Here is a 144,179-nt window from a genome sequence, read left to right as displayed (position 1 = left end):
GGCCCTCTCCCTTCTCCGGCTCCCTCCGTTCTAAGCAGGTGACGCTAGTGGTCTTGTGGGCTTAAGTCACGCATCTTGGGCAGCTCAGGCACTCGGGGCCATGCCCACCCACCTCGAGGCTCAAGCCAGGAAGTGTGAGGATCCAGAGGCTTCACCTCCAGCCTCTGTCTCCCATGCCAGCCATCACAGGGTGGGGGCAGACGGGCAGAGGCAGCCGGATGAAGGGTGCGTTGGCAAGCATCACACTTTGATTCCACATGGGCTTGTGTACTTCATCTCGGGTTGGCGGTGGAGGTACTTCTCGTTTAATGTATGAAACAAACAGGTATAGATATGTGTGCACGAGAGTGGGTGGTCTTGAATTCACTGAGGAAGGACTTTAATATGAGATGAACTCCCTCCAAGGCAGAAGGCTTTCCAAACAACACCCGTCAGGGGAGGGAGGAGAATTACCTGGTGGTGCAATGGCAGCCACTTTGTTTTTAGAGGGGACACCAGATATGCAAAGACTTCTGTGGCGGGGCAGAAGACCACCGCGCACTCCAGAGCAGGCGGTCGTGGCCTTGTTTCCTCTGTGGAGTTGAAGCCAGAGGCAAGGACTCATCTCAGAAGAGCTTTGGCACTCATTCAAGGTGGCCACGACTTCTGTGCCCAGCTCCCACTGAGAGGTGTAGTGACCAGCGGACAGTGGCAGAATCTACTGTCCTGGGTGTGAAGAAATTGGCAGCTCTCACTCTCTACATTGTGGGGCACTTTCTGAGGACGTGTGCGGTCAGCATGGAAGAACCGCGAATAGCTGGACTGCTGGCCAGAGAGGCTGCCTGTAGGGTTCCACTGACCGCCTCCGCCGAGCTCGGCCTTCCAGGCGTGTGAGGGTGGCCGTCTCCGGCCGCCCAGGTCTTTCAGGGAAAACCCCCTGGGTCTCCTCGGCCAGCAACGTGTGGAGCAGGGGGAGCCCTGCCCTCTGCCCTGCCGGCCAGCGTAAACCCCGGCTGGCATCAGCTGTTCAATGCGGGCCCTGTGTTACCCAGCGGCCCACGGGGAACACTCCTCACTGCCTGCTCTCAGAATTTTCATGGGCTTGATGGATGTTTCCGGCTCTACTTGCTAAATTCCAACACGATGAGTCAGGACACAGGACGGACCCCTCTCTGTGCGTAGGTGACAGGCAGAGTCCTTCAGAAAGTCAGAGTGCTGCTTTATGTTATCCTAGCACCTGGCCGTCTTGGGCAGGTTTTTGAAGCTCCCCTCAGTTTTCTCATCTGCACCTGGGAGAGGAACGGCTTCCACCTCACCAGATTGTTCCAGAGATTACACCAGATCATGTTTGCCTAATGCCTGGCATCTTAAACAGCCAAAGGCTTTGAGGAAGAAGTACTGCAGAAAGTGTTTCCATAGCAATTCTTTCCCAAAATGAATAATACTCCTATTTACATAAAGGAGACTGTAATTTCCTGTTAGGATGAAGGTTTTGGGTTCCTCTATAATATTTATCCCAGCATTTATAAAAAATAAAAAAGCCCATTTATATAAATTCACAATAAAATCAATGAAGATCACAATTAATAGAAGAAGGATATCAATGCCCAAGTTATTTGTGCATTTCCCCCAAAATTGAGTCAACTGTGCTTTACAAAGGAAAAATATGGACAGTGCAATCATTTACAGGTTGTAATGATTACTAGGTAGTCATTAAAAAGCATATGAGGTGGTAAAAAATTATTCGAACATCAGAATTTTTGTGGGTTCCAGTTACTTGTCTTCGTTGTATGGAGACGTGACTCCAGAATAATATGTGGAGCTCAGAGCCGGCTGTGGCGTCCTTCACGCTTGTCACGGTAGGGAGACGGAGGCTCAGGAAGCGGGGTCGTGTTTGTTTCCAGCTGCATCTCGCTGACGCCCCGTGAAGCCCCTGAAGCATCACTGTGCCAGAGCTGCCTGGTTCCTTCCGGGAACGGGGCTCCCCGTGGTACCACAGTTTACAGGTAGGAGGAGGGGAGACTGCAGAAGGTTCCAGAAGGAGAAAGAAAGAGGGAGTTGGCAGAGCTCCGCCCTGCAGACCCTTCCAGGAGGCAGTGCGTGGTCAGCCTGGGCGGCCCCGGGATGGTGGGGTGAGGACAGGCTGGCCGGTTTGGGATGAAGCCCTGCTGACCTCCTGTGCCCAGACCCAAGGTCATCCTGCTTACGTCACGGCAGGCCCGTCAACCCAGAAACTGGGTGTGGGGGCCAGGAAGAGCGATTTTATTCTTAGAGCCGGCAGACAAAGAAGATGGTGGCTCCTGCCCCAAAGGACCGCCTTCCCTGAGTTAGGGTCCAGGGCCCCGAAGGACCGCCTTCCCTGAGTTAGGGTCCAGACTTCTTTTATACTAAAAGGGGACGCGGGGCAGCCGGCGGGGAAGTCCTGGTTCTGGTCAGACTGCAGAGGAGTGGTGCTCACTTCTTCCTCCCGCGGTCGGTCACAGGTGGGCCTGGGTAGGAGGTTTCCTGTGAGCTGAGCTGAGTGCTCCTCCCCTGGAGGCCAGGTTCTGCGATGAGCCATTGTGCAGAGTTTGAGCTGGGCAACATCCCTTTATCGATGAGCTTGGAGCAGAAGCAATGGAATACAAAGGTGAAAATAAAAGAAATAGGTCCTTACGGAGTCGGAGTTGTTCCTCTCTGTTACTCTCAAATGAGCCGGCCCAGGGGCGGGGGGGGGTCTGGGTTCTGACCTTTAAAGGAAGGAGGGGTAAATGCTTTCACTGAGCCGAGGGGGGATTATTTCCTTAAGATCCGAGAGGCGTGTTTCTTTGGCCCAGAGTTAAAGGCTGGAAAGAAAGCAGGTGGGGGGCAGTGAGCCGAGCGTGTCGGGGACAGGGTCTCCCGGGGGCCCCTGGACGGCCTGCTCCCGGCGTCCTCGGCTTGCCTGAGCCTGCCCCTCCCTCCGCTTCAGCCCCTGGCCCCGAGATGACCCCCAGTGTCCACCTTGAAGAGGGGCCCCACCCTCATCCTGCTGAAGGAGGGAGCAACTCGGACTCTGTGACTGGCAGCGAGCAACGTGGGTGCGCTGATGAGCAGACATTCTCCTTCCTCCCTGTCCAGGGCGGGGCAGGCAGGCATGGGCCCTCCCTCCGGCCGGGCAGGACGAGGGCTGGGCCTCAGTGCCCGACCGCCCTGAGCTTGGGCCACAGGCAAGAGTCAGGGGTGGCATCTTACAGTTCAAGTCGTGGCTGTCTTCCTTCTCCAGAGACCTGAGCTGGAAGCTCAAGATCACGTAAGTGAATAGGTACCACGGCCCCTTCTCCATAGGGTCTTCCCCTCTTGTTGAAAAGAGGACAGATCGCTCAGGAGACAGAGCTCGTGTGGAGGATGAAACAGGGGCAAACACTTCGGACTTGAGAGAAAGAGGCAGGATGGTGTCAGCCCGGTGGGCGTGATGGTGTTGGCCCTCTGCCCTCTTTAGGGGCTCATGTTCAGGTTCAGTCTCTGATCCCGGCTTGCTGGGAGGCCGGGGGATGTAGCACACTCTCCCTTCTTTAGTTTCACTGCTGACAAAATGAGATTTGGTCGAACCCCACCCCCCCCACCCCCGACAATTTCCAGGATTGTTCCTAGGTCAAGAATTCTAGAAAATCCACCGAGTCTCTAACGGCCATTTGGCAATCTGTTTTCACACTAAAGCCAAGAGTTTATGAAATTTCATATTGTCATTTTGGGATTTCAAAAAGCTGAACTCAGATGCTGCCCGCTTTGTCCTTGTACATTATATAATCTGGCTGTGTAAGCTTGAGGTTTTTGATAACTTTTAAGTAATACTGAGGATATTTATTCAGCAAACTCTGGGGACCAGACACAGTTCTAAGTGTTTTATGTATGTTGGCTGATTTAATCCTCAAGATAAGTCTTTAATTAGGTGCAAGTCTCTTGCTTTATGGGCTTCCCCAGTGGCTCTGCAGTAAAGAATCCACTTACAATGCAGGAGATGTGGGTTCGATCCCTGGGTCGAGAAGATCCCCTGGAGGAGGAAATGGCAACCCACTCCAGTATTCTTGCCTAAAGAATCCCACGGACAGAGGAGGCTATTGGGCTACAGTCCGTGGGGCCGCGGGGAGCAGCTGAGCACACACACAGCACTCTTGCTTTATGGAGAAGGAGATGCCTCAATAAAACGCCCAGCGTCACAGACTGAACGAGGAACATGGACTCCCACTGAGGCGTCTGCTCTGCCACATTACATACCTTTACCTTTGAGCTCGAATTTCCTCTTTCCTCAGTCATCTTTCAGTTTGGTTCCCAAATTTATAAACCTGTTTCTGTGGTTGTTGCTATTGTTCAGTCACGGAGTCATGTCCGACTCTTTGCGACCCCATGGATTGAAGCAAATCAGGCCTCCCTGTCCTCCACCATCTCCCAGAGTTTACTCAAACTCATGTCCATTGAGTCAGTGATGCCATCCAACCATTTCTTCCTCTGTCGTCCCCTTCTCCTCCTGCCTTCAATCTTTCCCAGCAGCAGGGTCTTTTCCAATGAGTCGGCTCTTCGCAAAGTCCGTGGCTGTAAGTTCACTAAAATGTGTCGTCTTTCCCTTCTTTTCCATACTTGCAGGTTAGTGATTCCAACAAGCTTTCTCACCAAAAAGTACCTGAGAGCTTATTTTAGGGAAGCTTCTTTCACTGCCCTTAGGACATTTCTTTCCTAGTCAGAGTTGCCAGAAATGGGTGACACATTCCAGTCAGTTTTGGTTTTCAAGTGTGGGATTTAACTTCTAAATTTTAAATGCTTGTAACAGTTGACTACAAGTACCATTCATTTAAAATTTTATTTTCTGTGAACAAGAACCTACAAAAAGAAAATGGGAGATATTCTCTATCATTTACTATATTTGAAGAAAATCCTTGGGGAAACTAAACTTTCCTAGAATATCAGCTCAAGTGTGGAGTCTTTGATTTGTAGATGGGAACTCACAATTTGGTGGAAGTGGCCGACTCCTGGCTGGTCACCCTTTTTCAAGGTAAATCGTAATTTCTTAAGAACTGTCATGTTCCCCTTGGAGAACCTTCAGAAAGATGATTGGAGATGACTTTCTGGAGACCCTCTGGCTTCTGCAATCTGCGCCAGGATGGATGGAGAATGGGAGTGATGGATGGATTTCTCCAAATTCAGAAGACCACCTGAAGTTTTAAAGATGATGGAATGAATGAAATTCACAGAACATGACATTAACCAGCTTAGACTGCACCATCCAGAGACATTTTGTCCAGTCACCACTGCTTTCCCTGGAAAGTGGAACTTGGTCATGTTAAGCAATTTCTCCCTGGTTCCCCTCCTCCTCCAGCCTCTGGCAACCATCTCTCTTCTTTCTCTTTCTCTGAATCTGCATGTGCTAGATATTTCATATCAACAGAAGCCTGCAGATCTGTGCTTTTTGACCAGCCTCCATCACCCAGCATAATGACCTGGAGGTCCCTTCACTTTGTAGCTCACATTGATATGTTTATAATTTTAAAGGATCCTCTCTAGAAGTTTCATCATTGTCTCTGGAGCTATCAATTTACAAGACAAAGAAGTGGACTCTGACCACGTGACCCCCCCTACCTGCCCATGTCCGCTGAGACCTGAGGGTGGCCGGGTGTGCGTGGCAGAGATTCTTGGTTTGGGCTAGCTGCCCAGACATTGCTGCTCCAGGAAAAGTGGACTTGAAATACTGTCTCCGTTTGATCTGGGAAAGTCGCAAATGTGTCTGAGAAGAGAGCAGCCTTGTCACCTGAGATGAGGCACGAGGAGGCCGCAGGGGCCCCGTCAGCCCCTGCCCCGGCCAGCACGGCTCCGTGTTTGGGGGACGCTCTGGGGAGTCTTGGGGTTCAGACGTGGGGAGCATAGATGGCTCTGGGACCGCTGTGTGCACCCTCCCCTGCCTGGCAGGCCCGCCCCGCTTTGGGGGTTCCCCAGGCTGCCACAGCAAAGCAGCCCAAGCTGAGTGTGTTCAAACAGCAGAAACGGACCCCCTCCCACTTCTGGAGGCTCCAGGCACCCCCACTGGTGGCCGTGGGGGTCTCTGGGCCTGGCTGCTGTCTCCACCGCGTCTCCCCTTTACACTGGTCTGTCTCTGTGTCCTAGTGCCACAGTTTTATCAGACACCAGTCCCTGCATGAAGACCCCTCCTCCGGACCTCATCTTGCACACGACTGCACAGACCCTGCTTCCAGTGAGGCCACGCTCACCAGTGCAGAACCGTGAGCGAGGACCTGAGGCCCTCTAACTGGCGGCGGAGGCCTTTGGGGAAGGGAGAGACGGGAAGGAAGGGTCCAGAAAGGAGCTTCTGTGAGATCCGAGCCCCAAAGAAAAGGGGGAGGGGGGAGAACAGACCCCACCATGCCCCTCACCCCAAAATTGCTTCACCCACGGAAGCAGCCGGCTCTGTCCCCGTCTTTGGGGAGAGGCGTGTCGGGGCGGGCAGGGTGTTCCTCAGCAGGATGCTCCCCTCACCGCCTCCCCTCGCTCCTGGCCGGAAGGTGCACGGCTGCGGTGTAGACAAAAGGCCTTCAGGCACGCGTGTAACAGCCCAGAAGGGTCGCATCCACAGCCGCCCCCCAGGCCCCTGCACTCTGCCGATCAGCTCCTGCGTGGCTGAGATGGGCTTCAATCAGTGAGAATAGTGGGCTGTTGCACGACTGTGTGGGACCGAGCTTTGCTTGATAAAATTCGATTATGCAGATGAGCTAAAATATTTAAAAGCGCTCCGCGCCTTGTGTACTCAGGGCCCAGGGATCTAGAAAGTGCTCCCTGAATGTGGGGTGCAGGCAGGGCTGGACCGCCACACTCTCCTCCACCCAGCCCTGGAGGGAGGGGTCTTCTGGTTGTCTTAGGGGGTGGTGGTTTTGTCAGGATTTTCAGGGAGACAGACCAACAGAATTAATCTCTTTATCATCTATCTATATCTATCTATCTATCGAGCGAGTTTTACTTTAAGCAATTGGCTTGTATAATATGGGGCTGATGGGTCTGGAATCTACAGGGCAGGCAGGTTCCTGGAAATTCATAGAACTGATGTTGTCATCTGGAGTCTAAGAGCTGTACCCTGAGGACTCAGGAGGGTATGAATGTCATGGTCTTGGGCAGAGTCGCTTCTCCCTGGAAAATCCTCTGCCTTTGCTTGTAAGCTCTTCCACTAATTGGATGAAGCCCTCCGGCCTAACACAGGGTCATCTGCTTCACTCTGAGACACTGATTTAAAAGCTAGTTGGTTCTAAAATGGAGAAGGAAATGGCAACCCACTCCAGTATTCTGGCCTGGAGAATCCCATGGACAGAGGAGTCTGGCGGGCTATAGTCCATGGGGTTGCAATAGTCGGACACGACTTAGCGACTAAACCACCACCACCAATTCTGAAAAGGACCCTCACAGAAACATCTAGACAGGAGTTTGACCAAATCACAGGGCTCCCATCCCGGCCGAGTTCAGCTGTAACTCCAGCCCTCGAAGTGACCACATCTCCCTTTAGCTCAGAGGAACCCTGGTTTCCGTACTGTGTTTGTATAATTAGCAGTCATGTTCTGCATCCTCTGAAAGACTTACAGTTCAGAAGACAGAACCAGTGGCTCAGATGATAAAGAATCCGCCTGCAGTGCAGGAGACGCAGGTTCCAACCCTAGGTCGGGAAGATCTCGAGGAGGGCATGGCGACCCACTCTGGCGTTCTTGCCTGGAGAATCCCATGGACAGAGGAGCCTGGCAGGCTGCAATCCACAGGTTGACAAAGAGTCGGACACAACTAACACTTTCTTTTTTAGGAGACGGACACTCATCTCACTTCAGGGGCCGTGGCTAGTACTCCAGGAAGCTTACAGAGCGGGTTGTAGGGAATCCCTACCTGCTTGTTCATCCAGGCACAGGTAACAAGGTTCACAGGTGTAGCTAACTGACTGTGATGCTGGTTTCCATGACAACCACTTGATGAGGTCAAGAGAGTTGGACAGTTAACCTCACCCACCTGCAGTCTAGTCCACAGAGAAGAACCTGTCAGCATGCAGGACAAAGCTGGCTTAGTTCTGCCGCAGCCTGGGGTCTTCCCGGAGCCTGAGAGGGAGCCCGTCCCCAACCCTTGGATTTAAGTTGATCTGAAGTGACCTCCATGATAAATGGTGTGGCGTCTGAGTTGCTGGCAGGAGAGCTGGTAGGTGGTGCTGGGACAGTGATGGGAGAATGTTTTCTTTCTGAAACTCACGTCCCAGCCACCTGACCTCTTTCAGTCCTTTCACAAGTCCTCTGCTGGCATCACTGTTTCTCCAAGTGAGAACCATGCGCTCGTGGGATTGAGACACACTGGGGACGCGTTCACCAGTGCCTGAACTCAGCCCTGCCCCATCAGAATGAGCAGGACGGGAGCCTCAGGATCCAGCCCGGGGTCCCCTGCCCTCTTGCAGTCCCTCCCCTGTGGAGCCTGGAGAAGTGCAGCCGTGCTGGGCCATCACTTCTGAGGCTGCTTTGGAGACTCGTGGCTCTGGGGAAACCAGTTGCCCTGTCTTGGGGACACACAGGCAGCCCTGTGTGGGGGCCCATGTGCCAAGGACCATGGTCTCCCACCAGGAGCCAGTCCCACAGCTACCTGACATGCCACTGGGGACCTGGGTCTCCCAGGCCGGTCAAGCTTTTAGGCAGTACAGCCCCAAGATGGTCAGACTGACTCCACCTTTCTGAGAAGACTGGAGGCAGGACCACGTGGCGAAGCTGTTCTTAAGAAGCTGCGAATGTGTCTGTTGCCTCCAGCTGCTGGCTTGGTTTGGGGCTGGCTTGTCACGTAGGAGTTGACAGCTGACGGGTGTCCCTCACCCTTTTGGTGGTTGGGGGCTCACCCTGGGCCGGTGTCCGAGCTCCTGAGATGGGCAGGTGAGGAGCCAGCCCCGCGCTCTCGCCAGATCTCCGTCTCACTTCAGGACCACGGTGAGGGCCTCTCAACTGTCCCCCGATTTCCATGCGTGACTCTGAGCCCGGTTTTCCCCACGTCAGCAGGGAAAACCAGGGCCAGCTGCTCCCCGTCCACACACCTCCAGCAGCTCCCCTCATCCCCTCCCGATCCGCAACCCCATTCACGGTCTATGAGCCCCTTGGTCTGCGATCTCCAGAGTCCTCCCTGACCTCACTTCCCCCCGTGTCCCCCTCCCCGCCTCCCTCCAGCTCCCAGCACATGCCCCAGCCTCCTTGTGTGTAGGTGTCTGTGAGTGTTGGTCCCCCATGGACCGTCTGCGCCAGGAAGATGCGGGCACTCTATGTGGCTCATCGCCGTCTTCCTGACGCCCAGAGATGCCCCTGACACATGGCTGTGCTTTGATCAGTATTTGTCAAATACGTGGGGAAAAAATGCACTCCTGGCGAATCCACCTTCAGAGCTCAGTTCCAGCACTTCCCTCTCCTGCTGACTTCCTGTCAGTGGATTTCTCAGCCTGTGTCAGTTTCCCAGGTTGATTAATCTCAGTTGGAACCGGGATACCATGCTATGACATTTCCATGAAAATACTTAAAGTTAGAACTCACTGGGGGGTTCCCTCCTCTGGATGCTCTATGTCCCCATGTGTGGGGTCACTCCCTTGGGTCTGGCCCCTCCAACCCCCGGCACAGCTCATGGGGACATCCCACCTTGCCTTTGGCCTCCTCCCATCACTGGGAGCTCTCCTCAGGCAGGAGAACGCCTTGCTTCTCTGGCCAGGGGTTATCAAACACTGGTCCACAGGCCAATCTGGCCAGGCACCTGCTCCTGTGAGCGAAGCTCATCGGAGCACAGATGTCCATTAACCCACCGTCTCTTCCCCCAGCTAACGGCAGAGTAGAGTGGTCACTGCCGGATGGTAAGGGCTGAAAAACTGCAATTACTGTTTGCTCCTTTACAGAAGTTTGCCCACCTCTGAGCTAGGACATGGGAGACACTAAACAATGCTTGGGTCTCTAGAGGAATCCTGCAGAGGATTGCTATGAGAGGGAAAGTGGACATGAGTATGATCCAAACTCTTGCTGGGTCCCCTCGAAACAGGTCTATTTAAAATTGCAATATAAAGGAGCAGGTCACACAGAGTCTGTTATTCCATCTTATCCACACCACAGAGTCCAGAGTTGGAAATTTCAGCTGTTTCTTTGTAATACCATAATTATGCCCCAACTGTGTGCCCCAAATGTTCTAAATTTTTTTTTTTTTAATTAACAGTAGCTTTGGGAATCCCAGATAAACAACTGGGATGAATTTTGCTGTGAAATATATCCTATGATTAATGGGAACTTTCAAAACTTATCATTTTACCAAGTCGTATTATTTTAATTTGCCTTTAAAATAGATAAACAGCCTGAGAAGTTTCCAACTAGGGTGATTTTTATTTGACGCCAAGACCGAATGTGTGCACTTAATATCCCACAGGAGAGGTTAGATTTCTGTGGGTCTTGAGAACAAAGGTCTGGACCCCTCTAGGTCGGAGCCAGTGTCTTGATATGGTGCTCGTTACAGTCCAGGCTTCTCAAAGCATGGAACCTCTTTATGCACAAAAGGAGACTTTTTCCAGTGAATGCAGAGTGGCTTACCTGGGGTATAATCATTTATACAGAGTTGAAACTGAATTTACAAGAGGAGCAAGAAGATGAATATCAAAGGCAAGGTCATTAAAAATCATTAAAAACCATTAATTATGACTCTTGCCCTTCCCAGGCCGCCCCAAGATTGGGGCGCTGGAGGAATTCCCGTGGGAGGTGATTCTGGGCCGGAATCCACCTGGGAGTCACCTGGGAAGGCCTGGCCTGGCAGCGGGGAGCACCTGGGGGCTGTGGGAGCCGTTCTGAGAGAAGGAGGGCCAGGAAACAGACTGGCCTCGCAGGGCGGGCTGGAGCCAGCCTGCTCCCAGCTCCCCTTTAGAGCTGCATTTGCTGATCTAATTCATAGCAAGATTGTTTTCTTCTCTGATTTTTAGGGATTCAGTTCAGTTCAGTTCAGTCACTCAGTCATGTCCAACTTTTTGTGACCCCAGGGACACAGCATGCCAGGCCTCCCTGTCCATCACCAACTCCTGGAGTTTACCCAAACTCATGTCCGTTGAGTCAGTGATGCCCTCCAACCATCTCATCCTCTGTCGTCCCCTTCTCCTCCCGCCTTCAATCTTTCACAGAATCAGGGTTTTTTCCAATGAGTCAGCTCTTCGCATCAGTTAGCCAAAGCATTGGATTATCCATCTAGAAAAATGGAAACTAGTCTGTCATCCTATTTCTTCTCAGTTTCTCTTTCACACTTTAGCAAAGTGATATATTAGCATTAAAAATCCTATGTGCATTATCTTATGATTAATGTTACTTTCTGGGCGTAGTCAGACTTGTGAAAAATTTGTGTAAGCATTTTTTAAAAGGTATTTCTTTCATCTTCCTGCACATTTGGTATGCACACAGTCACTACCTAAAATGACATTGATTTAAAACATACTCAGTGTTCTCAGATTTGTGAAGGGGCTGCCGGCAGCTGTGGGCGAGCTCACCCATCACATAATTCTCCTCCCCAAAATCCCTGTGATCAGATCTAGACATTTCTAATATATAAGGGAAAAAAAAGCTTAAGGAAAGTAGGTCCTTATTGAGGTGAATAAAGTTATGGAAAATCAGGTATATAATATGGGATAAAGTTATGGAATAAAGTTGTGGGATTAAGCTAATAAATAAGTTCAGGGTAAAAGTAGGATAAATCATCATCATTTCTCTTTTTGTGTAATCCTGGTAATAATGACAACAAATAATTCTTGTTTTCTATGCACACACACACGTTTATGGAAAACCTGTCCTATACTATGGCCTTTCCCTGGTGGCTCAGTGGTAAAAATCCTCCTGCCAATGCAGGAGCCACAGGTTTGATCCCTGGGTCGGGAAGATCCCCTGGAGGAGGGCACAGCAGCCCACTCCAGTGTTCTTGTCTGGAGAATCCCGTGGGCAGAGAAACCTGGCGGGCTACAGTCCGTGGGGTTGCAGAGAGTCAGACACGACTAAAGCGACTTAGCATGCATGCACATCCTATACTCTAACAAGAACAACAATAAAACAATTCCACCAAAAATTACAAGTAAACAAATACTCTTTGAACACTTGCCTCATGCCAGGCAGAGGCACGGTTGTCACCTGGAGCTTGCCTTCTCACTAGGGAAGAAGGCAGTAAACGTGGGCATCGGTGAAGTTCCAGGCGTGTACCTCGGTGATAAATGCAGAGGACAGAACGCGAGGCAAAGCCTGTGATTCTCGGAGTCGGGGGGCCGGGGGCACCCTCCAAGGTGACCTGTGTATGAAGAAGTGAGTCATGAGCCTTGCAGATCCCTGCAGAACGAGCGTCCTGGGCCTGGAGAGCGGGTCCCACCCAGGAAGAGCCAGGAGGCTCATGCGCAGTCCCTGCAGGGCTGACGGGGAGGGAAGACCCAGGCCTGGTCCAGCGGACAAGTGCTGAGTCCCTTCCCGCCTGGCTGCTCCTGAGGCTGCCAGGACCCGGGAAGGGTCACATCCTCTCCTCCTCTCTCACCGTCACACCCTCTCCTTCTGCACCTGGGACAGATCTTCCAGTCATCTCACTCCGAAGCTCTTTTCAGACTATATACTCCTGATTTTCATCTCCAATAATGAATGGTCAGTGTGTTTATTCGCTCAGTCATGTCTGAGTCTTTGTGACCCCATGGACTGTAGCCCTCCAGAGGACCTGTACAGGCTCCTCTGTCCATGGAATTCTCCAGGCAAGAATACTGGAGTGGGTTTGCCCTTCCCTTCTCCAGGGCATCTTCCTGACCCAGGGGTTAAACTCTGGTCTCCTGCATTGCAGGCAGATTCTTTACCATCTGAGCCACCACAGAAGCCCTGATGGATGGTGAGTAGCGCCTAAAATACTTGGGGCATGGCCTCCATTCTCTGAGAACAGAGCACATGAGACCCTTTCCAGAGGTCTAAGTTTGTGGCTCAGGCGCTAACCGCAGCAGGCAGATGGATTGGAGGCCACGGGTACTCACAGGGAGGCTGGGAAGAGGAGGCAGTGATGAAGGGGACATGATAAAGCTGATGGCCTCACTCCAGGCGGGTACCCACGCTGACCATCAGTGACGCTGGCTTGTCTTCACGATGTGCTGCTGATGCAGAGATGAGACATCCCAACCCAGGGGACTGAATCTCTCCAGACACTTTGACAGTGGAAGACAAAAAAAAAAAAAAGACACAAACACACACCCCCAAACTCTGGCACGGAGACGTCACCACCAGAGGCTATACCCCATTTGATTCTGTCTGCCAGAGTCAGACCCAACACGCAAGGGTGCTGTGTGCATTTATGGAGTGCAACATTCTTAGGAATGAACAATTCGGGGCCCGATGGTCTCAATGACATCCACATTATGTGCTGAAAATCCCCTCTTCACTCCCCCAAGGTGCCAGGCTGGGCCAATGGAATATGTGGGTCCTCCTGCACTTGCAGCCCTGGTAGGCCAGGGGACCCTGGCATTTGTGAACACTCTTGTGGAGATGCTGATACCCTGGAAGACTCCTAAGTGTGGACACTGAAAACCTCTACCTTTACCTCTTCTAATAAAGAGATTTCAAAGCATTCATTCCAAGGTTCACAAATTATAAGGAGCAGAAATGACCAGAACACTAGGCATGGTTGATTCAACACGACACGGATTTATTTACTTTGTATTTTTGGAGTCTAAGGCATTCAGTTTCCTGAGTGGAGGCTTATTTATTAGTAATGTATGTTGGATGGATTCTGAAATTCCCTGAAACTGTATATTTTTATGCAGAAGTTGATAGGGTCACATATAAGCTATAGAACAGAAATTAATAGTCACTCACTGGAAACCATTATAGAAAAAGATTAGGAAACAGCGGTATTTCGTGTGTGCTTCGTGTGCACGTTTATTTTTTTCAAAGACCATTCATGCTCCAGCCATGTCTTCCCCAAATGAGCCCAACTGCACAGGTTTTGAGCTGACCTTAAAGTGTCCTTAAAGTGGCCCAGAAGGATACAGTCATTGCCATGTGAATTCATCGGCACATCAGCCCAACCTTGCCACATACCAGGAAAACCCTTCCCTTTCTTCTTGTTTTAAAATATAACTTTAATGTGATATTGGGGAAAAGCAAACAAAACAACCAGCCCTAATTATAAGTGGTACCTTGCTGATTATCTGGAAGCTGGGAGCACAGGGCGGATGGATGCATGCTGAATGCCTCTCCATCCATGCACTAGGAATACTAGAAAAAAGAGCCAGACAGGGCCCCAGTTTAGACTGAGTGAATTTACAGGTGCCAGGCAAGTTCAGCTCCTCCCTACCCATTTCTCAATTCAGTTCAGTTGCTCAGTCATGTCCGATTCTTTGTGATCCCATGGACTGCAGTATGCCAGGCCTCCCTGTCCATCACCAACTCCTGGAGCTTACTCAGACTCATGTCCATTGAGTGGTGATGCCATCCAACCATCTCATTCTCTGTCATCCCCTTCTCCTCCTGCCCTCAATCTTTCCCAGCATCAGGGTCTTTCCAATGAGTCCATTCTTCGAATCAGGTGGCCAAAGTATTGGAGCTTCAACTTCCACATTAGTCTTTCCAATGAATATTCAGGACTAATTTCCTTTCAGATTGACTGGTTTGATCTCCTTGCAACCCAAGGGACTCTCAAGAGTCTTCTCCAACACCACAGTTCAAAAGCATCAATTCTTTGGCACTCAGCTTTCTTTATAGTCCAACTCTCACATCCATACATAACTACCCCAAATCTTCTGCATTGCACATAGGTTTTTCAATTTTTCATGGAAGGAACATGTGGGCTTTTACATTTTTTCAAATGACCTATATTTAGACAGACAGCATTAATGTCAGAGATGGTGAATATTTTTACTGCTACCTTACTGTCAATTTATCAGATCCTTCCTAGTCAGAGATCAATACCTCTGTGATGTTTTAACTTTCATCACCTTAATAAGAGACAGAACTGCATTTTGATCAAGTAGAATGTGAGACTTTTTGTTAGAAACTCCCCGTGCAGGGCACTCTGATGTCAGTACTTGAACAAGAACATAAAGTCATTATCAAAATTGCTGCCTAAATGTTAGCTTTTGACACAGAACACAGTCTACTCTGGGTAAGTAGTTCTGTCCAATGGTTGAGTATTTGCATGTTGACAGCCAGCCAACACTGTCAGTGATATAGAATGTTGCAGGCTAAGAATTAGAGGGTATCATTGAAATGAAGACAGATGAACAGACCACAAACTGTACAGCTTAAAAGGCACGGAGGCTCTCAGCCTCAGTGTTTTTCTCAAATCAGGAGAACATTTCCTGAAAGTTGCACATGTTAGCATCTGGGATTAGCACGGTTCACAGTGCGAGCTGGAATGATCCACGGATGCGTGTGTGTTTCTGCACAATTTTATTGAAAATCCTCCATAAATGCTTTTTCATCGTGAAATATTTTCACAGTAACAAAGATGAAAAGCTTAAAATCACTGACCTGTGTTTCCAATTTGAGAAGCTAGGAAAAAAAAAATGTGAATTAAATGTAGTTCAAGTAGACGGGAAATGAATAATAGAGCAGACATCAATAGAATTAGAAAACAGAAAAAAAAATTAATAGAGAACATTAACAAAGTCCAAAGCTTGTTATTTGAAAATACAGTTTATAATCTCATATTAAGATTTATGAAAGACTGCACAGAACTTCATACCCTTAAGACATTTAAAAATCTAACTGATGTATGCGTGCATACTCAGTCATTTCCATTGTGACTGACTCTGGTGGACTGTAACCCACCAGGCTCCTCTGTCCATGGGATTCTCCAGGCAAGAATTCTGGAGTGGGTTCCCTTGTTATCCTTCAGGGGATCTTCCCAACCCATGGATTGAAGCTGATAGTCTTATGTCTACCTGCAATGGGAGGTGGATTCTTTACCACTAGTGGCACCTGGGAAGCCTTGACTGATGTATAATGGCCTTTGGTATTTCTAGGATGTGTATAGGTATAGCTTGGAGATGTTGCAAGTTTGGTCCAAATTGCTCCAATAAAGTGAATATCACAATAAAAAGAATCACAATAATTTTTTGCTTTCTTAGTGAATGTGAATAGTTATGCTCACACTACACTGTAGTTTATTAAGTGTGGAACAGTATCACAGCTCTAAAAAGCAATGTACAAGTGTTAATTTAAAATAATGTATTGCTAAAAAATGCTAGCCATCACCAAAGCCTTCAGCCAGTTTTAATCATACTGCTGGTGAGGGGGCTGAAATTTGTAAGGATTACCAAAATGTGACCCAGAGACTTGAAGTGAGAAAATGCTGTTGGAAAAGTGACACCAATAGACTTGCTTGAAACAGGGCTGCCACAAACCTTCAATGTGTCAAAAAAATGCACTCTCTATGAAGCACAATAAGACAAAACGCAATGAAATGGTATCTGCCTGTATAAGGGTCTCTTCTCATAGGACAGTAGATTTTATAATATAGAAGAAATGGACTAATTACTAGAAAGGCATAACTTATCAAAGCTGACTCATGAGGAGCTAGAAAATACAAATAGTCCTATAGCTATTGGAGAAGTTTAATCTGTAATTAAAGAACAAAGAGCACTCCACAAAGAACACCCCAGATACACGTTTTGCCACTGGTTGGGCTTCCCTGCTGGCTCGGATGGTAAAGAAACTGCCTACAAAGCAGGAGACCCAGGTTCGATCCCTGGGTCGGGAAGACCCCCTGGACGAGGGCATGGCAACCCACTCCAGTATTCTTGCCTGGAGAATCCCATGGACAGAGGAGCCTGGTGGGCTGCAGTCCATGCGGTCACACAGAGTCAGACAAAACTGAGCAAGTAACACACAAGCTTAACTAAATAATTAGAGAAGAAATGGTACCAGTTTCATACAAATACTCTCAGGAAATAGAGAAAAGGTATATTCTAAATCATTCAGTGAGCCTAACAGTAAAATCTGAAAAAGACTTTGCAAAAACACAAAAAGGCAATATTTCTCATAAAGCCAGACACAATTTCTTTGTAAAGTGTTGGTAAGTTGAATTCAACAATATCAATGATATTTTGGTAGGTTTTATCCAGAAAAGTGAGGCTGATTAACATTAGAACATCAGACATTAAAATTCATCCACTCACAGGAAATAAACTTCTCCACAATTTCCATGGCACCCACAGCTCCTATTGGAATAATGGACACACATTCAAACCACACAAAATTTATCAGTCCACCCTGCTAGCAAGGAGGCAATTGGCTTCATGACAAAAACCTAGAGAAAACCTTTGAGTATAAATGAGTCACAAAATCTAAACTAAACACACAGTAGATTCTATAGTAACTGTATAAGAAGGTATTGTAGATTTTAGGTTTCACCAACCCTAGAGTAAAGTTTCTTCTGGATGTGGGTTTGCTTCTGTGACTTATTTCCTGGTTTTGTTTACCCCTGTGAATTCTGAGCTGATCCTTTTGGTGTGTAATACAATAGCTGCGGTTCTTCCTGGTTCCTCCAGTCCAGAGAGGACTGTGAGCCTGAAAGAGTAGGGAATGCCCAGCCCTGAGTCAGCCTTCTCCCAGGAACTTAGAACTAGACAATTTAGTGATGGGGTTGCTGAGGTAAATGACTTCTGGAGTTGGATATAAAACACTCCTCTTGCCATAGCTGCCAGTAACTCCTAGCACGTCTAATAAACAAACTGGAATTCTAAAGCATAGAAACAAAGCTTTTTTAAATGGCATTATATAATTTTTCAATAAGTAAGTGCTTTTAAGAACCGCTGTGTATTTCATTAATTACTAGATTGTGTGTGTGTGCGAAGTTGATTCAGTCGTGTCTGACTCTTTGCGGCCGTGTGGACTGTAGCCCACCAGGCTCCTCTGACCGTGGGATTCTCCAGCAAGAGTACTGGAGTGGGTCGCCATGCCCTCCTCCAGGGGATCTTTCCAACCCAGGGATCGAACCCGTGTCTCTTATGTCTCCTATATTGGCAGGCGGGTTCTTCACCGCTAGCACCACCTGTGATACAGGGGTGTGTGTGTAAGTGTGTGTGTGTGTGCATGTGTGTGCGCCCTCTTAGACAAAGAAACAAATGCATACTAAGCCTAATGAATGTATCTGCTTTTAATGCCGGAGCTGAAACCAGAACACATGGAAATTGGCTACCTCAGCCCATGAAGCAGGCAGGTTCACGAGGTCAGGGAAGGTGCAATTTGTTTCGGGAATGACACCCAGAGCTGGTCTGTCATTTAGGACAACATTGCCCTGAGCTGTCCTTGCCGGGGTCAAACTGCACGGTAGGGAGAGGTTGGACGTGGGAAGTTGCATACAGAAGGCAGAATGCCCAAACCTGGTCTTGAGGTCAGATAGCATCTTGAACAGGACAAAAAGAGTCTTTAGATTCTTTACTGGGGAGGGAGGTCACCCAGTTGTCCAGCAAGATACGAGAATGTGCGTGTGTTTTTAAATAATTCATTTTAAATTTAAATAATTCACACATCGTTGACAGCTGTAAGTATGAAAAAGGAAGCTCTGCTTGGTAATATTTATACATTTCCACTAATCAGTTTGAAACACAATACAGATTTACACAGAAAAAAAATAAATAACTGGTTTGGGATTAGGTTCATAAGTTTCCTTGTTTGATGTGTAGGAAATGTCTTTAAAGAGCTGAATAGTCACTTTTTTTAGAAGCAGAAATGTAAGCCCAGATGTCCACCATCCCTCCCGCAAAAACCAACAGTGATAATCAAAGGAGGCTAAAAATAGATTCAATGCAGGAATTCAGGAAAGGGTATCATCAGAATGCCAGAAAGTTTAATGAATTTCTTATATATAAAGTGCAGATGGGCCTAGATTAAAAGAAGCCCTGGGTCCCCACATGTCTCCCTCAGAGAGCACACTCCTGCCTCTTGGCCGAACTCCCAAACTCTCTGAAATGCGTGTGTCGGAACGGGAAGAAAAAGGAACCCACAGCTTCTCTGAGGACAGACGGAGAGCATTCAGAAGTAACTGTGCCCGAAGCTCCGCAGGAAAGAGAGGTGACCCAGGCAGAATTCTCATGAGAACTGGGTTTCTTCTGGCTGAACACTGCCCCTAGGCAGTTGAGGCTTTGGCAGCCTGGAAGGACGTTTCCTGACCCAGTAGGGTTGCTCTCAACATAAGGGAGCAAAACCTCAGTGAACATAGCTACACAAGAAACTGAGATACAAGAAACTAACCAGACAGTATCAGTCCCTGGAGCGACAGTCTCGGTAAACACTGATGGAAACGCCCAGGAAGGCAGATGCTCTTGGTTCCATTCAGTCCTCCAGACTCCTTCCCTAGGTCGTTGCATCCCTGAGCAGGGAACCTGGGATCACTGCACCCAGCTCTCCAGTTAGGAAAGAAGATCATTGGAGCAGCATCCAGGGGACGTGTATAGAGAACCAGCTGCAATCATGGAAACCAAGATATGCTTCTTTTTGGCAAGAAAAAGGAGGAAAGCAATGTGAATATATATATACACATATACATATATATATATATATGAAAATTTTACTAAAGGGAGAGCATGTTGTGTGCATTCAGAGTCTTTTTCATGCTCCCACTGAGAATGAAGAAGTTTCAAATTATGAACTCTTAAAAGAGATCAGCGATGAGAGATGAATGTGCAAGGAATCTGGTAGGTTCAAGAGAGAGAAAGAGAAAATGTCACCTTCGGATGATTTAAAAGGCAAAGGGCAGGAAGCTTCAGGACCAGCGACAAACGCTGTGTCAGGCTCATCAAAGAGAGACTCAACAAGCCAAAAGAATGTGAGCGCCGCCAGAGAACAAGAAAACAGACAACAGCAGCGGAAGTGACGGGTTTTCTCAAGATGGTTCAAGTTCTTCCTCCCCCCTGTTTCCTCTTGATATTTCCAATTCCTTTCATTTTTTTCTTGAAGAAATGAGCTTCCATCTTGTATCACTCTCCTTCAGTTTGGAGAGCTTTATTTAGCATTTCTTACATTGAAGGGAGGCTGACAACTTGAGTTCATTTTCTTTTATCTGAAAAGTATCTTTACTTTGCCTTCCTCTTGAACAATTTTGATTGAGTTCAGAAGTCTGGGTTAACCTATATTTTTAAAATTCCAGTTCTTCCAGGTATTAACCCCCTCTCTTGAGACCTCCACCGTCTGTGAAGCCTTCTGCATTTGTATTTGATCCATGAGTTCTCCATATGCAATATGTCATTTTTCTCAGGCTGCTTTAGAAATTCCTCTTCACTCTTAGTTTACACCAGGCTTCCCTGATAACTCAGTTGGTAAAGAATCCGCCTGCAATGCAGGAGACCCTGGTTCGATTCCTGGGTCAGGAAGATCTGCTGGAGAAGGGGTACGCTACCCACTCCAGTATTCTTGGGCTTCTCTTGTGGCTCAGCTGGTAAAGAATCCTGCAATACAGGAGACCTGGCTTCGATCCCTGGGTTGGGAAGATACCCCGGAGAAGGGAAAGGCTACCCACTCCAGTATTCTGGCCTGGAGAATTCAATGGACTGTATAGTCTATGGGGTCGCAATGAGTCAGACACGACTGAGTGACTTTCACCTTAGTTTACACCAGTTTGTCTATAATATGCTTAGGTACGCTTTTCTTTGTATTTATTTTGCTAGAGTCCACTGAGCTTAATGAATCTGTTAGAGTATTTGTTCCATCAAATTTGGAAAAATTCTGGTCTTTAATATTTGCTTTTTCCTTAGCTTCCGCCTCTCCCACTTTTAGACCCCAATCACATGCGTATTAGCCTTTTTATACTGCAAAATCTTAATATCCTCCACTCTTTTTTCTTTATATTCTTCAAATTTGATAATTTCTATTGATTTTTTTAAATGGCGAGTTTTCTGTCATCTCCTATTGTTAAGCCCATTCAGAGATTTTAAAAAATTCTGACATTGTCATTTTCAGCTTGCACTTTTATTTTTTTTTTTAATTTCATTTTAGTTTATATTTCTCTGCTGAAGCCCACTGTTTTTATATTCATTACAAACATGCTCTCCTTTATAACCTTGAGCAGGAGCAGTGTCCACGTTAAAATCCAAGTCTGCTCATGGTGACCTCGGGACCACACGGCTGCTCCTTACTGATGGCCTTTTCTCTGGAGAATATGTTAAATTTTCCTGTTTCTTCGTTCTGGATATCATGAGGAACATCCTGTGGACATTCTATATCATTTTACATGCCTTAGAAGACATTTGCTTTGTTTTTTAAGCATGCCATTAACTTGGAAGGACTCAGAATGCAGATTGCATCTCCACTGGAAGGGGGAGCAACTCAAGAATCCATACAGCTTCTTGGCTGGACTGCTTGAATTGTTCCCCGTATGTCTACAATTAGTTGAGCTGCCCCAAATTTGGGCAAAACATGTACATAGATGTTGGTTTTAGTGGCCCTCTTTTCTTAACAACACAATATGAAATAGTAGTAGAGAGAGTGGACTTTGCATTTTATATGTGACTTCCATAGGAAAAGTTTTATAATGTTTAGGAATTATCAATCTATTCTTATTCTGGGGTATTTTAATATGAATTGGGATGAATTTCTATTTCTCCTTTACTCTGTCTCTAAAGATGATCATTAATTATATTTGATGATTCTAGTAATACTGAACCACACTTATATTTTTGGAATTTCCCAAACTGGCCGTGATGTCTTGCTTAGCATGTATTTTATGCTTTGCTAAATACCTTTTTATGAGTTTTTTGACTTTAGTTTTTTAGAGAAGTTTTAGGTTCACGGAAAAATTTCCCATATGTTCTCTCTCCCCACACATGCAGAGACCATCCCACCACTAGCTCCCCCGTCAGAGTGGAACGTTTATTAAAACTGATGAACCTACACTGATGCATCATAAACACCCGAAGTGTATAGATTATATTAAGGTTCACTCTTGGGGTGCATATTCTATGAGCTTGGATAAGCACATAGTGACATGTGCTCACCATTACAGCGTCATCTGGGGCTTCCCAGGTGGCGCTAGTGGTAAAGAACCCGCCTGCCAGTGCGGGAGACATAAAGCGTGATCCCTGGGTGGGGAAGATCCCCTGGGGGAGGCCATGCAACCCCCTCCAGTCTTCTTGCTTGGAGAACCCCATGGACAGAGGCGCCTGGGGGGCAACAGTCTGTGAGGTCTCAGAGTCAGACACGACTGAGCAACTTCACGCGCGTGCCCTAAGTCTGTGTCCTGCCTGCGCACCCCTCTCCGCTCCCCTGGCAGCATTATCTTTTCTCTATGTCTCTTTAGTCTTGTCTTCTCCAGAATGCGACACAGTTGGATTCATACACCATGTAGCCTTTTCAGGTTTGCTTCTTTCACTTATAAGCATTTACTCTTCTGGAGTCTTTTCATGGCTCAGCAGTTCACTATTTTTTAGTGCTGTATAATACTCCATTGTATGGATAGACCATGGTTTATTTATCTATTCACTGACAGAAAGACATCTTGGTTGCTTCCAAGTTTTGTCAGCTATAAATAAAGTTGATATAAACATTTGTATGCAAAATTCTGTGTGTACATAAGTTATCAACTCCTTTGGGTAAATGCCCAGAGAGAGATTGCTGGGTCTTAACAGTACATTTAGTTTTGTAAGAAACTGGGAAAACTATTTTACCCAGTGGCTGTACCATTTTGCACCCTTCCCAGAAATGAGTGAGCTCTTGCTTCTCTACACCCTCAGTGTCCCAGACTTAAGCCATTCTAAAAGGTGGCTGTATCTCATTGCTACTTTAATTCATACCTTCTTATGATATATGAAGTGGGGCATCTTTTCATATGCTTATTTTCCATTTGCATATCTTCTTAGGTGAGGTCTCTCTTAAAGGCTTTTGCTCATTTTTTAACCAAGCTGTTTGTTATCTTATTGTTGAGTTTTAAGTGTTCTTTGTATACGTTGTGTAACAGTCCTTTTCGGATGTGTCTTCAACAAATATTTTCTCCCAGTCTCTGGCTTATCTCCTATTCTTCTTGACTTTGTCTTTTGCAGAACAAATGCTTTTTATTAATTTAATTTTACTTTTAATGAAGTCCAGCTTATCAATCGCTATACTCAAGGTCATCTAGAGTTTCTCCTATGCTATCTTCTTCTATGCTATGTTCCTATTAGGAGTTTTATAATTTTGAATATCACATTTAGGTCTATGATCCACTTTGAGTTAATTTTTAAGAAGGATGTAAGATCTGTATCTAGACACATTCTTTATCTTTTGCATGTGGAATTCAGTTGTTACAACGCCATGTGTTAAAAGATAATCTTGGCTCCATTGCATTGACTTTATTCTCCATCAAAGATTAGTGGACTCTATATGAGTGCGTTTCTGGGCTCCCTATTTTGTACCACTGATGTATCTGTCTATTCTTCACGTTGTCTTGACTACTATAGTTTTATAGTAAGTCTTGAAGTCATACTGCCTTAGCCCTACAAAACTGTTCTTCAATATTGTGTTGGCCAAACCAGATCATTTTCCATTCCATATAAACTTTAGAATTTTTTTTTTTTTACATTCACAAAAATTTTGCTTGGATTTTGATTGAGATTGCACCTAATCCATAAGTCAATTTGGGAAGCACTGACATCTGACAATGTTGAGTCTCTCTGTCCACAGATGTGGAATGTTTCTTCATTGTTAAGTTCTTTGATTTTAATTCATTAAATTTTTGTATTTTTTCTCATATAGATCTTATACATATTTTGTTAGATTTATACCTAACATTTCAAATTGTGGTGCTGGAGAAGGCTCTTGAAGAGACCCTTGGACTGCAAGGAGATCCAACCAGTCCATCCTAAAGGAGATCAGTCCTTAATATTCATTGGAAGGACTGATGCTGACGCTGGAACTCCAATCCTTCGGCCACCTGAGGTGAAGAGCTGACTCCTTGGAAAAGACCCTGAAGCTGGGAAAGATTGAGGGCAGGAGGAGAAGGGGATGGCAGAGGATGAGATGGTTGGATGGCATCACCGACTCAATGGACATGAGTTTGAGTAAGCTCCAGGAGATGGTGATGGACGGGGAGGCTTGATGTGCTGCGGTTCACGGGGTTGCAGTGAGTCAGACACGACTGGGATATTGAACAACAACAGTAATATTTAACATTAGGTGAATTAGATTTATATCTAAGTATTTCATTTTGGGGGCTGATAATATAAATGGTATTATGCTTTTAATTTCAAATCCCACTGTTTATTGATGAGAGATAGAAAAGCAACTGACTCTCCTTTAAAGATTTTGCATTAATATACATAAATTAGATTGCTCAGTAATTTTTTCCTTTATTGTTTAGTTAATTAAATTTTGTCATATTTTAGATCAGTGTTATTCTTCATAAGATGAAATTGCAAGCTTTTCTTCTTTTCCTATGCTCTGAAATTATTGGAATCATAGAATCTTTAAAGATTTGGTAAATGTCTCCTGAGGACTCAGAATATATAGTTGCTTTTGTGTATGCTTATTGTCTTTCTGGACTATTGTCCCATTAGACTTTGTATCTCTGTTGAAATCAATATCAATAAGTCATATTTTTATATCAATTATTGCATGTTACAATTTTTTGTTTATTTTTCAAAATGGTTTCCTGTGCATTTTTTTTAATGGTCATTTTGGATGTTGCTTCTTCCATTTAAATTTCAATATTGGGTCTTAGTGGTCTCCCTTTACTTTTTCTTGAGTAAGTTAGGTAATTTTTTAAGTTTTTAATAAATCAATCTTTAGATTTAACTGTTCTACTTATTTTATCATCATTACTACTATTTTTGGCCTCTTCAAGTCATGTGGGATCTTACTTCCCTATCCAGGGATTGAACCTGTGCCCCTACAGTGGAAACACAGAATCTTAACCACTGGACCACCAGAATGTCCTTGTTCTGCTTGTTTTGAATTTACTAACCCATTTGCTTACACATCCCTTCCTTATTCTTTGGTGTGATCTTCTTTTAATTTACTTTCAAAATCTTTCTCTTGCTTTTTCAAACAGGTCCTTCATTAAGTCACTCTTACTTCTTAATGTTTATTGATATTATCATTTATTTTCCTCTTTTATCTGATGGTTACTTTAGCTGTGCCCTATAGATTATAATATGTGTGTTTTCAAAAGATCTTGTCCTTTTGAATTTTATTTCTATTCATATTTGTTTCATGGTTGTTTTTGTATGCAAAAGTAGAAGAATCTACTTTCTTAAAGTTTTGAAAGGTTTCATGTTATTTTTATTCTGTTATGATCAGAGAATTCTTATTGCATCTTTTACTGTACTTTGAAATTTCTTAGAATTTTCTTTGTTCTGAGATATTTTGTAATGGTGCTCATCATCTCACAGAGGAGTTTCCTTCTCTGCTATTGAAGATTGAGGTTCAGCATATGTTCATTAGATTTTCCTATTGAGTCTATTATTTAAAGATTTTATGTTACACATATTTTGTTCACTTTATGTCTTCTAAATGAATAAAAATGCATTAACTCTTACTATCTTATTGTGTTTTACTTTCTGAATCTTCCCTAGTTTTTGCTTTGTAAAAGTTGTTACTGAGGCCATAAATATTAATTGCTATTATATCTTGCTTGTGCTTGTAGTCTCTATTCGTTTGAAATGACTTTTTTTTCCCTTCAAATAAAAAAGTGTATCTACTACTTTCTATTTTTGTGTGTGTTTATCTGATATATCTTTGTTCACTTTCTTTGTAATCTTTCTGAGTATTTAAGTATATCTTCATGGTAAATATAAAACATAGTATTGCATATAGCTTTGTTACTTTATTTGAAAAAATATTTGTAATAGATCAATTAGGCTGATAGATACAGATATAAGCAATGTATTTAGTTTCAGTTCTGTTATTATGTAAAATATTATGTTATATTGTTACAGACACACAATCCTTGTGCATAGTTACTCACTAAACTGTCTATAAGTTTTGCCTTATCTTTCTCTCTCTTTTTAGTATAAGTTTTGAATTTGCATTTGGTTTATGTTTGTGTTCTAATTGTCATTATACCAACTGTCACGCCAATTCCTTGATAGAATAGCTGTCATTCCTTCTTTTATTTTTGTTTTTTCTATAAGAAATAATAATTGAATTAATTATAAAGTCTCCCTCACTCCTCTATGCTCTTAATCTTTCTAGCAACTGATGTGAAGCAATATCCCTTTTTCTCTCATTAATATATTTAAGGCAATGACAAGCTTATTCTACTTTTCATATGATCTCCTCATCACACCTCAATTTTAATGGTTGTAATTTATCTACATTTTCAGAGCATAGAGCTATTACATATTACAGTCTAGATGATAGTTATCATTTTTCTTTGTTTTGCAGTTAGATACACTTTTAATAATCACAAATAGTCCTTATACAGACTGCCTTTCATAACATTGGCTTTCTGAAACTGATTTTTGAGCATCTTCAGTGCTCAAGAGAATAGTTCACCGTGAATTCTTGCATGCCAGTAACCAATTTAAAAATGCCTTTTGTATTTAAGCATCAGCTGAGCTAATGTAAAGTCCTGAGTTCACTTCTTTCTTTCCTTTGAATATTTAAAATGTGCTAGTATTTTCTGGCATAAAACATTGCTGTCAGAAATTCTCATAACACTCTGATCTTCTTTATAAGTGATTCGTATTTCTAAAGAATTTGCGTGTCGCCATTTGTTCCCAGAGAGTTCAGTAGCTTTACATTAAAATATTTCATTACTGATCATCAGGACTTGCTTTTTGTTTCCTACAAGTGCACCTTTTAAATATCCAATAGAGAGATTTTTCTTTTTTAAATTTCAAAAACTTTTTACAGATTATAAGATTTAGTGTTTGTTCTGTTACATTTCTTTGTGAGCTTCTTAATGACTATGTTAGATTGGCCAGCTCCAATCACCGTCAGCTTCAAATCCTCTTAAACGTTGTCTTAAGTTGTTTATTGTTAATATTTTTTCATTGCTACTTGTGCTTCCTTTTAGCCACTGTGTTTACTATCCCTTGTGCTACTTGTAGTTTAGTCCTCTTTTCAAAAATGATTTCTTCCTTTTTTCTTAGTCTTTCTTGAATTCTATCACAGTTTTTAAACTTTTATAATATTGGTTTATTGTTTTTTTTTCATATATTCTATTATCCCCTTGATTTTTTAGCTTGTTCTGAAATTCACTAAAATACATACCTCACACCTAAAACTACCATAGCAAAAGCAAAAGGAAACAGCCAACTGGGAAAAAGGTGTTTGAAACACGTTTATTTGTGACTAATAGTCTAAATATGTAATGAGATTTTACGGATAAATGAGAATACTTTTAAGAAACCAATATAATGAAAGATGCATATAAACAGTAATCATAAAAATATTGGGCCAATTTTTTCTTTCACACTGGCACATGAAAAAGAAACTAAGTGTTGGTAAGATTGACAATTGAATAAGAACTCTCAAAATAAGGACAAATATCCCAGAAAGGTGTATTAATTTCTATTATTTTTAGAAGGTTGATAAAAGTAAAAATTGACAACATTTTTCTAGAAAATATCCTCTGTGCCCTATGTAAGGACTGAGCAGCTCTATGTCTAGGAATTTAATATAAAAATAATCAGAAATGAAGACAAAGTTATTTGAGTAAAGATAATATTGACTTTTATGTTTACTACAAATAATTATGAACCACCACAGAATGTTTATGGGCTTCCCTGTGGCTCAGACAGTAGAGAATCTGCAGTAGAGAATTATGCAGGAGACCTGGATTCAGTCTCTGGGTCGGGAAGATCCCCTGGAGAAGAGAATGACAACCCACTCCAGTATTCTTATCTGCAGAATCCCATGGACAGAGGAGTGTGGCAGGCTATGGTTCACGGAGTCACAAAGAGTTAGATACGACTGAAGAGACTTAGCAAACACATACAAAAAATAGATGCCACTTCAATAACGTGCCTCTCTATCATCCAACTTAACTGTGTGCTGGAGAAGATTCTTTTTTTTTTTTTTCATTTATTTTTATTAGTTGGAGGCTAATTACTTCACAACATTGCAGTGGGTTTTGACATACATTGACATGAATCAGCCATGGATTTACATGTATTCCCCATCCCGATCCCCCCTCCCACCTCCCTCTCCACCCGACTCCTCTGGGTCTTCCCAGTGCACCAGCCCCGAGCCCTTGTCTCATGCATCCCACCTGGGCCGGTGGTCTGTTTCACCATAAATAATATACATGCTGTTCTCTCGAAACATCCCACCCTCGCCTTCTCCCACAGAGTCCAAAGGTCTGTTCTGTACATCTGTGTCTCTTTTTCTGTTTTGCATATAGGGTTATCATTAACATCTTTCTAAATTCCATATATATGTGTTAGTATGCTGTAATGTTCTTTATCTTTCTGGCTTACTTCACTCTGTATAATGGGCTCCAGTTTCATCCATCTCATTAGAACTGATTCAAATGAATTCTTTTTAATGGCTGAGTAATATTCCATGGTGTATATGTACCACAGCTTCCTTATCCATTCGTCTGCTGATGGGCATCTAGGTTGCTTCCATGTCCTGGCTATTATAAACAGTGCTGCGATGAACATTGGGGTGCACGTGTCTCTTTCAGATCTGGTTTCCTCAGTGTGTATGCCCAGAAGTGGGATTGCTGGGTCATATGGCAGTTCTATTCCAGTTTTTTAAGGAATCTCCACACTGTTCTCCATAGTGGCTGTACTAGTTTGCATTCCCACCAACAGTGTAAGAGGGTTCCCTTTTCTCCACACCCTCTCCAGCATTTATTGCTTGTAGACTTTTGGATAGCAACCATCCTGACTGGCGTGTGATGGTACCTCATTATGGTTTTGATTTGCATTTATCTGATAATGAGTGATGTTGAGCATCTTTTAATGTGTTTGTTAGCCATCTGTATGTCTTCTTTGGAGAAATGTCTGTTTAGTTTCTTTGGCCCATTTTTGATTGGGTTTATTTTTCTGGAATGAGGCTGTCAGGAGTTGCTTGTATTTTTTGAGATTAATCTTTTCTCTTCTTCTTTGCTATTATTTTCTCCCAATCTGAGGGCTGTCTTTTCACCTTGCTTATAGTTTCCTTTGTTGTGCAAAGCTTTTAAGTTTCATTAGGTCCCATTTGTTTATTTTTGCTTTTATTTCCAATATTCTGGGAGGTGGGTCATAGAGGATCCTGCTGTGATTTATGTCGGAGAGTGTTTTGCCTATGTTCTCCTCTAGGAGTTTTATAGTTTCTGGTCTTACATTTAGATCTTTAATCCATTTTGAGTTTATTTTTGTGTATGGTGTTAGAAAGTGTTCTAGTTTCATTCTTTTACAAGTGGTTGACCAGTTGGAGAAGATTCTTGAGACTCCCCTCGACAGCAAGGAGGTCCAACCAGTCCATCCTAAAGAAAATCAATCCTGAATATTCATTGGAAGGACTGAAGCTGAAGCTCCAATACTTTGGCCACCTGATGAGGAAAGCCAACTCATTGGAAAAGACCCTGATGCTGGGAAAGATTGAGGGCAGTAGGAGAAGGGGGCAACAGAGGATGAGGTGGTTGGATGGCATCACCGACTCAATGGACATGAGTTTGAGCAAGCTCTGGGAGTTGGTGACGGACAGGGAAGCCTGGCATGTGCAGTCCATGGGATCGCAAAGAGTTGGACACGACTGAACAACAGCTATCATCTAACTAAAAAAATCTGACATGAAGGGAAAGCTTATTGGGGCACTATTTTTTCACCCGAGGTTTCTCTTTTGCCAACTGTTTCTGTTGAAAGAATATACACATTTTATACCCTAGGATTTAGAATAAAAGCCTCTAAGTGAATCAGAACATGCAGCTATATTTATTCATTTTGTGAGTATGAGTGAAGTGAAAGTTGCTCAGTCGTGTCCGACTCTTTGCAACCACATGGACTATACAGTCCATGGAATTCTCCAGGCCAGAATACTGGAGTGGGCTGCCATTCCCTTCTCCAGAGGATCTTTCCAACCCAGGAATAGAACCGGGGTCTCCTGTATAGCAGGCAGATTCCTTACCAACTGAGCTATGAGGGAAGCCAGGAATGTGAGTGTGAGCATTACATCATTAACAGAGGAATACAGGAGAGTCATGCTGCATTTTCAGATAATTGGCCACTCTGTTAATGATGTTACCTTTTCCTTAATTAAAAATACTCCAGGAACCATAATTAAGACTGAAACTTTACTCACCCCTCCCTCTCACTCACATTCATCACATCACAGTTACCTGCCGAACCGGAAAGTGGTTTTAGAGGAAAAACTAAGAAATATTTTGGCTTGAATGGAAGTGATTCCCTTTAAGGTCTGGAAATGCTAAGACCTGAAGTTATCTAAATTTACAAGTGAAGTTTAAGTTTTAGGGCCACGTACTGAAAACTATTTCTCTTTCTTATTCCCATGACCTCTGACTGTTATGATCACATGAAGAAGTAAAGTCACTCAGCCGTGTCCAACTCTTTGTGACCCCATGGACTGTAGCCTGCCAGGGTCCTGCATCCATGGGATTTTCCAGGCAAGAATACTGGAGTGGGTTGCCATTTCCTTCTCCAGGGGATCTTCCCGATCCAGGGATTGAACCGGGATCTCCCATGTTACAGGCAGACTCCTCAACGTCTGACACCAGGGAAGTCCCTTACAGATATGGTTGTGTTGGGGGAGGGGGTGTCTCAAGAGGGTGCTTGTGTGGCTCAGCCTTTCAGAGCTCCCGCGGGCTGTGGGCTGTGGCCTCGGGGTCATCTCCTTGGGACTCAGCATCCCTCATCACATGTCCTTCCCCTACCTCCAACCCCCTGATGGCGCAGCCTCCGCCAGGATCCGTACCACCTCCATCTCCGTCTCCGCCTGCAGGAGTCCCTCTCCAAACCCTTCCCTGTAAGACTTGCTGATTTTTAAGTAGGGACATCACTCGAGGAAGAAGTGGTACCTTCTTGACTCCTCACCCAGAATGCGACGCTCACCACTGAACAGTGATGATTCTCACTGTTTGCGGAGCCTGCTGGCGGAGCCCAGCTCCCCATCCTGAGACAGCTGCTCCGGCGGCGGCAGGGCCCCTCCCGCCTCTCTGGGCTTCTGCGCCACACGCTCACGCTGCCGTCCGATCACCGAGTTTATAGCGAGGAAGTGTATCGTGAGGTCTCTATGTCCCTCCTCCTGGTCTTTCTCATGTGGAAAGTTCATCTTTCCGGGGAGAAAGCCCACAGCCCCACCCGCAGGAGCTATTTCTAGTCCTGTGAGAGCAGAACAGCATCTTCCCAGGAACAGACGACACCGATTTCCTTGCAAACGGCTCTCAAGCTGGCCTCCGCCCAGCTCCCCAGGTCTGCCCGCGCGTGCAGCGGCAGCTCTGTGGGCGAGAAGCCCCTTAAACAGACACCGCACACACACACTCCACACACACACACACACACACACACAGTCCACACCCAAGACACGCACACACACGTCATACACACACTCTACACCCGACATGTACACACAAATATACAAACACACATACTTCACACCCCAGACAACCTCACACACACATACTCCACACCCCAGACATACAAACGTCTCTCCCACACACACACACACAGTCCACACCCAAGACACGCACACACACACATCATACACACACTCTACACCCGACATATACACACAAATATCATACAAACACACATACTTCACACCCCAGACAACCTCACACACACATACTCCACACCCCAGACATACAAACGTCTCCCACACACACACACACACAGTCCACACCCAAGACATGCACACACACACATCATACACACACTCTACACCCCAGACATGTACACAAAAATATACAAACACACATACTTCACACCCCAAACAGACAACAGCACACATACACATACTCCACACCCCAGACATACAAACGTCTCCCACACACACACACACACACACACACACACAGTCCACACCCCAGACGTGCAGACACACACAAAATCCACACATACTCCACATCCCAGACACACACATATAAACATCACACACACACATACTCCACACCCCAGACATACAAACGTCTCCCACACACACACACACACAGTCCACATCCAAGACACGCACACACACACATCATACACACACTCTACACCCGACATGTACACACAAATATCATACAAACACACATACTTCACACCCCAGACAACCTCACACACACATACTCCACACCCCAGACATACAAACGTCTCCCACACACACACACACACAGTCCACACCCAAGACATGCACACACACACATCATACACACACTCTACACCCCAGACATGTACACAAAAATATACAAACACACATACTTCACACCCCAGACAACAGCACACATACACATACTCCACACCCCAGACATACAAACATCTCCCACACACACACACACACACAGTCCACACCCCAGACGTGCAGACACACACAAAATCCACACATACTCCACATCCCAGATACACACATATAAACATCACACACACACATACTCCACACCCCAGACACGCACACACACACACCCAGCTCACACACACACACACACCCAGCCGTTCTCTGAGGTGAGTAGGGTTTGAATGGTAGGCGTCATCTTGGCCTGTACCATTTTCTCCTTCCCCATAAATTAAAATCATTTCAATTAAGGACTGAGTCAAAGGTTTACACCTGTCTGTACATTAATCATTTCCAAACGCGTTGTCATTAGAAAGCTCTTACAAGATACCCGTCTGCTGGCATGCTGCTTGTTTGGTTTAATTGAGGTGTTAGGTGAGTTAGCGATGACATCACCGGAGAGAAATGGGTGAGCAGTTGGAAGTGGGTCCAGGCTTCCTCTCCGGAGAGAAGGAGCGCCCGGGGGCCTGGCGCTGTTCATCTGCTAAAGGTTTATATGTTCATACAATTACAAGAAACCTCGAATGGGAAGCCTCCACACCCTTCCGGCAGGCCCGTCCGTCAGGCTGAGCTGCTGCGTGGAGCACTTCGTTCAGCAAGCCTGTGGCGCTCATTATAGTCAGCCAGTTTCATCTTTTCCGCCGGAACTCTTGAAGATCGTCTTCTCAGGCTCGTTTTTCACGGCCTTATTTGTACATGGAGTTTATATCACTTACGTTTAAGCCTTCAAACCACTTTGTCGTGTCCCGGGTTTTATATGAAACCGTGAACTGTACCACCCATGAGTGGAGGAAGCTTACGTCCCACCACAACGGCCAGACGTCCCAGAACCTCACTGATGGGCAAGCCCCGACCCTTCTCTGCCTCAAAGTCTCACATTTAATGCTAAGAAGACAATGCTCCAGGTTGTTGCAGGACATCCACTTCCAGGGGGGCTTCAGACATGTCCCCGGCCGGGACGGCTGAGCCCCGCAGAGCTGAGGGCTGGAGGCATGGGGGTCCAAGGGGCCACGGCCACTGGAGGGGTGCCCTTACATCGCGGCTTAACAGAGGCTTGAGCTCAGCCCTGGAACCAAAGGCGGGGCTGTGGGGGCAAGGACTCAGGCAGTTCCAGCCAGAGTCTGGAAAGCATCCAGGCAGGTGGGTGGGCCCGGCCCTGCCCGACAGGGAGGGCGCAGGTGTGGTGCCCGGGGCGGCCCTCCCTGACACCTCTTCCTAGAACCCTCTGTACCGGCTCCCGTGCTACATCGTCAGAAAACAGGTCTCCTTCTCCCACTGTGGCTTATCTCCGTGCCCATCTGCATCCACAAATGAAGGGGCTCCTGCCCAGAGGCGGGACCTGAGGCGAGTACGGGCGGCAGCCTGTGCTGCAGCGGGCGGCCGGGCCGAGCCTGCGGACCAGGTCCCTCGGTGCGGGCGCCTTGCGCTGCCGGGGGTCTGCGAGCTCCCAGACTGTGCGCTGCGGGGCTCTCGGGGCTGGTCTACCCAGTGACTCGCCTAAGCCAGCCTCTCCTGGGTCCTGGGGAGACAGTCCCCCCCACTCCACTCTGGGTCTGTAAGTTCAGGGGTCTCGGTCCCGGCCCTGAGGAAGGATCCGAGACGGGCAGGATCCTAAGCTCACCCTGTCTCTCCTTCCCTCCCCACCTCCTCCGTGTCCAGCCCACCTCTGATCCTGCAGATTCAGCTCCAAGTGCAGCTCACAGGGCTTACTTCCCTCCCCCCGGTGCCTCCTCGGTGCACCCCACCTCCTACTGGTATCCCCGCACCCACCAGGGACTGTCCTCCTCCAGTCCACTCCTCCCCACCCCCCAGGGCTTCTCCACCATGGTCTGAATGGTCTTTGACCTTGATGGTGTCTCCCAGCTGCTTCAAACTTGCAGTGGCCTCAGCACGATCCTGGCGAGGGGCAGACCTGAGCTCCACCCCGAGGCCTCTGGGCTCCTGCCCCCCACAGCCTCCAGCCCCACCCGCAGGTCCAGCCCTGAGCTCCGGCCCCCTGCTCCCCCATGCTCGCGGCTCGGTGTGGGGGACCTCCCTGGACTGGAATCAGGTTTTTCACTTTTATGGGTTCGGTCTTGGCGTAGCCTCCACTTCCAGGCCTGGACCCATGCCAAGGCTTCCCCTTGCCATGTTTCCCTTCATTCTTTTCTCTGGTAGCTTCTTTCTTTCAGCAGACACATGTGTGCAGCTACTAACTGTGTCTCCCTCGTGTGCGAAGTAAACTTGCACACACACTCACGCACAGACACGCACGCACAGACACATAGACTCCCCGCTGGCCATTGCTGCCTGCACGGTTCTCTCCTCTTATTCCCACGCTTCCCATCTTCACGCCAAAGTTCCACCCCCACAGCTCAGCTGAATATTTGACAAAGGTCACCCCAGCTTCCTAACCACCAAAGCCAACAGAGGATTGCTCAGGTCTGCTTTCCAGTGTGGATTTGCACCATTTGCGCTGCCCGCTCTCCCCGTCTGGAAGCCCCTCTGGTTTTCTGGGCGCCCCTCCTGCCCTGCTCTGCCTCTCTCTCCTTTCCTGGCCCTTCTTGGTCTCCCAGGGGGCCGCCCCTTCTGTCCACACCTTGGTCTCCTCTGGCATCCCCGCAGGGCTCCTTAGGCCTCTGTCTCTTTCTCAGGGGCTGAGTTTCTTCCAGGCAAGAGCCCATCCTCTCAGCTTCTTGCAGGACAGAACGGGTCCAGATCACTGATGGAGCCGTGGAGTCAGGCAGAGAGAGGAGAGGTGCATTTCTTGAGGAAGAGGCAGCAAAGGTCAATTCAGGGAAGAGAATGGGGATGAGTCGCATGACTAAGTCCTGGAAGATGGAGGAGATACCCTCCCCGTGTGACTCACTGCCTTGAAAGGATGGAAGTCTTACTTTCCTGTTGCTGCCTTGGCCCATCACCCCATGCTCCCTGCTTCACACAGCGCCCACTCATCATCTCGTGGTCATCTGGGTCTCGCTCCAAGTCCCCCACTAGGAGAGGTCAAGGTGCCACTGGCTGGACCTTTATGTGGAAGCTCTGAGGGGTGGTGTGCTTCCAGCTTCATTCTGATGGCTGGCAGAATTCAGTTCCCTGTGGTTGTAGGACTGGGGCCCCATTTGGATGGATGAATGGTGGACAGATGATGAATGGATGATGGATGGATGGATGGATGGATGGATGGATGGATGGATGGATGGATGGTGGATGGATGGATGGGTGGATGGATGGATGGATGGGTGGATGGTGGACAGATGATGGATGGATGATGGATGTATGGATGGATGGATGGATGGATGGATGGGTGGATGAATGGATGGATGGATGATGGATGAATGGATGGATGCTGGATGGATGAATGGATGGATGGAGGATGGATGGGTGGATGGATGGATGGGTGGATGGATGAGTGGGTGGATGGGTGGATGGTGGACAGATGATGGATGGATGATGGATGTATAGATGGTGGATGGATGGATGGATGGGTGGATGAATGGATGGATGGATGATGGATGAATGGATGGATGCTGGATGGATGAATGGATGGATGGTAGATGGATGGGTGGATGGATGGATGGGTGGATGGATGAGTGGGTGGATGGTGGATGGGTGGATGGTGGACAGATGATGGATGGATGGTGGATGGATGGATGGATGGGTGGATGAATGGATGGATGGATGATGGATGAATGGATGGATGCTGGATGGATGAATGGATGGATGGTAGATGGATGGTGGATGGACGGGTGGATAGGTGGATGGACGGGTGGATAGGTGGATGGGTGGATGGATGGATGGTGGATGGGTGGATGGATGGATGATGGATGGATGGATGGTGGATGGGTGGATGGATGGATAGTGAATGAATGGGTGGATGGGTGGATGGATGGATGCATGGTGGATGGATGATGGGTGGTTGGATGGATGGATGGATGGAAGGATGGGTGGATAGATGATGGATGGATGATGCATGGTTGATGGATGGATAACTAGGCATGATGGATTTGAGGGTAACCCCAGATGTATGACTTTCCCTTTCACACTGTATGTCCTCAGAAGTCCTGGGAGAGGTCAGGCCTGCTCAGCATCACTGAACTGCTCCAGTGAACACCTTGCCTCTGTGGAGACAGAATGCAGTCATGATCTGTAGCCTCAGGAACTGTTCAGTTTATTTCTTCTCTAGATTCTTTCCTTCCTTGCATTTGCTTGGAAGTCACTTGCTATCCCACAAAATATTCTAGTTTGTGGGAGCCTCTGGGGGCCGTCAGGGGTTCTGGTGTGGACTAGGACTCCTGAACAGCAAAGAAAGCCCAAACGTCACCCTCCTCACCTGAAGAGGACCCCCCTGGATAGGCTGAGAGCACAGTGCCCTGTGTGGGCTGCGGAGAAGGGGCCCCTGCTCCCGCCCATTCTCTGCACCAAGCCCAGCTTTCTTTCCGGTTCGTGGCTGGAGTGCACATAGAGGTTGGCAGGCAACGTCCCCTGTGTAGGAATCAGGGGCCTCTCAGAGCAGCAGTCATGTACTCAGGCTGGGGAAGAGGCTGTGCTCTGGCCCGGCTGGCTGTGTGGTGATGGGCAAGGGGCCTAGCGTTCTCCCTGCCAGGAGGAAAAGTTGCCATCTCCTGGTCTGTGGTGACTGAGGGGCACGGTACGTGTGAAGTCCTGTGTGCATAAAGCATCCATCAGCCAGCCGTCCTTAATACTCCAGGAGCCAACAGCCACCCTGATCATGAAACTGAGACCCCGGGATGGCCCTCAGAGGGCAGAGATTCAGGTGGAGAGGCTGGGCTCTCAGCCCGAGTCTACTCGCCTCCCACACTGTGTCCCTCCAGTGGTGAATTTGGGGGCGGAAGGAAGGAGTTAAGACTTTGCCTTTAAGATTAAAGTGGACACACACCTCTTCCTCCACTCCCCTTGGAAGAATTGAGGATAGTTACATTTTCCCAAAAGAGTCCTATTTAATGACGCTAGAAGGAGCCACCAAAAAAGTGATTCTGGAAAACATGAACATCATTAACACCGGCGGTTTTCGAGTGACGGTTTCGAAGCTGGGCGACTGGCTGCAGGTGTGGGGGTGCCCGTCCTTACCTTGTGCCTGACATGCTTCCCCTCTGGGTGGACTGAGATCACGCTGAGCTGTTTCCACTCATCATCCCAGTTTCCCGACTCCTCCACAAGCTTGTCTCAGGTGCCTCTTGTCTGCCAGTTCTGAGTTGTTTGGACTCAGACCTTGTCCCACTCACGCCACCTGAGAACCTTCCAGAAAGCTCCCAGCTACACCTGGTTCCAGCTACACACAGAGGGCACGCCCCTCCCAGAAGCAGGAGAGAGGACAGGAAGCCAGCAGGGAAGGGTTGCAGGTCACGAGGGTCTGAGCTAGAGCGTGGGGGCCTGGGGGATGAAGGCCCCTTCCTTCCTTCCTCAAGGATGGGAAGTCAGACCCAGGCCCCGCAGAGCCTGCTGTCGCCAGACGTGGCCGCAAGCTGACAGTGCTGTGTGATGCGGGGGGCGGTTTCCAAGCCTGCCGATGGACAGGGGGCCCCCACATCCTGTGCAGTTACGTCCCCGGAGCTTCTGTGACCAAGTGCCCGCAACTGCTCGGCTCCCAACAACTGCAATGTGCTGTCTCCCGGGCTGGAGGCTGGAGTCTGAGACCCAGGAGTCCGCGGGGCTGGTCCCTCCCGGGACCCTGGGGGTGAATTCGCTCCAGGCCTCTCCCAGCTCCGCGTGGTTCCTGGCAACCTTGGGGGTCCGCAGTCCATGGCTGCATTGCCCCAAGCTCTGCCTTCTCCCTGTGTGTCTCCTGGCCTCTCAACCTTCTTAAGAGGATCTCAGTCCTGATCAAGTAGGATCTCATTATCACTTGAGTTCATCTGCGATGGTCTTATTTCCAAGAAAGGTCATATCTGATGTCCCAGGTAGAGCTGAATTTTGGGAGGAAACCCTTCAGCCCACTGCAGGTAGAGTTGGTAGAGTAATAGGATTATTCCTATGCAGATGATGCCACTCTAATGGCAGAGAGGGAAGAGGAACTGTCTTCACTTGAGGAGCCACTTGATGAGAGTGGAAAAGGAGAGTGAAAAAGCAGGCTTAAAAGAAATTAAAAGACGCTTGCTCCTTGGAAGAAAAGCTATGGTAAATCTAGACAGCGTGTTAGAAAGCAGAGACATTACTTTGCCGACAAAAGTCCATATAGTCAAAGACCCGTATAGTTAAACCTATGGTTTTTCCAGTGGTCATGTATGCATGTGAGAATTGAACCATAAGGAAGACTGAGCACTGAAGAATTGATGCTTTTGAACTTTGGTGTTGGAGAAGACTCTCAAGAGTCCCTTCGACATCAAGGAGATCCAACCAATCCATCCTAAAGGAAATCAATTCTGAATATTCTTTGGAAGGACTGATGCTGAAGCTGAAGCTCCAATCCTTTGACCACATGATGTGAAGTTCTGACTCACTGGAAAAGACCCCGATGCTGGGAAAGATTGAAGGCGGGAGGAGAAGGGGGTGGGCAGAGGATGAGACCGTTGGATGGCATCATCAACTGAAGGGATACGAGTTTGAGCAAACTCTGGGAGTTGGTGATGGACAGGGAAGCCCGGCGTGCTGCAGTCCGTGCGGTTGCAAAGAGACGGACGTGACTTAGTGACTGAACAACAATAATGCAAAAGACTCAGCACAACACCGCCTCGCATCAGGTGACTATTTCGGTGACTCACGCTAAACTGAATGGAAATCCTAACAGGACGAGTGAGCTGACGGTGCTCCATCGAGGTACCCAGTAAGGGGCAGCAAACACTATCAAGATGAGACTTACAGGGTGATTGTGTGCAAGGCTTATCGCTGCACGTGTGTGTTGTGACACTTGGAACGTCTGACCTCCGGGGGGATGTTCCGCCGGTGCCTATTACAACGGGATGACTTGAATTCAGCGCCAGCTGGCGAAGAGACCCAGGATGCCAGGGGCAGGCTTCCTAACCGCTCGGGGTCCCTGTGACCCTCCTCCAAACCCCGCCCCCCGCCCTGGTGCGGACTTGGCACATTTCTTCTGCTCTGCCATTTCAGAAGAGCAGTTGTGAATGTGTCTGTTGCGAGAAAAGTGATCCCTTTGATTTTTATTTAGTGTGTCTTCTACAAGGGCCTTTCTCCTTTTGGTTATTGAAATGAAATATTAATCGTCCGTCTGTGAAGATGCTTTAAACCCGCCTGTTCCCCAGTTAGCGCTTGACCTGCCGTCACTCACCATTAGCACGGCCGCCCTGACGCTCCGCGGGCGCCCGTGGCAGCTGTGGTCCAGGCTGGGAGGCTCCCAGGGAGCGCGGTCCACGGAGACGGTTCTGCCGTGTGAGCCTCAGGGGAAAGGGGTGTGCCGTGTGGTGTGAAGGGGACGGTGGGAGCTCAGATGAGGGTGCCTCACTCCAGTGAGACATGGAAGACAAGGCCACACCCCTGTTAGCCGGGCCTGCAGAGGGGCCGGTCCCTTGGGGCAGCGTGGCACCAGCGCCCACCACTAGCCTGTGGGTGGGTGAGGCTGGCGCATACTTGTATCTGAACATAAGGGTGGGGGTGTCATTTAATTTATAATGCAGCTTAATCAGGTCCCCTTGACTTGCTGCCAGAAATACTCTCATTTCCCTCCACAAGCTCACGCCCACAGGCAGTTAACCCAAGTATTTTATTAAGCAATTTCTAAAGCATTCTCAGCTTTTAAGAGTTTTCTCTCTCCATCTGTCTTTCAAGCACAGCTTCTGTTGAGACTGCCGGGCGGCGCCCTCTATATGCCTTCTCGGAGTTTCTGAACATGCCACGCCCTCCCAAAGTTACAGGCTCCTAATGTACAACAGCTCCTCCATCTCTGATAACGATCAGACACAGTTTCCACACCAAGCGTGACTTCAGGTTCTTCCTGTTTATTAATTAGTCTTCAATTTGTTCTCAGTGCCAATTTCAAACCTCCTTCATTTTCTACCCAGTCTTTCCCCCCCACCCCTTCCCATCAATCAGCTCTTCCCCAGGTTTAATTAAAAGCACACACACAGCTCTGTGAGATACGCTAAGACACGCAGGTGAGGGGGGGGAGAAGGTCACCTCGGGTGGGACCCAGGGCACCGTGAGCACCCAGCTTCTTTTGTAAACAGCGTTATTGATCAGAGGAAAGTCACAAGGCTGACCGAATGCGGGTTAGGCCAATCACCAGACCTCCGCAAACACTGAATTTCTAAGAGGCATTTCCAGAGTCTGGAAAGTTCCCCTGCAACAATCAGGAGAGGTGGTGAGGAGCAATCTCTGCCATCCAGCTGCAGGGCACACTCAGAAAGCTGATCTTGTCTCTCTCCCCAGTTGATGTAAGCCAATTTATGAAGAAAGGATTTCACAACCTCACTGCTAAAGATGCGCCAGTAAGCCAGCTCCCTGGTGTAGGAGGGAAGCCGGCTCTAGGAGATGCGTCAGGGCACATCCTACTGCCTTGAGGCAGGCCCCGCTCCCTGGAGACCGTTGGGCAATGAGGTGAGAGATGTACTGTCTCCTGAGTTACCCGGAAGACTGCCCAGGGGCTGTGGGGAAAGTGCAGGCGCTGACCGATCATTATCCCGAGCGTCTCCGTAACTGTTCACTGAGACCTCCTTTCTATAAGCAGTGTGTGAGGGCTCAGTCACTCAGTCGTGTCTGACTCTGTGACCCCATGGACTCTAGCCCACCAGGCTCCTCTGTCCGTGGGATTCTCCAGGCAAGAATTCTAGAATGGGTTGCCATGCCTTTCTCCAAGGGATCTTCCCAACCCAGGGATCAAACCAGCATCTCCTGCATCTCTTGCGCTGCAGGCAGATTTGTTTTCCAGGGAACCATGTGGGAAGCCCTCTGGAAATAGAGCAACTACTTCAAAATACTGGCTTGAAGAAAGTACAGACAGGTCCAGGTCTGGGGTAGAGGCTGTTCCTTCCATTCACTGTAAAGGAAAATTCTACAATCGGTGGAGTTTAAAATAAACATACTAAAAATAAAATAAATAACAAAAAATAAAAGTAAACCTGCCAACCCCAGAAATTATTCACGTTCTTGAGAAAAGTGAAAGCAATCTATATATCATTTGTGGTTAAATCTAGAAATTATTCACAGTAGCAAACCTAGTTTAAGAGACCCAGAGACTTACCAGCTGTCTTATCATGTCACCCGCATTAAAAACGATTTCCTTAAGTAATTATAAAAGGCCCTGCACAGCAAACCACCACTCTTATTCCTTCTTTTTTAAACTCCTTCCTCCTCAGCGCCAACACACACGGGCACGCACGCGGGCACCCCTGTGCGCACATCTGCCTCCTCTGGGAACTGCCCCTCCAGCCACCTCCAGCCCCCGGGGTCCCTGGGAGCCACCCGTGGGGTCTGAGTGTCCCTCAGTCCTGGCACAGATGTCTGGTCCTGGGAAGTCACGTGACCCGGCTGGACCCTAAAGAACCTTCTCTGGGAATGGGAAGTTGGGAGTCAGCAGTTCTGACTCTGTCGGTTCTCTAGAAAGCATGAGCTGTGACCTTAGGGGGTGTGGGTGGCACCCCTTGGCACCCAGGTGTCCTGGAAATCAAGCAAGAGGACCTACAGCAGAAGATAGCGAGGCTGACAGACTCCGCGGGGGCCGGGGTGGGGGAGGTCCCCACTGCACGCCAGCCCAAGCTTTTCTCTTACTCTGAATTCTGAAGGACACGCAAACATCCTTTTATAAATTCTTCTGTGGCTTTAAGCCAAGTCAAATTAGATTTCTCTCGCCTCCATCCACTGGAATCATCGCTGAAACCATGCAAGAAAAAAAAAATTCAGCAGAATGTTCATAGTGAGTATTTATTTCTAATGGAATTGAAGTGATTTTTATTTTTTCTTGGTTGCATGGCAAGAGATTCTTGAAGTTTTCATTTGTCTTCTAACAGTTTTAGTGGAAGAAGAAAATCAGAAAAGCAAATGTTTTACTAAAAAAAAAAATTATTTTAAAGCCATTGAATACACTGGCTACGTAGCTTGTATCTTACAATGCTCATTATATTATCACAATTATTTTTCCATCAAGTAACCAGACAGAACAATTAGTATTACATGGGTCAGATAGCATTTACTTGAGAATATATAATTGAACCATTGCATAAGTATGTTCTCAAGCTAGAGGAGCACCTATCCTGAAAACAGGTTGGCGTAAAATGATCCAATTGTTCCAAGGAGAAAGAAACTGGTGCCTTATGACCAGGTGACTGGAAAGAACATTCTGGAAGGTCTGATGTTGGAAAATCCGGTCTATAGCCAGAACTAGTTCCAGGGTTTTTGCATAATTTCCAGAGGTTGGCCTAAAGATGCAGCAAGGTGACTCCCTCGGGGAGTTTACAGAGAGACAATGATGTCTACAGCAGGGACACACCTGCTACTGTGACTCAGAATACAACAAGCTACCTTCTCCTCCCAGGTGTGAGCGTGCAGCCTCAACGCACCGACTCAGAGGTAAGAGTGCCACCTACTGAATGTGAGACCTCATCTCCGGCAGCCCCACAGCTGGTCCTCCGAGACCTCCCACCCGGGAACCAGCGGGAGCTCAGAACCGGGATAGCAGGAGGGCCCGAGGCCGAGGTGTTTGCAGGTGAGCGAGCACCCCGAGCGGAGGGCTGCTGTTTGCAGGTTCAGAGGACGGCTATAGTCTCTGATTTGAGAAGACACACTGATGCAGGGTCCCGAGAAGCACTCAGGAGAGAGACGTGCCCGTGGGCCTGGCATGTCGGGGAGAGCCCAAGCCCCAGGGCACAGCTCAGATCGAGCGAGTGGCTCACGGATGAGACAGGCTGTCCAGGGAGCAGGCGGGGTCGCCTGGTGACTGCGGTCCCAGCTCCGTCCAGAATGTGTGTGTGTGTGTCTCTGGTCTTAGGCGTAACATAACGCCTTTCCCCTACTTTCTCAGGGTGCAGATCACGGGTGATAACCTACCATCCACAGCCTTGCGTCACTAGGTGGAGGTTAATTTGCTCTGCTTTAAAACGTCTTTGAAGATGCTAAGTGTGATTATTATAATTGCTACATAAAGTTCCTGAAAGAGCATGAGGGCAGCCTGAACTCGATGTGTTCCACTTTATGTTGTCGAACTTCCCATCCTCTTTAACTGGCTCAGCCACATAACGCCTGAGATAGTTACTCCCAACAGAGATGCAGGCTCTTCTGTGTGGTCGGGGGTCTGGACTTGGGGCTGTTTGCAAGTGTGTGTCCACAACCAGAGGGTTCTGGAGGGGCGTGGAGGGGAGCAATTCATTCGTTATGAACCTCCCGGCTTTTCTGGAGAATAGGACTGAGTTGGTCCCTGGGTTGGGAAGATGCCCTGGAGAAGGGAATGGCAACCCAGTCCAGTATTCTTGTCTGGATCATCCCATGGACAGAGGAGCCTGGTGGGCTACAGTCCATGGGGTCTCAGAGTCGGACACAAGTAAGTGACTAACACTTCACGTTTCTTCTTTCAGCATTGAGTTAGTAGATCAAGAAAACTGGACCAACATGGGACACATACTATTTTGGGAAACAGCCCCAAATCCCTGGTGGAAAATGTATGAGGAGTTTCTCCCCTCCCCTTGGGGGTGCTAAGAAAAGAAAACGCAGAAGGGCCCACCTGCCGGGCTAAGATGCAGGTGCAGAGGCTCCCGGGTTCAGGGTTCGGTTGTTCCCTTCTCCGGTGAACCTCCGGGAGACTGACACTAGCTCATGCCTCTCACACGGATGAATCACACTTCAGGGGCGAGCTGGCCTTTGGAGCTCAGAGGACCACTGATGGAGGTGGCTGGGGTGTCTGCAACTCAGCCCTGTTGTCACGGGCGTCCTGGGGTCCAGAATGGGACCACCCTGAGATACAGCCATCAGATGACTTGTGGGCACCTCTAAATTCCAGAGAGGGCACATTCGTTCATTCACTCGGCATGCCATTGGTGAGTGTCCAGTAAGTTGCTGGGGACAGCAGAGACCCAGCAGAGCTGACACTCCAGAAGAGACACGGGTATATTAGGACTGATAGAAAACAGCTATTGAATCACAAGTATGATAAATTTAGGCTCCCCACTCCAGCATTCTTGGGCTTTCCTTGTGGCTCAGCTGGTAAATAATCCACCTGCAATGTGGGAGACCTGGGTTTGATCCCTGGGTTAGGAAGATCCCCTGGAGAAGGGAAAGGTCACCCACTCCAGTGTTGTTGGGCTTCCTTTGTGGTTCAGCTGGTAAAGAATCCACCTGCAATGTGGGAGACCTGGGTTCGATCCCTGGGTTCGACCCCCTGGAGAAGGGAAAGTCTACACACTCCAGTACTCTGGCCTGGAGGATTCCATGGACTGTGTAGTCCAATGAGTTGCAAAGAGTCAGACACGACTGAGCGACTTTCACTTTCAACTTTCCATAAAAGAGAAAGAGGAGTGTTTTGAAAGCATTAGACATGATTACTAGACCTAGTCTGTTCTTGGAAAGTCTTCCTGGAAGGAGACAACATGATGGGGAAGGACAGGAGGTTCTGGGCAGAGGGGACAGCTGGTGCAAAGGCCCTGAGGTCATAAGGAGACCATGTGATCGAGCAACAGCAGGACGGCTAGTGTTCCTGCAGAGAGAGACAGTGAGCCCAAACGGGGCTGGGAACAGCTAGGAGCCTGATAATCAGAGGCCTGAAGCTCAGGGTGAAGACTGGGTATTCATCCAAGTGCAGACAGGTAGGATAAGCCTTCAAGGGGGCTTCTGGAGAGGGCAGGCAGGGCATCGGAGAGGGCAAGGAGACCATCGGGTGGCTCAGGAGACTGGAGACATGGGAGAATTTGAGAATTTAGAGGTAAAGTTGCCATCACCGCCTCGTTCCTGGGGTGAACACAGAGCTCATCTCTGGGGAGACAGGAAGAAAAGGGACTGCAAGCCATGCCCTGTGCAGGGCAGCAACTCCCGAGCAGCTCCAGCCAGGCTCTGCCTGCTCTGCTGCCTCTAACATTGCTTCTTCCCACCCCCAGCTACTCATGGAATTGAAGCCCTGCCCCGTTCTTCACACGCCTGTCTGCTCTGGGACGGGTGTGTGATCAAAGGCACTTGGTGTCTCTGATGCTACAGATGACATCGTGCGTGATGCTCTTCCTCTTGGGAACATAACTCTGTCCCTGCGCCCTGCCCCCTGGCACCTCAGGATGCTGCCGGGGCCTCCGTCACCTCCTATTTGACAGTATCTCACACATACCAGGTTCCTCATGATGCCACTGCTGGGGCAAAAGACAGAGCTTCTGAAAGCCAACACTGCTAAAGTGCGTTCTGAAATGGCTTCATCCTTTCTGTTTTTTCACTGAGTGTGCAAAAAAGCTCATGTCTCTGCAATCTTGCCAACACTTGCCATTATACACTGTTAAAAAATACCAATCTGAAGGGTATGTAAGAACATAGACATATAATCAATTTACTTTTTCCCGATACCTGGTGACGCTGAGCGCCTCATGTTAGGTTTATGTGTTAATTTCATTTCCACTCCTGTGAATTTCTTTGTTCACATCCCTGCTGCCTGGATCATTTGCCTTTTGTGATTGACTTGCTCTAACTCCTCAGGTACCGTGATTATCATTTGTCTATTACACGTATTGTTTTCTCCTGAATGTTTAATTTTATTTATGATGTGTCTCTTATTTAGAAGTCTCTACTTTTTTTTTAATCTTAAAAACCAGATATGTCAATTTCTTACTTCTTGGGCTCAATATTTCGCTAAGGAAATTTTTTTCATTAAAAATTATTAAAATGATCCTTTACATTTCCCTCATTTATATTCTATATGTATTTGCTTCTCTTTATAACAGGGGCGTCCCAGGTGGCGCTAGCAGTGAAGAATCCCCCTGCCAATGCAGCAGATAGGAGAGACTTGGGTTTGATCGCAGGTCGGGAAGATCCCTTGGAGGAGGAAATGGCAACCCACTCCAGTATTCTTGCCTGGAGCATCCGATGGACAGAGGAATCCAAGGTGTCACAAAGAGCCGGACACAACTGAACGACTTAACACATCACGCTTTTGCTAGCGGTATACCAACTTTGGTTTACATATATTTGTGTTCTCCTTATTCACTGATTTACATATTCATTGATCGACCACAGTCAAGCCCTGTGGCAGCTACGGGGACACAGAATCGCAGATCTCATGGCCCCTAAGATCCATCCTGAATGACAGAAAATAAACAGCTGAGCCGTGAATCTCTCAGGTGCGACTAGACCCTAAGACCAGGCACAGACCCGGGGTTGGGGGTGGCGGGGCGGGGAGCAGGAGGCTGCGTGGGTTCTGGAAGGACACAGGCGCTCCGCCGTGATGGCCAGCTGACCCTGACCCCGATCCTGGGACAGCAAACCCTCTGCCCGGGCGAGTCTCGGACGCACGGCGGCCACTGCTTAAGCTACGTCACCGCCCTGCAAACGCCCTCAGCGCCCAAATACTCCAGCAGGCTGGGGACGCCCTTGAATGCCCGGGATGAGAAGCAGCAGGAGGAAACGGGGCGCTGGGAGCCCGGCTGGCGGGAGGCGGGGGCTAGAAGGACGGCGGCGCAGGCACTGCGGCCGCCGGAAGGCCCCCTCCGCGCGGAGGCTCCGAGGGCCGCCCTCTGGCCTCGGGCGGCGGTGGATGTGCCTGTCTCGTGGCCGTGCGTCGTGTTCCCAGGGCAGCGTTCTCACGGCCGCCACTCCCGAGGCCCTCCCTGGGGCTGCGCCTCGTGCCTCATGCGCGTTCTCTTATCCAACGCGATGAATCTGAAGGGAGGGGCAGGGCGGGTCAGGAGGGCGAGCCTGGGAGAGGAAGGCCCGGCCCCGGGCTTGGTGGGCGGCGGTGAGTGTGCCCGTGAGCTCCCCGATGTGTACCCATCCCCCATGCGGCCCCTTGATGCCCGCGTGGTCCTCCAGGAATGCGCCTCCGCCTCCAGGCGTTCCGGAGCCGCACCCTCCAAAGTTTGGGCTCCTGGAGTCCTTTTCTGGTGTGTGTGTGTGCGTGTGCGTGTGTGTGTGTGTGTGTGTGTGTGTGTGTGTGTGATATTAAGTCATATATAGTCATGCATGCACACATGTAATATTGTATATGTACTCATACACATATACGACCGGATGCTTCCCAGCGCGCCCTGCCGGACTTCCGTCTCCTTCTCTACTCCACTGGTCTGTGGGTTGTTCCTAAGCCCAGGAATAAGCCAGCAGCTCACGGGGCCCCAGCTCAGGCTGGCTGGAATTTAGACTCTAGGGAGATGGGCTCAGAATTCAAAGCCTGTTTGGAGTGTACGCCCGTCCTGGTGAAGCAGGCAGGTCTGTGAGATGGGAATTCAATGGGGCCAACAGGATCCACATTCTTTTTTAGACTTTGTTTGCATGTGCGCCTCCATTCACCCACCTGCTGGTCTCCAAGCCGCCAGGAGATCAGTGAGCCTGGTCACCTGGGGCCCGATGAGGCAGGAGCAGCTCGGCCGTATGTATGAAGTGCATCCGTAGGTAAGCACAGGTGTCCAGAGCATCGGCCAGGTCTGGGGCAGGTGTGCCCCCTGGCCAGGGACTGTGGCCCCTGAGCAGGCTTACGGTGATCCTGCCTAGTGAGGGGGGTCCAGACTCCCTGTCAGCAGAGGTCCACGCCGAGGCGACCTGACTATAAAGCTATGGACATCCTTCCAGAATTCTAGATGTGAATTGCCACTCCTCACGTCTTAAAAGCATCTAAGGGGTGTTGACAAGGTATGGGGGGCTTGGGACATGAAGCAAAGAGACTCCTTGCAGAGGGAGCGCTGCAGACCACAGAGGCGGAGGCAAAGGGGATGTCCCCCTGGGCGGCTCCAGGCTGTGCTCCGAGGTCCCACACAGGGCAGAGAAACAGAGGAGACCAGAGTCCCAGACCGGGGATGCCCAGCAAGCCAGAGCCGCTCGAGGAAAGCCGGCTCCCTGGGAGGCAGGAGCTGGGGTGACCAGGTCCTGCTTCCAGGCCCAGGCCGGCGGAGCTGCAGTTACGCTTTGTCACCTCGTCGGCGCGTAGGTGACCTTCTTCCCCCCCCCACCCTGAGTCCTCGCTGTCCCTCTGTGTGTGTCTGTGTCCCGATCTCTTCTTGTAAGGACACCAGTCACACTGGATCAGGGCCCACCCTCCATGAGCTGGTTCTAACCAAATCACTGCCCCAACAGCCCCCATCTCCAAATTCCACCACTTTCTAAGTCACTGGAGGTTGGAACTGGGGGACAACTTGGCCCGCAGCAGCAGGGAAAATGGCAAAGTGGAACGGCTGAATCACTCAGTCGTGTCTGACTCTTGAGACCCCATGGACTGTAGCCCTCCAGGCTCCTCTCTCCATGGGATTCTCCAGGCAAGAATATTGGAGTGGGCTGCCATTTCCTTCTCCAGGGGATCTTCTCAACCCAGGAATTGAACCTGGGTCTTCTGCGCTGCAGGCAGATTCTTTACCAACTGAGCTACAAGGGAAGCCCTAAAGTGAAGTGAGACACGTTTAATTTTATTATCCCATTAGTAGCAGAATGTGACAGAGATTCTAAGTTATTCCTCCAGGTAAAGGACCTAAATAAGAAAAAGACAATTTTTTGCATCAGCAAACTCTCATTACATTTTCTTTGATGTTTTATTGCTAAATTCTTTTTTGCATGGTGGTGTTCTGATTTAAGAAGACTGAACAGTATAGATTGCAACTGAGAATATCTCCAAGCTGCTATAAATATGTTGGCTAATATTTCCCTTTCCAAATTATTTTGGTGGTAATTGATGTGTGCATTTTATAGTTCACTGCATCTTCAGCCAGATGAAGTTCCCAAGGAAAGGCGATGCTGAAATATTTGCAGTGGTGAAGCCTTCAGCCTTGGTAAACCGTTAGGCTCATTTCAAACTTTCCAGAAGTGCACGCGTGCTTCAAGTCTCTCCCTGATTCAGTGGCTCAGTAGCCTGTAAAAATATGCAAATCAGTTATGAGTCAAATAGTTTGGTGAGAATTATTAACTCATAAAATATCTTTTCCCCTGGAACGTACTGACTATTTGGAATAACTCATCACACGGGAGCAAAATAAATGCTTAGTGTTGCAAAAAGAGATAAAAGTCATTGAGCCGTGTGCATAAAAATCTATTGCAAAGCGTCCACAGTCTTGGAGATAAAGTAGATAGAATTTGGATACCGGGAGAGCATGAGGACTCTCCACACCTGCTCAGGGTCTTCACTGCGTGCCACCCATTCTTCGGAAGGTTAGTTGAAGAGTCGAATTAACTCGTCTCTTGGAACTCACAGCCAGAAAGTTTGCAAACAGAAATGTGCCTTCTGCCCTTGAAGGGTTACCTCATGTGCGGGAAAGTAATTTTGAACAGTCTGGACGTCACTGGGCTTCACTTTCTCCTGAAATGTCCTGGGGAAGATGTAGCCAGGATTTGGGGGGACAGCTGACAGCACAGACCGGGGCTCGGGAGGGGGCCGGCCTTTCTCTCAAGGTGGATGGGCTGCTTCCTCAGCCCACCTGCAGCTGGGCTCTGGGGGCGGGTGCCCTGGAAAGGGCAGGGGAGCGGTGGCCAGGCCTACTCAGGGGTCCTGCCCAGCTCTGCAGTGGTGGAGACCTGCCGGTGGGGTGTGCACCCAGAAAGTGACTTCACTTCTCTCAGAGGAGGCAAAAAAGTGACATGGGGGCATTTGGGGGAATTTCAATTCAACACGCAGCATATATTTTCAACGCGGAACCTTTGTTACTATCAGATACCCTGGTTGTTCGGTGCCTTTTCCCCTGAAACATCATTTCTTTCTTTTTTTGGCTGTAATTTATTTAGCCACACTGGGTGTTTGTTGAGGATCCTCGTTGCCACATGCAGGATCTTTTAGCTGTGGCACATGAACTCCAGTTCCCTGACCTGGGATCAAACCCCAGCCCCACTGAACCACCAGGAAGGTCCCAAACATCATTTCTTAAAGGAACAAAAGACGTTGAGGTTCATGTCACCACCTTATGTTCCACCCACTGGTTGCCTCCAGCATGCCTCTCCTGGAATCACACAATAGTCTCCTGGATCTCCATCCTGGTAGCATCCTCTGATTCCTTCTCCAGATGACCACAAGGGTGACTTCGGTCAGCCCTGTCTGTCGAGGTCTGGTGTCTGCACGATGACATTCATGCACCCTGGGGGCACCATGTGGTGGGTTCTGACACTTGTACGTGACCCTGTGACGCCACCACTGGGAAGAAGGCAGCGTTTCCTCCAGCCCCCGGGCACCGTGTGCCCTGCTCCAGCCGGTCACCCCCTGCCCTGGGCACCCCTGACCTGCATCTGTCACGCCATGCCTGCTCCTCTAGAATCGTACATGCAGCCCGCCGTCCTCTTCACACCGCCCGCGTGTTGCTTCTGAGATTCGGCACGAGGTAGCATTGTTGCTGGTTTGCTCCTTGGGGTGGCCCGGCTCCAGCCCATCGTGTGGGCATGTCACGCTCTGTCTTCTCATTCGCCAGAGGAGGGACGTGTGGGTTCTTTCAGCCTGTGGGTTCTGAGAATAAAGCTGCTGCTGAGGCCCAGGGTCCGTGTCCAGGGCTCCCTGTGGTCATGTTTGATTTCCCTTAGTCACGTCTCAGGACTGGGGTTCCTGGCTCATGTGCTGAGTGTAACTTTGTAAGAATCTGTCAGTGTGGTTTCCAGAGTGCCTGCCCCCAACGCGTTCCCACCGCAGTGGATGAAAGTTTCTATCTCTTCATGTTGTCACCAACATTTGATGTTGATAGACTTTTTAATTTTTGACCTTCAAAAAGTGATTTTAGTTTTCATTTCTCTGAAGACTAGTGAGGTTGGACTTTTTTTTTTTTTTTGCTTATTAGCCATTTTAATTCTTTTGTTTAATATTTCTTGTATTTTCTGACCTTGTTTTTTATTGGATTCTCTTAATATTGACTTGTAAAAGTCCTTTTCCAGGGAGCAAGCACTTTCAAAAATATGGTATATGTTTTATAAATATTTTCTCCCAATCTGAAGTTTTTTATTTTTCATTTTTCCTAAAAATGTCTTTGGAAAAGCCAAGTTTAAAAATTTTAGCAACTTTGGAGGTCATACCATCTGCAGACATTTATTATTCATTCAACAACTACTTACAGAAAGCCACTGAGCCAAGGATGGTTATACATCCTGGAGGCAAGACAGGAGCCAAAAGTGGGTCAAGTCCCTACCCCGCCCCTCCCACCCTGGGCTCACACTCTTTACAGGAATATCCATGTGTAAACCAGTCATTTGAATAATTTCAGATAATGATAATCGGGGTGAAAAATGTATTTATTTATTTTCATTGACATATAGTGGTGTTCAGCGTAGTGTTAATTTCAGGTGTGCGCCATGGTGAACTGACATCTGCATGTATTATGAAATGATCCCTCTGTAAGTCTAGTGACCATCTGTCCCCCCACAAAGTTATTAATGATATTATTGACCATATTGCTTGTGCTGTATTTTACATCCCCTGGGCTTGTTGATTACATAACTGGAGGCTTAAATCCCCTTTAGGGTGATAGAAGTTTAAAAAGAAAAGAAGGGAATTGGAAAAGAGAGAGGTAGGGTGGGAGCCTGTGGCTGTGAAGAAAATGGTACCCCACCCCAGCGTGCTTCCCGGGAGAGCTCCACGGACAGAGGAGCCTGGCAGGCTGCAGTCCGTGGGGTCCCAGCATGTCGGACACGACTGAGCACCTCACACCTGGGGGTGGCGAAGGGAAAGAATTCACGTTTCTCCTGGAGCAGCTGTGAGTGGGCGGTTCCCCCTGAAAAGAGCACAGCAGACGCTGGTCAGAGAGGGAGAAGGGGGCTCGGGCCCGAGGCCGCGCGGGTATCCCGGGACACCTGGAGGAGGAAGTCACAGGTCACAGGCCTCAGAGGCGGTCTCGCGGCTGCAGGTGGATCCGGGAAGTCCCCAGAGGAGACAGCGCGGGGGCCTGTGCCTGCCTCTGAAGGGGCCCAGCTCACCTGCAGGGCTGCAGGGCTGGGGTGGAGTGCGCCAGGGCCCCAGGCATCTGCCTCCTGGGAGGGCCTCCCCTCCGAACCCCAGGCCCACCCTGTACCCGCCCCCGTTCCCCATCCCCGGCTCCCACCGCGAGTCCCAGCGTCCCCAGGCAGCGCCAGGTTTCTGAGACAGGCGAAGAATGCAGGACCGCAGGCCTTCTTTCAGCTTCTGTATCCGCTTCCTAAGGGCAGTGTCTCCGTCTCATCCGAGTTCCGTCATTTGGCACGCTGGGACCCCTCCCTCTTAGGATGACAGTTCCTGCGTTTGTCTTGTCTTTTGAGCCTTACTCTGTTTTTCCTGTGAGAACGCTCTACCTTCTGGATGGCTCTGCAGAGTCTTCCATCTGCATTGTTTTTTGTCTTTTTCTTCCGAGGGGCAGAGGTAAGCCGCTGGTCTCTGAACAGTTCATGTATGTATCTGTCAGTCTGCTGTTCTCACAGGGCCAGGACATGTATGCACAGACCCCCTCGCACGTCACACACCGGGGGCCGATTCTGTGCAGGATCGTCTCCTGTCTTCTAACCTCCTCTGTGATGCCAGCAGATGCCCGCCATCTGATTTCTCTGGGCTGGTAGGTGGAGGCTTTGTCTGTCCCTCAGCTGGGGCCAACTGGGTTGACAAAAGGGAGAGTTTGGTTTAAAATCGTAGAGAAAATATAATTTCAATCAAGCAGTTATCCAGAACGCACCGTCTCATTTACTTTTGGCACAGCCGTCTCACTTGACACCAAGAGCAACGACTAAGCCTGGAAGAGTAGTTGGTGCCCACTCGTGGCTTCATTTCCTGGGCTCCAGAATCACTGCAGATGGTGACCGCAGCCATGAAATTAAAAGACGCTTGTTCCTTGGAAGAAAAGCCATGACAAACCTAGACTATATGTTAAAAGCAGAGACATCACTTTGCTGACAAAGGTCTGTATAGTAGTCAAAGTTACGTTTTTCCAGTAGTCGTGTTTGGATGTGAGAGCTGGACCATAAAGAAATCTGAGCCCTGAAGAATTGATGCTTCTGAACTGTGGTGTTGGAGAAGACTCTTGAGAGTCCCTTGGACTGCAAGGAGATCCAACCAGTCCATTTTAAAGGAGATCAGCCCTGAGTATTCATTGGAAGAACTGATGGTAAAGCTGAAACTCCAATCCTTTGGCCACCTGATGCAAAGAACTGACTCATTGGAAAAGACCCTGATGCTGGGAAAGATTAAAGGTGGGAGGAGAAGGGGACGACAGAGGATGAGATGGTTGGATGGCATTGCCAACTCAATGGACATGAGTTTGAGCAAGCTCTGGGAGTTGGTGATGGACAGGAAGGCCTGGCGTGCTGCAGTCCATGGGGTCACAGGGAGTCAGACACGACTGAGCGACTGGACAACAAGGCTTTCATGGAGCTGACTCGGGGGCGGGGCATCCCAAGGGCGGAGCATTGCTGGCAGGAGTCTGATGCCGTTGCCCCTCAGTCCAGCTTACACATTCATCAGCTCGCCCTCCTCCACGTTGAGGATCTTATATTTGTTATAAAGCCGTGAGTCAGCATCGAGCTTCATGAAACCTGCAGCTCCAACCCAGCTCGTGCCCGAGTCATCTACAGGCTGCCGGGCCGCTGGTCGGTTCATCCTCCTTCTCTCCCTGCTTCCTTCCATCTCCATCTGATGCTGGCCTGGACCCGGGTGACCAGCAAAGTCCCCGACCTATCCTCACCCCGGCCTCCATGTTAGCTGAAGGTGGTGGGGCGGGGGCTTGAGAACGTCCATGGGTCTAGAGTCCAGCCTGAAGTTGGCTGCAAGTCTCCGTGTGAGTGTCGGAGCCGGCGCACCCAGCTGGCGCTTCCCTCTGCTTGTGGTCGCAGGCGTCCTGGCTAGCGGTGACCCGCAGGCTGAGCCCACAGCCCCCCACACCTCCCACTCTCATCTCAGCACATGGTTGGCTCGTGGTGAACGTTTGTTGAAATGAAGTGAAAGCTCAGAATTACTCAAATGTGGTTAGACAGTTTTTGATGACCGGAGGTCACCAGGATGGAACATAGTTAAGTTCTGTTGGAGGGAAATGATGCCCGGGGGCGGTGGAGGGGGGGGGCGGTTATCACAGCCGGTGCTCCCAGCCTCCTAGCGTTTTCTCTGAATGGAGAGGAGGATCCCAGGACACCAACCAGACAGACGCCCTGCAGGAGCCGAGCCCCCCACTCAGCCTGACCCTTGGTGGGCTCTTCAGGGCTTCACCACGATGCAGACTTGGGCCAAATACCGTCCAGCCGAGCTGGGCCCGGGGCTGTCCGTGGCCCGCCCCTGCCCCCGGCTGCCCCTGCAGGCCTCTGCCCTCTGGTTACCGGTCCCAGCATGATCGTAGCAGACATGGGGGCACACAGATGCTGGTGGGAGCCAGAGTGGGGCGGGGGATACGCGAGGTCTGTCTCCTCCTCCTCTGCTCTGCCAACACCTCCATCGTCGGAGGCTCCACGAGCTACAGGCGGCCGCTTTGTGAGGTCTCGGTGCCAGGCTCCGTCTGCCCAGTGGAGCTGGACTCTGTGGGTATCCCTGCCCTGAGTCCCCCTCGCTGGGCGTGGGAGTCAGGCGTCCGATGCTACGCACTGGTGCCCAGTCCCGAGACTAAGTCTCTCCAGCACTTTGTAACCACCCTCCCCAACCAGGGCGCTTAGGCTCTGCCCCCTCGACGGGGCTGAGACGGATACAAAACTTCTGGACGACCTGGAACTTAGAGTCTATAGTTTGGCTCCATATGTTTAAATATTTATAGAGAGATTAGCGGAAGCCAGAGGAAAGCGAAGGTCAGTCCCCATCAGCCTCTTGGAGCCGCTGCTTGTTTTTTAATCTCTCCCTAACGGACAGATCTGTCTGCTTGCAAAGGGACCTGAAATCCATTTATTTCCCAAGGCGCAGAGCTTAGCAGGGCTTGTGCTGAAGGTACAGAGTTGGCGGTGTTGTCGCTTACAGCAGTGTGCGGACATGCTTGGATGGATGGAATGCTGATGCTCACGGGGGCTTCCCCAAAGGGCCAGGTTGGGTGCATTCGCTTAAGGGGGTTCAGGCCCAGTGAGGTGAGTTCGCAGGAGCGGCCCCCAGCCCCGCTCCCTGTCCTGCTCTCAGCTCTGCTCAGAACCAAGCAGATGCCAGAATGTGAGAAGGACTGTTGGCACGACTGAAATGTGGGCACTCACATTTTAACACCAGACATACAGTGAGCTTTAAAGTGCGGTCTTGATAAAGAGGAAGTGAAGTGAAAGTCGCTCAGTCGTGTCCGACTCTTTGCGACCCCATGGGCTATAGACAGTCCATGGAATCCCCCAGGCCAGAATACTGGAGTGCGTAGCCTTTCTCTTCTCCAGGGGGGATCTTCCCAACCCAGGGATCGAACCCAGGTCTCCTGCATTGCAGGCGGATTCTTTACCAGCTGAGCCACGAGGGAAGCCCCGATAAAGAGGAAGTATGCATACAATGAGGTCCTCTTTCCCGAATCCCCCTTATACACACCAGATGAGGAAATAAAATAAACATCTTATGGTGCATTTAGTTATTTAAAAGTTCCTTATTTGCCTTCTCACTTAAAATAGTGGAAAAAACAAAGAAAGCAATGACAAGCTCAGGAGAAACGTCTCACCCTCCGGGAAACTCTCCTGCCCTAGAAGTCATGTGTGCGCTGCAGGTGGTAGCAGGAAGGCCGTGCTAGTCCTGGAACTGACCGGGGCTCCGCCGGGCCCCAGTGGGTCAGCGGTGGACAGGTGGGCTGATGTGCATGCCCATCAGGGGAGCCCTTCTCTGTAAGGGGGCATCACAGCTGTGGCCATAGGCATGTCAGCTGGATTCCAGCTGCCCAGGTGGACTGTTGGCACCAACACAGACGCTCATGTTTTTAACACCTGTGAAACCCAGCAAGTTTTAGGCCTGTATTCAGGGAAGCGGGAGATGCCCAAGGTCCACTGAGAGAAGCCTCTGCTCCTTTGTGAGGAGCTGATTGTTCTCAGCATGCTCCCCAAAATTCATCTCCACATTAGTCCGTCCCTCTGCGGTCCTTTTCCTTTCCCTCCCCGTCAGGAGATGGCAGCCCCGACCAGGGCCGCAGCCTGTTAGGGGACAGATGCAGAGAAATGCCTCCCCCAGCCCTGCCTGTCTGCTTTCTCTTCTGCGATGGTTTCAGCTCTGCTTTCGGGCTCTTGCTGTCATCCTAACACAAAACTGAAGTCGCTCGGCGGCGTCTGACTCTTTGCGACCTCATGGACTGTGGCCTACCAGGCTCCTCTGTGCCTGGGATTTTCCAGGCAGGGGTACTGGAGTGGGTGCCATTTCCTCCTCCATCTAACATAATGAAAACCTCTAACAGTGAGCTGGCGCCTCGCTCACGCTTTCCCACTGCAGCTCTTCTTCACGCTCTCAGGGCTCTCGGCGCTCTCCATGCCAATGCTGAGGTGCCCAGGCTCCTCCTAAAGCTCTCGGCTGTCCTGGGTGACCCTGGTCTCTGCCAAGGGGGTGGAGGAGCCGACACCAACCGAGGCGTCGGGCTGAGCCAACCCTGAGTCCTGGAGCCTCGGGCATCGCCGCCTTTGTGCACGCTGAGCCCACGATCTCCACTCGCTTAGAGTTCCTGGACACAGGGCAGAGCGGGAGCCCCCGGCCTTTGCTTCCACAGACAGCTGCTTCCACCTTCCCGGCAGCGTTACGGCTGGTCCAACTCGCCTCCTGATCAGAGAGCGCTCCTCCTGTCTGGGCACAGGCCCCGGTGACTTCCCTCTGCTGAAACTGAATTCCATTCACAAATACGGGTACCATTTGGAGGCTTCCACTCTGTCTGGACACAAGCGAAGGGGACAGATGTCCTTCAAAAGGACACAGAGCCATGAGGCTGGGGTGCGGGCAGGGGCAGAGAGGGGCATCGGTCAGGGCTGCAGAGAAGCACCACGGACAGGAGATACATACATGGATGATGGGTGGATAAGTAGGTAGGTAGATGGATAGATAGGTACATTGATAGATGTACCTATCTAAGTCAGTAAGTCATGTCCAACTCTTTGTGACCCCACGGACTGTAGCCCGCCAGGCTCTTCTGTCCATAGAGTTCTCCAGGCAAGAATACTTGAGCGGGTAGCCCTTCCCTTCTCCAGGAGATCTTGTTGACCCAGGGAACGAACCTGGGTCTCCTGTATTGCAGATGGCAGAAAACGGATAAAAACATAGATGGACAGGTAGGCTTATTCTTGGAGAAGGTGATGGCAACCCCACTCCAGTACTCTCGCCAGGAACATCCCATGGACGGAGGAGCCTGGTAGGCTGCAGTCCGTGGGGTTGCTAGGAGTTGGACACGACTGAGCGACTTCACTTTCACTTTTCAATTTCATGCATTGGAGTAGGAACTGGCAACCCACTCCAGTGTTCTCGCCTGGAGAATCCCAGGGACAGGGGAGCCTGGTGGGCTGCTGTCTATGGGGTCGCACAGTGTTGGACACGACTGAAGCGTTTAGAAGCTGCAGCAACAGGCTTACTCTAGGGAACCGGCTCCTGTGATGATGAAGACTGAGATGGCCTGGAGCCTCAGGAGCGCTGGCGTGGCAGTTCCAGTCTAGTCGGTGAGAGTGTGTGCCCGAGGGCAGGAGAAATCTGGCGTCCCAGCCCAGCAGACTGGCGGAGAGCAGGACTCCACCCTTTCTCTGCCTTATCCCTGTTCAGACCCTCACTGGAGGAGTCCACCCACCCTAGGACCATCTGTTTTGCTCAGTCCACCAAGTCAAATGGTAATCACACCTAGAAACACGCCCACAGGCACACCCGGAGTCCTGTCTGACCTGGTATCTGGGGGACACGTGGCCTGTGGAGCCGTCAGGCCATCACCAGTGGATGGGAGCAGTGGTGTGCCCGACCCTCCCTTTCCATGGTTTGGGGAAGCATGATGTGACCCTCCCAGGCTTCAAGAAAGTGGGACATGCTCCTTCTGCCATCTCTAGGGTGTGACCAAGACTCCCTCTCCCAGCCTCAATCCTCAGTTCCCCCCAAGCTCCAGCTGGAACCCCGCTACATTTGGGTATAACCCTGGTGAAAGAGGGAGCTGGGCCCCTGGGGGTGGAAGTCCCAGCCTCTCCCCAGGGACCAGTGGGCTGGCATGTAGCCAGGAGCATGGTCTCCGCTAAGGGATAAGGACAAGAAGAGACCAATCCTCTCGGTTCTCGGTGAGAACAGACATGACCCCTTCCTAGGAGGACAGGTTGTTGGTCGGGGGGAGAGGTGAGATCACCTCCCAAGGGCATCCTGAGCTGGCTCGTAGCCTCTCAGACAGAAAACGCCATTCTGTGGGGTGCAGCCCACATATGAAAATGCCAGAGGGGCCGACTCCACCGTTTCATGAGGAATTCCGCTGGCCTGCGGTGACTTACTGCCTGCCCTGAACTCAGTTCCACGCTGATCCATTTCAGTTGGTTTGCGTGGAATTATCTACCCTTTGGCAGGGTCTGCTGGAGAATATAATGACATTGAAAGGAACTATTTCCTTCTTTCGGGGAGGCTTCTGAAAGAGAAGACAGGCACAGTGCCCAGCACCAACCATAACCTGCATTTCATGTTCTTTTTCAGAACTTTTTGATAGTCAGATCTTCCCCTACTTCAGTTAACTTGACATTTTGTTGGTTCTGTCTTAGTTTATAGCTGAGACACCTCCCAGGCGGCCGGGGACAGCACAGCCCATTCGAGTCTGTAATGAGCTTGGTGTGGAATGACAGTGTCTGAGACACTCAGACGTTTCAGACTCCAGTCCTAAGTGAGACTTGCTTCCTTCCTGCAGAAGTGACGTGAATAAATGGGTTAAACTAGGAAGGCGTCTCAATCCATTTCAGTCCCGCTGTCAGAGGGTCCCGTGTCCTTGGGGGTGACACAGGCAGGGAGGCTTGGGGAGCCTGAAATACCCTCTCACCACCGGGGATGGCCTGAGTCCAGCCAGACCCTGGACTCCTTTCTTTGTCGTGAGACACTCAGGAGCACGTGTCGGTCTCTAGACACAACGACCGCATCTCTTGTTTGCCCCGAGATGGTGTTTCACACGTTTTAGGTTTCGAGCTTAAATTAGCTTGTCTGATAAGAGAGACTCGTCTGCTCTTGTCCAAGGGGCAGCTGGTGTCACCTGCCATGGCCAGGACTGTGACCTCTGTGAGGTAAGGCGAGTCTCCGCTGGAAATTATTTATCACCCGAGCAGGTCATTCCGTTTCAGCCGCCCAGCCGCGTGGGCATCTCACTGACACTGCAATAATGGCCTATGAACTTCTGGTCCAATTAATTGTTAATGAGAGGCTTGATGAGCAGAGAAAGGGCCTATAAGTTTAGCTGGTTGTCTTCCTGTCACGGTAATAGGGGTCAACATTCTGTGAAGGGGGAAATAAAAGCAGTGGTGCTGATCCACTCTTCTAAATGAGCTGCATCATCTTTGATGTTAAGTAAAGTTACATACAAAGTTTGGTCACCTCTGGAAACTCACATGTAAACACACAGACCCGCTGTAATTTTTTAAAGTGTGAGCACATGTGCTTTTAAAAAGTCATAATAATTCTTGTGACTTTTATGATGCTTTCCCTGTATGAATGTAGTTTAGAATCTTACAGTCAGTTCAGTCGCTCAGTCCACTCCATGGACTGCAGCACGCCAGGCTTCCCTGTCCATCACCAACTCCTGGAGCTTACTCACACTCATGTCCATCATGTCGGTGATGCCATCCAACTAGAATTTTACAGGCCCAGTATAAACCACCGAAGAAATCATAGTTTTATCTCACATGTTTGGTTTCCTTATTTAGTTTTTTTCAAAACGAAACTGAATTTGTACTTTTCTGATTATAAAAGTAGTATGTGCTCAACCCAACAGATCAAGAAAATCAAGGAGCATATTTCTAAAAAGTGGGTACCACCCATAATTTTGCCACTCAGAGGTGGTAATTGTTAACAGACTTGGCGTCAAACAGATCTTCTCCAGGGAGCTCAGCTTCTCCAAGGAAAAGGTGGACAATCAGGTGGGTGAAACTCACAACCAGCCTGCTATCAGGGTGTGTGTGTGTGTGTGTGTGTGTGTGTGTACTCAGTCGTGTCCGATTCTTTGTGACCCCATGGACTGTAACCCTCCAAGCTCCTCTGTCCGTGGGATTTTCCAGATGAGAATACTGGAGAGGGTTGCCATTTCCTCCTCCTGATCCAAGGATCTTCCCGACCCAGGGATCAAACCCGCGTCTCCTGCATCTCCTGCATGGGCAGGTGGATTTTTATCACCGCGCCACCTGGAAAGCCATGTGAGTGACGGGAGCCCAAAAAGCAGTTCGGCAACAATAGCCAGCGCTGCTCTTATTTATAACCCTATTCCACTAAGAGATGTCAGCTTCCGCACGCCTGTGTGGTTTAGTCTAATCAAGCGGTGGACAGGACACGGGTGTGCATGGCATAGGCAGAAGGAGGGAGGGTGAGTAGTTAGTGCGAGGGAGCGGCAGGTGTGGGCCTCCTGAATTGGATATTGGTCTGGAGGGTTCCTATTCACTGGAAGGACTGATGTTGAAGCTGAAACTCCAATCCTTTGGCCACTTGGTGCGAAGAGCTGACTCGTTGGAAAAGACCCTGATGCTGTGAAAGATTGAAGGCGGGAGGAGAAGGGGATGACAGAGGATGAGATGGTTGGATGGCATCACTGACTCAATGGAGATGAGTTTGGGTAAACTCCGGGAGTTGGTGATGGACAGGGAGGCCTGGCGTGCTGCAGTCCACGGGGTCGCAAAGAGTCGGACACGACTGAGCGACTGAACTGAACTGGAGGGTTCCACCAGCCCTGGGCAGCTCCCAGGTGACCATGGTCAGTCGTGTCCTTACACTAGGTCAGGCTTGTCCTCAGCACCGAGGTGACACTTTTTTGCATGTTGAAGCCATTTACCCAGGATGACAAAGCCGGGCCAGGAGGGCCCAGCTGAGAGCCTGCCTCCACCATGGAGAGAAGAGTCCCATGTGTTTCCAGAGCTCAGCCCAGGACCAGAGGGCCATGACGTAGAGGACATATCTCCAGAGAAGAAGCGGCCTGAGCTTCCCTGGAAGAAGGGAGAGGAGAGAGCGAGACAGACACAGAGACATTTGGAGCAGCCCTGGGCGTCCGGGCCCGGCTCAGTGTTGGAGCAGGAAGAAGCGGTGGCCAGCGGGTCTTTGGCAGAGCTCTGGGGCGCCTGTGATGTTCCCACGGGACAGGGTGGCCCTGCGCAGGGCCATGGGGTGCAGTGGAGAGCAGATGAGTTGGGGGTGGCACGAGGGGGCACAACCTTTTGGACAGAAAAGGAAATGGTCGTACGGTTGCCTCTGGAGAAGAATGCCAGCGTCTTGCTCCAAATGCCAGCCAGCACATCTGTGTCTCAGCGGTCATCAGTCTGTTCTCTGGACCAGACGCGTCACCACAGGGGTCTGACCTGGCACTGTATCCGGTCCATTCCTGCCCCCAGGAGGTCGTTTTCCCACCCCCCACACCCAAATGCCATCGTGGACCAGAGGTTGCAGAAAGCCTGAAAGAATGCTTGGGTACTCCAAGAGGTTATATCGAATTTCGTAAGAAACTACCATCTGTCTTTCAAAACGGAGGCACCGTTTTGCATTTCCAGCAGTCTGAGAGCTTGCGTCACCCCACGTCCCACCTGAATCTGCCGCTGTCGGTGTTCCGGATTTCGGCTACTCGAATCGGTGGTGGTGTCTCGTGTTAGCTTGCATTTCCTGATGACATAGGAGGTGGAGCATCTTTTCCATACGCTTAGCTGCCATCTGTGTATCTTTTTTGAAGAGGTGTCTGTTAAAATCACCGGCGATTTTTTCTTTTAATTGAGTTGTTTTCTTATCGTTGAATTCCAGAGAGTTCTTTGTGTACATTGGCTAGCGATCCTGCTTCCGACGTGTCTTTGTCCTTGGCAGACGTTGCCTGTCTGTCTGTGGCTTGTCTTTTCCCTCTTTTGACATCATCTTTCGTGGAGCAGAATTGTTTGATCTGAGCCGAGTCCAGCCACTCAATTCCCTTTTTCATGAACTGTGCCCGTGGTGAATCTGAGGATTCATCTCCATACCCAGTGTCATCTAGGTTTTCTCCTGTGTTATACTTTAGGAGTTTATAGTTTCAGGTTTTACATTTAGGTCTGTGATCTACTTTGAGTTAATTTTGGAGAAGGGTTCATAGTCTGTGTCTAGATTCAGTTTTCTGCCTGTTGATGTTGACCTCTTCCAGTGCCATTTGTTGAAAAGAACATCTTTTCTCCATTATATTGCCTTTGTTCTTTTATCAAAAATCCGTTGACTGTATGTATGTAGGTCTTTTGGGGGGCTCTCTGTGATGTCCCATCGATCTATTTCTCTATTCTTTCTCTAATACCACTTTATGTTGATTTTTATAGCTTTATATTAAGTCTTGAAATCGAGCAGTGTAAGCCCTACAACTTTATTCTCCTCCTTCAGTATTGTGTTGGCTATTCTTCTTCCCTTTCTTTTCTTTTTTTTTTGCCTCTCCAAATAAACTATTAGAATAAGGTTTTTTGGTATCCACCAAAATTACTTGCTAGGATTTTGACTGGTATTACACGAATCTCTTGATCAACTTGGGAAAAACGGATGTCTTGACAGTACTGAGTCTTCCTATCTGCAAGCAGGAATATTGCATTTATTTATTTCTTTGATTTCATTCATCAGAATTAGTGATTTCCCTCACGTAGATCTAACATATTTTGCTTGGTTTATATGAAGTTGTTTCATTTTCAGGGAGTGCTTATGTAATGTTACTAAAATATTTTTTAATTTCAAATTCCACCTTTTTATTTCTGGCATAATGAAAAACAATGGAGTTTTCACATTAACCTTCTATTTGGAAAATTGCTGTAATGGACTGCTAGTTCCAAGAGGTTTGGGTAGAATTTCAGATTATCTGTATAGACTAGCATAGTCTATAAGACACACATAGTCATCTGTGATCAAGGTCAATTTTATTTTTTTCTTCCTAGCCTGTATGTTTCTTTTTTCTCCTTTTCTTTTCTTGTCTTAGTGCATGCCTAGGTACTTCCATGAGGTTGGAAGGAGTGGATACAAAGGACATCCTTGCCATATTACTAATGTCAGTTCAGTTCAGTCGCTCAGTCGTGTCCGACTCTTTGCGACCCCATGGACTGCAGCACCCCAGGCCTCCCTGTCCATCACCAACTCCCGGAGTTTACTCAAACTCATGCCCATTGAGTTGGTGATGCCATCCAGCCATCTCATCCTCTGTCGTCCCCTTCTCCTGCCCCTCAATCCTCCCAGCATCAGGGTCTTTTCCAATGAGTCAGCTCTTCGCATGAGTGGCCAAAGTATTGGAGTTTCAGCTTCAGCATCAGTCCTTCCAATGAACACCCAGGACTGATCTCCTTTAGGATGGCCTGGTTGGATCTCCTTGCAGTCCAAGGGACTCTCAAGAGTCTTCTCCAACACCACAGTTCAAAAGCATCAATTTTTCGGTGCTTAGCTTTCTTCACAGTCCAACTCTCACTTCCATACACGACCACTGGAAAAACCATAGCCTTGACTAGATGGACGTTTGTTGGCAAAGTAATGTCTCTGCTTTTTAATATGCTATCTAGGTTGGTCATAGCTTTCCTTCCAAGGAGTAAGCGTCTTTTAATTTCATGGCTGCAATCATCATCTGCAGTGATTTTGGAGCCCCCAAAAATTAAGTCTGCCACTGTTTCCACTGTCTCCCCGTCTATTTCCCATGAGGTAATGGGACCAGATGCCATGATCTTAGTTTTCTGAATGTTAAGCTTTAAGCCAACTTTTTCACTCTCCTCTTTCACTTTCATCAAGAGGGTCTTTAGTTCCTCTTCACTTTCTGCCATGAGGGTGGTGTCATCTGCATATCTGAGGTTATTGATATTTCTCCCGGCAGTCTTGACTCCAGCTTGTGCTTCTTCCAGCCCGGCGTGTCTCATGATGTATCTGCATATATTACTGATGAGAAAGCCTTGAATTTCTCACCCTTAAGTACAATGTGAATCACAGGGCTTCTTGTAGATATTTTTTATGAAGTGGAGGAAGTCCCCCCTCTATCTCTAGTTTACTGAGAATGTTTATCATGAATTGACTTGTTGGGTTTTGTCAAATGATTTTCGTCCATTTATCGGTCTCATCATGTGATTTTTGTTTAGCCTGTTAATGTGACGTCCACAATTGCATTCATTTCACACGCTAGCAAAGTAATGGTCAAAATTCTCCAAGCTAGGCTTCAACAATATGTGAACCAAGAACTTCCAGATGTTCAAACTGGATTTAGAAAAGGCAGAGACCAGAGATCAAAGTGTCAACAACTGTTGGATCATAGAAAAAATCAAGAGAACTCAAAAAAAAAAATCTACTTCTGCTTCATTGACTACACTAAAGCCTTTGACTGTGTGGATCATACCAAACTGTGGAAAATTCTTAAAGAGATGGGAATACCAGACCACCTTACCTGCCTCTTGAGAAACCTGTATGCAGGCCAAGAAGCAACAGTTAGAACTGGACATGGAACAACAGACTGGTTCCAAATTGGGAAAGGAGTACAATCAATGCTGTGTGTTGTCACTCTGCTTATTTAACTTCTATGCAGATTACATCACAGGAAATGCCATGCTGGATGAAGCACAAGCTGGAATCAAGATTGTCGGGAAAAATATCAATAACCTCAAATACACAGATGACACCACCCTTGTGGCAGAAAGTGAACAGGAACTAAAGAGCCTTTTGATGAAACTGAAAGAGGAGAGTGAAAAAGTTGGCTTAAAACTCAACATTCAAAAAACAAAAATTGTGGCATCCAGTCTCATCACTTCATGGCAAATAGATGGAGAAACAATGGAAACAGTGACAGACTTTATTTTCTTGGGCTCCAAAATCACTGCAGATGGTGACAGCAGTCATGAAATTAAAAAACGCTTGCTCCTTGGAAGAAAAGGTATGATCAACCTAGACATCAAACTAAAAAGCAGAGACATTACTTTGCTGACAAAGGTACATGATTTTTCCAGTCATCATGTATGGATGTGAGAGTTGGACCACAAAGAAAACTGAGCACTGAAGAATTGATGCTTTTGAACTGTGGTGTTGGAGAAGACTCTTGAGAGTCCCAGGACAGCAAGATCAAACCAATCAATCCTAAAGGAAATCAGTCCATAATATTCACTGGAAGGATTGATGCTGGGAAAGATTGAAAGCAGGAGGAGAAGGGGACAACAGAGGATGAGATGGCAGGGTGGCATCACTGACTCGATGGACATGAGTTTGTGCAAGTTCCAGGAGTTGGTGATGGACAGGGAGGCCTGGTGTGCTGCAGTCTGTGGGGTCATGAAGAGTTGGACATGACTGAGTGAATGAACTGAACTGAAAGTGAGGTATTACAGTAACTGATTTTTGAGCATTGAAGCAGCCTTGCATAACAGATAAATTCCACTTGATTGAGGTGTTAATTTTTTATATACATTGTTGGATTTACATTGGTACTGTTTTATTGAGAATTTTTTGCATTTAAGCTCATGGGAGATATTGGCCTGGGGTTTTCTTGTAATATGTTTCTCTGATTTGATATTACTCTAATGCTGATCTCATAGAATCAGTCAGGAAACATTTCCTCTGCTTCTATCATCTGGCAGAGATTGTAGAGAATTGGTAAGTTTTTTTACTGGACACATCTGGATCTGGCAGTTTCTATTTTGGAAGGTTATTAATTATTTAATCATTTTAAAAGAGATTATGGGCCTATTTATATTTCTTGTGAGTTTTGGCAGATTGAGTCTTTGAAAAAATTGGTTCATTTAATCTGGGTTATCAAATTTGTGACCATGAAGTGGTTCTTTTTTTAAAAAGTTGCTCAGTTGTGTCCGACTCTTTGCGACCCCATGGACGATACAATCCATGGAATTCTCCAGGCCAGAATACTGGAGTGGGTAGCCTTTCCCTTCTCTAGGGGATCTTCCCAACCCAGGGACTGAACCCAGGTCTCCCGCATTGCAGGCAGATTCTGTATCAGCTGAGCCACAAGGGGAGGCCAAGAATACTGGAGTGGGTAGCCTATCCCTTCTCCAGTGAATCTTCCCACCCCAGGAATCCAGCTGGGGTCTCTTGCATTGCAGGAGGATTCTTTACCAACTGAGATATCAAGGAAGCCCAAAGTGGTGCATAGTATTCCTTTATTATCTCTTTAATATCCATTGGATCTGTAGCTATGTTTTCTCATTTCTTTCTGATATTAGCAATTTGCCTCCTCTTTTTTCCTTGGTTATCCTGACTAGAGTTCTATTGCTTTTATTGATCTTTCAAAGAACTAGTTTGTTTGGCTTTTTTGTTATATAGATTTGGCTTGTGATTTTATCTATTGGTTTTCTATTTTAAGTTTTATTGATTTCTGCTCTAATTCTTATTACTTATTTTCTTTTGCTAACGTTGGGTTTAATTTGCTTTCCTTTCTCTTTCCTAAGATGGAAATTTAGATTACTGATTTGGGCTCTTTTTTCATTTTAATATATGAATCAATGTTACATATTTTTCTCTAAGCACTGCTTTCACCACATTCCACACATTTTATTAAATTCTGTTTTCATTTTCATTTAGCTAAAAATACTTTTTGGGTTTCCCTGATGGCTCAGCAGTAAATAACCCGCTTGTGATGCAGGAGCTGCAGGAAACTCGGGTCCAGTTCCTGGATCAGGAAGGTCCCCTGGAGGAGGGCATGGCTGCCCACTCCAGTACTCTTGCCTGGAGAATCCCATGGACAGCGGATCCCAGCGGCTTACAGTCCATAGGGTCACAAAGAGTCAGACATGATGAAGTGACTAAGCACCCATGGGCATACTTCATTTAGCTAAAACTATTTCGTACTTTTGAGATTTTTCTTCCAGTTGTGTGTTAATTAGAAGTATATTGTTTAATATTTGTGTATTAATATTTGGGGGTTTTCCAGTTGTCTTTCTGTTATTTATTTTTAGTTCAATTCTAATGTGGTCTTTTACATTTTTAAAGACATGTTTTATGGCCTAGTGTGATCTATCTGATGAATGTTCCATGTGAGCTTGAGAATGTGACGTTATTGGATGAAGTAGTCTATAGATGTCGATTATATCCAGTTGATTGATGGCATTGTTGAGTTCAACTATATCCTTACTGATTTTCTGCCTGTGAAATCTGCCCATCTGTGATGGAAGGATGCTGAAGTCTCCAGGTATGAAGTGGACTCATCTCTTTCTCCTTGCGGTGCTGTTAGCTTTTGTCTCAGGTAGTTTTAGGCTTTGTTTTAGACGTATATATGTTAAGGATTTTTATATTTTCTTGAAGAATAAACCTCTTTCTCATTATGCAATGCCCTTCCTTATCCCTGATATATTTTTTGCTTTGAGGTTTCTTTTGCCTTAAATCAATATAGCCACTGCTACTTTCTTTTGATTAGCCTTAGCATGGTACATTTTTCTCCCTCTATTTACAAGCATATCTCAGAGATATTTTGGCTTTTGTTTCAGACCACTGCAGTAAAGTAAACATTATAATAAGGCAAGTCTCACAAATGTTTTGGTTCCCCACACATAGAAGTTATGTTTACACTATACTGTAGTCTACTAAGTGTACCATAGAATTATGTCTAATAAACAAGATATATACCTTAATTAAAAATACTTTATCACAAAAAAAATATTAACCATCCTCTTCGCCTTCAGCAAGTCGTAATCTTTTTGCTGGTGAAGGTTTTGTTTCGGTGTTGATGGCTACAGGCTGATCAGGATGGTGGTTGCTAAAGGCTGGGGTGGCTGCATCTTAAAGTAACACAATAATACAGCTTGTCCCATTGATTGACTCTTCCTTTTACGAACAATTTCTCTGTAGCATGTCAATGTTATTTGATAGCATTTTGCCCACAGTAGATCTTGCAAAATTGAAGTCAATCCTCTCAAGCCCTGCTGCTGGTTTATCAACAAAGTTTATATAATATTTTGAATTCTTTGTTATACTATCAACAATTTTTACATCTTCACTAGCAGATTCCATCTCAAGGAGTCACCTTCCCTGTTCATCCATAAGAAGCCATTCCTCATGTATTCAAGTTTCATGATGAGATCACAGCAGCTGAGTCACACCTTCAGGCTCCACTTAAAATTCTAGTTCCCTCACTATTTCCACCATCTGTGCTTACTTCCTCTTCTGAAGTCTTGACACCTACAAAGTCATGCGTGGGGATTAGAATCAACATCTTCCAAATGCCTATTAATGCTGATATTTTGACCTCTTCCCATAAATCACAAATGTTGTTAATGGTTTCTAGAATGGTGAGTCTTCTCCAGAATATCTTCAGTTCTCGGACTTTTTACCTCCACGAGTTATCTGCATTGGGCCCCCAGCAGTTCTTCATTTGCAGTCCAGGTTCTCCTACCTTGGCATCAGTCCCGAGGAAGGTCTCTGCTTGTGCGTCTTCTCCAAGAAAGTCTTGACTCTCTGTATCATCTATCTCTCCAACCTTGATGGCAGCATCTCCCCCTGAGCCATCCTCCCCCTTACAGACTCAAGAAGAACTGCTCATTGTTCAGTCTGTCCAGCATTTTCCTTGTTGACAGGCTGGATTGGCAACTTCCAAGTTCCGTACTGAGAGGTTCTTAAATCCACAAAAATAATTTGCCTAATAACGCATACAAATTTGTGACTAATAGTGCCTTAATAAAAGGAGTGGAGAAAATAATGTTGAAACTGTAATTATTTTCTCAAAGATTACATCTCAATCTATGTCTACATGATAGCAGGTACAGTGGAGATTTAGTAAGTATCTTGCTATTTAGTCAAGATTTAGTCTAGAAGAGTCAACTTGATTGTATCAAACCAAGTAATTTAACTATAAGAACAAAATGACCTGAATCAGTTATCTACCTGGAATAAATCAGCTAATTGTTACATTTTTACTTAATTTTCTCTTGTTGCAGCCTTGGATTAGATAATACAAACTCATTACTTCTTGCAAGCCACAAAACATTTGTCTTAATTCCAAAGGTTCATTTGTTATTGTTCAGTTGCTTAGTCATGTCCAACTCTTTGCGACGCCAGGCTTCCCTGTCCTCCACCATCTCCCGAAGCTTGCTCAAACCCTTGTCCATTGAGTCAGTGATGCCATCCAACCATCTCATTCTCTGTCATCCCCTTCTCCTCCTGCCTTCAATCTTTCCCAGCATCAGGGTCTTTTGCAATGAGTCAGCTCTTTGCATCAGGTGGCCAAAGTATTAGCTTCAACATCAGTCCTTCCAATAAATATTCAGGACCGATTTCCTTTAGGATGGACTGGTTTGATCTCCTTGCAGTCCAAGGGACTCTCAAGAATCTTCCCCAACACCATGGTTCAACAACATCAATTTTTCGGCACTCAGCATTCTTCTGTTTTGTTTTACATTTTTATTTATTTATTTATTTTTCCATTTATTTTTATTAGTTGGAGTCTAATTACTTTACAATATTGTAGTGGTTTTTGTCATACATTGACATGAATCAGCCATGGATTTACATGTATTCCCCATCCCGATCCCCCCTCCCACCTCCCTCTCCACCCGATTCCTCTGGGTCTTCCCATTGCACCAGCCCCAAGCACTTGTCTCATGCATCCAGCCTGGGCTGGTGATCTGTTTCACCCTAGATAATTATAGATGTTTCGATGCTGTTCTCTCGAAACATCCCACCCTCACCTTCTCCCATAGAGTCCAAAAGTCTGTTCTGTACATCTGTGTCTCTTTTTCTGTTTTGCATATAGGGTTATAGTTACCATCTTTCTAAATTCCATATATATGCGTTAGTATACTGTATTGGTCTTTATCTTTCTGGCTTACTTCACTGTGTATGATGGGCTCCAGTTTCATCCATCTCATTAGAACTGATTCAAATGAATTCCTTTTAGTGGCTGGGTAATATTCCATGGTGTATATGTACCATAGCTTTTTTATCCATTCGTCTGCTGATGGGCATCTAGGTTGCTTCCATGTCCTGGCTATTGTAAACAGTGCTGCGATGAACATTGGGGTGCACGTGTCTCTTTCAGATCTGGTTTCCTCGGTGTGTATGCCCAGGAGTGGGATTGCTGGGTCACATGGCAGTTCTAAGCTTTCTTTATAGTCCAACTCTAACATCCATACATGACTACTGGAAAAACCATAGTTTGATTAGACAGACCTTTGTTGGCAAAGTAATGTCTCTGCTTTTTAATATGCTGTCTAGGTTTGTCATAGCTTTGCCTTCAAGAAGCAAGCGTCTTTTCACTTCATGGCTGCAGGCAACATCAGCAGTGATTTTGGAGCCCAAGAAAATAAAATCTCTCATTGTTTCCATTGTTTCCCCATCTATTTGCCATGAAGTGATGGGGCCAAATGCCATGATCTTAGTTTTTTTTTTCTTTTTATCAAAATGATCAACTAGATTTTGTCAGCTTAAAAATGTGATGCTCTTCAAAGGACAACATCAAGGGCATGAAGAAGCAAGTCACAGACTGGGAGTAAAGAGCCACAGTATATAATTATGAACCAAAACCTGTATCCAGAGTGTTTATACACTGGTAAAATCTGGATACAAGTCTGTCCCTATGTGAATATGTATATTCATATATATGCATATATTTCACAAATATATGTAACCATATACATATATCCACACAAACATATGTATATATTTGTGGACTTTGAATTTAAAGTCACTCAGTTGTGTCCGACTCTTTGCAACCCCACGGACTACACAGTCCATGGAGTTCTCCAGGTCAGAATACTGGAGTGAGTAGCCTTTCCCTTCTCTGGGTGATCTTCCCAACCCAGGGATCGAACCCAGGTCTCCCGTATTTGTGGAATACAGAGGTATATACATACATATACACATATATGTAGACAAACAAAAGCAATGATGAAAAATCACTCCTCAAAGACAAATACCGTATTATTTCATTTATATGCAGATCTGAAAAACAGACAAGACAAACAAAAAAAACTTGTAGATACAGAGAAGAGATTGGTGGTTGTCAGAGGTAGGGGGTAGGAGGCAGGCAAAAATGGATGAAGGGGGTCAAAAGGTACAAACTTCCAGTTGTAAAGCAAATGAGTCCTGGGATCTCAGGTCAATAATACTGTGCTGTACAAAAAACTTCTTGTAACAGGACAAACATTCTAATTAAAGAATGAGCAAGCTATTTGAATAGATATTGCTTAAAAGAAAATATGTGATGATGATCAGCAAATGAAAGATTCTTCCCATTCTGAGTTATCAGGTGTATGCAGGTTAAATTCAAAATGATCCCAAATCTCACTAAAATGTAACAGATTAACAGTGTGAAATGTTCAAGAGGGTAGAGCAGGTGGAACCCTTTTACTCTGCTGGTGGGAGTGTAAAATGGTATGATCGTTTGTGAAGTATAAAATTAAACATGTATTTAGTATAGGACCCACTCTCAACTAACTACTCAGTGGAATGAAAAGTTTTGTCCAAAAAAATGATGTGTATAAGAATATTCACAGCAACTGTACTCAGAGGAGCCCCAGAGTGGCTATAACGCACTGGTCTATCAGTCGATGGACAGATAAACCCACGACAGAGCACTCACACCGTGGAACAACTTGTTGTTTTTCAGTCCCTCAGTCGTGTCCAGCTCTTTGCAACCCCATGGACCGCAGCACGCCAGGCTTCCCTGTCCCTTTCTATCTCCTCAAGTTTGCTCAGACTCATGTCCATTGAGTTGGTGATGCCATCCAACTATCTCATCCTCTGTCACCCCCTTCTCCTCCTGCCCTCAATCTTTCCAAGCATCAAGTTCTTTTACAGTGAGTTGGCTTTTCACATCAGGTGGCCAAAGTGTTGGAGCTTCAGCTTCAGCATCTGTCCTTCCAGTGAATATTCAGGACTGATTTCTTTTAGGACTGATGGGTTTGATCTCCTTGCAGTCCAAGGGACTCTCAAGAGTTTTCTTCAGCACCACAATTTTAAAGAATCAGTTCTTTGGTGGTCAGCTTTTTTTTATGGTCCAGCTCTCACATTTGTACATGACCACTGGAAAAACCACAGCTTTGACTAGATGGACCTTTGTCGGGAAATTGATGACTCTGCTTTTTAATATGCTGCCTAGGTTGGTCATAGCTTTTATTCCAAGGAGCAAGTGTCTTTTAATTTCATGGCCACAGTCACTGTCTGCAGTGATTCTGGAACCCAAGAACATAAAATCTGCCACTGTTTCCATTTTTCCCCCATTTATTTGTCATGAAGTGATGGGACTGGATGCCATCTCTTAGTTTTCTGAATATTCAGCTATAAAAACAAATGACTTACTGATCTCATGCAAGGTACTAAATATGGTGTAATTTCATTCACAAGAAATCCAACAACAGGCAAAATAAATCCGCATGGAGAGAAAGCCGACCAACGACGGCCTGATGAGGGGTCTCTTGGTTGGGAGGAGACCAGAGAGCACTTCCTGGAGAGACTGAAGTGTTGTGCGTTTTGATGGGAGTAACTTCCCAGGAGACAATCAAAGCCATCCAGTTGCGCTCTTTGTGTGTGTGAATTTTATAGTATGTAAACCACACTTGAAGAAAGTTGCTGTGAAAGCTGTTAGGTCGGGTGAGCATTCCCTAGACCAGCCCGCCTCTCTCCTCTCTCTGCCGTGGTCTCTGCAGTCGGGGGCGCTGTTCTGTATCAGACCCCTGGGGGAGGCCTGTGCTCACTCGGGCAGCAGAAGCGAGGCGGGTGATCACCTGCTCTGCCTGTGTTCGGTCAGATCTGAAGACACGTGGTCATGTGTTTTACAAAGGAGGCATTCAAGGACTAGTCAGGTTCTAACAGAATCAATAAATGATCTTATTTGCAAAACAGAAACAGAGATACAGATGTAGAGAACAAAAGTATGAACACCAAGGAGGGGAGGGCGGCGGGATGAACTGGGAGACAGGGATTGACGCTTACATACACTTCTATGTGTAAAATTAATAACTAGTGAGAACCTGCTGTTTACCCTAACAGACACAAGGTTTGCCTCCTGAAGTAGTAACAGGAGGGATCTGAGATTTTTTTTCCCTCTCTGCTAATGTTAACTGTCATCTACCTAACAAAGCTCTAGATCCACGCTAAATTAATAAATTAATTAAAAAAAAAATAAAAAACCTCTACCAGTTTCTCCCTGCTGCCAAGCTGCCAAGTATATTGAGAATAGACTTATTGTTTGGAAAACCTAACAAGTGAAATTCTTTCATCCATCCAGGACTGACTCATCTACAGGATATGACTCTACTAATATGTTTTAAAACACCATGAATCTTTGCTGATGATCACACATGACCGGGCACCATGGACTCCCTATTAGGAAATTTCCAAATTTTCCTTAGGGATGTAATTTTCTTGTAGTTACCTGAAACATCAGTTATTAAGGCTCAATGAAATTTTGCCCAATTATGCTTTTGATTTACTGCTTAAAGCAGTCAGCATTTTCTCAAATATATTTGTTAACCTCACCCACAATTTACGCTGTCTAGAGTTTACTGGCTTGATAAATTCAGAGGTGTTCCTAATGTTGCTTCTTTATTTTCTTCCAAAGCCCACAGAGCCTAATGCTTTCTACTTTGCTTAGATTATTGTTTTGTCATTAAAATTTGTTTTGGCTCCTTCCCAGCTCTTCCATCAGTATGTTATAATCTCACAATTAAAATGTCTAATTTATTTCCTCATGTTCCTGATGTTATTGAAATTGGCTAGCGCTCTCTAGAAAGGAAGCCAAAGTCTTAATAGGCACCAAGGTAACAAAACATTTTGTCTTCTCTTATATTTCTGTTTTTATCATGCTAACAAAATAAAATATTTAACCTAGAGTCAGATGAAAATCATTTACCTTTATTTATTTTACAGAGAAATTGTGGGTGGCTTTAGTGTTGCTTTCATGATTTTCTACTGCGGAAGGAAGTATTGCTATAAAATGCAATGTTAAGATGTTAATTTTATTAATAACAAAGCAGTACCTTTAAAAGATAGTTCATGGCTGGAAGTAACGCTTAAAAGGAGGGGAACGTTTTATCTTCATTGTCTCTTTAGGCTGATACATCTATAAATTATTCACCTGTTAAGCAGAATAATAGTTTTGAGATTTGAAAAATGGAACTTCAAACTGGATGGTGTTGCCTTGCCTTTCAAGGTTGCCCTTGTGAAGTTTTCGTCACTCCTGATACAAACTTTTAAAAGTAATTGAAATCATGGTTAAATTCCCACAATGCATGGGTCAGAACTCGCTGGGCCGAGCAGAGGCTGGTGGGTGTGGAAGGTCTGCGCCTTGGGTGGCCAGTGGGGCTGTGAGCGGCTGAGGCTCCCAGTCACCCTCCGGCTTGCCGAGTACCAGGGAGCACGGACATCGCCGTGGGCCGGGAGGGGACGTGGTGTCGTAAACTAATTAGAAGCACGCGTTTCTGCGCTCACTTACGCTGCAAGTGTTCATGGAGATCCTGTCACGTGCTGGGATACCCAGTGCTGAGAACGAGGCAGTCGGCCCTGTCCTGGGGGAGGCTCCCGTCTAGAGGGGAAGCAGCTGGGTGGCGCCGGAGGAGATAGGGGGAAGAGAGAAGGCCATCCCAGAGGCCACAAGACCCTGCTGGGCATCTGTTCCGACTGCCGTGGACCAGGTCACCCCAAACTCTTGGCTTCGGTGCTGTAAACTCCCGGGTTCCGGGGGCTCCTGGGGCCTGGGGGGACCATCGGTGCTCCTGCAGTCAGGAGTTGCTGGGGCTGGGACAGGCCGGAGGCCTCCAGGCCAGGCGTCTGGAGGGCAGCTTGGCCACACTCGCCTGGGGTTGACTCTGGCTACGGCCTGGGTGCTCGCTCAGAGCCCAGAGCGGGCCACTCCCTAGGCTTGGCCTTCTCACAGTACAAGGCTGCCAGAGATAATATCCCAAGAGTAAACACTCCAAGGGGCAAGAGGAAGCTCCCAGGCTAGCGAAGGTGGCATCCAGGCTGTCCCAGTGTCACGCAGGCAGAACTGGGCTAGCCCAGGACCCTCCCCATTCGACGGGGTAAAAGAGAAAAAGAAAGGAAAAAGCCCTCATCTCACAATGGGAGAGGGCTCTGGTCCCTTTGCAGAAGGAGGACGCGGTGCGGTTCACACTCTGGAAAATAAAGTCAGCGCCGGATCTAAGAAATCTTCTGCAGATAAGTGAGATTTATTCTCAGACCATCAAGTTTGAGAGGAGACACGTTAAACACTTATCTTGCTAGTCTCCAAAGGGGCCACACGCCTTTGCATGTATCGGCCCGTCCTTGTCAGCTCCCCGAGAAGCGGCTACTGCTATTATCTACGTGCTGCGGGGAAGGCAGCTGACATAAGACCTCAAACTACTGCTCAGTCCTCGCGTGTCTGAAAGTCAGGAGCCACCTGCGAGCCGCTGGATCACACGGATCACACCGTGAGGCTTTTCTGGGCCGTGCGGTCACGCGGGCCCCGTTGGGCAGGGACGGCAGGAGGAGCGGGCGGACGAGGTCTCCAGGACACTGCACACTCACGGACCACCCTGAGGCCTCCTGAGGCAGAGCCGGGCAGGTGAGCAGGGGGCAGGAGAGAGGCCAGGGAGGCTGGAGGAAGAGGGCGACGGAGGGGCCGCTGCGTCCCGGGAGGCTCTGCAGGCGCGCCTGAAAGTTTGGATGTTGTCCTCGGTGGGAAAGAAGCTGAAATATTCTACGCAGGGGACTCTGACCAGAGGCATGGCTCCCAAAGGCCAGCCTGGCTGTCGTGTGGATCAAAGCGGGAGCGTGTTGAGAAAGAGCAAGAGCGAGGCAGACCAGGGTGCCGTCGGGAGAGGTGAGCACAGCGGGCGTGTTCGGTCCGTACCTGCAGCACGTGAGGATGGAGGCCGGAGCTGGGGGCCCTGCTCTCTGCTCTCAGGCTTCCACAGTGAGACCTGGGGTGACGGAGGCGCTGCCTCTGAGGATGGGGACAGGGTATAGGGGGCAGACCTGGAGAGAAAACCGAGAGCTCCCTGGTCTCCTTCCTGGCTTCAACCCGCTGAGCATCTGTGCAGAGGCCGGAGGACCTTGTGAGCATCTCCACCGCAGATGAGACTGTATGCTGTGAGTCTTGAGCTCAGGCACCCCTCCCTCCCCAGGCACGGATGCCTCAAATCTTAGATACTGCGGCCCAAGCTCAAGCCCACTTTGGCTCGAGCGGGAGTGAGGTCTGCAGGTTACACGGGGCCAAAGACAGCGTCATCACGCGATTCTTCAGGACATTGGCCCTGAGGACTCAGGGCCCCCTTTGCTGGGCATCACATGATCCAGCCAGCTGGACGCTGGGTCTCCGCAGAGATGCTCAGGCTGAGTGGAGGGAGGGGGGCGTTTATGGGGTTAGAGGGTGGTGGGAGAGGCTTGGGGGGCCCGGGGGACACACAGGAAAGGAGGCGGGGGCAGGATTCACTACTGTCCTGCCATGTTGAGGTTCCCTTGCATAGTGTCTTTGTAGCAGTTTAAAAGAGGCTAAAGAAAAGCCCGTCCCCATGACTGCAGTTGTAGACGAGGCCAGCCCTGTGCAAATAGAAGGGGTGCCCTTCAGCTGTCCCGAGAGGTAGGCTGGGCTGCCAGTGAGGTGTGTCACAGAGGAATCATGCTGGGTTTCTAGTTAAAGAAGGGATGCCTCATCCTTGTGAACCCACTGGTTTCCTGGAGGGAACAACCCTGCAACTGTGAGCAGAAGAATATTTTGTGCTTCAAGATCTTGGGGGAAAAAAAAAAATAACATCCTTCAAGTTGGGCTTGTAGATCACCATTTTCTCTTTTGGGCCGACATTCTAGACGGCTTCAAGGTAACCCTTTCAGTTTTGAAACAGGCCAGATAGATTCATTCCATTAACTTTCTTTCAGATCTTAATGGTGGGAGAATAATTTCTTATTGGTATTTATTTTGCTCTAAATTAGCTATTTGCTTATTGACCCAAAATAGTTATCATCTCAGCTGGAGATATATTGGAACTCTAGTTGCCAAACAAATATTCAGCAAAAGATGAATCAGAGCATATGGGGAGGAAAACCCTACGAAGCCCAGCCTGCCGGGGCCCTGGAAGGCGTCCTGGCCGACGGCCATGTGCCCCGCCGCACGCAGGCGTTGCCTGACAGTGATCGATTCGACAGTGGGGAGGCATTAATGATGCTCTGGCTGATGGCTGAGCCACTTCACGGTCATTTGCATTTCCATTTATCATCTCTGCATTTATCATCGTGAAGAGGACGCCAGAGCTAATTAAAGTCTGGGCTAACAGGGTGACCCGGGAGGCTGGTGGCTACCGGCACCCAGGAAGGCCTGGGAAAGTTTCCAGCCGGAAGGACACCAACCTTACACCAAACCCAATTAACTTAATTCTTCGGGAAGCCATTTGAGGCTCCTCCAGTGAGGTAAGCTAGAGGATTTAAAGCTCAGAATTGACACGTAAATCGAGGGCTTGGTGACATGCAGGATTCCTGTGCCCCACCCAAACCCATCTTCAAGAGTCCTTACATTGGAAGAAATAAGCATAGAAACCTCGTGGGTTTGTTTGCATCACACTGCACACTTCTTTATGGCAGTTTCAGAAATTAAAAAAAAACAAAACAAAACAAAAACTTTTGTCCTATAAATTTAATTCAAAAGATAAATTCTGGACCATTTATTCCTTGTTTCCATGGAAATTACTGGTGTCCATATTCAGAATAAAATGGGACCCTTCTAATTCAGTTGTTGTGCAAATGTTGCATAAGTTACCACTCAGAAGTCTATTTTCACCGCATGTAAAGTTCCCCCATACATTTTCATTAGTGTGTTTATTCCCCCTTAGTATCCATGACAACAAATGGCATCATTAAAGAGGAGATTTAATTTCTCCTTGATGAGTTTTAATTAGAGACTGAGGTTCTGATTCCTCTCCCCCCTGCATGCCAGATCCACAATAGGCTGTTTTGGGGGTTTGATGCAAGTCTTCACCCTGAGATCGATCTGGGGAAATGGGAGACACCCCTGCAGAAGGCTCTCTGTGCAGGAAACAGAGGGTTTCACAGGAGAAGCCTGCTCTTGACCTCTGGGGGGACTCTCTGGGGGTCCCCTCACCTTCTGAGTGGGAAGTGCTTGATGCTGCCCTGGCTTGATAACGTGCATAGCACAAAGAAGGAGGTGATCAGCGCCACCTTTAACAATGCTGATCCCAAAGAAGGGTTTTGGCCAGACCTCAGGCAAAGCTTCAGAGAAGCCTTCCTCCCTGTGGAATGGGGAGGAGGGTGCATTTCTTGAAGGAAAGTGGAGAGTGCCATTTGTGCTCAGCCTGTCCTAGTCCCAGCTCTGGACCCGTGGTGGGCCCACCATACACTCGGGAGGGATGCCCGCTTAGACCTGGGGATGAGGGAGCCGTGGGTCAGAGAAGGATCGACAGCTCATTGGTGTCCAAGGTGGTCTCCTGCCCTGGACTCCAGGGCTGCGGCTTCATGCCCCCACTCCATGCCCCTCAAGCCAAGGGCTCCATCCCAGGTTATTTCCCCAGCTCCCCTGTGGGGTGGCGGGGTACAGGGGAGGCACCTTCAGCGGCCATGCAGTGGCCAGGCACGCGGACCCCACCCTCCCCTCACCCTCGTCCACGTGGCTGCAGAGGGGTTGAGGACAGGACCCTCGGATTTGGTCATGATGGGGTTGGGGCCATGCAGGAGAGGCGTACCTCACAGGGAGCAGAGGTTATGGTGTCAGGATCCGGTGTTGTTCCATCATCCGTGGTGTGCAGCTGACCGTAGCCCTGGGCAAGGAAAGGGGGGCAGTGAGAGGTAATGAAGGCGTCGGCTTCCTCCTGGCGTATTTTAGGCGGGCCGCATAATCAAGGGCTGTGCATGGCCTGCCTTGCTCTGTTCTTCCCTCCCGAGCCCTGGGCACCTGCAGTTCACAGCAAACGGACCCCAGAAACTTCTAGGCTCTTTCACTCTGGGGCTGGGTCTCTCCCCCGGATGTGAGTCCCAGGAGCCAAGGGGTCATGGATCCTCTCCGATGTGGCTGGGCTGTGTCCCCAAGCCTTGGACCGGAGGAGGTGCGCAGGAGGTGTGCCGGCTGTACTTGTGGGATCAGTGGTGGGTGGGCGGGTGGGTGGAAGGGTGGATGGAAGGGAGGAAGGAAGGGTTTGGAGGGATGGAAGGAAGGATGAATGGGGGGATGAACGTGGGACCTGGACACAACTTTCACCTGACATATTCAGAACATGCGATCGGATTGTTGCCCGGAGGTCTGTACTTAACTCCTGCTCCGAACTGGCTCCTGGTTAAACAGTGTGCTGGCCCCCACGTGGTTCAAGCCCCTGCTCGGAGGTTCCCTGATGTTATCACCCTCAGAACTAGGACTGTCTTCAGACAGGTCATATGGAATTCAGATGTGGTCCCCAGCTCTGCCTTCCTTCCTGTTTTCAGCCAGGCCCCGACTGGAGCCAACCCACCTTGAGTCTCTAGTTCTCTGTCGTAAAGGCAGATTTCCTGATGCAGACAAGAAAGAGCTGTGTGATACAATAATCAGAAATGGATAGTTCAGGAGAAGGGTAAAGGTCAACAGGGGTGGAATTAGCTTCTTTTTATTAGCAACTGAATGTTAATGTAAAACTGCTTTTTTTTTGGAACATTGTGTTTCCTTACTAATTTACAAATGAACTGTTATTCAGGATTTGCAATTAGGGGAGCATAGAACTGATGTGATCGGGGCAGAATCAAACTCCTCTGAACCAGAGATGAACATGTGGCAAGAGAAATACAGAACTTTGTCCGGCTCACCATTAATTAGCTTCCTATTCATTAAACTACTCACCTTACAGTTCACCAAAAATATAAAGAGCTTGATTCCCCATTTCATAATTTGATTGTAGAAAGCCCAGCCCTCAAAGTCCACGAGCTTCTCTCGGGAGGAAGTTAAGCCCTGTTGTCACTGACCTGGCCATCAGCATCAAGAGACGGTATTAAGCACGTAATTGCGTAGAGCGCTGGGACAGAACATGAACAGAGAAGGAAACAGAACTTTCTGTCTTCTGAGTGCATTGGGTGTGCAAGTGGGTGAGTAAAATGGGAAACCAAGAGAGAGATAGAGGATGAAGCAAACCACCAAGGATGTCATTTCAGTCGAGATGAGTGGTAGGAAAGGGGAGAAGCCCAGGCCTGCAGAGGGGAGCAGGAAGAGTGAGTAAGCATGGTTACCTCTCACCCGAGTCGAGGCAGGGGTACCTGGGAGCCACCGAAGCTTCAGACCAGCCCTGTGCTGGGAACGGGATCTCAGGAACTACTGACAAGCTGCGGAGGAGAGATCCCCTCCTCAGGGTGAGCAGGGGCTGCGGAGGAAGGCAGGCGCCCCTTCATGCTTGGTCCTTGGAGGCTCCATCCGCCCTGGGCACCGGTGGCCTATATGGACTTAGATATTCTATCGCTGCTGGGGAAGTAGCAGCTGTCTGCAATCAGATGGGCCAGTAATGCAAAATAATGAGGCCTTCACAGAACACGGACTTTTAAATGCCTTTAGAGGTCATGACCTTGCACTTCTTTTTCACTCTAATACAACAAGTGTTCAGTTCAGTCACTCAGTTGTGTCTGACTCTTTGTGACCCCATGGACTGCAGTATGCCAGGCCTCCCTGTCCATCACCAGCTCCCGGAGCTCACTCAGACTCATGTCCATCACATCAGTGATACCATCCAACTATCTCATCCTCTTGCCATCCCCTTCTTCTCCCGCCTTCAAGCTTTCCCAGCATCACGGTCTTTTCCAGTGAGTCAGTTTGTTTATAAAGAGGAAGAGCCAAATGGATCCCAGAGAGGCCTCAGTGCCTGGAGGGAACAGCAGCCCTCTCTTTGACCCACGTGGGCACCCCTGGGGAGACTCTTTGCCTGGTTGGAGAGTAGCCACTATCCACCCATCTCTTCTGGCCTCCAGGAGTCCCCTGGGCAGGCTGTCAGCCAGGTGATGGCGCAGCTTCCCTGGAGGCTCACTGGTTGCAGAAGCATAGGATCTGGGGGCTTTGGGTCCCCAGGGGTTCTTGCTGTAGGTGCTTCTATCCAGGTGTTCTCATCTGAGTTCCAGACCCGAGCACAAGCCCCGTCTGATGACTGACTCCCCACTGTACATTCCGCAAGAAGACTGGATGGACTGGTTCTACTCCGGATGGTCACCCTTCCCGCTGTCCTGTTCCTGTGCCCAGGGGCAGGGATGAACAGTGCGTGGTCTGGCTGAGCTCTGGGCAGGCAGCGGTGGTGTCCTGGGCGGATGTTCCAGGGGGCCTGCCACAGACGTTGTCAGGATCCTGGGGTGTTGGAAACCACGCACTTGGAGGGGTTTCTAATCAAATTAACGGCTGTAGAAGCAGCATTTCTATCGTGTGACAACACAGATTGCTTTGCCTCTGAGACTTCTTTTTCAGCTTTACTTACTTTTTTTTTTTCCAGCTTACTTTAGTCATGCCAGATTACATTGTGTTGTCATTATTTGGATGTTAATTGAATACAGTTGCATGCATGCCTGTGCATGCTAAGGCTCTTCCGTCATGTCCGACTCTCTGCGACCCCATGGACTGTACTCCACCAGGCTCCTCTGTCCGTGGGATTCTCCCAACAGTACTGGACTGGGTTGCCGTGGGCTCCTCCAGAGGATCTTCCCCACCCAGGGATCAAATCCACGTCTTTCACGTCTCCTGCGTTGGCAGGGGGGTTCTTTACCATCTACACCTCCTGGGAAGCCCCCAGTTGCATGCATGTTCATAATTGCACTCGGTTTACGACCACCACCATCGCTACACAGAATGTCTCCATCGGCCCAAACTCTCCCTCCCGCCCACTGCCATTGACCCCCCAAAACCAGCCCCATGGAGCACTAATCAGCTTTCTGCACTATAGTTTGCATTCCTAGATTTTTATGTATATGACGTTGTTCTGTGAGTCTTTGGGGTCTTTTCTCATTTAGCAAATTGTTTTCAAGACCCTGCACAGAGCCACGGGCGTCAGTGCTCTTTCCTTCCCACCACCCAGGCGTCACACGGCCAGCCGTGGGCAGACCACTCATCCACTCTCCGCATCCTCTCCCCTTTGGGGCGCTCACGGACAATGCTGCTACGAGCATCCACCCAGCTCTTCCCCTTCTCCTGGGCAGACCCTGAGCTGGATGGGCGGCGGCGGTGATGCTTCTATAACACTCTCCTGGTGGCCCCACTGTTCTGCATTTCCACCGGCAGCGTGTATGTTTTGGCGGCCCCATCTCCACAGCACACCTGGAGTTCTCTGTGGCTTTCGCTTGACCCTTTGAGTCCACGGTGGGGATGAGATGCCAACGCCCTTGGGTTTTCATGATGCTCTGTTTTTCATCCTGTGCCAGCACCTTCGATAGGGCCCCCTGTTGGAGCAATGTGGCGCTTGGCGTGTGGCAGCCGTGAAACACGCGCCCTGTGTGTGGTGTCGCCAGCCCACAGTCAGCGTCCTGGGCAGGGGTCACTTAGGACCCTGTGTTTAGAACCAAGCCCTCCACGTGCGTTTGCTAAAGGCAGACGTCCTCCCCTTCCTTCCGCCTCTCCGCCACCCTGGGTGCCGCCCACCGCGTCCCTGTGGCTCAATCAGGGCGGCCGCTTGGGCTCTCAGGCCTCCCCCCTCTCGTTGGCGCCCATGGAGACCCCACCCAGCTGCCCTCTCCTGGTCGAATCAGAGCAGCCCCGGAAACTCGTGTTTATTAAAAGAACAGCCTGCAGCTTGCACAGAGAAACTCCAAGGTCTCCAATGCAGCTTCATTGTAGTCATTTGTACCTGGTATTTTCAGTCCTGAATATTCATTGGAAGGACTGATGCTGAAGCTGAAACGCCAATACTTTGGTCACCTGATGCAAAGAACTGATTCACTGGAAAAGACCCTGATGCTGGGAAAGATTGATGGTGGGAGGAAAAGGGGATGACAGATGGTTGGATGGCATCACTGACTTGATGGACATGAGTTTGAGTAAGCTCCAGAAGTTGGTGATGGACAGAGAAGCCTGGCATGGTGCAGTCCATGGGGGCGCAAAGAGTCGGACACGACTGAGCAACTGAACTGACCGACTGTACCTGATATAGGAGACAGAATGTTCCCTCGGAATTTGAGTATGTCGAAGCCATGACATAGTTGTGTTTGGTGCTTGAAAATGGGGTATTTGGAGGCAAGTAGGGTCAGATGAGGTCAGGAGGGTGGGCAGCCCGTGATGGGATTAGTGCCTGTATAAGAAGAGATGGCACAGGGCTCTTCCCCCCTGTCCTTCAGCGGAGCACACGGTGAGACGGCGGATGCCTGCAAGCCAGAGAGAGCTCTCGTCAGAGCCTGGCCCCGTCGGCCCACGGAACCTGGGCTTTCTGACCCCAGGGCTGTGAGCAAATGCTTGTCCGTCGCTCAAGCCTCTCAGGCGTGGTGCTTTGCTGTGACAGCATGGGTGACCAAGACAGTCTCTAAATGACACCTGGTACTTGAGCCAGATCCGCCTGCTGCCTCTGCACTCCATCCCCAAGGATGGACTTCACAAACTCGCTCTTTCTGCTGTTTTTACATAAAGATTACAAAGCCAATTAGAGGTTGCTGGGGCAGAAGGAAAAAAGGATGGGGTACAGAGTTTCTTCTTGGGGTGATGAATATTTTCTAAAATTAGACAGTGCTAATGGTAGCACAACTCTGTAAATACACTAAAAAACTATTGAGTTGTACAATATTGACAAGTGAATTTCATGGTATGTGAATTGTGTTCCAATTAGTTTTTTTTTTTTTTAAAAAGGCACAGAAGATCAGTCTATAGGATCCTTACTCCTGCTTAAAAAGTTGGTCCTTTGATTGAGCTTTTTATTCATATGTCTGCACCCGGGGGGTGAATTTTGATAAACATGGGACAGGCTTAAGGCTGTTTGCCCTTGAGATGGAGCTGGAAGGTATCTTCAGAAGCACAGAGAGAATGCTGATGACAGCTATTTAAAACATGCAAGAAAAACCAAGTGATTGTCCAGGAGCATGTGGATATGAAGGAACCCTTGCCTCCAATGATTGTTTTATGATAGAAAAATGTGTAAGAAAAGCCTTATATTTATTCTCTTCTGTTCAGAAACTTCCAAAAGGTAAGGCATATGAAAAGATAAGCACACTTTGAAGATGCTTTAGGTCTATTGAAGTTTCTAACGTACTGATAATATATCCCACTTTTATTGATCCATTTCTAGTAAGTTTTCAGTTAAAACCTGATAGTATGTGATCAGTAAGTGATTTAGAGCAAGTTAATTTACCAGCCAACTTCAGCTGCTTTTGGAAAATCCAGGTAAGTGCATTTGGCCTGTAAGACCCCCATACACCACCCTAGTGGGGTCTCCCTGGACTTTAGCCTGTTCATGTCTTGTCCTGGCCAGCCCAGGCTTGGAGACAGGGGTGTGGCAGCCCTCACTGCTCCCTGAGGGGACGGGGAGAATGAAGAATGAATACGGAAAAGGTGCACTTCTCTGAACACCTGAGAAGACTTCAGGGTCTCATCTCTGCCAGCTGAGAGCTGAGCAACGCTGAAGCACAAGCTGGGAAGGGTCGTAAGCTCTGCGGCAGATCGTGTGTCTCCCAGGCTCTGGGCGGCGGGAGCGGGGGCATCCATCAGTCTCCACCCAGCCAAGATCCTCCCAGGTTTATTTACCTGCCCTTTACCCTCAGATCTAGATGCCGTCCTGAGATCAGAATCTTTCAACAAAAGCATCATGTGACCCACAGAGATCATTTTATGTTGTTTAGTATCCATTCCTAACAGAAGTAAAAAGAAACAGATGAAACAAACAAACAAAAAAACAAACCCTCATTTTTTCCAAAGATTATCATGTCAATGTGAAATTAATACAAACAATTATAATAAAGGGCTTCCCTTATAGCTCAGTTGGTAAAGAATCCACCTGCAATGCAGGAGACCCCGGTTGGATTCCTGGGTCAGGAAGATCTGCTGGAGATGGGATAAGCCACCCACTCCAGTATTCTTGGTCTTCAGTTGTGGCTCAGCTGGCAGTGTGGAAGACCTGGGTTTGATCTCTGGGTTGGGAAGATCCCCTGGAGAAGGGAAAGTGAGTTGGACAGTAAAGAAAGCTGAAAGCCAAAGAATTGATGCTTTTGAACTGTGGTGTTGGAGAAGACTCTTGAGAGTCCCTTGGACTGAAAGGAGATTCAACCAGTCTATCCTAAAAGAGATCAGTCCTGGGTGTTCATTGGAAGGACTGATGCTGAAGCTGAAACTGCATACTTTGGCCACCTGATGCAAAGAGCCAACTCATTTGAAAAGACCCTGATGCTGGGAAAGATTGAGGGCAGGAGGAGAAGGGGATGACAGAGGATGATATGGCTGGATGGCATCACCGACTCAATGGACATGAGTTTGAGTAGACTCCAGGAGTTGGTGATGGATAAGGAGGCCTGGCGTGCTGCAGTCCATTGGGTCACAAAGAGTCAGAAATGACTGAGCAAATGAACTGAACTGAACTGAACCAACTCCAGTATTCTGGCCTAGAGAATTCCATGGACTATATGGTCTAAGGAGTTGCAAAGTTATAAAAAATTATAATAAGATAGTTTGCATTCATTGTTACTGGACTAAGTCTAAACTCTGTGACCCTTTTACATTTATATCCCATTTCAAATCAGGCACCCAATTTTTAGTGGTTCTAGTGAAATATTTAATCTTATCAAAAGACCAAGTTGTACTTAGTGGGAAGATAGTTTGCCTTGCTTCAACCTTAAGGTCTAAATATTAACATGTATATATATATTTTTTATATCAAAATATAAATTGTTTGAGATTAGAATGTCAAGTCTGTTTCTGGCGACATTTCCAGTGTCCAGCAGGCCCCGCAGCTGAAGGCCTGGCCGTCGGGCAGAGTGGGCCTGAATCTCACAGGGGCTGAGCTGGGCACCAGGGGCCACGACAGGGTAATCTTCTGAGTGATGTCCTCAGGGATCCAAGACTCTCAGGTTAGAGGCTTGCACGGCCACCCTGTGTACATAAACCATGGGTATGTGGAGACGCCACTTGTAACAAGAAGGATTTGAACTTGACTTGTTACTTTCCAGGCTCCACAGTTCACTCCAAGCCCGGGAAGGTCAGCAAATCGAGTGTTTGAAGCAGGTTAGAGGGGCTCTTAGGAGAAATGTCACATTTCTGTACGGACAGCAGGACTCCGCCCAGCCGTGCGGACAGTCCCCTGGGGTGCTGGCCAGCGGCTCACTGACCTGAAGGTGGGGAGGGGGTGTCTCAGGGGCCCCTTTCCATCCTGCCCTGGGGTGGTGAGCCAGCACCCCTCTTGACCCCACCTCCCCTGGGCTCTGCCCAGCTGGGGCTTCTCACCCTGCACCCCAAGCGTCTCCTCACTGTGGCCCAGCAACTCAGATCGGGCTGCCCCTCAGGATGGAAATTGTCCCCAAAGATGACCTTGCTGACAGCCTCCAGAGCTCAGGGCTGGGGACCCCCAACCCCTCTGGCTGATAGAGCGAGTGAGTGGACGGCTTGGTGTGGTCCTGAGTGTGGGGACCATGATGGAAGCTCCCCCCCGACCCCACTCATCATCACCATTGTTCCTGGAACTTACATTTGAGGGGAACAGAAGCTGAGACTCCAATACTTTGGTCACCTGATGTGAAGAGCTGACTCCTTGGAAAAGACCCTGATGCTGGGAAAGATTGAAGGCAGGAGGAGAAGGGGACGACAGAGGATGAGATGGTTGGATGGCATCACTGACTCAGTGGACATGAGTTTGAGCAAGCTCCGGGAGTTGGTGATGGACAGGGAAGCCTGGCGTGCTCCAGCCCATGGGGTTGCGAAGAGTCGGACATGACTGAGCGGCTGAACTGAACAGAAGTGGTAGTCGCCTTATAAATACGTCTTTCTTCTCCAGGAGCACATCTGGAGGGCTGGCAGAGGGGGCCCACAGCCGCATTTCTGTGGTCATAAGGACCATGGTGAAATGGAAAGGGCTCAGGCCAGGGAGACAAACCAATCATGTTAAATTGGGCTGAAAAAAGCCGTTCGGTTCCCCTCCATCTGAACTGGCGGAACACTTGGTTCAAGTCTCGTAAGAACCAACCCCCCCCACCCCGACCCCCCTCCTCTGGGCCAGGGCCGGGCAGTCAGGCCGGCGAGGCTGCAGGAAAGCATCCGAAGCTTCGGCTGGAAGTGGGGAGGAACCGGGGCTGGCCAAGCCCAGGGCAGGTGTCGCGTGGGCCGGCGGGCTCTTCCGTCTCCCTGGAGCCGCGTCCCCACGCAGGTGGGCACACACGAGAAACGAAGGGGGAAGGCAGGTATTTTAACAAAGTAAAGAGAAAACTCATGTTCGCCACGTCTAAGGCCCTCACCGTCGGCGGAGTCGGCGCCGCGTGCAGGAGGACCAGGGCAGGGGAGGCAGACGCAGATGCTCCCAGCACGCGCAGGTGGCCGTTGCGGTCCTGACGGGGGTGGAGTCCAGGTGCAGGTGTGGTACAGCAGGTGTGCCAGGCGGGGCACACCTGGACCAGGAGGAGGGGACCCTGACTCACGGGTCCCGGCCCTGCCCTTGAGCACCCGGACCCGGGGCTCGGGCGACATGTGACAGGCAGCCTGGGAGGGCAGAGGGCTGTGAGCACAGCAGGCGGCAGGATGGTGGCCTTGGAGGCCTGCGGTGGCCACGGACTGGGCACGGACGGTGTGGCTGGGACCGGACCCCGGGCTTTGCAGCAGAAAGGGCCTTGGGCCAGAACCTGCAGGCACCTCCAGGGAACAGCGCAGGTCTCTTGTTGTGTTTTCTGAGCGCCCCGAGATGTGCAGCAGGGCGGCAGTCCCCATCCTCCCGCACCTGGAACACTTACTGTGATCTCACCCCCGAACCAGTCTCAGGGAAGCTGGTCAAAGCTCACGATGGGGTCCCGAGGTGGGGGATGGGAGCCCAAGGTGGGGGATGGGGTCCTGAGGTGAGCGATGGGGTTCCCAGGGGGGTGGATGGGGTCCCGAGGTGGGGGATGGGGTCCTGAGGTGGGGGATGGGGGCCCGAGGTGGGGGATGGGAGCCCGAGGTTGGGGGGGGTCAGAAGGTAGCAGGTCTCTAAGGGACCAGCTTCAGGGGGGTTGACACTCCTCTTAGAACCTAGCAGGTCTCCTGAAGCTTTTGCTCCTTGAAAGGACAGAGTTTTCCATGGACAATATGAATTCCATCACTGAAAGGGAAGTGAGAGGCTGCAAGGTGTCGGGGTAACAGTAGTGGCCCTGTAGTTCACAGGAAAACAGTGAATTATGAATATGTTGAAAGGGAAACAGCATTTCCAATGGAAGAATCTGGTAGAGAGAGACAGACAGATGATCAGTAGGTGGTAAGGTGAGGGGATGACGGGCAGGTGGGGGGACGACAGACAGGTGGGGGGATGATGGACAGGTGGGGGGATGACTGACAGGTGGGGGGATGACTGACAGGTGGGGGGAGGACAGACAGGCAGGGGGGATGACAGACAGGTGGGAAATGATGGACAGGTGAGGGGATGACTGACAGGTGAGGGGATGACTGACAGGTGGGGGATGGCAGACAGGTGGGGAATGATGGACAGGTGAGGGGATGACTGACAGGTCGGGGGGATGACAGACAGGTTGGGGATGACTGACAGGTGGGGGGACGACAGACAGGTGGGAGATGACTGACAGGCGGGGGGATGACAGACAGGTGGGAGATGACTGACAGGTGGGGGGATGACTGACAGGTTGGGGATGACAGACAGGTGGGAGATGACTGACAGGCGGGGGGATGACAGACAGGTGGGAAATGATGGACAGGTGAGGGGATGACTGACAGGTGAGGGGATGACTGACAGGTGGGGGATGGCAGACAGGTGGGGGATGATGGACAGGTGAGGGGATGACTGACAGGTCGGGGGGATGACAGACAGGTGGGAGATGACTGACAGGCGGGGGGATGACAGACAGGTGGGAGATGACTGACAGGCGGGGGGATGACAGACAGGTTGGGGATGACAGACAGGCGGGGGGATGACAGACAGGTGGGCGCATGCATAAGAGGCTGTAGGTCTGGTGTAAACAAGACCGCTGACGACACACGTGGTTTGCTTACTGTGAGACCTCACTCCCAGAACCTCTGAAGCCATGAGGAGCCCGGGCCCCTCAGGCTCGGGCCTTGTTTGGCTTGGAGAGGCTCACAGCCTGAGTCGTAAAGAAGAGAAACAGAACTCAGCCGGGGCTCTGCGTTCCCCATGTGTCCCCTCTTCTCCCAGTGGTCAGAGCGCTCCTCTGGATCGGGCCGTGAGTCTGGGGGACAGGGGCACTGACGCTGTCCCAGGCCATGTCCCCTGAGCCGCAGGGCATGTGTTTCTGAGCGGCTCCTCTCGAGGGCCCTTACGCTGCCCCAGGGCATGCCCCCGAGCTGCTGGGCGTGTGTGTTTCTGAGTGGCTTCTCCCTGGGTGCTCGGTCCAGTTCAAAGACGGCCACCCCGCATCCGGTGCCACTGGGGGAAGCTCCGGAGGCTGCAGAGGTAAAGTCTTCTCGGAGGACATGAGACGTGTTCGCAGGGTGGTTTTTCAGATGTGATGGTGTCACTGAGCAGGCAAGAGGCCCGAGGAGACGGGCGCTCCCTGAGAGGCGTGGGGACCCCAGTTCCTGGTCTCAGGAGGCACCTCGCCAGGCCCGTTCGCTCCCCGGCCAGAGCTCTCTGCCGGCCCGCGGCACCTCTGTGGTCCGCAGCTTGTGTTCCAGAAGTCTTGGGATGAGTTGGCCCGGCTCTGAGCTTCTGTGCAGAGGCAGCCACGCTGAGCTGAGGGGAGCCTCTCAACGCTGAGCTGGAGTGGGGGGCCAGGGTCTCTAGCCGGGATTTTACGAGTCACTTGGAGGCGAGAGATGGAGCTGGTGCCGTCAGGGTGCCTCCTTCTGCGGCGGGTTGCCCGGGAGCCTTGCTCTGGTCTCAGACACTTTGACACAGGCCCGTCAGCCTCCCGTCCACCAGGTCTCTGGGGCAGGGACTGAGCGGACGCTGCTCTAGGCAGACGGCATCCGAGGGGTCACCAGGGCCTCTGCCAAGGGACTTCAGTTGGGATGATGCATCTATTCTCTATTTTCAACCCAAATCAGCTATATACACTACAGCCAACCAGGAGACAGTCCCCCAGGGGCCACGCAGGTGAGAGGCAGGGGCCAGCAGAGGCGGGAAGAGAAGGAAGACAGGTGAGCGTGTGTGGAGGTGGGGGCAGGTGAGCGTGTCGGGAGGTGAGCACCTCTTTTCTTGCCTGAATCTTTCGTTAATATTTTTCTTTTCTCATCTCTTTTCCTTCCCATCTCACTCCCATTTTCTTCATCTTGACTTAAAATATTAAAATCCCGTCTGTCCCACCACTTTCTCTCCCCAGTTTAGAAATCCTGTTTGTTTCCCTGGCCATGCCCGCCCCACACTTCTGTTGTCTTCCTGGCTGCTTGCAGCAGACTGCTTTAACCTTTCCCTCTCCCGCTGATTCTGTTTTCAGGATTTTTAAAAGTCAGGGAGAACTCTGGCGGTGGAGCTCCCACTGGGCTGGGGACAATGGGTGACAATGGGTGACCGTGGCCGGCCCTGGCTGCCCAGAGCCTCTCCCTGCGGCTCAAAGGGGGTGGGGGAGCGGGGCCGGGCCTGGGGGGTGACCCAGGTCGCTTGTCATGCCCTTTCCGTGTGGGGCCTGGGCAGCCCCAGAACCCTCCGTGCGCCTTTTGCAGGGAAGGCTTCCTAGACCTGTGTCCCCACCTGGCTCCCACCTCCCAGCGCTGCCCCAGGCCGAGCTCTGCGGCTCGTCCGGCCCCAGCCCGCTGGGGGCCTGCCCATCAATAAGCAGGTCCTTTAGTTGCAGTTCCAACCAAAGCGGGGTGGACATCACCACCCTCTGGAAGGTTAAAAGAAACGAACTCTTCCCCATAAACGTGACTTACAATGAATATCGCGGGATAGCTTGGTTATTTTTTTATGTCGTCATCTCACTGAGGGGACATAAACACAGACACACAGACCTAGATCGAAACAGGCCCTAACAAGCAGCAGTAAGGGCCCATCTGAAAACAGCTCTGGGTTTCACGTTCACCTGCTGGGAGTCGGCTGTGGGTATCGTGTTCAGATTTGCAGGGTGATTTGTGAGTTTGCACGTGTGGGGCGGGGAGGCACAGGGGTCCAGAGACGTCCCTCCCCCAGGAGGTGCGATTCAGGGATGGAGCAGGAACAAGGGCCAGGACCAGAGGAGAGACATGCCGTTTCTGCAGCTCCATCCCTGCCTCATGTGCCCGCCCAATCCCACGGGGGTTGCCGCTGGTCCCCTCACCCAGGGCGGGCGGCCCAGAGGGCGTGCCTGACCCCGCACACGGCTGCCCTCATCCTCGTCCGAGGGGGAAGGACGAGGAGCAGCTCCACAGGACTGTTACCGCAGCGCTGCTCCATGATAAGGGACTTCTGCTCGCCGCCATCTGCTGCAGGAAACCAGGGGCCCTTGAAGAAGAGTGCTCCTGAATTATTGATCAATGATTAGCAAATGCAATCGAAATTGTAGACTTGATGTTGTGCGGGGATCCATAATTCATGAGTGGACAAAATAGGAGGTGGTCGAGGTAGCAGTAGGTGATTTCAACCCTGTATTGATTACGTAAAACAACAGGAGGCGGGTGTCGTGTGACAGACGGAGCAAGGCCGGCGGCTCCCCGGGCTGCCCGCCCGGAGCTGGGGGAGCTGGGCTGCAGAAGCAAGTGCGTTTCCATTGTGTCTCTTTGATCGCCGTGCTGCTCGACGAGAACCAGAGGACGTGTCTGTTTATAATTTATGTATTCTCTCGCTGTAAAAGATTGATGCACCCTATTAGGAACTCCAGTATCTAAATTTCCACAGTTTGTACGGCAACACGACAGCCAGTGTTGGAAGCCGCCTCGCCATCCACAGCAGAGGGACTCCGCCCGGCCTGGACCCCCACTGAGCGTCAGGCCCAGAGCCGCCCTGACGCGACTCTCATTGGAAACTCAGCCTGGACGGGGCGGGAGGGCAAGGTGATCTGCTCTTGACCCTTGGTAAGTTCTCTCCAGCACAGGGATCAGTTGTAGGTGGATGCTTTCTCCTCCCGGGACGCTTAGGACATCCTAGAGCCTCCATGTCGATGACCACCGCAGAGTGAAAAGCACATCCCTTTGTTCACGCGTCTGATGACGTCTGGTCTTTCGGAGCAGTGATGGCCAAGGGGGCGGGTGGCTCTCCCAGGGTCAGGCGAGGTCTGTGGGCCCTTTTAGACCGCAAGGAGATCCAACCAGTCCATCCTAAAGGAGATCAGTCCTGAACGTCCATTGGAAGGACTGATACTGAAGCTGAAACTCCAGTACTTTGGCCACCTCATGCGAAGAACTGACTCATTGGAAAAGACCCCAGTGCTGGGAAAGATTGAAGGCAGGAGGAGAAGGGATGAGATGGTGGGATGGCATCTCAATTAACGGTGACTTAATGGACATGAATTTGAGCAAGCTCCGGGAGTTGGTGATGGACAGGAAGGCCTGGCGTGCTGTGATTCATGGGGTCACAAAGAGTTGGACACGACTGAGCGACTGAACTGAACTGGGGGCCTTAGAGCGTCAGCTGGGGCCAGTGCTGCTGCAGAGCAGACGTCAGGGGTTCTGCTCACGGCCCAGGACACAGGGGCCTGCCGGATGGAGGGTCCCCCTGCCCTGAGTGCCCATGGACACCGTGATGGAGAGGGCGGGGAGGCAGAGGGGAGAGGGACACAGGCCCCTTTCGGGGAGATGGGGTGTCACAGCTCAGGGGCTCGGACCTGCGGTCTCAGCTGCTCCGTGCACTGGCCAAGCGAGGGCAGCCTCAGAACTCGGGGTCACTGTCTTCTCTCCTGTAACGTGTGGGAGACCACTGTGTCTCCCCAGAGGGTGGGGTGCAGGCAGCTCAGAGAGCCCCAGCGCCGGCACCCAGGACATTTTTCAGTGGCTCAGTCGTGTCCGACTCTTAGCGACCCCGTGGACTGCAGCATGCCAGGCCGCCCTGTCCATCACCAGCTCCCAGAGTCTACTCAAACTCGTGTCCATCAAGTTGGTGATGCCATCCAACCATCTCATCCTCTGTCATCCCCTTCTCCTGCCCTCAATTTTTCCCAGCATCAGTGTCTTTCCCAATGAGTCAGCTCTTTGCATCAGGTGATCAAAGGATTGGTACCCAGGATACACTTATATTAATTCTTTATTCAACTCGTTATGATGGCTGTGCACTAAACCCTGCAACCCCATGCCCTCTTAGGAGTTCTGCTGTGAGGGACCTCCGCTCTGCTTATCTCTGAATCCATCTGTCCTCTATCTATCATCTGTATCTATCCATTCATCTATCATGTATCTATTTATCTAGATGGGTTAAAATAGCTCAGACAACTCTCCTAAATCTGAGCCACAAAAAGCAAGATGTGTTGCAAATTGAAACTAAGAAGCATATGTTTAAATAATGCAGTTGTTAATATTTACAAAACCCTGTAAAATAGTGCCTCTTAATGTTATAAATGACCAAGGACTGACCCTGCTAACAGGGCTTTTCAAAGTCGCTGTGAAAAGTACGAATGATCAGGAGATATTCCAGGATGAGGGAGAAACGTACACAGAGGGTTTTGAAATCAGTTTGAAACTCCTGCCCTCTATTGTTTTAAAAATGTAAAACAAAACAAAAAGGAATTTGCTCATGAGCATCTTCAGGGTTTTGCACCATCTTTTTTAGTTTTAAGTTAAATGGATTTTGGGACGGGGGTGGTTTGCTGCAAAAATCTGCCAGCATTGCAGTTTTTCTAATTATTCGATGGTTAAGATCTAGGAAATCATCGAACAGTCCACATAGCCAGTGGCTCCTAATCTTTTGAGGAAAGTTTGTTGCTTAGAAACATGGAAGTGAGCACCACACCAGGGTCTACAGCCCCCTGGACAGAGCCTCAGGCCCACCTGGACCCTTGAACCCGCAGCTGGACGCTGGATTTCGGGCACCTTTTGCTAAAACTGAGCCTGGGAACCAAGGTGTTGCCAGTTACCATGTTTTCTCCACCAACTTCTGCCCGGAGAAGTTGATCGGAGATGCTTGGCTTGGGACAGTCACCCCTTATAGATCCATCAAATGATGGGCTTATTGGTTCAGAAAGAGGCTTTTTCTAGTCGCTGAAAATAGAGAGGGTTCATTTCAAAGACAGCATTTGATCATTTCAGTGGCTTTTAGACCCAAAGAGACAGCACGCAATCGCAACGTAACACAAGCAAGCGTCCTCCACCTCAGCTTTGCCGCCTCCGATAAAGTTTGGTGTTTTCCACTCTCTCCTGTTTTAGTTTGATTTCATCATTAAAGTGCTGGCAGAGGCCAGCGCCGCTTTTGTGCCTCGTAGTAGGGAAGCCAGCCCGTGCCATCTCTGCCACAGGTGCAGCTGTGAAATACTGTATTAGTTTGTTTGGGCATAAATACTTTATTTTCCCACTACCTGTTTGGCAACTTTCATTTCTTTAATGCTAGTTCTGTTTTATCTGCTCTTGGAACTGTTGAAACCGACTGTAAGTTTCTGAACTCTTATGAGTCTAGCTCTTCTCAGCGCCCTGGGGGAGGCTTGTGCCCAGGTTGGGGTGGGGCCAAGGCTGGGGAAGGGGTCTGTGGCAGGGGATCCAGGCTCGCAGACAGGCCACCCTCGGCGACGGAGCTTTCCACGTTTGCCACTCATTGATTCAGCGTTTTCTGACGTCCATTCCTGCTTGGAAGGGGAAAATGGCCTAATTTTCTTTACCTGATTTCTTTTAATACTTGTATCTATTTGTTTATTTTTGGCCGCGCTGGGTCTTCGCTGCCGCGGGGCTTTCCTCCAGCCGTGGAGAGCGAGGCCTGCTTCCGTCGCATCGTGCCGGCTTCTCACTGCAGCGGCTCCCTTTGCTGCAGGCCACGGGCTCCGGGGCCCGCGGGCTTTATAGTTACAGCTCCCGGGCTCTGAAGCACAGCCTCAGTAGTTGTGGCGTCCCCAGCACGTAGGATCTTCCCGGACTAGAGACCGAACGCGTGTCTCCTGCATTGGCAGGCAGATTCTGCACCGCTGAGCTGCCAGGGAAGCCTCCCCCCCAACCAATTTCTATTTTACAGGTAAATTTCATCAGATTCAGGGATCTCTCCCGCAGACCCCATGCCCAGCCAAGCTGCAGCCCCTCCTGTCCGCTGTGAGTGGGCATCTCAGCAGCTTCCCTGGGCACAGCCCTGGGGTCTGCAGTCACTGTTACAGACCTTTCCCTTGGTCTCCGCAGCCAGGTCAGGTCCCCGGCCACTCCAACCACGGGGCCCGTAGCTCGTCTCAACAGGAGGCCTCCCTTGGTCCAGACTGCTCCGGACCTGGCGGGCAGCCCTCTGAGGGCAGGAAAGCTTTCAGGGCCCCCTTCCCCACACGCAGACTGGTAGACAGTCTTCCTGGGCTGCACATGGAAGGGCTTTGGCAGGGCTTCCATCCCACCCCGTCTGTGGAGGGGGGTGTGGGGGCAGGGATGTGGCCTGGCTCCAGCCCTTCTGCTCTGATCCCTGTGGTCTTCTCTCCTCAGCGCCCTGGACGGTGGGCTCCAATTCTGTCTCACTGGCCAGGCCGGGTCCCTCCACCTTTGCTGCTCCTGGACCAACTCTGTTCAAGACCCAGAGTCTGCGTGCAGCCAACTCATGTGAAGAGCAACACCCATATCAGCTCATGTTCAAAGGCATTTTTGGTCCAAAGAGCCTGATTCTTAAAGATAAGAAGGCCGTGTCCTTCAAAAGGACAGAGATTCTGCTTTGTGTTTAAAAACAAAAGCAAGTGAAAAGGCACCCAGTGAGCCCAACTGTGAAGCACCTGTTTACCAACCTGAGGGACCTTTGACCTCCTTAGATTCTGGCTTGTTCTTTTTCTGGGGCATCGGTAAGAGTGTGTGTATATGCGTGTGTGCATGTGCGTGCATGTGCGTGTGTGTGTACATGCTCATGTGCATTAGAGGGACACATTCATTGCCGACATTTATGAAATACAACTGTCTTCTTCCGCAAAATCCTGGGAGCACAAGACAAGACAAAGCGAGTTGCCATGGAGATAAAGGCACCAACTGTAAATTAGAACCTCAGGCAAACTGGCCTGAAATGAAGTCAAATCTGTTGCATTTATAGGAGGTCACCAAGTCCTGTGAACTTGGCGGGGAGAGTTAGCAGGAGTCAGCATGTCCCCGTCCCCTCTGCCCTGACTGGAGGAAATACAGGCTGTGAGACCCCCCCACCTTGCCTAGCCCGAGAGAGGATGGACAGGGCTGCTCCTGAACTCTTTCTTTCCTGAAGTCGGTGCCCCCATGACTGTATGGAAATTGTCCCCTTGTCTTGCACGGTCTCTCTCCAGGGGGGCTGCTGAGGCCCCGGTTGGCTTTGGGGGACACACTTGTCCCCAGTGGGCCCCTGGGCTGGGGCGGACACCCCGGGCCCCTTGCCCGAGTGACAGCAGGGAGCCTTCGGCTGGGAGGGGCCTCGGGGACGGAGCTGGGGCCCCTGTTTGCGCCTCACCACTTTGTTCCTCCCAGGTGGTGCAGCTGAGGGGTCCCCAGATGCCCAGGTCCCAGCTGAGGCTGCCTTGCCTCCCGCATCTGTCCCTGGTGACGCGTGTGCCAGTTCATTAATGCTGCCTTTTCTAGATTAATTGACTCCCGAGCTTAAATAGAGAGCATGGCATGTCGATGGACTTCTCCTTGTGTAACACTATTTAATGATTCAAAGGGTCTCAGCGCGTCTGCATGGCCACCCTGCCCTCCAGCTGCCACCACCATACGCCACCTGGCCCTCCAACCATGACTGAGGGCCTCCCTCCCCAGGACCCTGGTTTGGCCACAGATGCTCGGCCCCTGAGAGGCGGGTTCATTCCAGCTGCAAGTAAGCGAACCTCAGTGCGCAAGTGTGCCCGGTCACTTCATTTGTGTCCGGCTCTCTGTGACCCCATGGACCAGGCTCCTCTGTCCGTGGGCTTCTCCAGGCAAGGATACTGGAGCGGGCTGCCATTTCCTTCTCCAGGGCGTCTCCCCGACCCAGGGATAGAGCCCTCGTCTCTTCTATCTCCTGCATTGGCAGGCGGGCTCTTTGCCACTCGCACCATCTGGGAAGCCCACGCCATCTGGGAACTACGCTTACCTCCACTCTATGTGAGGAGACCGAGGCTCAGGGGTGCTTGCCTGGTCCTCTGCAGTCACCTGTAAGGGCCCCATGGGTACGTTCATGTGTCCGCTTGACGGGATCACTAGGTGCCCGAATGTTTGATTAATGTCATTTCCGGGTGTGTCTGTGACGGTGTTTCTAGATGAGATTAACATCTGAACCAGTGAGCTGAGGAAAGCTGGTGCCCCCTCCACCCCCAGGCGTGGTGGGCACCATCCAATCCGTCGAGGATGCTAAGGAGCCAAACTGGACGGAGGCTGAGTACCCCTCCTGCCGAGCGTGGAGCTGGGGCCTGCTCTTCTGCTTCCTGCTGCTGGTTCTCAGGCTGTGAGACCCAGACCAGAGTCTGCACCGCCGGCTCTGCCTCGCAGGCCGTGGAGCCACACCGCCAGCCCGGGGGGTCTCCACCTTACAAACAGCCGACGGTGGGACCGCGTGGCATCCAAGATCCTTACCCTGAATCTCATGGTCTATGTGAACCTTTATCTGCTTTTCTGGAAACCTACGGCCCTTCCAGTGCTGTAGGTGGGGGTGAATCCCAAAGGCCAAGCCATGCCTGCCGCACCACGCTCACTGCAGGATCGCTGCGTGAAAGGACATGAGCACGGGACCTTCTGGAAAGGGGCTGAAGCCAGCCCGGGTGCGTAGAGTGTGGCCCCCCAGGAACCCTGAGCTTCCCGGACCTCAGCAGGGCTTCTGTCCACATTCAGGGCACGCTGGTTTGGGTCGTGTGTGTTTCTGGGAAAAGGTCCCACCTGGTCTCTCCAGACACACTAGTGGTTTTCAGCCCTGGCTGCATGTTAGAGTCATCAGGGTCTCTGAGAAATCAGGCGCCCATGCCTCTTACCAATCTGATTGAAACAGAATCTCCTCGTGGGAGGCAGGGTTATTCCAACAGGTGTGCATGTGTGTTTTTTGTTTTTTTTTTTTAGATTCACAGATGATTTAATGTGCAACCAGGTTTGAGAGCAAAGTACCTCATGTAACCATTCGTCACAAATTTGGGGGCTTCTGCCGTCACTGAGAGGCCAGGTGCAGATGGTAATTACAGCTGATTCTTGCTGTCCATGGTGGTTGTGTCCTGCAAAGTCCCCGAGAGACCGACCTAGTGGACACAGAGACATTGCTCCAAAACACAGTGTCAGTTTTCCGTGGGCTTCTTGTCATAGTGTCTTTCTCAGCCGATTAGTACGTAAGCTTGTTCCATGTGTGTGTCTGTTTGCAGACACCTCACTGAGTACCTACTGCTGATTTATAACATTGAACCCTCGGCCAACAGCCCGACGACTCAGGCCTGGATGAGGCTCCCCCAGCAGAGGATTTTCTGTGTGAGACACAGCAGAGCCACAACTGAGGGCCCGTTACACAGCAGTCATCACTGGTGAGCGCGGAACCTCAGCAGTCCTGGCCGTGAGTAGGCTTCAGGGAAGATGGAACAGAGGGGACGGGGTCCCCTCACTCAGGGAAGGTGGGTCCAGAGACCGAGATCTGATCCACTCTGCGGTGTCCATGAGTGTCCAGAAGTGTCCATCTGGGGACCTGGGGGCCCAAACGTCTCAAAGACCAGAAGAGTCAGCAGACATGGAGCCCGCAGGTAAGGAGGACAGACCGTCCTGGATTCGGACTGTGGGAGCACTGTTAGTGTGTCTGAGCACAGCCTCCTGTCTTGGGGAGCTGGGGTGGGGGAGAGGTCGTGCTGGTCCATCTTCAGGAGACCAGGCTTTAGCTGCCTCCCCTGCCCGGGGCTCAGGGGGCTTGACGTGCTGCTTTCCTGGGAGAGGGAAGTTCCCGTGTCACCGCGGCTCATGGTTGTACACATCCCGCTTGTTTTGCTTGCTGAGCTTGGCTGGCACCTCTGGGGGCCTCCTGAGGGCTGAGGTGGGGTGGGTGCTGAGGTCCTGCCTTCACGGCAGGAGGTCTCAGGGCCACTGTGCCCAGGACTGTCACATCTGCACTTGACCGGGTGCATGTGTGTGTGCGTGTGCGCGGGCATGCATGTATGTGTGCATGTGTGTACGCACATGGGTGCAGGCACGCATGTACACACATGTTCATGTGTATGTGATCGTGTGTGCATGTGCATATATGTGTGCACACATGTGTGCATGTGTGAGCGAGCAACTGCATGCATGTGTGTGGATGTGTGCAGGTATGTGGGTATGTGTAGGTGTGTGTGTGTGTGTGCACGTGTGGGTGGCGAGATTAATGCTGATTTTCACAAGATGTCTCTGTGAGTTTGAGGTGAGTCCTCGCTCTTATTTGCAGAAGGGCCGGTGTGACTCGTGGAGACTGGCCTGGTGTGACCCTGGGACGTGGGCAGTCACGAAAGCCTGGAATCACAGGTGCCCTTCCTCTCTGGCAGAAGGTCATTCTCTCAAGGTGGCCCCACCCTCGGCCCCCTTGTGGGCCAGGTCCAGAGCGGCCTAGGCGGTGAAATCCCGGGAGAAAGTGGGGAGGGGCTACTCCAGGGCCCCCCGCCTTCCCTGCTAAGTCGTGTAAGAGGAGGGGGACGGAGGCAGAGCCTGGGGCCTGCTGCCCCCAGACCCTCGCTGCTGCGGCGCCCCGAGATTGTGTCCCCTCCTGGCCCACGGCCTGCCCCGAGATGGAGAGCAGACACCAGTGTCCCTGGATCAAGGAGGCACCGTGGAGATGACCCTTATTGCAGACAGAAGGATGGGGAGGACCAGGAAAACACAGACATCAACCACGAGCCCTGACAGCCTCTCTCTGGCTGTTACGAGGGCCAGTCACCGTGACTCAGGGTCTGCAAACAAGGTCTGTTTGACGAACTGGAATCTGGTGTGGAGCTGGTTCCCACTCGCTCCCTCTCTCTGCACACACGCATGCACACACACACACACAACACGCACACACATGCACACACTACACACACATGAGCACACATGCACATGCATGCACGCAGTCTCACACACACACTCACACACACACACACACACACACACACACAAACTGTCTCGAGACCCCTCCTGTGTCCCCTGCTGGGTGACTCCCAGGCCAGCTCTGAGCCCCAGATTCTTGAACAAAGCTATCAACATCACACAGTAATTTTCCACAAAGGCTCTTGGCTCATCTCCAGAGCCAGCCTCACATTTTCCCTCATATTCCAAGAAGTGAAATGAGATTAATCTCAGCGTCTTTGCGTACACATTATCAACTTGGTATATCACTCCTGTGGGCGCCCATTCTCCCAGCTCGGCAGCCCGAAGGCTCACGGTCCTCCCGGCTCCAGACCGGCCGTGAGGCGGGCGACGGAGCGGCGGCTGGAGAAAGGGGTGAGCGGCCCCTTGTGTCCTGAGCAGCTTCCTTCCTTCTGCCCCTCAGCCACACTTTGGGTGCCCTCAATACTGTTAAGTTAAAAAAGACGAATCTGTAGGACTTCCTGTTCCTGAGGCACTTGCTCTGAGTGATCTATCAGAGCTCCGGTGCACCAGGTGTTTGATGCAAAACCAGCTTCGAGGGCGCCTTCCCCTCACAGAGCATGCTGAGTCCGGGAACACACTCCAGGCTTTCGTCCACAGCAAACCAGCTCATCTCGCTGTAGCTCAGCGGCCCCAACCTTTTTATCCAACGCAGCCCTGAGAACACTGATGGCCCCACAGACCCACGTCCGAGGCGCAGACTGGACGCCGCTGAAGGACACACAGGAGGCCTGGGTGTGGGGCCACAGGGCCCAGCTGGGCGAGACCTCAGCAGGCTTCTTAGAGGTAGAGATGCTTCCCCTGCTGGACGACAGATTCTCCCTGGATGGAAATCAAGCTCCTGCAGACGGGGCCCTGCCCGATGTATACTTGTTCCTCTGGCATCGCCTTTTCAGAAGATCACCTTCTTCTGAGCGGATCGCCCCTGCCTTCGGGGAAGAGCAGTCAGTTGTCTGGCAAGTGAGGCAGCGTCCGTGGCCCACCGGTCCTGGCGAGACTCACGGGGTGAGAGCCGTCACCGCCGGCAGGAGGCAGGGACGAGCCCTCCCCCGGATGGCCTCGGAGCTCTGTTTCCAGACTCAGTTTGGTGGTTTCCTGTCGCTTTTTGGTATTCTCATGTGGCCTGACAGTTTTAAAAACCTTCATGGCTTTGCAGGTTTCAGCCCTTCTTTATGAATAGCTGGTTTGTAGTCCTCGGTCACCTTTCACCTGGGAGTGTTAGACATCTAGACTTGTCAACACGCGTCACGTGTTCCCTCCTCTCAACAAGAATGAAGACTCGACATGCGTGCCCGCAGCCTCCAGGAGCTGGGCCTGTAGGTGCTAAGCTGCTGCAGACCCCGGAGGTAGAGCAGGTACTGCGGGCGGAGCAGACGATACAGGTGCTCAGGGCGTTCAGGTCTGAGGCACTGCGGCTACCGCGGGATCAGAGGCACTGCGGGCTCCGCGGGGCCTTCAGGTCCTGGGATGTTACAGGCTCTGCGGGCTCCGCGGGGCCTTCAGGCCCTGGGATGTTACAGGCACTGCGGGCTCCGCGGGGCCTTCAGGTCCTGGGATGTTAGAGGCACTGCGGGCTCCGCGGGGACTTCAGGCCCTGGGATGTTACAGGCACTGCGGGCTCCGCGGGGCCTTCAGGTCCTGGGATGTTACAGGCTCTGCGGGCTCCGCGGGGCCTTCAGGCCCTGGGATGTTACAGGCACTGCGGGCTCCGCGGGGACTTCAGGCCCTGGGATGTTACAGGCACTGCGGGCTCCGCGGGGACTTCAGGCCCTGGGATGTTACAGGCACTGCGGGCTCCGCGGGGCCTTCAGGCCCTGGGATGTTACAGGCACTGCGGGCTCCGCGGGGCCTTCCGCGGGGCCTTCAGGTCCTGGGATGTTACAGGCACTGCGGGCTCCGCGGGGCCTTCAGGCCCTGGGATGTTACAGGCTCTGCGGGCTCCGCGGGGACTTCAGGCCCTGGGATGTTAGAGGCACTGCGGGCTCCGCGGGGACTTCAGGCCCTGGGATGTTACAGGCACTGCGGGCTCCGCGGGGACTTCAGGCCCTGGGATGTTACAGGCACTGCGGGCTCCGCGGGGACTTCAGGCCCTGGGATGTTAGAGGCACTGCGGGCTCCGCGGGGACTTCAGGTCCTGGGATGTTACAGGTACTGGGGGCTCCGCGGGGACTTCAGGTCCTGGGATGTTACAGGCACTGCGGGCTCCATGGGGACTTCAGGTCCTGGGATGTTACAGGTACTGCGGGTTCCCTGGGGACTTCAGGTCCTGGGATGTTAGAGGTACTGCGGGCTCCGCGGGGACTTCAGGTCCTGGGATGCTACAGGTACTGCGGGCTCCGCGGGGACTTCAGGTCCTGGGATGTTAGAGGTACTGAGGGTCCACAGGGACCCCAGGGGCCAAAAACACTACTCTGCACAGCCGGTACTCAGCGGTCAGAGGCCTTTGAGCCATCGAGGGTGCAAACAGCTGGCAGACAGTCCTGGAATCTGGGGAGCAGGCGCTCTGCCTGGGCTGCCAGAACAGCCTTGCCCATGTCGTGGGGACAAGACGGTCTCATAGGCAGGACCCAACTTGGGTTGGGAGCACCCCAGACTTCAGCGGGTCTGGCACAAAGGGCAGGTGGGAGCATGACTCCAGACGGAGAAAAACTGGCCGGTTTGAGCTCTGGAGGTACAGTCAGGAGGTCAGGAAGGCTGAATCGGAACTGAAAGTCCAGGGTCAAGATCTCCTGACATCCCAGGGCCACCGAGCTTCCCCGGAAACCTGTGAAGACAGGGAAGGTGAGCGGTACACGGAGGCACGGCCCAGAGACCCAGCAGGGCCTCCGGTGGCCTCTGTGATCCTCACACACAGAGCGGAAAGTCCAGAGAGGAGCAGTCAGGGGAGTAACAGGGGGCTGGTTGGAGAGCCAGGCCTGGACCTTCCCTCCCAGGATGCACTTGGAAGCATCTCCATCACTGGTTCCAGACCAACCTCAGGGCAGAGAGCCTGGGCGCTGCACGCCACTGGGCACTTGCATCAGGGTTCAGACTCTGTGGCTCATGTGGTGAGGACGTCTCCTCCTGTCAGACCTCATCTGCGCTGGACTCCACTGGATCCAGGGCCTCCCAGCATGGCTGGCCCCTGCACTGGGACCCAGGAGTCTGGGATACAGAGTGGCTCTGCAGTCTACCGTGGAGGCCGGTGGGCAGCCTTCTGGGCCACTGAGTTACTTCCTGAAGGGATAGTCATACTCAGGAAACTAGTTCACTGTTTCAAAGCTGCAGCTGTATTCTGATTTTTTGTAACAGATGTGGTGAAGGAAGATCAGTCTTTTTGTTGTTCAGTCATTAAGTCATGCTCAGTCGGGTCCAACCCTTTATGACCCCATGGACTGCAGCACACCGGGCTCCCCTGTCCTTCACTATCTTCTTTACCACCGATTCTTTTATAAACTGGAAGGCATGGGCGTCTCTCTATTTCTCACTCGTGTCTGTGATGTCTGAAATATCTGGGCAACAGTATTGTCAGCAATTATTATTTACCACTTTGGCCACCTGATGCGAAGAGCCAACTTGGAAAAGACCCTGATGCTGGGAATGATTAAAGGCAAAAGGCGAAGAAGGCAGAGGATGAGATGGTTAGATAGCATCACTGACTCAAAGGACATAAGTTTGAGCAAACTCCCTGGAGATCGTGGTGGACAGAGGAGCTGGGTGTGCTGTAGTCCCTCAAACCGCAAAGAGCTGGATACAACTGAGCGACTCAACAATAACACATTTACTACCTAACCCGGGACATAGAATTTTCAAACACAAAGGGAGGCGGCTGACCCAGTATCTCCTGAGCAGGGCTTCCGTGGCATCTTCCACGGCACTCTGTTGGGTGTTCACAGGTGTGTGAGAAAGAAGGAAAAAAAGACAGATCGCCTCCAGTCCCACCAGCCCCGGAGAAACCATCACATCACACCTCATGCTTTCACTGAATGTTTTGCAAAAAAAACTTGAACATGGAAAGCCCCTTCTTTTCTTTCTTATATTATTTCTATTATGCAGTCTGCCAAGCTTGAGAAACTCCAACCTGACTTCAGAATTTTATTTTTTGGAGAATTTTATTTTCCAGCCCCGGATCGTGGTCCCAAAGTCCAGATTCTTAGGGCAGGATTGACTTGCCTTAAGTTCTCATGCGAGCTGCTGGAAAGGTGAGGGACACTTTAGCCAAGACATTCCTCGAATTGAGGCAACGCTTATTTCATTGTGCCTGAAATTTCACCGGTGAAGTTGACTAGTGACTAGCCGTGCCCTGTTGAGCAGGGTCTGTTTCTGCAGGCAGACGCTCACCTTCCAGTTACAATACAGGGTGTGCGTGGGGAGCATGGACACCCAATTCAGATAGAATTTAAAGTAAGCAACAATATCGTCATGACGTCCATTCGAGCCTGTGTCGAGGGCCCTTCTGCCTGCGTCTGTGCATCTTTTGGTTAGTGAGCAGATCTGTACGAAACACACACAAACGCCTTCAAAGTGGTAGGGCCGGGAGTGGTGGAGAGGCGGGCAGGGGACGATGGGGCAGAGACGGCTGTCCCCGCCAGGACAGCGCCGTCCAGGTGTCCCCGAGCAGCCAGGGTTCCTCGCCTCTGTGGCTCGGCCCCGGGCACGTTCCCAGCAATGTCACCAGCTCCGGGGTCACATCAGCAAGCCTCCCTTTAGAACTTGCTCAATAATCTCACTCACCAAGTCTCCTAGCAGCCCTGGTCCCTGGAGGTGAGAGCTTCATCCAGCACCATCTCTCTTTTTGTATAAATAGGGTTATAGCCCAGACGCCTCCTTTCATCGGGTGATTCTGAAAGGACAGCTCTATGTTCCCCGGCCTTTTTGGAAGATATATTGGACTTTAATAAAATTTGATCAATGCATTTAAGTCAAATTGAATTATATGTAAGTGGATAGGGTTGACATATGTTTCAATATCTGTGAGTGATACATTATTCTCCAGTGAGCATAAAATTTAATGAAATATAAATACCCATTAATCCTCATGTTTCAAACAATCCGTCACTGTTGCACCTGCCTGCTGTGAGCAGAAGCGGGCCCAGAAAGTCATCTGTTTCATCTAAGCAGGAGCTCCAACCTGGAAAGACATCAGAAGGGGAGAGGAGAGGGGAGCTGGGACGGGAAAGCGGCCAGCGCCTTCGCGGGGTGCACGCCGCAGGACGGAGCGGTGGCTGGCGCTCCCTCTCAGCCCGGTCTGCGGAGGTGTGTGCTGCCTTTGAAACCACCGGGAGAGAGGAGAACAGGCGTAGAAGGACAGCTCCTTTGTTCTCCAAGCATATTCTTTCCTTCTGGTTTCATATCGGCTCTGCTGTTGGCATCGTGCAAAGTGCCGGTGGGGATGTTCCAGCCTCAGAGAGTGACTGATGCCCATGAAGCATCAGGCCGCAGGACGGAGCTTCGATGGTGCTCCTGCCCTGGCGTGGGGGGAGAGGAGGCAGTCAGCAGCACGTTTCCCTTAAAATACATACTCGGACATGTAAAAATATGAAATAGATGTGATAGAGCCGTCAGCATGTGAAGTGAAAGTCACTCAGTCATGTCCAACTCCTTGCGATCCCATGGACTGTATTGTCCATGGGATTTTCCAGGCCAGAATCCTGGAGTGGGTAGCCTTTCCCTTCTCCAGGGGCTCTTCCCAACCCAGGGATCAAACCCAGGTCTCCCACATTGCAGGCGGATTCTTTACCAGCTGAGCCATGAAGAACGCCTATACCATCAAATGGGCACCCAAGCACATTGATGAACATGGCTTTTTTCCTTTGCTTCTAAGAAATAGTCTCAAAATCACCTTCTGCCACACCAGGGCAGATGGAACTCAGCCTCCAAGCCACCGCCTCTCTGAGGAGGCGGCCTTCTCACCTCTGGGCCTGAGTTTTGATCTGGATGGAACCCATGAGGTGAGTTCTCCTGGAGAGATGCTGAGCCGTCCGGAGGCCCATCAGCTTCACCCCTGTGCAGGGAGCCGGGGTGGGGGTCTGCCGGACACGCAGGTGTCAGCCCTGCAGAAACTGGGGCTGGGCTGACAATTCACATGCTGTTCTTGACAGGCCTTGTTTCTGAGGGACCGCTGTGTCTCCAGCCAGGAGTCTCAGCACGTCTGACAGGGTTAGATAGTTCGAGATGAGACCCACTGGCCAGCCGCCTCATGGGTTCCATTCAGGTCAAAACTGGCTGCTGCCTGATGTCTTGTGAGTGGTGGGCTTGGGGCTGGGACCACCCCCTCCCCCTGCCCAGAGAAGGGCAAGACCTGCCCAGCTCTAGGGACCCCACTGCCCCTTAGGCAGGCGGGTGGACCCCAAGAAGTCCTGATAGATTCTGGGGGCATAAAGGCAACGCATGGAAGGATTTCAGGGGATGGGAGGGCAGGCCCTTAGGAGACAGGCTGGGGTCGTGTGTCCCCAGAGCAGGAGGGGAGGGGTCGTGTGTCCCCAGAGCAGGAGGCCGGCCCCCAGCAGGATGCAGGGTGGAGAGGACAGGCCTGCAGACACCAGGAGCAGTGGGCAAGGGAGGAGGGGTGTGGGACTCGGTGAACCCCGCTTTTCTGAAGGCAAGCCTCACTGTGTGGAGCTGGGGACCAGGAACAAGCTGGAGGTGACCCCCGTGCAGGCTGGGCTTGTCCCGAAATGCGTGAGTGCCCACAGTACTTGGAAAAGCATGGAGCAGCCAGGGGTACGGCTGGAGCCGGGGCAGGACCACAGCCACGGCGTGAGGAAGGCCCGTGGGTGCGGCTGAGATGGGCAGCGGGAGGCGCGGGGTTTCAGGGAGCAGGGTCTCTGCTCCGGGGGGATCTCCCCCAGACCCCATGGTGGGGAATCAGGCCCGAGGACCAGAAAGCCTGCCCTGGTCCATGCTCACTGCTGCTGGGTAGATGGAGTCCTGCGGAATGTTCTTTTTAAACCCAGAGGAAAGCAGAAGACATCTGTGAACTGGTGACAGAGGTTAGACCCCCAAAGTCTGAAGAAGTCTCCCTGGAGATGGAGCTTTCGTTAATTGGATGCAGATTTATGATACCACTGATGTACTTATTGACATTTTTATTTTTCCCTACGCACGACTCATAGTTAATTAATTTACATAGCATTACACCAAAGAAGGATGCTCTTCCCATTTTTATTTCGCAGATGAGAGCCATAAAATTTGCTAAATGTAACCAGCCCACATCACAGGAGGCTCACTCGTCTGCCTGCCTCTCAGAGCACAAAAACTAAACGCTGTCCACCTTCACGAATCAGGAGCGCTACAGGGAAATGTACTCAGTGACAGATCTCACTCACAGCGTGGAGTCTGAATCGAGTGTGCTCACAGACAACACTTTGCACTTAAAACGCTGCTCCCTGGTCAGGAAGGTGAGTGGGAGACTGATTTCAAGAACTGGGTGGGAGATGCTTGGGGACCCTCGCTCCTCCAGCACCAGGGTTCTCGTTGAGGGGGCTTGGGATCACAGGTGGACCTGAGGCTCCAGATTGAATGTGCATCTTAACCAAAGCTGTTGGCATTTCGAGCTTCCCAGATCAGTAAAGGCGACTCAAGAGATCAGGGTTTGATCCCTGGGTCAGGAAGATCTCCTGGAGAAGGAAATGGCAACCCACTCCAGTATTCTTACCTGGGAAGTCCCAGGAACAGGGGAATCTGGCAGCTACAGCCCATGGGGTCGCAGAGTCGGACACGACTGAGCAAGCACACGGTCACTTCCCTCTAGATTTTAGGGCTACAAGAGGGACCTCAGTGTGGTCTTATTTAGCTCAAATTCATTGAGGTAAGACCTACACCTGTCCTTTGACTTTGTGATAGAAGGTGCCCCATCCAGCTTACTCAGCACCACGCCTGGCTCAGCGCAAATGTTGGGCACCCCAAGACTTCAGTTCTGATTGTCGCCATCACACTTGGTTGGCACCCAACACCGTTTTCCGCACAGACACAAGTCTGTGAGAAATTGCGTCAAGTAGCCGGAGGCCTTCTGGGCCACCGCACTGGGGAGACCCTTGATGGAGGCTGTCCGTGGCCAGGAGCTTGCTCTCAGACGACGCTGCATCATGTGGGTGTAAGACCCTCTCACGGCACCGCTCCCACCCAGAGGAGGACTTGCTGAGGCCCTCAGGCCATGCGCTTTGTTTCCGCGGCGCTTGCCCGCAGAGAGGGTGTGCCCACCACGCGCCCACAGCCTCAGCAGTCACCCCTTCGCCATTCTTCACAGGCAGGACTTCAGCCCAGGGGCTCCTGCTGTCACAGACAAAGGACGGTGATCCAAAGGAGTAAATCAGGAAGGGAAAAGACCCCGGACTGGGAGAGGCAATTCCTAGGCAGGTTGATAAGAAGTCCAGGGGTCCCCAAGGAGAGAGGGGTCTGGAATCCTCTTACAAAGAGGAAAGGACCAACTTTTCCCCCTCTACATTCCTTAGGATTATATAACAATAATATATCCTGCTTGAGGACAGTTTCTAGAAAAAACCTTCTGGCTGACTCTGTTATCTTAAAATGTAAATTATGGGAGTGGGTCTAGGAAGGTCTTTACAAACTCCAGACATTCTTTTGATTGACTGTAATAAAGCATATTAAAAGGCAGAGACATTACTTTGTCAACAAAGGTCCGTCTAGTCAAGGGTATGGTTTTTCCAGTGGTCATGTACAGATGTGAGAGTTGGACTATAAAGAAAGCTGAGTGCCAAAGAATTGATGCTTTTGAACTGTGGTGTTGGAGAAGACTCTTGAGAGCCCCTTGGACTGCAAGGAGATCCAACCAGTCCATCCTAAAGGAGATCAGTCCTGGGTGCTCATTGGAAGGACTGATGCTGAAGCTGAAACTCCAATATCTTGGCCACCTCATGAGAAGACCCTGCTGCTGGGAAAGATTGAGGGCAGGAGGACAAGGGGACAACAGAGGATGAGATGGTTGGATGGCATCACCGACTCAATGGAGATGAGTTTGAGTAAGCTCTGGGAGTTGGTGATGGACAGGGAGTCCTGGTGTGCTGCAGTCCATGGGGTCACAAAGAGTCGGACACGACTGAGTGACTGAACTGAACTGAACTGAACTGAATAGCTAATTAAAAATATATAACTCCATTGCTAACAGTAGTAAGGGGCACTCTTTCTGCCCCTTTCTGATGTCTGTGTCAGAAGCTTTCTCTATCTCCTTTATATTTTAATAAAACTTTATGAAACAAAAGCTCTGAGTGATCAAGCCTCGTCTCTGGCCCCAGATTGAATTCTTCTCCTCCGGAGGCCAGGAATCCCAGCGTCTTTCATGGTTCAGCAACAACCTTTCAGGGCCCCCACTCCTCTTCACTTATTTGCACAGTCAAAGGTTGGGCATGGAGCTTTGGTCCACCCTTAGAATTCCTCCTGCAGGGGCAGCTCTTTTGAGGCCCTTGTAGCCTCTCTCCACTTGTGGATCAGTGACGGGTCTGCACGTGGTCCCCTCGTGAAGGGGGAGCTGGGGCAGGCAGCCCATGGGGTTGGCAGGCCAGGTCCATGCCCAGGACAGGGCTGCTCCTGGGATGCTGGGTTCCGAGGTCTCATGGAGAAGCTGGGAGAGGAGGGCTGGGCCCAAGTTTCCATTTCCTGTCGGCTTTTGTCGTGATGTGTGAATACTGTGTCTGCTGTCTGTCCTCCAGTATCCTCATCTCCGCAACGGAGCAACGCCTCCCCTCCTGGCCTCCTGTCTCAGGGGAGGTCACAGAGCGTGAGAGCAGGGCGCCAGCACGGAGGGGCCAGAGGAGTAAGACAGCATCGGAGCGGGCGGCCCCTCTGTGCACCCACCCCAGGTTAGACTCCACGCGGAAGGGCTGCTCTAATGCAAACACCGCTGCCACGCCACACCTCGGGTCAAGGGGCCGGCCGCAGGGACGAGGCGCCCTCCCCTGCAGGACACGCGATACTCCGGACCACTGGGTGGGCTGGGGGTCCCTGGTCCTGCTCTGCTGGGCTGGTGGCAAAAGGTCTCTGAGAAAGACCTTAAGCTACACAACTGGCCCTACCTCATGCGTCATCTCCCTCATCTCAATACTAACAGAAATCAACCCTAAATATTCACTGGATGTACTGATGCCGAAGCTCCAATCCTTTGGCCACTGGATGCAAAGAGCTGTCTCGTTGGAAAAGACCTTGATGCTGGGAAAGATTGAGAGCAGGAGGAGAAGGGGGCAGCAGAGGATAAGATGGGACAATGACATGGCTGGATGACATCATGGACTCAGTGCACATGAGTTTGAGCAGACTCCTGGAGTTGGTGAAGGACAGGAAGCCCGGCATGCGGCAGTCCATGGGGTTGCAGAGTCAGACATGACTGAGTGATGAACCACCCCCACCTGGCTGGAACTGCATCTCTCCTGGGCCTCAGCCTGCCTGGGTTTGTCTGGGGAGTGTTGAGCTGTCCGTGTCCACTGGGGAGACCACAGGCCTATGGGCGCTCACTCTTCAGTGGGGACAGGGGGACATCGGTGGACGTGGGGCTCAGACACCCCCAGGGACAGAAGGATGGGGCTCACCTGACACACGCAGGTGCAGGGAGGCAGGTGCCCAGTGACGGGAGCAGCTGAGACCCATGCCAGGGATCTTAAGGCGAAGCGCCCGTCTCCCCTTATTCACCTTCTGTTCCCTCCTTCACACGAAGCCCCCGCCTTCCTCCCTCCCTCCTGCTACTTGAAGATGGGCCTTTCATTCCGGACTGGCCTGCGTCCGCCCTTCTGGCTCGGCCACCACGCTGCACGGCTTTTGGGGTTCTGCCCGTGCTCCGGTCTTTATGTTCCATCAAAGGCTCTCCATTTCCCTGAATTCTTCCATGAAAGACGCCTGCGGTGTAGCCAACACCAAGTCTCGTCGGGGACCCTCTTTCAATTAACCTCCTGGAGGCACAAGGCCGCCTCCGGGCTGCCAGGGGAGGCCGCCTGAGAGGAGATCGTCAAGGTCATGGGTTCCTCAGAGTCCCTGTGGATGGGTGATCCCACATCCCACAGCTTGGAAAGAAAACGAGGAGGCTCTGCGCTAAGAGAGGAGGCTCTGGGCAAAGAAGGGAGGCTCTGGGCAAAGGGCAAGTTGGGACGGAGTCAGTGCTGGCTGCTCTGGAGAACAGACCGTGACCCCAGGCTCAAGCTGTCTGGGCAGCACTTCCCAGAGGTGGACAAGGAACTCCGGGACAGACGGCCTCCAGGAGCCCGTAGACCTGATGTCAGGCTCACTGGAGGCTCCAATCTGCCCCACCACCCAGCTCAACTGTTTCCAGCAATCCTGAAAGTGGACAGAGCCACGTCTCATTTTTCTTTCCTTTTTATTTTATGTTGGGGTATAGTTGGTCAACAACGTCGTGACAGTTTCAAGTGTGCAGATTCAAGTGTACACACGTGTACCTGTGCTTTTTCGAGTTCTTTTCCCATGCAGGCTACTACATGATACTAATGACTGCTCCCTTCCTTGCTGGTTATCTATTTTATATACAGTCGTGCATCCTTGTCAGTGTTAACACGGTCTAAATACAACCACGCTGGACAGGCATTGTGTGGAGGGCACTCACTATCTTCTCTCCGGGGCTTTGTGGGTAAAGCTAAAATCTAAACAGAGGCTTCCCAGATGGCGCTACTGGTAAAGAACTCGCCTGCTAAGAGATTCCAGTTTGATCCCTGGGTCAGGAAGATTCCCCTGGAGGAGGGCATGGCAACCCACTCCAGTACTCTTGCCTGGAGAATCCCATGGACAGAGGAGCCTGAAGGGCCACAGTCCACGGGGTCGTAGAGAGTCGGCCACAACTGAAGCAATTTAGCACGCAAAATCTAAACAAGACCTTGTATTGCTTGAGCAAAGATACTGGTTTTTATATTTCCAATGAGAATTTTTGCTGCTGTTTTTAACACCCCTAAAAAAGCCCAATATGGTAAATCAGAACCACATCTTATGAACTGTTTTCCATTTAGCCACATCCATAAATTGAAAGTTAACTGGAAGCTCCCTGTGACTTCCAGTGGGGTCCAAGAGCCAGTTTGGGGTGATTCAGCGGAGTCTCGTCAGAAGCTGCACAAATAAGAGAATAACAGTCACGGTCGCTCGCTGTCTCACGGCTGAAAGGCTGCGCCCCGCTGGATGCGGCTCCTTGATCTCGTCCAGACTGCAGGGTCCAACCACCTTGTGGCCAGACCTGAAGTGCAGAGAGGGCAATTCAGAGGCAGGGGCCTGCGACTCTTGACCTCTTGACCCGACCTTGACCTCTTGACCATATGAGACCACCTTGGGTCACACCCGCTTTGCTCTGCGGGGCTGGGGCTTCGTCTCCCCAGCTTCTCACTAAAAGGAAACAGAAAACATTTAAACAAATGCTCTGAGCTGGCACGGTGCGCTCAAGCCACGGCGACTGCAAAGTGATGTGCCAGCCGTGCTCACGCGCTCAGTCATGTCCAGCTAGGACTTGACAATCCCCTTCTCGTCTTCTCTTACTAAATAGGGAAAGACGCCTTCACAGACAGACACCTCAGTGCCAGGAACCACAGACAGTGAAGCCGGCGGACGTCCCCTGTTTTTGACGAGAGGCTGAGCTGTGCTGGGTTCTGCTGACGTCTCTCTGCCCCCCTCCTCAGCGTCCCCGTGCTCTGGGTGAGGACCAGCAGCCCATCTGTCTGGCCAGAAGCCTGGACACTTCTGACCCCTAAATGATATGGCTGCCTGAACTCATGAGACTAGAGCACCCTCACCTCAAAACCCTGCCCCAGGGTGCACTGGGCAGTCTGGGGCGGGCCGAGGCACCCCACTTTCCCAAGCACCTGAGTGGTCTCTTGTGATCAATAGGTCAAGGTTGGGTCAAGAGATCAAGCCTGGGAAGAACTGCCACCCCACACGGGGGGCTGAAAACCTGTCCCCAGGAGGCTTGGCTGGGAGCTGGGCTCCTTCTGTGCTGGCCTGAGCGCCTCCCACTCGCTCTGTGACACATCCTCCAGCCGTGGCCATGGTTCCAGGGAAGGCTTTTCCATTTTGATAAGAAAGACTAAGGGGGATGTTGACCTGCTGCTTATTCCAGAACACCACAGCCCCACAGGTAACTGTACAGGGGCTCCGGGTTCCCCTGGGAGAGTGGGAAGTCCAGACGAGCAGAGAGAAGGTGTCACATCGCTTGGGAGGCAAGCACCCACCCCTGGGACCACCCGCACAAGGTCACCAGCTGCCCCTGACCACATGCCCCTTGCTGACCGCCCAGACCCGGCTGTGCCTCTGAGTTGCCCCGTGGCACCCCACCCCCACCTCCATGCGCTGGAAATGCCGGCTTCACACATTCCTGCCAATCATGTAACTGTTCTCGGTAAAGATACAATGAGTCTCTTCCGTGAAGGTATGGAGGGCTGTGAATGTGCTAGACCTAGGACATCGGTGTAAACCCAGACAGCTGGGAGTGAGGTTCAGCGATGAGATTCACCTGATGCTCAAGGCCGGCTCTGTTCTCGGTCCAGGTGACAAGCGGGAACGCACGCAGTGCCCAGGGGCCAGGAGGGCAGGTAAACCCACAGGGAGGGGCTGCAGGGGAGACCGGAGCCCAGCAGTCAGGGCTCCAGTCCTAGAGCACGCCCCCGAGTCCACTCTCAGGAAAGCAGCCCGATGCTGAGCATCCAGGGGTCTGAGCACAGACAAGAACGGGACCCAAGTGGACCAAGCGCTGAACATAAAGGATGTATTTGGACTGCACCAAACATCAGGGTTCTTGGTACCAATGTGCTTAAAAGATCGCAGAAGAAACAGCAAAACAGCAATTTCTAACTAGCCAGCACCCTAAACAGTGGAAACAGTACCTGACTTTATTTTTCTGGGCTCCAAAATCACAGCAGATGGTGATTGCAGCCATGAAGTTAAAAGACGCTTACTCCTTGGAAGGAAAGTTATGACCAACCTAGACAGCATAATAAAAAGCAGAGACATTACTTTGTCAACAAAGGTCCATCTAGTTAAGGCTATGGCTTTTCCAGTGGTTATGTGTAGATGTGAGAGTTGGACTATGAAGAAAACTGAGGGCTGAAAAATTGATGCTTTTGAACTGTGGTATTGGAGAAGACTCCTGAGAGTCCCTTGGACTGCAAGGAGATCCAACCAGTCCATCCTAAAGGAGATCAGTCATGGGTATTCATTGGAAGGACTGATGTTGAAGCTGAAGCTCCAATACTTTGGCCACTTGATGCAAAGAGCTGACTCATTGGAAAAGACCCTGATGCTGGGAGGGATTGGGGGCAGGAGGAGAAGGGGATGACAGAGGATGAGATGGCTGAATGGCATCACCAACTCGATGGATATGAATGTGAGCAAACTCTAGGAGTTAGTGAAGGACAGGGAAGCCTGGTGTGCTCTAGTTCAAGGGGCCACAAAGAGTCGGACAGGACTGAGTGATGGAACAACATCCAGCAACCACAAACAGGTATCCAAGATGAGCCGCTCTTCTTTCATGGGCTGAGGTACTTGGACTGACCATTATTATCCAGAATTTACACTCAAAAAGAACCGAGATACCATCTTTTGAATGTTCTTAAGATACATAATGCATTATTTAAGATAGTAATGTGTAGATTGAGTCTTTCTAAGATTTCATCTCTGAATTATCAACCACACACATGGGCAGTGGCTATCTGTAGGGAAGCACCATAAAGTTTCAACTCTCCTCAGATAAAATTCTTATAGTTTTTCTCAGAAATAGCCAAGGACTGTTGGTACACGAAGCAACCACAGAGCAAAGCAGGGAAGGATATATGTCCAGGATGCAATTATCTTTTCCAGACATTGAGATAACTGTTATCACCTTGAAAACCTGATGTGTGAAATGTAATTATTTTAAGTTTCTTGGGGCTGAAAAAATATTCAGCTGCAACTCACCACCCCATGCTTTCCAAATACATCTGTCTCTCTCCCCTTCAGGATCTTGGTAGAGATTTTAAGGATTCTAAAGCTTGTCCAAGACACTCAAATTGGGCACAGGGAATCCGTGTGAATCCCTGAAAGCACACCAAGGCTGCAGATCAGGGAGGCAGCATCGTGCGCTCCGGCGGGGCGGGCGCTGGTCTGCAGGGTGGGCCCTCGTCTCCACCTCCCGGCCCCCAAGACAGCCTGCTGTCGAAGGAGTTCACAGGATGACAAGCAGCCCAGACAATCCCGACTTGGTTGACATGCTGCCCAAGATCTCAGATCACGGGAGGAGGCTTGAATAATCACCAACACAAAACCCAAGACTTCATGAATTTCATTCCTCACTGGTTATGGACAGGAAATGCTCACCTTGCTTTTAAAGTGTTCACATCATTAGATAAAGTACCCAGAAAGTGGGCAATAATAGCTGAAAGAATAGAGTGACATGGAATTGATGGATAATAAAGGTTTCCCAGTTTTATTTTTCTCCCAGTCTCAGCAGTAACGTAGCTGAGAAGTGAGGTGAGTCCTAAAGGGAATCATTGATGAGGGTTTTCCCCCCCTTTTTAGTTTTTAACAGCTTTTTTAAAATTTAATTTTACTTTTTATTGAAGTATAGTTTATTTACAACGTTGTATTAGTTTCAGATGTATAGCAAACTAATTACATATGTACATATATAGACATGTATGAAATAAGGTGCACTTAAAGACAAAAGCCTCAAAAACTTATGTATGTTTTTATATACATTTATATATGGCTTTATATATGTTTTTGAGGCTATTATCATTAAATGCACCTTATTATGAGAGGTTTGTGTTTAATCATGGATTTGTTTAAAGCCACAACCATGTTTTACTGCCCATTTTTAATTATTCTTCTTAATTCGGTGCTCTTTGCTCCTTGAAGAAGTGAATCTTTCACCAAAAGGGCTAAACCAAGAGTAAAGGGGCCCCTGGCTCTGACAAGGGAATATAAATGTGCTTGTGTGTTTAACTGCAGCCAAATAGAATTTAATCCTAAATAAACACACATAACTTCTTTCAACATTTCCAGATGACCTCATAACCCCTTTTCCTATCAGAAATAAACTGAAATCGATTAGATGACTAAGAAGGGGAACACTTAGAAGGGCTAGGTCTAAGCATTTTCATGAAATGCTCACATTTGGCAGCCCGAGCTGACCCACCCAATGATCTGCATGACAGTAATTATGCGATAAGGACACATTTTTCTCCGTCCCTATGATATGGAGGATCTAGCACCGCAGAGAGTGTGTCGTGTCTAAGACGGCGAACGGATACTTTGCAGACAGAGTCGTTTCTGCAGGTTTTATAAACGCCTTATCATTCATCCATCTGAATATTGTCACTATAAAGCCAGGAGCTAACGTGGCACAATCTTACTTTATAGCCTCCTTTTTCTTCTATCATTTTTCATCCTAGAGTTCAGTGGCGGCTGCTCTTTCCGAGGAGCGGGAGCGTCGCTAACTGCTAAGCCCATCTTCCCAGCCAGCAGGCAGGGCACAGCCGGAGCCGCGCAAACACCCGCGTACCTGGAGGTGATGCGGCCGCAGCGGGGCTCCGCTCGCACACCTGCGCCCGTGGAAGGCCTCCTCCGGCTCCCGGCCCGCTCTGATTGGCCCGCCTCCGGCTTCCGGCCCGCTCTGATTGGCCCGCAGTGACGTCACGGGGCCCGCACGCCAGTGCTGCGGGCCAGCTCGGTGCCACACGGGGTGGCTGCAATGCGCGCCTCATTAGTCTCGCAGAGTCTATCCGGTACCGAGGTGAAAGTAGGAACAGATGACAGGGCTTGCACACAAAATGAGCAGCTATTAATCCCTCCACGCCAGTTAGCCCACCTGCACGGTGGTGGAGACCCTCCAGGGACCCCCAGAGAGTACTTCTGCCAGCTTGAATTGGGGTGGGGGGCCTTTCCCTCAGGTTGATCTGCACCCCCCCTCCACCCCGTGGAATTGAGAGGTGCCAGGGACCTCCTTCAGGGTTATTTATCGGTGGTGTTTCCTCCTTCTTTACACGGAGCTTGACCACACTGGTTCTGCTAACAGGAGTTCGAAAGTATTCAGGCTCTAGAACATATATAGGAGGGAATGTTCAATTTTCTACTGGGAACTGGTGCAGACGTCACTGTCCTCTAGCATCGTTCCAACAGGGTTTGATTTCTTCCCGATGCAGCTTGAATTCGTGGCATCCAACTGTGTCTGAGAAACCCATGTGGCTGTCTTCCTAATTTTGTTCAACCCACGTTTATCAACCACCTGCTACACAGCAGACACTCTCCCAGGTAATCAAAGTAAGAACATGATCAGAATAACAGGCCGAGGAATCAGCCATTTGGCAAAGAAAAGCTCAGACCCTGAAACAAGACAGTCTGGGGCCAGCGTACATGTTGCACTGACCCTACATCAGGCAGTTCCGCCCAGCTGTATGTACATTACCTCTTTTTATACTCATGAAATTCTGTGGGGCGGTGTATCAGTTAGCACTGGCTAGGTTTTGCTGAAGTAACAAGCATTCTCTAATGGTCAGAGGCTTATAGAGCTGGTGTATACTTCTTGTAGTTGCAATGTTTTGGGGGGTCTGCAGAGCTCCCTAGGGCAGCTCCCTCCATGAACTAATCCAGCTGCAGCCAGATTAGTCTTCAGGAATCTTTCTGTTCACACATCCCTCCACAGAGTCCAGGGCAAGGGAAGATCAGGATGGAAAATGGAGCACAGGCTATTAAATGTTTCTTTCTGGAAGAGACCCAGGTCACTTTCACCCGCATTTTATTTGTGAAAGAAGTCATGTGAAGATGACTGTCTTCCAAGTGTTTGAGGGAGTGAGTCCTGACGTCCATGCCCACAGGGACAGGGGAACTCTCCTTTGTGCCCACCTGCAGCCATGCAGATTCCAGGCGTGAACGACTCACGTGCAGTTTATTGAGGAATACAGTGAGTTCAGACAGGTTATGTAATCAGCGGTCACTGTGCTGAATTTGACCAGGCAGCCCCTCTGTGGAACTGACCCCTTAACCACTGTTACAGCCGCTCCATTATAATGTGCCATTGCATCAGAACCCAAGGAGTGGAGTGAAACACAGCATGGTCACCTCAGGGAGTGGTGCCTAGAATTCCACTGGACTCCAGCCAGGTCTGGGAGTTGGACAGGGATTTCCTCTGAGGCCACAGAGGAGGGGATCAAGGAAATGCAGGAAGGCTGTTAGGTTCCTACCATTTCTGTCCTTTATTGTGCCCATACTTGCATGAAATGTTCCCTTGCTATCTCCACTTTTCTTGAAGAGATCTTTAGCGGAAATCAAGATTACTGGGAGGAACATCAGCAACCTCAGACGTGCAGGTGACACCACTCTAATGACAGAAAGCGATGAGGGACAAAGAGCCTCTCGATGAGGGTGAAAGAGGAGAGTAAGAAATGTTGGCTGAAAACTCAACATTCGAAAAACTAAGATCACAGCATCTGGTCCCATCACTTCATGGCAAGTAGAAGAGGAAAAAGTGGAAGCAGTGAGAGATTTTCTATTTTTGGGCTCCAAAATCACTGCAGATGGTGACTGCAGCCATAAAATTAAAAGACGCTTGCTCCTTGGAAGAAAAGCTATGACAAACCTAGACAGCGTATTGAAAAGTAGAGATATCACTTTGCCCACAAAGGACTGTATAATCAAAGCTACAATTTTTCCAGTAGTCATGTATGGATGTGAGAATTGGACTTTAAAGAAGGCTGAGCACCAAAGAATTGATGCTTCCAAATTGTGATGCCGGGGAAGACTTGAGAGTCCCTTGGACTCCAAGGAGTCCAGTCCATCCTAAAGGAAGTCAACCATGAATATTCATTGGAAGGACTGACGCTGAAGCTCCAATCCTTTGGCCATCTGATGTAAAGAGCCGACACATTGGAAAAGACCCTGATGCTGGGAAAGATTGAGGGCAAGAGGAGAAAAGGGTGACAGAGGATGAGATGGTTGGATAGCATCACCGACTCAATGGACATGGATTTGAGCTTAGTCCGGGAGATTGTGAAGCACAGGGAAGCCTGGCGTGCTCTAGTCCCGGGTGTCACAAGGAGTCAGACACAACTGATGACTGAACAACAACAAAAGCAGCAGAAAGGCTGTATCCACCATGGGCAGGGAGGGCCAGGGTGTGGGATGGACACTGAACAGCAAGTGTCTGCAGGGCCAGTTCCAAACGAGCCCTGGCTAATCTGCAGGAGGCCCTCATCTGGCCCCTGGCCTCCAATTTACTGCTGAAGCACCCTGGGTGAACTCAACAGGTGGCCCCTTTTCACTCTCGATTAGTGTCATTTACTCCCCAGCAAGGTGCAAGTCTTGGCTGTGACCCATGGAGGGGCCACTTGTGAAGCTTTTTGATACTGTCCCTGAGAGACCGCACGATGTGTATGCTTTTTAACTGACGTGGAGTTGACATGTAATACAATGTATGTTTCAGATGTCCTAGGTAGTGATTTGACATTTGTATTATTTGGAATGATCACCATAATAGTCTAGTGACCTCCCCGTCCCAAACAAGTTATCACCATATCATCGCCTGTATCCTTCTTCTCTTTACTACATCCCTTTGTCTTATCATTTTATAGCTGGAGGTTTGTACACCTTAAACTCCTTTACCTATTTCACCCTTACCCCACTCCCTTCCCCTCTGACAACCACCCTTTTGTTATCTGTATCTACGCATTTGTTTTTGTTTTGCTTCGTTTATGTTTCTCAGATTCCACCTATTAGTGAGATCATTTGTCTTTGTCTGATTTATTGTGTGCATGCTCAGTCATATCTGACTCTTTGCGACCCTATGGACTGTAGCCCCCCAGGTTCCTCTGTCCATGGGGTTTTCCAGGCAAGAATACTGAAGTGGGTTGCCATTTCCTTCTCCAGGGGATCTTCCCGACCCAGGGATCGACCTGCGTCTCCTGCGTTGGCAGGCAGATTCTTTACGCTACGCCACCATTTATCACACTTAGCATAATATCCTCTAGGTCCATCCATGTTGTTACAAATGGCAAGATTTCATTTTTATTATGGCTAATATGCCATATATATATATAAAATATGCCATCATATATACATATATATCTATATGTCTTTTTTAATCCATTCATCTATTGATGGGCACTTAGGTTGATTACATGTCTTGGCTATTGTAAATAATGCTGCAATGAATGTTAGTGTATATATACATATATATATATATATATATATATATATATGATTGATTTAGTGGTTTTTTTCAATGCAAATACCCCAAAGTGGAATTGCTTGATCTTGAGGTAGTTCTACTTTAAGTTTTTTGAGCAACCCCCGTATGTTATCCACAGTGGCTACACCAATTTACATTCCTACCAACAGTGTATGAAAATTCACTTTTCTCCACATCCTTGCCAGTGTTTGCTATTTCTTATCTTTTTGATGATGGCCATTCTGACAGGTGTGAAGTAATTGTCTCATTGTGGTTTTGATTTGTATTTCTCTGATAATTGATGATATTGAGCATCCTTTCATGTGCCCATTGGCCATGTATATGTCTCTGGAAAAATGTCTCTAAGTGGCCAGAACAGGCATCTTTGTCTTATTACTGACTTTAAAGAAAATTCTTTCCACTTTCCACTGTTGAGTATGAGCTGACTGTAGGTTTGTCATATGTGGCCTTAATTATGTTGAGATATGTTCCCTCTATACCAACTTTGTTGAGGGTTGTTTTTTTTTTTTTCATCATAAATAGTTGTTGAATTTTGCAAAAGCTTTTTCTATATCTATTGAAATCATCATATATGTTTTATTCTTCAGTTTGTTCATGTGGTGTATCACATCACTTGATTTGTGAATATTGGGCCAACCTTTGACCCCTGAGATGAATCCCATTTGATCATGGTGTATAATCCTTTTATTGTACTACTGAATTTGGTTTGCTAACATTTTGTTGAAGATATTTGCATCTATATTCATCAGTAACACTGGCTTGAAATTTTCTTTTTTTGTGGCATCTTGATTTGTTTTTGGTATCAGGGCAATGACAGCCTCATAGAATGTGTTGGGAGGCATTCTTTCCTCTTGAGTTTTTTATAGTTTGAGAAGGATAGGTATTAACTCTCGGTTTGGTGAAGCCATCACATCCTGAACACTTTTGTTGGCTGGAAGGTTTTATTTGTTTCTTTTTCCACTGATTCAGTTTCATTACTGATAGTCAATCTGTTCATATTTTCTGTTTCTTCCTGATTCAGTATTGAGAGACTGTGTTTCCAGGAGTTTATCCATTTCTTCTAGGTTATCCATTATATTGGTGTATAATTGTTTTGCCAACAAAGGTCCATCTAGTCAAACTTATGGGTTTTCTGGTAGTCATGTATGGATGTGAGAGTTAGACTATAAAGAAAGCTGAGTGCTGAAGAATCAATGCTTTTGAACTGTGGCATTGCAGAAGACTCTTGAGAGTCGCTTGGGCTGCAAGGAGATCCAACCAGTCAATCCTAAAGGAAATCAGTCTGAATATTCATTGGAAGGACTGATGCTGAAGCTGAAACTCCAATACTTTGGCCACCTGATGTGAAAAACTGACTTATTGGAAAAGACCCTGATGCTAGGAAAGATTGAAAGCGGGAAGAGAAGGGGATAACAGAGGATGTGATGGTTGAATGGCATCACCAACTCGATGGACATGAGTTTAAGCAAGCTCTGGGAGTTGGTGATGGACAGGGAAGCCTGGTATGCTTCAGTCCATGGGGTTGCAAAGAGTCGGACATGACTGAGCAACTGAACTGAACTGACTTGTTCATAATTTTCTCTTATGACCCTTTATATTTCTGTGATGTTGGTTAAAACTTCTCTTTCATTTCTGATTTTATTTCGGAGGACCTTCTTTCTTTTTTTGGATGAGTTTGGCCAAAATTTTATCTATTTGATTTATCTTTTCAAAGAATTAGCTCTTAGTTGCATTGATCATTTTTAGGCTCTATTTTATTATTTACACCTTGATCTTTATTATTATCTTCATTCAATAACTTTGGGCTTTGTTTGTTCTTCTTTTTCTGGTTCTTTTAGATGTAAGGTCAGATCATTTATTTGAGATTTTTGGGGTTTTTTCCCTGAAATAAACTTGTATTGCTATAACCTTCCCTCTTAGAATTGCTTTTGCTGTGACCCATAGATTTTGGATTGATGTATTTCCATTTTTTGTTTGTCCTTAGGTATTTTTTTATTTCCTCTGATATCTTCAGTGACTTATTGGTTGTTTAGTAACATCTTGTTTGGACTCCATCCATGCACTTGTGTTTTTTGCAGTTTTTTTTTTTTTTTTTTTGCTTCTGACAGTACATTTCTAGTCTCAAACCATTATGGCTAGAAAAGATGCTTGATATGACTTTAATTTTCTTAAATTTATTGAGACATATTTTGTGGCCTAGCCTGTGATCTATCCTGAAGAATGTTTCTTGTGCACTTGAAAAGAATATCTATTCTGCTGCTATTGTCTGGAATGCTCTCTATATACTTATTAAGCCCATCTGACCTAGTGTGACATCTAAGGCCTGTTTCTCCTTATTGATTTTCTGTCTGGATGATCTGTCCATTGAGGTAAGTGAGGTGTTAAAGTCCCCCATTATTGTGTTACTGTCAATTTCTATCTTTTTGTGTAGTAATATTTGCTTTGTGTATTTAGGTGTTCCTATGTTGGGTGCATATATATTTATAGTTGTTATATCTTCTCATTGAATTGATTCCTCTATCATTATGTAATGTCCCTCTTTGTATCTTGCAACAATCTTTGTTTTAAAGCCTATTTTGTCTGATATGAGTATTGCATAAAATTTTTATCAGGTAGAATTTTTTGACCTGACCAATATAATTTACTTAGTTCCAATTATTATCTACAATTTTTTTCTTTATTTGCTGTAGGATTAAAAATAATAATGCTTGAAACTGCAACATAAAATGTGTTAGCTATGTTTCTTGAATCTGAGCAGTTCTTAAACCCTTCAAAATGCTTGAAGTCTCGCATTACTCATTTATTTGACTTTTGTTATAATATTTCTTAAATTTCTATAATTTGAATAGTGGGTATAAATGACTATACTTACATCAGCCATACAGCTGTAAAACTAAAATGGATTTTAAATTAAATACAAACAAAATTTCAAATCCAATATAATTCCAATTGCAATATAAATTTAATGTGACAGATAAGATTGTTTTGTTGAAACACAATTGGGGAAGGACAGAAGGTCAGCCCGCCTCATGATCTTGTATTACTTGTCCACAGTGCCTGTAACTGCATATTAGAGAGTAATTCAACTAACATTCAAATATCCCAGGAGGGGTGATACTTTAATTCACGTTCATCAATCAATGTCTCTGCTCCCGAGTTCTGAGAAAATGCAAGGTTCTCTGGTTCCACAACTGTTTGATCCTGATTTCACCATAAGAAGAATGTTTTTAAACTCTTAAGTTTAAAATAATACACAAGCCCGTGTACGGTAAGTCAGACAGAACCACTGGGGGCCCTGGCGTGTGGTAAGTAGCTCTGGTCACTGGGCAGTTTGGAGGACAGCCATTCATTCAGCCTGTGCCTCATCTAGATGTGGCTGTTGGAAGGAGAGTGTGGCTGTGTGCAGCCATTCAAGAACAAAGCGTGTGTGCATCTGCTGATGTGGTAACACATGTGATATTGGCACCTCTAGAAGCCGTGCAAAGCAGAGTCAACACGTGACACTTCCCACGAATGGAGCATATATTTACTACATTCAAGAAGTTTTAGTAACTCCAGCTGACATTTAAAATGATGAATAACTTAATTGGACAGCTTGGGGTTAAAATATAATGCTTATACCTGGGCATAAAGCAAAGGAAGAGATGGGAATTTTAAGAAAGAAGCAAGCATAACTTCTGGTTTTTTGAAACTTGAGTAGATACCTAACCAAAATCAACAGTGAGATATGTGAGGTACTCAAGTTATGACACTATTTAAGCTACATTTGATAAATGCTTTATATGGAAGAATGAAGATTCAAAGTGATGTGAAAACATCATCAGACATATGGACCCCCTCTGATTACATGCTTAGAAAGCGGAAGATGTAGTTCCGTGCCATTATGTGTCTTCAATGATTTAACTTAACAACTGCAGCATTTTGTTGTTGTTGTTGCTCAAGCTACCATATAGGTTCAATTGAAGCACAACTTGACTTTTCAATTAGAAAAGTTTATTTTTCAATTTAAAAAGTTTCCACAAGCTGCAATTGCTTATTTCTGTAAGTTTGAGGATTCATGATACTATATAAGCTGAATAAACTTGCATAAAAATGAGTGATACTGCATATATGAGTATAATTAACAACCCTAATTAAAATTTTGCTTTCATAAAAATATCTCAACTTTCTGATTGATTTGATGACAGAGGATGAGATGGTTGGATGGCATCACCGACTAGATTCACATGAGTTTGAACAAGCTCCAGGAGTTGATGATGGGCAGGGAAGCCTGGCATGCTGCAGTCCATGGGGTCGCAAAGAGTCAGACACGGCTGAGCAACTGGACTGAACTGAATATAAACTGGAATATATCCTATCAATTTATTTGACTCCAATATGATTTTCTTCTTTTTTATATCATAAGGCTTTAAAGAAAAAATGATAACTTTAACAAAGAGCTATGCTGCAATAAGGAAAGTTATTAGTGTGCTGAAATAACTTTTCCTTGACAAGTAGAGACAGAAATATTATAAATACGGTTTAAAGTTTAAAATTAAGTAATTTTGATTATGGAAATGAAAAGTAGTCATGAAGCATTCTAAAGAGAGGATCTAATAGGGCACCAAGAACTTCTTTTGAAAAAAGCAGATGGCAGAGCTGTAGGTGAGGGTCAGCAAGGGTGACTTGGTAGCATTTAGATCATACTCTACCCATTGTCTTGAAGATGTCGAAGTTCCAGTGGGGATAATCTGGTAGGGTACACAGATAAGCCTAGTTTGATATTGAAGTTTAAAAATTTTTTTTACTACTTTTATTAATTCAAAAGTGATGAAATATAAATTTATTTAGGCTGTTCTGATATTGACAATGCATTATTGAGAATATATTAGATGTAAAATGTGTCAAGACTAAACTGACTTTATTTTATATAATCAGTGATATTCTATGTTAAGAAAACTATTAAAATAAATCTTCACATCAGCCAGCCAATAGGCAAAAACAGATAATTAGATGAAAAAATATTTTTAAAATATCAGTTACTGGGACTTCCCTGGTGGTCCAGTGGCTAAGGCTCCACACTCTCAATGTAGGGGGCCTGGGTTTGATCCCTAGTCTGGGAAGATTCCATACGCCACAGGTCAACAAAGTCACGCACCACAGCTGTTGAACCCACTACACGCGAGTCTGCACATTGCAACTACTGAGCCTGTGTGCCCTGGTGCCCACGCTCCACACTGAAGAAGCCACTGCAGTGAGAGGCCCCAGGCATCTCGCCAAGCGTGTAGACCCCATCTACCGCAGCCAGAGATCCAACGCCGCCAAAAGTCAATTAAAAATATTTTAAAAATGTGCCAGCAGTAAAGTATCTAACAAAAGCTCAAGAATTAAAACACTTATGAGTGGACCAATGAGATACGCTGGGAAGTCCAGACATAGACTCAGCTATGAGTAAGAACTTGATATATTATGTCAGCATTTCTGATAATAAGAAAAGAGTCATTGTTTTTAAAAAATGACTTTCATCTGTTGCCTTATCATTTTTTCAAATTACAAAATATCAAAATAAATTTCTGATTATATATATGTATATATGTATGCATATATTTTATGCAAGTATACTATGCACATTATGTACATATATGTTACATATTTGTACATGTGTGTGTGTGTGTGCTCAGTCATGTCTGACTAGTTGTGACCCCATGGACTATAGCCCACCAGACTCCTCTGCCCATGAGAGTCTCCAGTCAAGACTACTGGAGTGGTTGCCATTTCCTTCTCCAGGGGATCTTCCTGACCCAGAGTTCAAACCTGCATCTTTTACTTCTCATGCATTGCCAGGCAGATTCTGGAGCACTGTACCAGGCTTCCCTGGTGGCTCAGATGGCAAAGTGTCTGCCTGCAATGTGGGAGACCCAGGTTCGATCCCTGGGTCAGGAAGATCCCCTGGAGAAGGAAACGGCAGAGCCCACTCCAGTACCCTTGCCTAGAAAATCCCATGGACGGAGGAGCCTGGTGGGCTACAGTCCACGGGGTCCCAAAGAGTCGGACATGACTGAGCGACTTCACTTTTCCTTTCTCTATACCACCTGGGAAGTCCTTTATATACATATGTACAGATAACATATATCCATGTACACATACAGATGATACATGTGCATACAACTAAAAGTATAAAGTAAAATGCACCAGGGGAGTGCTATCCAATGGGAATACAATGCGAACTGCAGACGCAATTGTAAGCTTCCTAGCAGCCACTTGAGAAAAGTATAGGGAGAGGGTGAAATTGACTTTAATAACATATTTTATTTAATCCAGTATATCATAATCATGTCATTTCAACTTGTACTCAATTGAAAAAATATTTTTAAGTAGTTTTATCTTGTTTTCATACTAAAACCTTGCAATCCATGTGTGTTTTCTACACTTCATTTGCTCTAGCCACATTTTAATGGCACTGGGCAGTAGATAAAAATAAGATAAAACAAGATTAAAAACAAATGAGCATTTACCTTTATAATCTTCTATGAGAAAAGTCCTCCTACTCATAACACCAAAGGCAAAAAAAAAAAAAGTAAAAGATTAGTGTTACATCCAGATTTGTTTAAAATCTTCTTTATGTAAAAATAATTATTAAAATAACACAAACATTTATCAGAACAAGGTAATACTTTAAAATAAAAATGAGCAAAAACCATTCAACAATTCATAAAAGTGAAATGCAAGAAGTAAGCAAATAAAACAGAAAAGAACTTTAAAAGTTGTGCAAATTCAAACAGTGGCCGCTTTAAAGCAATCTGTCTAAGATCCTCTGTTGCTTCATTTGTAAAATTAGACCAAGAACGATGCCTCCGCCATATGGCTATAGCGAGGATTAAATAAGACGGTGAACAGAGGACCTGGAACACAGCAGACAAGCGATAAATCTTACCTCATTACCAGAGACAACTTTTTGGATGATAAACATACATAGGGAATAAACAATTTGTAAATTAAAATTATTTATACAATTATTTAGCCAATTAAAACAATCTCATTCTTATCTCACACGGATCATTTTCTGTAAGAGACACAATTTGACAATTAAATACACATTGCATCTTCTTATCTCTCTCTGGTTTCTTTTCAGTCATCACTTGTGAATAAATACAGTTTTAGAGAAGGCCTGCGTGCTAAGTCACTTCGGTGGTATCCAACTCTTTGCCACCCTGTGGACTGTAGCCCGCCAGCCCCCTCTGCCCACGGGATTTCCCAGGCAAGAATGCTGGTGAGGTTTGCCATGCCCTCCTCCGTGGGATCTTCCTGACCCAGGAATCGATCCCCTTCTCTTAAGTCTTCTGCATTGGCAGGCCGGTTCTTTACCACTGCCACCTCCTGGGGAACTCAGAGAAGCCCTAGAGAGCTCAAGTTAATCAGCATGAACCTATGCATTACAGGGCTGGGTTTCACAGACCAGACCAGCCCCCAGTGGCTCTTGGGATCCATGAGCCCACCTATTGCCAATGGTAGGGGCTAACCCTAGGATGGAAAGGCGACCACCTCGAATACTTCTTAGAAGCTCGTTTACACCTGCATTTGCATCCATTTCTGTGTTGTTTTCAGCCCTATCCTCAGAATGAAAATGCACTAGAATTTAAAGCATGTTTGAATTTCAGACACTGTGAAATTAACTGTAAAAACTGGCATTAAAAAAAAACTGGCATTTAAATATTATTTTGCTATCACATATTTTTAGTATAGGAAGACTCTCAGAAAATATTAAATCTGAAAATATTTTTAAGGATACTTGGAAGTGAAAGCAGGGGGAAAAGTTGTTGGGAGACTTGAGCCTAAAACCCAGAACCTCGGAGACCCAAGTCATGATTTCTCATGGTGTCTCATCGTGCAGAATATTTCAAAGTTAACAAATGGCTAGCCTTCACAATAGAATTTAATTTTGTTGTTGTTTAGTCACTAACTCTTGCCCGACTCTTTGAGATGCCATGAAATGCAGCACACCATGTTTCCCTGTCCTTCACTATCTCCCAGAGTTTGTTCAAATTCGTGTCCATAGAGTCAGTGATGCCATCCAACCATCCCATCCTCTGTCAATCCCTTCTCCTCCCGCCTTCAATCTTTCCCAGCATCAGGGTCTTTTCCAGTGAGTCTGTTCTTCACATCAGGTGGCCAAAGTATTGGAGCTTCAGCTTCAGCATCAGTCCTTCCAATGAGAATTCAGGGTTGATTTCATTTAGGATTGACTGGTTTGATCTCCTTGCTGCCCTGGAGACTCTCAAGAGTCTTCTCCAGGACCACAGTTGGAAAGCATCAATTCTTTGGTGCTTAGCCTTCTTTATGATCCAACTCTCACATCCTTACATGACTACTGGAAAACCCAAAACTTTGACTATACAAACCTTGTTGGCAAAGTGATGTCTCTGCTTTTTAATATGCTGTCTAGGTTTGTGATAGCTTTTCTTCCAAGAAACTAGCATCTTTTAATCTCATAGTTGCAGTCACCATCTGCACTGATTTTGGAGCCCAAGAAGACAAAACCTGCCACTGTTTCTACTTTTTGCCATAAAGTGATGGACTGGATGCCATGATCTTGTTCTATACCCCAACCACTAGTGCTGAAGATACTGAAATGAAGCAGTTCTATGAAGACCTACAAGAATTTGACTTTAATGTCTGTTTAATAAGCTGTGTTTTTCTTTTTTAGCAATTATTTATTTGCCTTTGGCTGCACTGGGCCTTTATTGCTGCCCTCGGGCTTTCTCTAGTTGCAGTGAGCGTCGCAGTGGCTTCTTTTGTTGCGGAGCACAGACTCTAGAGCTTGGGCTCCATAATCGGGGCGCACAGGCTTTGTTGCCCTTTGGCATGTGGAACATTCCTCAACCGCGTGTGGAAACTGTGTCCCCTGCATTTGGCAATTTGACTCAATCACTGGACCACCAGGAAAGTCCCTACGTTGTGCTTCTCTGATGGAGACAGTGGCCAAGGGGTGTGTGGCCTAGCCAGGCGCCCACAGGCACACACGTGCACACACGCCCTCACACACACTCCACAGGGGCGGGTGCAGCCCAGCTTTTGAACCTCCAATGTCACAGAGCTGCTAGGCCCTGACGGTGGCCAGAAGCTGAAATCACTACCTTGCAGGTGTCCACGTTTGGTTGAGTCTCCAAATTAATGGCCTCAAATAAAGACTTAATTTAGATTTAATAGGACAGTGAGTGCACGCTAATTAAAGACAAAACGATTCTTTAAAAGGTGTTTATGGAGGTTTAACAAGTATGTGATAGAAGCAGACCGGTCATATACTGTGCTTGCTGAGCCTCCATAGCAGGGTTTTTATTAATCAATTGGGGTTTAATCATCAGGAAAGACCTTTCTCAGTAAATCTCAATCCCTTCACAGTAGAATCCTGGCTACTGCAGCAAAATGTCTAGGGCTTAATTGTTTAGTGAAATACCACTGGCATCCGTGAGATAGGCTTCTGCTGTAATTCACTGACTCCTCTTATTTTGTTATCCTTTTTTTACTGTTAGTTTTTTTTTTTTCATTTAAATGGGATGTCATTCAGACATTCTTGTACTTTATGCTGCTTTATATATTTTTATAGTTTATTGTTAAATATTAAAATGATGCTTCAGTACTTTTCATGGGCTTCCCCAGTGACTCACTGGTAAAGAATCTGCCTGCCAATGCAGGAGATGCAAAAGTCATGGGTTCGATCCATCAGTCAGGAAGATCCCCCGGAGGACTAAAGGAAAACCCACTCCAGTATTCTTGCCTGGAAAATTCCAAGGACAGAGAAACCTGGCAGGCTATAGTCCACTGGGCCGCAAAGAGTCGGATGCAACTGAACACAACACCCCACCCTTCCCCCTTTTTTTTTTAAGTACTCATCTATTTTAAGGTAGAGATATTTTTATGACTTGTGCAAAAATTCATGCTGAAAAAATAGAGGCATCATTAGAGATACATTCAAACGGTTAAGCTTTTTTGATACCATAAATATTACCAAGTCAATAAATCAGAACCCACTGTCATAGTCAGCTTGGGCTCCATAACAAATATCACAGATAGGGCAGCAGACGCTGAGTGCTCACGGTTTTGGAGGCTGGGAGCAGGGTGCAGTTGGTGAGGACTCTGCCCAGAGCACAGATGGCTGCTGGCATGCTGTGTCCTCAGGTGTCCTCGACACAGACCGCGTGAGTGGAGAGACCTCCGGGGCCTCTGCCTCTTCACATAAGGACCCCTTCCCATTGGATCAGTACTGTGACCTCACATGACCTTAATAACCTCCTTAGAAGCAGCATCTTCAAATACAGTCCAGGGGCTTAAGGCTTCAGCGTAGGGATTTTCTCACTGAAAATAAGGGATCAAGAGAGAAATGTAAATATAGCAGCGTGATTACCTCGGGGTTTCCCTGGCGGCTCAGCAGTAAAGCATCTGCCTGCAATGCAGGAGACGTGGGTTTGATCCCTGGGTTGGGAAGATCCCCTGGAGAAGGAAGTGGCAAACCCACTCCAGTACTGTTGTCTGGAAAATTCCATGGTCCGAGAAGCCTGGTGGGCTACAGTCCATGGAGTTGCAAAGAGTTGGACATGGCTTTCGGGTGAACAACAGCAACTACAAGGATTACCTAACCTTTACCAAATTCTTCTCTTGTAGTTTTCTAGAATATTAATAGAACGCCTCCCCTCCCCAGTCCTGGGAGCAGAGGGAACACTGGACAAACTCCAGGCAAGTCTATGCAGGTATTTTAAGTAATGACCAACAGGTATTTCCTATTAACTGTACTCGATGCTTCCGTTTTGTAAGAACAGAGAAATGACCTGACCAGCAAAAACACATTCACCCCTAGGCTCCTCCACAGCTTGGAGACTCCCAGGAGCTCTGTCCGCCCTTCCAGTGGATGCCTTGGACCAAGGAGTCCATTCTTCTTTGTCCTCAAGGAGGCTCCAGATGCCTCTGGCTGCCACCCATGGACCCTCTTCCTTCAGAGGATGGAGGAGTCCACTCTTCTTGGTCCTCGAGGAGGCTCCAGATGCCTCTGGCTGCCACCCGTGGACCCTCTTCCTACAGAGGACCCGGCTTGGGGAGCACCCGCACGGTGCCCTGGGCCGGGTGGGAGGGTGGTGGGCTGCAGGGGGCGGGCTTTGTCAGAGGCACCCTCTCCTCTCTAGCTGGCCAGATGGTCAGTTCCCTGCTCTGGGGCCTTCAGGACCCCCAGCCCACTTCCCGCTGCCTTTGAATTCTGTTTTCTCAGGGTGATCCCCGGCACTGAGAGTCTGGTAGGAAGCGGGCTAGCCGCCCACAGTGGGGAGTGTGAGCCGGGCTGGGCAGGACAGGGAGCAGGCCCTCGCGAGGCTGAGCAGTGGGGCAGCCCCAGGTAAGGCTCGTCCAAGCTCCTGTAAGGACCAGGGTGTCTCTGCCGGGACCCTGAAGATGCAGGACACACATTATTTCCTCCAGGCTTGACGGTGCACGCGTGCTAAGTCACTCCCGTCGTGTCCAACATTTTGCGACCCCATGGACTGTAGCCCACCAGGCTCCTCTGTCCATGGGATTCTCCAGGCGAGAAGACTGGAGTGGGTTGCCATGCGCTCCTCCAGGGGTCTTCCCGACCCGGGGATGGAACCCGCATCTCTTATGTCTCCTGCACTGGCAGGCGCGTCCTTTGCCACTAGTGCCACGTGGGAAGCTCGGCTAGGAGTGTACCCAGCAAACATCTGGAGAGAGTAAGTGATTTATCACAGACAGTGAGGGGTGCCTGGGACCCCGACACACTGCTCCTTTCCACGTGGAGCATGGACATGCCTGGACAGAGTCGGCAAGCACCACAGGCTGGATGAGAACCAGAGCGAGGCTCCTGCAACCTCACTTACAGTCGGAAAAAGTCATAAGCAGCTCCCTAGGAGTCTGTCACCTGAGAGATTGCTCTGTGTGGGCTCAGCCAGACTGCAGGAGCTGAGCCCTGCCCTCAGCCACGCTGGTCTACACCTGGCATCACGCGCGGATCCACTTTCAAATCCAGTGGTGCGACTTTTCCTCAATCATAACAGTGCTACCAGAAGACCACCCTCTGGGACGGCTAACTCTGATCATGAAATTATTAAATTCTGATTTTAATGGCACATTGAAGCTGGATGTTTTCCTAAAAGAAAAGCTTCAGAAGAAGCCTAATTGCTCACTTTTCTGAATAACACAGGCCTCTGGGCAAACTTGTATGAAAAGCAATCCTAAATATAGAATTTTAAAATTACATGGTCATTTTTCAAATGGCATTTAAATAATTTTTAAAGTGATTATTCAGGAATGTTAGTGAAGGCTTGTTCTTTAGAAAGAATTACATCGCTATTCATCTTTTCTTTTCATTCTAATTTCGCCTAACAAATAGTGATGGGATGGGGTGGATTTTGATTCTAACGGCACACGTCTCTGAGTGATATATACTCCCCTGGATGCTCCAGACTCCACCCTGATTAGGTTGCATTTCAGGGGGCTTGATAACACAGTGCGCTTGATGGCTGCTGGGAAAAGCAGAAGTAGGTGCTGGCTCAGTAAGAGAGGTGAGCAGTCTCTCTCCACCTCAATAAAAGGAGAATTCATAATATGATAAAGATTTCTAAATCCATCTGCCTAAACAGTGAAAAGCTGTGATTTATGACCCACACTGAAGTGAAGCAGATGTCATTACAGGTACCAGGACAACAGGCAGAAAAGAGACAGCCCCCAGTAACCTCAACCACAGGGTCAGAATAATAACGGCAAAGTTAACAATACTCACAACCGAGTCAGTGCGGCCTCTGTGCCTGCCTCCAGGTCAGCTCACAAGGTCATTTGTCTGCTTCTCACAGTGACCCCGAGAGGCAGGTTCTGTTTGAAGGACCCCACTTCACAGATGAGGACACGGAGGCTCAGAGGGTCTGAGAGCTCACACAGGACTCAGGGCCAGGATGCGGTGGTCCCGGGCCCAGACTCAGCCACCAGCCAAGAGCAGCTATTCTGCCTCTTCCACAGCACACGTGAGCACACGTTGTGGGCACCTGCGTACACATGCCTATGTTTGTGTACACATTCACACGAGAACGTTCATGCACCCATAGCCATGCAGGTCTGTGTGTGTGCACAGGCACACATGTGCACACCTCCCACTCAGGTGTGCACACAGCAGGCAGGCTCTGACACGGAGGCACAGAGGCACATGTGTGTGCAATGCACACACACAAGTATGCGCATATGGATGCGTATATAATGCACAGGTGAACACAAAATAACAAGTGCAGGCACACACATGTACAAGTATAGACTTACAGGGTTACCCATGAACATACAAACGCACATGCATACCCGTGTGTGCATGCTCACAGTGGTACTTGCACACTCATGCACCTGTGCACACCCACTTAAAATCACATTTGACACATGGCCCCCCATGCACCCCTAAATATTATGTGCAGATTCATCTTCACACATGTGCATCTGTGCACTCGTGAGCCTCCATATGCATGCTCACAAAGGTGCACAAAAAGGTGTGTGATACACAAACACACACTCACATATACCAGAGCATACATTTATACACACACAAGTCCTTGTGCACACAGGGGTGCATATTCATGCCGGCAACTGCACACACACTAGCACGCATTCACTGAGGCTCACACACAAGTTTATGCACACCTATGCACACATAGGTGCTCATCTATACACACGTGCACACACCCTATGCCACATGTATGTACCCACTAACACACAAATGTGAACAAATCTGTGTGCGATGCATGTTTGCACGTAAAGACACACGTTCCCTCATTCAGAGGCATATGCAAGCATTCACGCTCATGCACACATAAGCATACACACATGCCCACACCCACTAGGCACTTACACAGCTGCAAGCACACACATATAGTCACTTGCACTCATGTACGCGTGCACACCACCATACACCTCTGCCGCACGTACACAGGCCAACGTGAAAGTCAGCTCTGCTGGTGTGGCCGAGAGGGCCGGACATTCAGTCTGGGAAGACATTTGGGTCAGTGTTTTCTCTCTCCCCGAATTCTGGGGAAGCAGGCACTTTGGAAGCGTTGAGCTCTCAGGCCGATCAGCTGACCTCTGCCACGATTTACAAGAAACACACGTGTGTAATAGACACAGAGGCCCTGACGGCTGAGGCACGCCAGCCGCCGCTGCCCCTCGCCCCCACAGCCAGTGAAGCACGCCTGCGGGGCACGCGTGCTCGGGAGGAGCGGCTTTGGGTGGGCTCCTCCGCTCGGGGCTGCTCCGGCTTTCAGCGCCTCCCGCGGCGGCAGAGCTGGCGACCCTGTTGCTCCTGCTCCTCGGGACCAAATCCCGCCCGGAAACGCCCTGAGGGGGTGAGCTGCTTGGGCACCCGTGGTCTGGTCTCACGGACGCTCTCCCCGCACGGCGCCTCCTTACACGAGCGTGTACGGGGGCCCTGTCTGCACGCCTGGCCTGTGGGAGTCAAGGTCACCCAACGCTGGCAGCACCTTCTTTGCCACGACACCAGGCAGAGCTCCCGTGAGCCCTGCTGCCTTGCCCGTATGTCACCGGCCTGCACTGCGGCCTGGGGGCTGCTGTCCCGTGTCCAGGGGGGCCCCGTGCCTGGTCACCCACCCACTGTTGCCCGTCTGGTCACTGCCGTGTCCCCAGGAGGCACCTGGGTCTGGGCTCGGAGTCCAGACTCCTCCCAGTCCCTCAGGATGTCGGGCGTCACACCATTTGGGTGATGACGCCACTCACGGTCCCCACCTGCCGCTCCCAGGGAGCAGGGGAGGCCCCCCTTCCCTTCTCCCAGGACAGCATTTGAGCGGTGGGCTCTTCCCAAGAGCTGACCTCTCTCTGTTTAGGGATCTCACTGCCCCCACTGGGGTCCCCTTGCTTCCCACGATACTGCTTCACCCCAAGCCTTGGACACACTCACAGTATGCTCCTGGCTGTGCTGGGGGCATGTGGGGGGCTGAGTGTAGACCCAGGGGCACCAGCCTCTGGGGTTGACGGGGACCTTTCCCCAGAGGCCCAGGCTCGAGCACTCCGGGAGCAGCTGTCCATCGCACACCCGTGTGTGTGCTGGCCACCAGGCCCGGGCTCAGGACGGGAGCAGGGACCACACCTAGGAGACCCCGGCGAGGCTCTGTCTTGGCAGGGACTGCCGTAAACCTTGGGTACCAGCCTCTGCTCGTGCCCCACACAGCCTCTCCTTCTAGCCTGCGTCCGCCCCGCGCCAGCCCCCAGGGGAGTCCCCTTGCCGCTCTCCTTGGGGCAGGGTTTGCTCGCCTGTCTCAGCATCCCCTTTGGATGCGTCCTCTGGACTGACGCAGTTCCCCCGACCCCAGAGGCTGGTGCCCCTGGATCCGCACTCATCCTCCCCGCCCCCCACGCCCCCAGCACAACCAGGAGCATAAGCCACGCTTTGTGGGAGCACCTCGTCGTCATCACACCTGGCTGGTTTTTGCAGTAGGTGCTTGAACATGTCTGTACCTTCTTCTCTGCATCTTGCCCCCTGCCCACCCCAGATCAACTTGGGGCCTCACCATTGACGGTCTCCCGCACCCTGATGGTAGTCACCCCCTTAGTGACCAGCTCACTGTCCCCAAACTTTAGCCAGCCCATAACCAGTTCACAAGCGATGAGAAATAAAGAGGATTTTTCTCAAGTGAGAGATGGGCTGGAGGTGGATTCGTCTGTGGTGGGGGTATGGCCATATCGCAGACACAAGCTAATAACTGAATGACAAAGTGAACATTTTTCACTTCTTTCGCTTTTGGTTGAACACGACCAACTAGGTTTAAGAAGTCATTTCGTTAATTTGTATTCAATGCGAGGGAAGGTTTAAAATACTAATAGATTTTAATACATTGTCATTAAAAATAATAAGGGGTTTGTTAACTCACTTGTCTCAGAACCTTTCGTAGCTTAACCCAATTATTTAAAAATCAAGTTGCATCCGACTCTGAGTCACGAAGTAAGCTCTCCTGCCTTCTTCCAGCTGTTCCGCGCCAGCCTGTAAGAGCTGGGCGAGGTGCGTAACACACATGCGACCGCACACGGTGATGCTTCTTGCTCTGCTCAGGGGAACATCCTTCCTGGGTCCCCCAGGCCCCCCTCCCGGGGGCGCAGAGGGTGACACTCTCAACATGAAAATATGTTGTACCCACTCATCCAAACCGAGTGCTCCCGGGAGCCCGAGCCCTCGTCTCCCATCTGAAAGAGCAAGCGTACCTCATTCTTAATTTCTGTTTAATGACCCCGTGCCTAATCTTCATGCAATAATGAGTATACTTTAAACAGAGGGAATTAAATTTCATTGAGAAGCAACCTGCAGAACTAACACAGAAGTGTCATCTTTCTCCTTGGGCCTTATGACCTGTGATGGTGGGGAGAGATGTCCTGAGAGCCATTCAGTAAGAAATGTGTAGAATGACAGAAGGTGTAGGGTGAGATATTTGCATTCTGGAAAGCAAGAGCATTTGCTTCGTTTAGGGCCAGAGAGGGAACCGGCGATGACCGCGGACATGCGGTGCTGGCCGCTGGCTCACCGCCCTGTGAATGGACAGGGCGGCGTCTGATCAGGGACATTTGTGGACAGAATCAGACCCACCAAATCGTTTAGAAGAAAGGCTTCCCCCGAGAATTGCCGAAGTTAGTGCCAACTAGCAGGAACTGTGCCCGTGTCTTATTAATAATCTATCCTAAAGGTTTGCAGCCCACCCCTGCCTTTGTCTTCAGCATGGGTTTTCGGTTTTGTCTCCGTATTTTCTGCTTCAGAAGCTGAAGCCGTGAGAGGTGGTGAAGAGGCTTCCTGCTCCCAGACTCAAGCTCTTGAGAAGGGAACTGGGGCACACAGCTGGGTCTCAGCGTTCGGTCCTCAATAATTGATAGCACGCCCATGAAACTTTAATGCAAGTTGATAAGTAATGGTGCGGCTGCCATGTCACTTGATTGCTCACAGAGCAAGTTGCCCGGAAATGTTTTGGATGCTCCGACTGCACCCATTGTAATGGAGGTGCAGGAGAGAGGTACAGAGGAGGGCTTAGGGGAGCGCCTCGCCGCCTTGCAGCCCCTTGGAGCTGAGAGGAAGGTCACCCGGGCAGGCAAACATCCGTTACAAGGTGTGAATGGCCACAGAAGCTCAGCCTGCCGCCCTCCCTCCCGGCCTGCCTTAGACATAAGCATTATGAAATCTTTAGCCACATGTCGTAGTTTTGAAAGAGAAGGAAAATATGGATGCATCCGAGTAGTTTTTAGAGAAGAGAACCGGGACCAGTGAGTGGGTGCTATGGGGATGCAATGTGGTCTCATATAAAGACTTTCTAGGAGCGTTGTCTGTGGAAGTGTGAGAGGCCTCTCGGGAGGGTCACTCCTCAGAAACTGGAACAAGCAAATGAGGTCATGAAATCAAATCACGCAGCTTCCGCAGAGTCGGTCCAGCCGGCGAGGAGACTTCCCAAGCCGCCCCACTTGGCGTCTCCAGTGGACAGAAGGCTGGGGGTCACTTGTTCCGCGGCTGCCGCTGACCGCTGCATACGCTGTTCCAGCAGCGGAGCCCAGGCTGTCTTCCTGAGAACGTGCGAGGCCTGGACGCAGCAGGAGGCACGGCCGTGGTCTTCCAGGGCCAACCTCCATCAGGGCTGACTGCCGGACCCTTGACAGCGCCCCTTCCCCCAGGCGTGCGCAGCAGCAGGAGAGAGAAAAGGCAAGTCGTCAGAGACGCTGCGAATACCGCAGCCCGCGTGCCTTGAGTGGGGCTCCAGACCGGAGAAGCCGGGCCCTGCAGCGAAGCGCGGCCCCCGCGCACTGCGACCAGAGGAAGTCCGCACAGCAGCGGAGACCCAGCACAGAATAGATACACAAATAGATCTTTAAAGGAGACAGACAGTCAGAGACACTGGGGGCAACACTGACTCCGCGGCCTCACTCAACACAGCGGGCCTCCCCTGGACGGACAGAACTTTCAAGGGCCCCCTGGAAATGTTCTCATTCCTTTTAAAATCCGAGGGAAAAACTAACTTCCTGGTCAAAGCAAATGTTGTAACATGTAATGTGGATGTGATTGTCTTTGCCCAAGCGCTGCTGCAAACTGCGGCTTTTATTCACATCTTTGTCCTAAGGAGGAAAGGACTCCTGTGCGGCAGAAGGACCAGAACCCGTGGGGGGCCCAACAAAGCTCCTCTCAGGGGCTTGAGGACACGCAGCGGGAGGGCCCGAGGAGGACCTGTGTGATGAACACTGCCGGACCTGAGCCCCACAGACAGATGCAGGGCGCGGAGCTCACCGGCTTGGGGTGGGAGGGGGTGGGCCGGCCTGGGGGCAATGAGGGAGGTGGTGAGTCTCACAAACAAGAGCTGGGCGTCCATGAGCTCTCTCAGCAGCACCTCCCTGTCTTCATCACTGCAGCCTTACAGCAAGCCTGGAAGTTGGGAAGCTGAGTTTTTGTCTTTCAATATGCTGGCTATTCTGGGTGTTTTGTGTCTCTGCATAAACTCTGGAATCACTTTGTCGGTATCCACAGAACAACCTGATGAGGTTTTGCGTTGCATCTAGAGACTGAATCGGGAAGAACTGACATCTTGGTAATATTGAGTCTCTCTATCCATGAACATAGAATGTCTCTGCATTTATTTAGTGCTTTGATTTTATTCATCAGAGTTTTGTGGGTTTTTTATACAGATATTTTGTATGTTTTATTTGATTTATACCTAAGCACTTCATTTTCAGGGGTACAAATGCAATGCTATCGAGTCTTTAATTTCCAGTCAAATTATTCATCTCTGGTATATAAGAAGGCAATTGACACTTGTATATTTTTATATTCTATAAACTTGCTTTAATGGCTTATCAGTTCCAGGAGGGATTTTTTCTTTTGTCAATTATTTAAGATTTTCTAAGTAGACGATCGTAACATCTGTGAACAAAGACAGTGTATCTCTTCTTCCCGGTTTGCACACCTTTTATTGCATTAGCTAGGACTCTCAGTATGATGTTGAAAAAGAGCGGTGAGAGGGAACATTTCTGTCTCATCTCACTGTGTTTCTCTTGATTATTTTGTTAGCTGTAGGTTTCTTTTGGTTAATGAACGAAAGAATCTTTAAGTTTTAGAGTATTTTACAATTTTGAGAATTGTCACGCTCATGATCACCTAGAATTCCATAGTAACCTTGCCTTCTCTCCACCTCTAGGCTAGCCCCTCCCTCCCTCTGCCCATGTGACCCCTAATTTGTTCTGTGTCTGAGAGTCTCCTGCTTTTCTGTTATATTCACTGGTTTCTTATATTTTTTAGATTACACATAAGTGATATCATGCAGCATTTGTCTTTCTCTGTTTGCCTTATTTCACTTAGTCTAATGCCCTCCAAGTCCACACATTTTGCTGCAAATGGAAAAATTTCATTATTTTTTATAGCTGAGTAATATATATATATACATATATATATATGTATATATATATATGTATGTAGCTCACATCTTTATCGATTCATCTGTTGATGGACACTTATGCTGCTTCCATACCTTGGAAACTGTAAATAATGTTATGAGCATTGAGGTGCACGTATCTTTTTGAATTTGTGTTTTTGTCTTTGATGTGTACCCAGGAGTAGAATTTCTGGGTCATAGGATAGATCTATTTTTAGTGTTTTGAGAAACCTCCATACTATTTTCCACAGGGGCTGTACCATTTACACTCCCACAAACAGTACAAGAGGCTCCTCTTTTCACCAAATCTGCACAAACATTGGTTATTTGTGTTCTTTTTGTTGATGGCATTCTGACAGGTGTGAGGTGATGTCTCCTTGCAGTTTTGATTTTCATTTCCCTGATGATTAGCAATGTTGACCGTCTTTTCATGTGCCTGTTGGCCATCTGCATTTCTTCTCTGAAAAAATGTCTATTTCTTCTGTTCATTTTTTAAAAATCAGGACATTTGTTTGTTTTCGAGGTTAAGTTGTATGAACTGTTTATATATGTCGGATATTAACTCCTTATCAGTCATATCATTTGCAACATTTTCTCCCAGTCAGTAGGTTGTCTTTTCATTTTGTCAATGATTTTCTTTGCTGTGTAAAAGCCTTTAAGTTTAATTATGTCCCATTTGTTTATTTTTACTTTTGTTTCCTTTGCTTTTGGAGACAGATCCCTGCCCCCAAATCCTGCACTTTATGTCAAAGTGTGTTCTGCCTGTTTTCCTCTAGGTGTTTTGTGCTACGTGGCCTTACATTTGGCCCTTTAATTTAGTTTAATTTTGTATATGGTATTAGAGAATGCCCTAATTTTAATCTTTTGCATGTTGCTATTGTTGTCCAGTTGCTAAATCATGTCTGACCCTCTGTGACCTCTTGGACTGCAGCACACCAGGCTCCTCTGTCTTTCACTATCTGATGAGGTTATTTGAGATGCTTCTTTTTTAATATGGGGAAGAAGCTATGAATTTCCCTGTAAGCACTGCTTCACCTGAATGCATCAAGTTCTGTATTCTGTGTTTCTTTGTGCTTATTTCAAAGTATTTCTAGTTTATCTTGTGAGTCTTTTTTGTCCCAATTATGGTTTACTTAAGTTATTATTATTATTATTTGATGGGGACCATTTTTCATAGTCTTTGTTGAATTTGCTACAGTATTGTTTATGTTTTGATTTTTTGGCTGTGAGGCACATGGGATCTTAGCCCCCCGACCAGGGATTGGACACACACCCCCTGCACTGGCAGGAGAAATCTCAACCACCGGGCTGCCAGAGAAGTCCCTCGGTTGTTATTTAAAACTGTGCTTTTTAATCAGTACATGCTTGTGAATTTCCCAAATTATTTCAGGTATTGAGTTCTAATTTTATTCCATTTTGTTAGAAAACATAATTGCAATCTTTTTAAAAGCATTGAGACTTTTCTTCTCCTGCCCTAACATATGACCCATCCTATTAGTAACATATTTGTCCAGTTTTTCTTTACTGGGGAATGCCTTAATTTCTCCTTGTCTTTAAAGAATAGATTTTCGGGATGTAGCTGGTTGGTTGACAGGCTGCTGTCCTCTGGCCTCCCGGGGATCTAATGCGGATGCGTTTATCAGTCTTACTGAGAACCCACGTGGCCTCCTCACTCTGGCCTCACATCTCCACGAATGTCCTGGGCGCCTTCCAGTGTCTCCTCTGCCCTGATGCCCACGATGCCCATATTTGCCCACTGGATGGTGCCCACAGGCTTCGTTCCCTTCCCATCATTATTTATTCTCCCTATTCCTCCAACTGTATAATTTCAGTGAGCCTCCCTTCAAATTCATGGAGTTCTGCTCAAGTCTACTGTCGAGCCTCTTTAATAAAATTTCACTTCAGTCATATTCTCCAAATTCTCAGTTTGTATTTGGTTCTTTTTCCCCTTATATATATTTCCTAATATATAATTTTTCCATATATATATATGTATGTATTCCCTATTTGGTAAGACATGGTTGTCACCAAATAGAGAGTACATTTGCCTTCTTTATTCCTTTTTTAAACTAATTCTGTACATCTGTATTCTCTGCCATGCCACTGATGTCTCTGCTCAGGCAGTGTGCTGGCCTGCTAATGCCTGGGCAGAGAGGTCCGCGAGTCTCCGTCCTTGCTGAAGGGTGTGTGTGCGGGGGGGAGCAGCTCTGACGCCCATTCAGCCAGGCTGCAACTCTGCCCCTTCTCCCTGCATGTGCAGAGCCTCCAGGGGAGGGAAGGTGAGCGCTTAGGGCATTCGCAGCCCTTTCTGGAGCACATGCGCAGCTCCGGACACATGTCCATCCATATTCCAAGAACTATCTCGGAGCTTCTCAAGTTCCCAGGGACACCTCATTCCCTAGATTTCTGGGTTAGCCCCACAGCTTCCCTAGCTGTGATCTAATGCCTCAAGCAACCTCGGTGTCCAAATCTTGTCCTCAATTGTTTCCGACATTCACCACTGGGTAAAAGACTGTTCAGCTGGGTGAGCTCAGATCAAGTCAGACGAAGACAGCCTCACACTGAGTCTCCCAGGAAGCATGGGGCGGGTCGGGCAAGGCCAGCTCGCGGGAAGGGCATCTGAAGGGGCTTCCACTCTCCCAGTGGCTGCCAGGCTGCTGCTTGCTGCCACGACTGTAGGCTCTAGGTGTTAAAGTCTGCTGCAGAACTGGCTGGCGGAAGGATGGAAACGGGGAAATTAACATGCCCGCAACTCACTCTTTCTAATGAGATTCAGATGTTCTCTGGTATTGTTTTTGTTTTTGTTTTTTTCTGTTCTGAATAAACACTCCCTGGTTTGCTATCAGCCTTGGCTATTTTACAGAGCTTTGAAACAGTTGATTCTGGTAAATTTTGTACAGTGTTCTCTTTGGCTGTAAGGGTGAGACAATTTTCAGAGGTCCTCACTCTGCTATTTTCATTGACTTTCCTCTTTCTGCCGTGACTTTTGAAGGTTATGTCATGTAGCACAAAATTTTATTTTGGCAGTTGTTTTCCTTCAACGTTGAAAATATGTCACAAATTATGTTCTAGTTTCCATTGTTTCCACTGAGAAGTCAGCCATCAGTCTTACTGTCTTACTTTTGAAGTTGGCGTGACCTTTCTTTACGGTCCTTTCAAAGGTTTACTTCCCATTGTTTTTGGTGGCTCTCTCCTCGAGTAGCTAGCTGAGGGACGTGGGAGCACTTTTGATGCCACGATGACTGGGATCTCTACCTGCGCTTTGTTGGCAAAGATCAGGATTATAAACTTTCTGCACAGCAACAGAAGAGCGTCGCAGAGCACTAAAGATTCCTGGCTGAAGTTCTAATGATTCCGCGCTGAAAGATTACGGCGGAGCAGAGTTTCAGTGGCTGCAGAGAAATCCGCCCCCGTTTTGGCCCTCAGGCTGTGGCGTTTGAATACTTCTGGACTCTCCACTGGAGCGACTGAGGCTCTTGACATTCACATTTCCACCGGCAACATGAGTTCTCCATCTGCGTAGGGCAGGTCTCCAGAAGAAAGTCTCCAGAGATTCCAACTGATGTGTATCTTAGGAAACCATTTGACTCTGAGAGAGGGAAAAAAAACAAAGCAGGAACAAAAACGCACTTTCCCTCAGAAATCAGCAGTCAGACCGAGGGAGGAATGGAACCCTTGTCCCAGAAGACACAAAAGACAAAATTAAATTCCGTAAGGTGCTCCTGTTCTGAGATGTCGTCATGGACCACGCAGTGCAGATGCTGAGTGGCAGGAACCAGAATTCAGGAAAACGCCTGATCTGGCTAGACTCAGCTTGCAAAATGTTACTCTGTAACAGTAGATAATGTGGAGAAAGAATGATTCCGTATCTCGCTACCAAGTAAAGGATAAAACTTAAAAATCTCATGCTTAGTTTTCCGACAACCAGCTCTTTCTGTTTTATTTGCAAGGAGGCAAAGATGTATGCTCTTCATGTACAGCCTTCAATTTGAAGAGTCCATAAGGGGCGATGCTCTAAAAAGGAAAGAGTTGGCTAAATCCATCTCATGCCCCTAAGCTGCTGACCATTAACTTCAGGACAACGCACTTCCCCTTCGTGAAATCTGAACTCAAGTGAAAGAAGACGGAACGGTGAGGTCCTTGCCGTGTGTCTCTTTCGAGAGACGCTCACTTTCCTGTGAACGTCGTCCTTCAGTTAAGCTGAGTGAGCAGTAGCTGAGACGCCCAGCGCTTTCTCACGGATTCGTAGATGTAGTTCGTC

The sequence above is a fragment of the Cervus canadensis genome, chromosome 16, assembly GCF_019320065.1.
Source record: "Cervus canadensis isolate Bull #8, Minnesota chromosome 16, ASM1932006v1, whole genome shotgun sequence".
NCBI classification, from domain to species: domain Eukaryota; kingdom Metazoa; phylum Chordata; class Mammalia; order Artiodactyla; family Cervidae; genus Cervus; species Cervus canadensis.
The sequence above is the reverse complement of the archived record's forward strand: the minus strand, read 5'-3'. Positions refer to the sequence as shown.